The sequence below is a fragment of the Marmota monax genome, unplaced genomic scaffold (assembly GCF_021218885.2).
Source record: "Marmota monax isolate L192 unplaced genomic scaffold, Marmota_monax_Labrador192_F-V1.1 WCK01_AAM20220418_F8-fsc00010, whole genome shotgun sequence".
Taxonomy (NCBI): domain Eukaryota; kingdom Metazoa; phylum Chordata; class Mammalia; order Rodentia; family Sciuridae; genus Marmota; species Marmota monax.
Genome location: NW_026692321.1, coordinates 19,350,223 through 19,472,118, shown reverse-complemented (window position 1 = coordinate 19,472,118; position 121,896 = coordinate 19,350,223). Strand labels below are relative to the sequence as shown.

The 121,896-nt window shown below is 45.3% G+C and overlaps 10 protein-coding genes, 1 long non-coding RNA gene and 1 other non-coding gene across 28 annotated transcripts; 7 read left to right on the top strand and 5 right to left on the bottom strand.

Moving 5' to 3' along the window:
• Positions 1-924: 924 nt before the first annotated feature.
• Ppm1g (protein phosphatase, Mg2+/Mn2+ dependent 1G) lies at positions 925-20,311 on the top strand. The gene is made up of 10 exons (XM_046441503.2): positions 925-1,224; positions 14,791-14,860; positions 15,773-15,858; positions 16,109-16,241; positions 16,888-17,303; positions 17,843-18,004; positions 18,322-18,556; positions 18,943-19,072; positions 19,300-19,402; positions 19,700-20,311. Exons 1-10 carry the CDS (start codon positions 1,105-1,107, stop codon positions 19,901-19,903), a joined length of 1,659 nt encoding a protein of 552 aa, XP_046297459.1. The 5' UTR covers positions 925-1,104; the 3' UTR covers positions 19,904-20,311.
• Positions 20,312-20,492: 181 nt separating this feature from the next.
• On the top strand, positions 20,493-24,214 carry Znf513 (zinc finger protein 513). 4 transcript variants are annotated; one of them, XM_058578432.1, is made up of 4 exons: positions 20,493-20,723; positions 21,262-21,420; positions 22,372-22,959; positions 23,049-24,214. In XM_058578432.1, exons 1-4 carry the CDS (start codon positions 20,522-20,524, stop codon positions 23,873-23,875), a joined length of 1,776 nt encoding a protein of 591 aa, XP_058434415.1. In that variant the 5' UTR covers positions 20,493-20,521; the 3' UTR covers positions 23,876-24,214. The 4 variants fall into 4 exon arrangements, with proteins under 4 accessions (XP_058434415.1, XP_058434416.1, XP_046297453.1 ...); XM_058578433.1 differs by having other exon boundaries at positions 20,595-20,715; XM_046441497.2 differs by lacking the exon at positions 20,493-20,723 and adding an exon at positions 20,869-21,013.
• A 106-nt stretch (positions 24,215-24,320) lies between these two features.
• On the bottom strand, positions 24,321-30,075 carry Snx17 (sorting nexin 17). 4 transcript variants are annotated; one of them, XM_046441499.2, is made up of 15 exons: positions 29,724-30,075; positions 29,220-29,294; positions 28,155-28,272; positions 27,585-27,649; positions 27,192-27,302; positions 26,995-27,085; positions 26,741-26,828; positions 26,426-26,495; positions 26,028-26,120; positions 25,724-25,936; positions 25,494-25,619; positions 25,275-25,352; positions 25,032-25,106; positions 24,902-24,943; positions 24,321-24,816 (listed from the first exon to the last, which is right to left on the bottom strand). In XM_046441499.2, exons 1-15 carry the CDS (start codon positions 29,784-29,786, stop codon positions 24,703-24,705), a joined length of 1,422 nt encoding a protein of 473 aa, XP_046297455.1. In that variant the 5' UTR covers positions 29,787-30,075; the 3' UTR covers positions 24,321-24,702. The 4 variants fall into 4 exon arrangements, with proteins under 4 accessions (XP_046297455.1, XP_046297456.1, XP_046297457.1 ...); XM_046441500.2 differs by having other exon boundaries at positions 25,733-25,936; XM_046441501.2 differs by lacking the exon at positions 29,220-29,294.
• A 32-nt stretch (positions 30,076-30,107) lies between these two features.
• On the top strand, positions 30,108-34,730 carry Eif2b4 (eukaryotic translation initiation factor 2B subunit delta). 7 transcript variants are annotated; one of them, XM_046441493.2, is made up of 13 exons: positions 30,108-30,242; positions 30,619-30,662; positions 30,976-31,111; positions 31,301-31,507; positions 31,771-31,853; positions 32,033-32,124; positions 32,344-32,458; positions 32,646-32,722; positions 32,904-33,006; positions 33,253-33,380; positions 33,501-33,678; positions 34,193-34,373; positions 34,484-34,730. In XM_046441493.2, the coding sequence occupies exons 1-13, from the start codon at positions 30,212-30,214 to the stop codon at positions 34,681-34,683; spliced, it is 1,575 nt and encodes a 524-aa protein (XP_046297449.1). In that variant the 5' UTR covers positions 30,108-30,211; the 3' UTR covers positions 34,684-34,730. The 7 variants fall into 7 exon arrangements, with proteins under 7 accessions (XP_046297449.1, XP_046297448.1, XP_046297446.1 ...); XM_046441492.2 differs by having other exon boundaries at positions 30,111-30,242; positions 31,298-31,507; XM_046441490.2 differs by having other exon boundaries at positions 30,197-30,270; positions 30,470-30,662.
• Positions 34,731-39,072: 4,342 nt separating this feature from the next.
• Gtf3c2 (general transcription factor IIIC subunit 2) lies at positions 39,073-62,053 on the top strand. The gene is made up of 20 exons (XM_046441483.2): positions 39,073-39,341; positions 48,784-48,869; positions 49,383-49,650; positions 49,814-50,129; positions 50,894-51,176; positions 52,389-52,483; positions 52,920-52,997; positions 53,140-53,238; positions 53,721-53,948; positions 54,094-54,205; positions 54,421-54,529; positions 55,632-55,657; positions 55,842-55,971; positions 58,545-58,689; positions 58,786-58,947; positions 59,142-59,229; positions 59,477-59,605; positions 60,310-60,462; positions 60,614-60,721; positions 61,020-62,053. The coding sequence occupies exons 3-20, from the start codon at positions 49,407-49,409 to the stop codon at positions 61,236-61,238; spliced, it is 2,724 nt and encodes a 907-aa protein (XP_046297439.1). The 5' UTR covers positions 39,073-39,341; positions 48,784-48,869; positions 49,383-49,406; the 3' UTR covers positions 61,239-62,053.
• Trnaa-agc (transfer RNA alanine (anticodon AGC)) lies at positions 50,340-50,408 on the bottom strand. Its single transcript has one exon. It is a non-coding gene; the product is annotated as a tRNA-Ala (tRNA).
• On the bottom strand, positions 62,049-64,656 carry LOC124090714 (uncharacterized). The gene is made up of 3 exons (XR_006851204.2): positions 64,569-64,656; positions 62,781-62,846; positions 62,049-62,258 (listed from the first exon to the last, which is right to left on the bottom strand). It is a non-coding gene; the product is annotated as an uncharacterized LOC124090714 (long non-coding RNA).
• On the top strand, positions 64,604-74,847 carry Mpv17 (mitochondrial inner membrane protein MPV17). 4 transcript variants are annotated; one of them, XM_046441484.2, is made up of 8 exons: positions 64,604-64,744; positions 65,233-65,307; positions 72,218-72,333; positions 72,565-72,657; positions 72,741-72,836; positions 73,027-73,059; positions 73,310-73,362; positions 73,537-74,097. In XM_046441484.2, the coding sequence occupies exons 2-8, from the start codon at positions 65,238-65,240 to the stop codon at positions 73,622-73,624; spliced, it is 549 nt and encodes a 182-aa protein (XP_046297440.1). In that variant the 5' UTR covers positions 64,604-64,744; positions 65,233-65,237; the 3' UTR covers positions 73,625-74,097. The 4 variants fall into 4 exon arrangements, with proteins under 4 accessions (XP_046297440.1, XP_046297444.1, XP_046297443.1 ...); XM_046441488.2 differs by lacking the exon at positions 73,537-74,097 and adding an exon at positions 74,555-74,847 and having other exon boundaries at positions 64,620-64,744; XM_046441487.2 differs by having other exon boundaries at positions 64,671-64,744; positions 65,236-65,307.
• Positions 74,848-74,994: 147 nt separating this feature from the next.
• Positions 74,995-77,484, top strand: Ucn (urocortin). Its single transcript, XM_046441482.2, has 2 exons — positions 74,995-76,665; positions 76,930-77,484. The coding sequence occupies exon 2, from the start codon at positions 76,943-76,945 to the stop codon at positions 77,324-77,326; it is 384 nt and encodes a 127-aa protein (XP_046297438.1). The 5' UTR covers positions 74,995-76,665; positions 76,930-76,942; the 3' UTR covers positions 77,327-77,484.
• A 367-nt stretch (positions 77,485-77,851) lies between these two features.
• Trim54 (tripartite motif containing 54) lies at positions 77,852-95,700 on the bottom strand. The gene is made up of 9 exons (XM_046441481.2): positions 95,209-95,700; positions 82,334-82,506; positions 81,657-81,828; positions 79,990-80,085; positions 79,105-79,338; positions 78,775-78,797; positions 78,539-78,663; positions 78,329-78,421; positions 77,852-78,013 (listed from the first exon to the last, which is right to left on the bottom strand). The coding sequence occupies exons 1-9, from the start codon at positions 95,374-95,376 to the stop codon at positions 78,003-78,005; spliced, it is 1,095 nt and encodes a 364-aa protein (XP_046297437.1). The 5' UTR covers positions 95,377-95,700; the 3' UTR covers positions 77,852-78,002.
• A 1,751-nt stretch (positions 95,701-97,451) lies between these two features.
• On the bottom strand, positions 97,452-99,646 carry Dnajc5g (DnaJ heat shock protein family (Hsp40) member C5 gamma). The gene is made up of 4 exons (XM_046441703.1): positions 99,534-99,646; positions 98,866-99,127; positions 98,574-98,718; positions 97,452-97,546 (listed from the first exon to the last, which is right to left on the bottom strand). Exons 1-4 carry the CDS (start codon positions 99,644-99,646, stop codon positions 97,452-97,454), a joined length of 615 nt encoding a protein of 204 aa, XP_046297659.1.
• Positions 99,647-110,228: 10,582 nt separating this feature from the next.
• On the top strand, positions 110,229-119,212 carry Slc30a3 (solute carrier family 30 member 3). Of its 2 annotated transcripts, none has more exons than XM_046441702.2 (8): positions 110,229-110,304; positions 114,895-115,076; positions 115,623-115,769; positions 115,863-116,016; positions 116,568-116,766; positions 117,013-117,118; positions 117,375-117,509; positions 118,379-119,212. In XM_046441702.2, exons 2-8 carry the CDS (start codon positions 114,947-114,949, stop codon positions 118,525-118,527), a joined length of 1,020 nt encoding a protein of 339 aa, XP_046297658.1. In that variant the 5' UTR covers positions 110,229-110,304; positions 114,895-114,946; the 3' UTR covers positions 118,528-119,212. The 2 variants fall into 2 exon arrangements, with proteins under 2 accessions (XP_046297658.1, XP_046297657.1); XM_046441701.2 differs by lacking the exon at positions 110,229-110,304 and adding an exon at positions 111,200-111,459.
• The last annotated feature ends 2,684 nt before the right edge of the window (positions 119,213-121,896 follow it).

Genomic DNA, 121,896 nt, shown 5'->3' with positions numbered 1-121,896 from the left:
CCCAGTCCCAGCTCATCTCACATTTAAAAGCCCTTGAACCAATTACAGTCCCGATTCTCTCTTCAGTGTACGCTATGCACAAAGACTAGACCAAGGATCCTAAAAGATTGCGCATGGATAACAATGAAGTCCAAGTTACCTATTTTGGCGCTTATGACCATCTCTAGACCTATCTAATATTACTAGCCTTCTCCAAAGGCTAGTCAGCTTCCCTCCAAATCCTCCCAAATGAAGTTTATATTCTTTCCTCACTCCCTCAACACTAACATTACTCCCTTTCCCCTTGGCATAAGGCAATCTTGAGGCGCTTTCTCTGGGGTCTCAATCTTTTTAATCCGCCAAGGAACAGCTCCTCCTCCCTTCTTTGATCTCTTCTCACCCAGAGGTCTGCACCAAATATTTTTATATTGTATTAACTCGAATTATGACACAGATCGAGGTCTTCATCTTCCTTTGTCAGAAGACTCACATTCTTCTCATAAAGGCTTTACACAGGGCCTGGCCCCAAACCGCGTAAGCTCGGAGCAAATACTAGTCAACTTTAATTGAACCGAATCGGGCGGGGTTTGCCGAGGCTGAAGGCGCAGGGGCGGGGACCACAAGGCTGATAACGCTGCAGGACGGACCGGAAGCGCCGCATCAGACACAAAGAAGCTTCACATAAAACGCCGAGGGGCCAAGACAGGGAACAAGGCGGGGGGCAACTGGGTGGCAGCTAGATGAGACAAGCCACCCTCCCCTAACCGCGGGAGGCGGGCCGCGGCCGTTGGCGGGCGTGGCCGCGCTAGTCTCGCGGGAGCGACGGTTGGGAGGGCCGTTGTTCCCGCGGGCGGGGCGAGTTGCTAAGGAAATGACTGCCTGCAGCGCCGCGCCGCGCCGCGCCGGCCGGGCGGGGTCTGGAGCGGGGCCGTTTCCGCTTCCGCTCCCCCACTACTCCCGTCCCGTTACCGCCTCCTGGCCGGCCTCGCGCTTTTCACCGGCACCCTGCGTCGGCCCCGCAACCGGGCCCGCTTCTGCCACGCGCGACCCCGGGGCTCCGGCTCCAGCGCCGGCTCGGGTCGCGCCCCATTCGCCTGTCCCCGAGGCCGCCGGCCAGCCGCCGCCATGGGTGCCTACCTTTCCCAGCCCAACACGGTGAAGTGTTCTGGGGACGGGGTCGGCGCCCCGCGCCTTCCGCTGCCCTATGGCTTCTCCGCCATGCAAGGCTGGCGCGTCTCCATGGAGGTGAGGCGGCAGGGGCCCATAGGCTGGCCGCTGCACGGGGGGAACCAGACGGAGAAAGGGAGTCGGGGAGATGGGGTCCTCCTCGGGAAAGGGTCTCCAGTCGAGAGTCTGCGGCCGCGGCAGTTTGGGGAGCGGTAGCGCGCGTAAGATCGGGGCCGAGAGGGACCTCCGTGCTTGGGGACCGTGGACCGGTGGCCAATGGAGGCAAGGGCTCTGCCATGTGGGGAGAGGCACCTTCCGCTCACTGAACTGCCCTCTCTCCCACGTCTTCGCGCCATCCTCTCGTGCCACCCAGCCTTCCAGGCTCATGAGTGGTGTGAGGATTTGTGTTAGAGTAAAGATGGAAAGAGGGACTCTTTATTCGTTTGTTTTTCCAGGAAGAGCCAAATAGATGGGAATGACTTTATTTTTTATTTTTAAAATATGTGATGTGGAGGCCTCTTTGGGCGAGGAACTTGACAGTGAAAGGAAGCCGGGCAAAAGTCTCTCATTATTAACACCTAAATCGCCTGGCCTTGGGCATCGCACGTTAATTTCAGACACTCAGCTTGACCTCCAAGACTTGTCACTTTTTTGTACTCTGTTTTGGGTGCCTTTTAGGACCTTTGGAAAACAAATTATGTCAATCACTAGACTTACTTTTTTATTACTCTTGGGAATTTTCTTTTTCTCGGGATTTCTCTAAAACTTATTCAGTACTTGTCGTTTGCCTGCATTTGTTATAGTTCAGTTTCTTTGATTTTAAATTATTTAATTTTTTTTTTCGTCACGACCTACTGAAAACAAATTTTCTTTCTTTCTTTTTAAGAAAATTTCACTTTGGAAAAATGAAACGTAAAAAAGAGTAGTGTTGGAGAAATGGATGTCAAATTACAAAGAACAGGAAAAACTGGTAGAAACGAAGGGGGAGAAAGACGGACAATCCATACCTTTGTGGAGCGCATTGTGAGGTCTAGGTAGAGGGGCTAGAGAAATGCTCTCTCTCTGGAATTGATTTACTAGTTTTCAGGTAATAGTCAAATACCAACTCCCTTGGGAATTTTTTTCCAAGTCCCTCGCTCCTCCCTGTGGTTAGCTCTGGAATGACAGTGTGGACTTAAATGGTTTGTTCTTGGACTCAAAATTTTATACCCACATAGACTTTGATAATAGTTCTGTCATTAGGTATAAAATTTCAAGAATGGAGGGAATCCTATAGTTCTTCCCATCTGGTTTGGTTGCCACATTTTACAGCCAGGAAATTGAGTCCCAGAAAGATTAGGACACTTGTGCCTTGGTGGAAAGAGTCTAAAGGATCAAAATTGTTCAAGCCACTTACTAGACATCATATGTGACAGACTGAAGCATAAAATTCATATTTCCCAGCCAGCACAGTATAAGGGGGTGCTTGGTAAATGTAATTGAGTTAAAGTGTCCAGATAAAGCTTAAAAGGGAAAGCCTAAATGTAAGGCTGAGGTTTGGGTGGGAAGTCTGCAAGTTCCATTTCTATGGCATTTTCTGTTTGAGATTCATGATGAATATCCTCAGCAAGGCTTTTTCTTCAAGTTTTCCACTTCCTTCTGTGGAATGGAAATGGTTTTTCCATTTCTTTGGAGCTCTTTCCCTCCCACCCCCCTAGTTTTCCTTATGAATTGAGTTGCATGGATATTCTGTTTCTAGGTCCTGTGCCCAGGGTTTCTGTGCTTCAGCTTCTCTGCTGGCCATTTCTATTTGTTTTTGTTTCTCCTGGTGAGTAGAGAGAGATCTTGTTAGACTGTTTCTTGGATCCTAGTCTTCCTTCTGAGGGTTAACCTATGGCATTAAATCTTCTAATGTGATATTTCTGAACCCACCCTTGTTTGAATAGTTAAATATACCTAATTATGTTCTTTTGAAGTCATTTGAGATCCTGTTCTGGCTTCCTTTTCTCTCTCCCTAAAGTATAACATAGTTTCTTTGGTATTGTAAGAAAATAACTATGACTTGTATCCTTTTAAGTGAATCTTTTCTTCAGAAAGTATACTTTTGAGTTGGGGATATAGCTCAATGGTTTTAACCATACATACAGTGTGCTCCGTTTCTTACTAACTTATAGAAACTTAATTCCACTAATTAAGTCTGTTTACTGTATATATTGGTCCTAATGAGTTAGTTAAGGTAAAATTATCATACCAGTACACCTTACAAAGGTTTCTAATATTCTGACTGATGCATAGATTCAGTATTAGAACTGTTTTACATCTTTTCTTGAGGCAGCCATCCATAGCTGGCATTATGTGTTTTCTGCTTCTCTCCATCCCTTCTTGATCTTGCATAGAAAAAAAATCCCAAGAAATCTTGTAAAATCAACTGTTAGAATTAATAAATAAGTGCAACAAGGTTGCAGGAAATAAAATCAATATACAAAACTCAATTGTGTATCTATCCGTTAGCAATGAACAATCCAAGAGGTTAGAAAAACAAATCTATTTATATAATAGATCTGCAAAATCTAACAAAAAGAACAAAAATTTATATGGGCTGGAGTGAGTCTTTGTTGTTCTTGGTTTTGGTACCTGGAATTGAACCCAGGGTCTTTGCCACTGAGCTACATCGCCAGTCCTTTTTATTTTTGAGACAGGCTCTCCTAAATTGCTGAGGTTGTCTTTGAACTTTGATCTTCCTGCCTCAGCTTCCCAAGCTGCTCTTTTTTTTTTTTTAAAGAGCGAGCAAGAGAGATAGAATTTTTAATATTTATTTTTTAGTTTTCGGGGGACACAACATCTTTATTTGTATGTGGTGCTGAGGATCGAACCCAGGCCGCACACATGCCAGGCGAGTGCACTACCACTTGAGCCACATCCCCAGTCCCCGAAGCTGCTCTTAACATTTGTGCTCTCTGGAAACAAATCTTTGGAAGTAAATCTAAAACATCCGTGATGTTTGATGGCTTTCTGTAGACTGTTGTGGATTTACCTATTCTAAACATTTATCTAAAAGGAATGATAAATATGTGCTTTATTGTTTTTTATTTAATTTTAAAATTTATTTTTGGATATTGGGAAGTGAACCCCCAAGGGTGCTTAACCACTGAGCCATGTTCCCAGCCCTTTTTTTTTTTTTTTTTTGGTACCAGGAATTGAAATCAGTGCCATTGGTTAAGTTGCCTAGAACCTCCCTAAGTTGCTGAGGCTGGCTTTGAACTTGCTATCCTCCTGCCTCACCCTCCTGAGCTGCTTGCTGGGATTATAGGCCTGTGTCTCCACACCCAGCAATATGTACTTTTAATACTTGACTGCTTTTACTAAGCATTTTAAGGTTTGTCAATGTTGTATCATGATTTGATTAGTACTTCATTTTTTTATTGCTGAATAATATTACTGTGTGGGTGTGGGTGTGTGTGTTCATGTGTAATTTTTTTTTTTTTCCCTTGGGATTGGATCCAGGGGTGCTTAACCACTGAGCCACATACCCAGTCCTGCCATATATATATTCATTCTCACTAAGTTGCTTAGGACCTCCCTAAGTTGCTAAGGCTGGCTTTGAACTTGTGATTCTCTTGCTTCAGCCTCCCAAACTGCTGGGATTATAGGTATACACCACCGTATCTGCATGTGTGTACATAATTTTTTTAATCCATATGACAGTTGAGACATTTGGATTTCCATATTTTGGCCATTAGGAGTAATGATATTATGAACATTAATGAGTAAATTTTTGTGAAAATATATCTTCATTTCTTTTGGGTATACACCTAAGACTGGAATTGCCGGGTGTAATATTGTGGAATATATATTTGGTCTTTTCCTGTCTCCTGACATATAACCATTAAAATCTTTAAAGTCACCAAAGTGACTTTATATGCTAATGAATTGACTGGTGACTACCCTCCAAGTAGAGCTACTACCACTTAGGTTGAGCACCCTTTTTTTTTTTTTTAAATATTTATTTATTTTTTTAGTTCTCGGCGGACACAACATCTTTTTTTGTATGTGGTGCAGAGGATCAAACCCAGGCCGCACGCATGCCAGGCGAGCGCGCTACCGCTTGAGCCACCTCCCCAGCCCCAGGTTGAGCACCCTTGGCCAGTGATTTAATCAACAGTGCCCATATAATGAAACTTCCATTAAAAACTGAAAGGAGGGCTGGGGAGGTGGCTCAAGGGGTAGCGCGCTCGCCTGGCATGCGTGTGTCCCGGGTTTGATCCTCAGCACCACATACAAACAAAGATGTTGTGTCCGCCGAGAACTAAAAAATAAATATTAAAAAAAATTCTTTCTCTCTCTCTTAAAAATAACAACAACAACAACAAACTGAAAGGAGAGCTTTGGGGAGCTTCTGAGTACCTGAATGTGAGATTCTTGAAGGTGGCATGCTCACCTTCCCACATCAGTGTCTTATACATATTTTCATCTATTTTTTAAAAAATATTTTTTAGTTGTAGTTGGATACAATGGCTTTATTTTATTTATTTTTATGTGGTGCTGAGGATCGAACCCAGGGCCTTGCACATGTTAGGCGAGCGCACTACCACTGAGCCACAACCCCAGCCCCTTTTTTTCTCTTTTTAATGCTGGGGCTTGAATCCAGGAGCTTTTACCACTGAGCTAGTCCCCAGTCCTTTTTCTTTCTTATTTTGAGACAGGATCTTGTTAAGTTGCTGAGGCAGACTTCATACTTGTGATCCTCCTACCTCAGCCTCCCAAGTTGCTGTGATTATAGATGTGCATCACTGTGCCACAAGTTCTCTTTGTATTATCTTTCATAATAAACCAGCAAATATAAGTGTTTCCTTGAGGTCTGTGAGCCACTTTAGCAAATTATTTTAATCCAAGGAAGGGAGAGTAGAAAATTAGATTTTTTGCCAGTTTATCTGAAGCACAAGTAAAACAACCTGGGGTTTGTGATTGGTTTTAGGAGTGGGGGGCAATTTTGTAGGACTGTGCCCTCACCCTGAGGGATCTGATGCCATCTCCATCTAGGTAGACAGTGTCAGAATTGAGGTGATTTAGAGAACACTCAGCTAATGTCTACTGCCTAAGGACTACTTGCTTGGTAAGTGGGAAAAACCTTCAGGTCACAATTATTTTGCCTTGTAGAGTAAATAAGGAGAAAAAATTCATTTTTTTACCCCTTTGACAGCCATGTAGTAAGCACACATTTAACATTTTGAGGTACTACTAAACTTCCAAAGTGGCCAGCCCCATTTTATATTCCCACCAGTAATATATGAGTGTGCCATTTTTTCCATGTTCACCTATACTTGTCTTTTTATAATAGCTACTCTAGTGCATATAAAGTGAAATCTCATTGTGGTTTTGATGTTTGAGCATTGTTTTTTAGTGTGCCTATTGGCCATTTGTATAGCTCCCTTGGAGAAATGTCTATTTAGATTTTTGTCCCTTTTTTTTTTTTTTTTTTGGTACCAGAGATTGAATCCAGGGGTGCTTAACCACTGAGCCACATTCCCAGCCCTTTTTTATATTTTATTCAGAGACAGGTCTCGCTGAGTTGCTTAAGGACTCGCTAAGTTGCAGAGGCTGGCTTTGAACTTTTGGTCTTCCTGCCTCAGCCTCCCGAGTTGCTGAGATTACAGGTCTTTGTTCATTTTTAATTGGATTGAGGTGTAAGAGTATATCTGGTTACAAGTCTCAAGTGTATGATTTGCAAATATTTCTTCCATTTTTTGGATCGCCTTTTCATTTTCTCAATAGTGTCCTTTGAAGCACAGAAGTTTTAAATTTTGATGTAGCCCAACTTAACTGTTCCCCCCACCTTGTCTTATGTACTTTTGGTATATATATCTAAAAAAAAGCTTTGCCTAAACCAAAGTCACAAAAATTTATTCTTAGGTTTTCTCCCAACGGTTTTGTATTATTGGTTCTTACATTTACAACTATGATCTTGTTTTGATTTAATTTTTGCGGATGGCGTAAGTAAGTGATCCAACTGCCCCCGCCCCCCACGTGGATATCTAGTTGTCTCAGCATTGTTTGGTAAAAAGACTTATTTTTCCTCTTTGGATTTTAGAGGCATCACTGTCAAAAGATCAATCAACTATAAATATATGAGGGCTTATTTCTGGACTTTCAATTCAGTTTCATTGATCTATATGGCTTTATGCAAATTCCACACAATCTTGATCATTGTGTCTTTGTAGAAAGTTTTGAAGTTGGGAAGTATGAGTGTTCCAAATTTATTTTTGTTTCTTCTTTTTTGGGTTCCTTACATTTTCATGTCAATAGTATTTGCTTGTCAGTTTTTCAAAAAGGTACCTGGAGTTTTGACATACTCTACTGAATCTGTAGATCAATTGGGTAGTATTATTGTCTTAGTAATATTGTCTTCCAGTTCATAAACATGAACTGTTTTTTCATTTATTTAGATCTGTAATTTTTTCAGCAATGCTTTATAGTTTTCAGAGTTCATGTTTATTTCTTTTGTTAAATTTAACCCCTCCCTTTTTGTGGTGATGGATATAACTTTCTTTCTTTCTTTTTTAAAAATATTTTTTAGTTGGGCTAGGGTTGTGGCTCAGTGGTAGTGTGCTTGCCTAGCATGCGTGGGTTTGATCCTTAGCACTATATAAAAACAAAATAATGAGTCCACCTAAAACTAAAGATACATAATAAATAAATAAATATTTTTAAAAATTAAAAAATAAGATATTTTTTAGTTGCTGATAGACCTTTATTTATTTACTTATCTATATGTGGTGCTGAGAATTGAACCCAGGGCCTCACACATGCTAGGCAAGCACGCTACCACTGAGTTACAACTCCAGCCCATATAAATTTATTTCTTGGTGTTTTGATCTTTTGGTTAGATTTTTCAGATCTATTATATAAATAAATTTGCTTTTTAACCTCTTGGATTGTTCATTGCTAGTGGATAGATACACAATTGAGTTTTGTATATTGATTTTATGTTCTGAAACTTTGCTGAACTTATTTATTAATTCTAATAGTTGATTTTACATGATTTCCTGGTTTTTTTTTCTATGCAAGATCATGTTATCTGCAAATACTTTTACTTTCTTCTTTTCAATCTAAATAAATGCTTTTTATTTTTCTTTCCAAATTGCCCTTGTTAGGACCTCCAAGTACAGTGGTGAAAGTCTGACATCCTTGATAAAATTCTTGATCTTAGGGGGAAAGTTTTTGCTAGTGTGTTAACTATGGGCTTCTGTAGATGAACTCTTTTTAACAGGCTGAAAAAGTCCTCTTTTATTCCCTTTTATTCTCCTGTGATGAGTGAGCATTGAATTTTGTCAAATTTTTTTACCTGTTGAGATGATGATGTGGTAATCCTAGTGACTCAGGGAGGTTGAGGCAGGATTGCTGCAAGTTCTGGAGCCACCTCTGAAAGTTAATGAGACCCTCAAAATGAAAAATGATAAGGGCTAGGGATATAGCTCAGCGGTAGAGTGCCCGTGTGTGTGTGTGTGTGTGTGTGTGTGTGTGTGTGTGTGTTGCGGAGGGGAGGGGTTGTTCCATTCCTAGAACTGCCAAAAAGAGAGATTATGTGGTTTTCTTCTTTATTCTGTTGATATGATATATATTAATTCTTGGATGTTAAACCAACCTTACATATTCTACTTGGTCATTGTGTGTAATCCTTTTTAAGTGTTCCTGGATTTGGTTTGCTACTATTTTGATGAGAATTTCTATGTTTATATTCATAAGAGATATTGGTCTATAGTTTTCTTATGATATGTTTGTTTGGTTTTGATATCCGGATAATTTGGCCTCATAGAATGAATTGAAAAGTGTTGCCTCCTTTTCTGTTTTGGAAGAACTGCTATAGTTGTCCTTTGATATTCACAAAAGGGATATATTCCAGGAGCTGCTGTCGATACCAAAATATCACCTCTAAATTGCTTATAATACCTAATATAGTAAGTCTACATATATTCAGTACAGATGAAATTTTTTTTCTCTGAATAGTTTTCTGGTTCACAGTCATTTGAATCCAGGGATATGGAACCTGTAGATGTAGAGAGCCAACTATATTAATGATTATTATTATTATTATTTTTAATCTGGAAGAATTCACCAATGAAGCTATCTGAGTAGGCTTTTCTTTGTTAAAAGGTTTTGTTTGTTTGGTCCTGGGGATTGAACCCATGGGACATTTTACCACAGAGCTTCTTCTCCAGCCCTTTTTATTTCTTATTTTAAGATAGGGTCTTGCTAAGGTGCTGAGGTTGACCTTGAACTTATGATCCTCCTGCTTTAGCCTCCTGAGTTGCTGAGATTACTGGCTTGCATCACCTGGCCTGGCTAGTTTTTTTAAAATTGTGGTAAAAATATACATAACAAAATTTGCACCTTCATTACTTAAAAAAATATGCAGTTTAGTAGTGTTAAGTACATTGATATTGTGCAGCCAATCTCCAAAACTTTTTGTCTTGCAAGACTGAAACTGTACGCATTAAATGATTCCCCTTTCCCATTTTCCTGAGCCACTGGCAACCATCATTCTACTTTGTGTGTCTGTGATTTTGACTTTCTAACTACCTCATATAAGTGGAATTGTACAGTATTTGTCTTTTTGTGCTGGTTGATTTCATATAGCATATTCTCTTTAAGGTTTGACCAGATTGTGGCCTGTGTCAGAATTTCCTTCCTTTTTAGGACTGAATGAGAGCCAGGTGCAGTGGCACACACCTGTAATCCTAGTTGCTCAGGAGCCGAGGCAGGAGGATCACAATTTCAGAATCAATAATTTAGCAAGGTCCTGAGCAACTTAGTGAGGCCCTGCCTCAAAATAAAATATAAAAAGGGCTGGGGATGTTGCTAAGGGCCCCCAGGTTCGATCCCTAGTACCAAAAAACAAAGACTGAATAATCTCCATTACATGTCTATGTCATATTTTGTCCATATCTGTTGTTGGACACTTGGGCTGCCTTTGCTTTTTGGCTCGTGAATAAAGCTGCTATGAACACGGGTGTAGAAAATCTTTTTGATATCATTTTCAAATTGGGGGGGGGGGGGTTACTACCCAGAAGTGGAATTGCTGCATCATAATATAATTCTATTTTTAATTTTTTGAGGAGCTGCCACAATGTTTTCAGCAGGAGCTGTTCCAATTTGCATTCCTACCAACAGTTTCCAAAAGTTCCAATTTTTCCACATCCTCACTAACAATTGTTGTTACTTTTTTCTTTTCTTTTCTTTTTTTTTTTTTTTTTTTTTTTTTGAGGGCCGAACAGTACAAACCCAGCCCTCACATAACTTTTTTTTGGAAGACTTTTTAAATCAAAAACGTAGTTCCCTTTCCAACTGTCTTCAAGTCTTTTATCTTGATATGTAAAGATTAGATAAATGTATGTGTCATAAATCAAAGTGGTTGATTCTGAGAAAACAGGAGCATTTTTTTTTTTTTGTAACTTGAGGAGATTGGCATTAGGGAATATAACCTGGATGTTTAGTTGCATAGGAGATTAGAAGGGCTGTGGGATATGATTCATCAAGGCCAGGCCTAATAGCCTTGACTCAGGTGAGTCTCTTCTAGACCATCATAGTGGTTATTGTGTAAGGATATATCTAGGAAATGAAGGGGCGGGCCTCATTAAGGTAGTTGTCCTAGGACAGTTGAGAACTCATCATCTGTCTTAGTCCATTTTGTGTTACTACAACAAAATACCTGGAGTTGGATACTTTATAAAGAAAGATCTACCCAGGTGCATTGGCTGTAATCCTACCTACTCAGGAGGCTGAGAGGAGGACTGCAAGTTCAAGGCCAGCCTGGGCAACTTAGCAAGATTCTTTCTCAAAATAAAAATTTAAAGGACAGCTAGGGATGTAACTCATAGTGGAGCACTTGCTTAGCATGCACCCTGGGTTCAATCCCTAGTACCCTTCTCCACACACAGAAAGAGGTTTATTTAATTCACAGTTATAGAGTTCATGACCATGGTGCTTGAATTGCCTGGCTCTGGTGAGGCAGCTTGCAGGAGCACAAGTAGAAGAGATCATTTGGCAAGACAGGAATAAAGAGATCAGAGAGGCTAGCTAGGCTCCCTCTTTTTATGACAACCCAATCTTGTACGAACTAATATACTCCTACCAGATTTGACCCACTCCTGCAAGCCAGCATTAATGTTCATAAGAATGGAGCCCCATGACCGAATTACCTTCCACTAGACTCCACCTCTTTAAGGTTTACCACTATACTGGGTCTAAGCCTTCAGTATGAACTTCTGGGCAGCAAACCATACCTAAACTATGGCCCCATCCTGGGCAGAGATAGAAAGTCTGCTGTATTGCAGTGGTATAAGGGCCCCAGAGTTATAGATTTAAAATATAGCCTTTGCTTTCACGTTGATTTAAATCCAGTTTTGGACTTAGGACTCCTTCTCTCCCCCATGGAATATTAGCTGACAATACAAGGTAGCATCTACTGAATGCTCATTTTTGGGAGAGGCAAGAAATACTAATGCTTTTTTGTGTGATTTGGAAAGGTCTCTTGGAGGTGGTGATGTAAGAAAAGAGTATAATAGAAAAATGGGAGAAGAAAATATTTGGAGGGATAGGAGGAAATGACTAGGTAGACTTGCTTTCTACTTTGCTGGGGAGGGAAGAGAGTGTCAGTGTCAAGAAAGCAGTAGTTGGGGAGTGTTTGGGAATTAAGAGATTAGTTTATAAAATGGATAGGAACATGCTTAAGTGCCTTAAAGGAAAGTAATTCAGAAACTATGTGATGAAATCTATCAAGGAAAATTCAGAAGTCTCAGTGATGAATGGTGAATGACAGCCAGGAAGTTAAGGATAACTGTTATTAGGTATTACCCCCATCCACTGGAAGGAAGAAGAGCTGTAGAGAAAGAACTGGTTTGAGTTCTGAGTTTATAGGAACTTTGAAGTAGAGAAGAGATTTCCTGTAGAAAAAGGCAATTGGAGATATATAACCACAGTTTCTCCTAGAATCCAAGGCCAAAGGGCTATTTGGATTACTGTTATGATTATTACCTTCTCATAAAGTAAGATCTTGACTAAAAAAATTTTAGATTAGAGGTATAAAATGTTAATCTAGGAAGAGAGGAGCCAGAGGTAAATGATAGGCTAGATAAATCTACAAAGTAGCTTTGAGGTAGAATGGGGAAGATGAGGTAGTTCTGGAGTATAATACCATTGAACTTCAGTGGAGTGGGAAAAGTTTGCAACTGGCTGTGTATACTAAGAGTCACTACAGAATAAGAAAAAATGTTGACTAGAAGTGGTGGTCACAGTCAACATGATCTCATGCATTTTATGAGTAGTAATATTTAGTGATTAATACCTTCTGATTCAAGGGTAAAGAAAGCAGTTGGTGGGGTTATTGTAGATTGCTAAGTGACAGTGTTGAAGTACTTGGCTCTGGCTCAGAAAGAGACAGAGAAAGCCAAGGGTAAAGGTCATAAACACAGATGTGAAGGGAAATTGAAGTGCTCTGAGAAGATGGAATTGTTCCAAGTGAGAATATAGATTAAAATCTCACCAAGAGGGCTGGGGTTATAGCTCAGTGATAGAGCACTTGCCTAGCATGTGTGAGGCACTGAGTTCGATCCTCTGCACCACATAAAAATAAATAAAAATAAGGGTATTATGCCGTCTACAACTAAAAATTAAAAAATAAAACCTCACCAAGAAGTAAAAGAGAGAGTAATGTGGAATAGTTCTAGGAAGTGAGAAAATTTCTATATAAGATGAATCTTGATTGTGGTCATTTCTCTTTGAGAAAAATGGTAGAGAAAAAATTGTGAACCAGGTGCTAAATTTCAAAGTAGGATATATATTTTAAAAGCAAGTTCCAGTTTAAGAAGGTTTTTACATGTTTTTTTGATCATCCTCACAACAATCCTACAATAACATAAGAAATGCAGATGTTGTTATTCTATATTACAGAGAGTAAAATTAAGGCACACCACAGATAGCTGGCCAGAGATCATACAGAATAGTTTGTCCTCCATATCCATAGGTTCTGCATCTGTGGATTCAACCAATCTTAGATCAAAAATATTCAGAAAAAAATGTGGTTGTACTGAACATGTATAACAACTATTTACATAGCATTTACATTGTTAGTATAGGTAATGTAGAAATGATTTAAAGTAAACAGGAGGTTGTGTATGGGCTATATGCAAATTATGTGCCATTTTTTTAATATTTATTTTTTAGTTGTAGTTGGACACAATATCTTTATTTTATTTAATGTGCTACTGAGGATTGAACCCAGGGCCTCACATGTGCTAGGCGAGCACTCTACTGCTGAACCATAACCCCATCCCCTGTGCCATTTTGTATAAAGGACTTGCACATCTACAGATTCTGGTATCCATAAGGGATCCTGAAATCAGTCTGACATGGATACTAAGGGATAACCAATCGTATGTAGTAGAATGGTGATTCAAGGCCAGTTCATAGGTTCATTTTACGATTATTTATAATGGAACAGTGTGGCTTATTTTACAAAAAGCTGAAAACACATGTTGAAAAGTAGAAAATAATAATTATTACCAAAATCTTATTCTCCATTGTTTGATATATGAGCTTCCATGCTGATATACACATACAGATACCTTTAATTTTTTTTTCTTTTTATCACAATATATTGTGAACTCTTTACCTTTTTTTTTTTATTTTTAAGTGGTGCTGGGGATTAAACCAGAGCCTCATACATGCTAGGCAAGACTCTGTCATTGAGCCATATTCCAGCCTGGTTGGATTGTTTTCAGGAAAGGGCAAAGTAAGCTGCCCCATACTTTTATGTAGATCTTAGAATTTCATCCAACTTTGCCTTCCAACAAAACATTAGTGTGGCAAGGCCATTACCAGCTTCTCTTTAGGTGGTATACCCAAGGGTAGGAGGTGGAAAGGCTGAAGGTAGGGGGTGTTATAAATTCTAGTTGACAAGGACTAAACATAGTATAGTTTTTCGTTTTTTGAATTTTTGAGACACGGTTTTGCTAAGTTGCTGAGGCAAACCTTAAACTTGTGATCCTTCTGACTCAGCCTCTTGAATTGCTGGGATTATAGGCCTGTGCCACTATGTCCAGCAAAACAGTTTGATAACTCTGTGTGTGTGTGTGTGTGTGTGTGTAAGTATGTGTATAGCTTTAATTTCTAGTTATTTGACTTTTAGTGTTTTAGGATTCTCTTAGAAACTTTTCAGTTGGTAAGGCCTTGTCTGTTTTTGCTGACTTAATATTTTCTTCCTTGAAGGTCACTGATTTCTCAAAGAATGAGTCTGGAAATAACTTTAAATATTCTTTTTTTTTCCCCCCTGATTCTTCCTATAATTCTCACAAATCCAAAATGGTTAGGTCTTGGTTAGAGGAGCTAAATATTCTCTTATTTGGACTGTGATCTCTTAGGCAGAGGCTGCTAGATTGTAGAAACAGTGATCTGATTCTGTTTCCCTTCCTTTGTTTCCCCTTCCATACTTTTCCTCCTTCCCAATCTCTCTTTTGTATTCTTGTTTTATCATTACATCTTCCTTCTTCCTAGGCCATTTAGGCCAGCCAGGTTCATGATATAAGATGTAAAGGCAATTTTTATGATCTGAGGTTTATGAGGAAGAATATTCTTTGATCTTGAGACATGCTGATTATGTTCTTTTCCTAGGATGCTCACAACTGTATACCTGAATTGGATAGTGAGACAGCCATGTTCTCTGTCTACGATGGACATGGAGGTAACTTTAGCAGATCATATTGGTAACATTGTAGGATCACCAATTCCCAGACTTGCAGACTGACTTGGCAAGAAGAGCTTTTTATATTTTTTATTTCCAGGGTTCTAACCCTGATAACATTTCTTGCCTGGTGTTTTTTTCCCCTGCCATTTCCTTTCCCCATATAGGGTATTTGTTTGGTTAATAATATACCTACTCTTGAATTCATCTAAATATCCTCTTCCTAAATTATCATTTATCTTTTTTTTTTTTTTAACTGAAGATAAGTGTACAGGTAAGAAAAGACAGGGGCTATATTAATGTACCCCTGAGAGCAGTGTTGGTGAAATTCATTTTCTGTGTCAGAACTTCCCAAACGTTGTTCTTCAAATGGGTTTTAGGTTTGCTAAGATGTTGGTTCCCCTCTACCCTTGTAGTTTACTTTAGTATGGTATATAAATATATATTTTTTAAAATAAATTTTTTGGTACTGGGGATTGAACCCAGGGGAACTTTACCACTGAGCTACATCTCTAGTCCTTTTTATTTTTTATTTTGAGACAGGGCCTTGCTAAGTTGCTGAGGTTGGCCTGGAACTTGCGATCCTCCTGCCTCAGCCTCCTGAGTCACTGGGATTACAGGTGTGTGCCACTGTGCCTGGCTCACTTTTTTTTTTTCTTTTTGGTGGTAGTACTGGGGATTGAACCCAGAGCCTAGCACATGCTAGGAAAGTGCTATACCACTGAGCCACATCCCCCAGCCTTTTTTTATTTTGAGATAGGATCTTATAAGTTGCCCCAGCTGGTCTCAAACTTGCAATCCTTCTGCCTCAGCCTCCCAAGTAGTTTGATCATAGGCAAGTGCCATCATGTGTGACTTATATCACTTTGTGTTTGGTAAGCAGTACTTTGGATAACCTAACCTTTCTTCTAGGGGAGGAAGTTGCCTTGTACTGTGCCAAATATCTTCCTGATATCATCAAAGATCAGAAGGCCTATAAGGAAGGCAAGCTACAGAAGGTCTGTCTTCTTACACTGTTCATTTGCCACTTGTATGGATTTTTCCTCGTTTTCTAACCCTTGGCTTTCCCTTTCTCTTTGACTTCTACCTGTTGCTTATTTAAAGAATTATGTGCCTACCTAAAGGAAGTTTTTTCCCACTTGGGTCTTATTCAGTCTGCCTTCTTATTCCCAGGTCTCTGAATTATTTTATATGTCTGTGGGTGTCTCCCAGTGTGTACTTGCCTCATACCATTTTGCTTATATTCAGGCTTTAGAAGATGCCTTCTTGGCTATTGATGCCAAATTGACCACTGAGGAAGTCATTAAGGAGTTGGCACAGATTGCTGGGAGACCCACTGAGGATGAAGATGAAAAAGAAAAAGTAGCTGATGAAGATGATGGTGAGTGTGGCATACTCTGTTTGAAAGGAAATTAGCATTTTATTATCAATTCTGAGAGAGAATGGCTTCCTAGGGATCTGGGGAGTCCTCACAATGAAGAACCCTATGGTGTTCTCCTGTTCTACATGTGGTTTTGAAAAGGAGGGAGAGAATTAATCTTGTTGTGCTTAGTATCATAATTCTAAGCATTTTTATATACATTATCTTTTGGCATTGTGATGGGTCTTCATGGTTCCTGTTGTTATTTATGTGACCTTTTTTCTAAGACTGGAGTAATCATTAGCCCCAGTAGCCAGTAATTAAGCCTGGACTCTAGGCCTAAAGTAGCATCGTGGGCTTATTGGGTTCTCAGACAGAATAGTAGGGGTTTCAGCTTAATAATAACAAACGAAAATGAGAGGGGAAATACAGTAACTAGTATTCCCTTGACTAAGAAGCAGATAAAAGACAAAGACCAAAAGAGGTCTGTGGAGGAGAAGGAAGCTAGGAGATGTTCTTCTGAGACCTGATAAGTGAAAGGAGCCTCAGGAGTGGGAGGTTGTGGGGAAGTTGAAATTCAGGCTGTGAGGATATCTTGGTGTAGTGAGAGAGACTTATCCCATGAGAAGTCTGGCATGGGGGCTCTGATATAGCCTCTTCCCTGCAGTGGACAATGAGGAGGCTGCATTGCTGCATGAAGAGGCTACCATGACTATTGAAGAACTGCTGACACGCTACGGGCAGAACTGTCACAAGGGCCCTCCCCACAGCAAATCTGGAGCTGGGACAAGCGAGGAACCAGGGTCCCAGGGCCTCAATGGGGAGGCAGGACCTGAGGACCCATCTAGGGAAACTCCATCACAGGAAAATGGCCCCACAGCCAAGGCCCACACAGGCCTTTCCTCCAACTCCGAACGTGGGACTGAGGCAGGCCAAGTTGGTGAGCCTGGCACTCCCACTGGTGAGGCTGGGCCTTCCTGCTCTTCAGCCTCTGACAAGCTGCCTCGAGTTGCTAAGTCCAAGTTCTTTGAGGACAGTGAGGATGAGTCAGATGAGGCGGAGGAGGAAGAGGAAGACAGTGAGGTAAGGGCCTGTGAGGGCAGGCAGATGATGAAGTCAAAGAGAGGGCTTGTTCGATTACCATTGTAGCTTTCAACTCTTCCCCCAAGACCCACTGTATTCTAAGCTTTACCCTTGAAGGCATGTACCATTAGCCCTCTTATCTCTTCCTTTGTTGATACTATAAAAGAAAGATCTAGTTCTGGCCTTTCAGAGTCTATCTCCTAGAGAAAACAAGAAGGTAGTTGTTACTTTGGATATTTAGGTGTTTCCTTCTCTGGATAATTTATATTCTGGCCATATTGCCTGGAAGGTGCTTTTTGGCAGCCCTGGCCTTTCCTAGGGCTTCTTGGTGGTGACTGCTTGAGTATACTTCAGGATATCAGTTACATTCATCTGAGGGCCCCCTCTCCCCCACAGATTTGCTTGATCATACAGTTGTATTTCTCAGTGTTTTGAGGGTCTATGTGGAGTTAGGGCCTCTTGGTGTTTTGTGTATGAGTGGGGGTAGGGGGGGCAGGGCATCATCCCAGTTCAGCAGCCTGGGATCCTCCTCCTGGCAGGAATGTAGTGAAGAAGAGGATGGCTACAGCAGTGAGGAGGCAGAAAATGAGGAAGAAGAAGATGACACTGAGGAGGCTGAAGAGGATGATGATGATGAAGAAGAGGAGGAGGAGGAGGAAGAAGAAGAAATGATGGTGCCTGGGATGGAAGGCAAAGAGGAGGTGTGTGGGGAGGGGACCAGTGAGTCTGGAAAAGCCAAGAGGCAGATGCAGATCCTCTAATATTTATTTTGAGATGATGTCTTTGATATCTTCAGTTGTGGTCAAGTGGATTTATTCTTCAAGGGGAACTAGGTAGTAAAATCTTTTGGGCAGAATTATCTAAAAAAGGGGAGGGAACATGTTGCTATCTCTGGAGAGATGAAATCTGTGCTTCTCCTGTTTATTAAAGCTCCATAGCATAGGTGACTGGCCAGGAGTGCACCAAGGAGGGACTGTCGTTCTAAAGCTCCAATAATGCTTCCTTTCTTCCTCTTAAGCCTGGCTCTGACAGTGGCACGACAGCGGTGGTGGCTCTCATACGAGGCAAGCAGTTGATTGTAGCCAATGCAGGAGACTCTCGCTGTGTGGTGTCTGAGGCTGGCAAAGCTTTAGATATGTCCTATGATCACAAACCAGAGGATGAAGTGGAACTAGCACGCATCAAGAATGCTGGTGGCAAGGTCACCATGGATGGACGAGTCAATGGGGGCCTGAACCTCTCCAGAGCTATTGGTAAGGACCAAGAAACTGGGGAAAGACTTCTGGGGTTTTGTTTTCAGTCTCAGACTACCTAGTAGGGAACTTTATTTAATCTTCATAGCCATTGGATCTTTCAAAGTAGTTTCACATCTTCTACCTCTGTCCTTAAATTTTTCTTTGTGAAATAGCTAAGGGAGATATCATTATCTTGATACTTTCTGGATGATGAAAAAGACAAGTGAGAATTAAGAGTTCAGCAACCATAAGGCTGAAACTAGAAAAACTAGAACCCAGTTCTCCATTTCACTGGATTGTAGAACTATGAAAACAATGAATGGTAATGACAAGGTTTAATATTCAAAACACAAGTTTGTGGAAAGTATTCAAATTACATGCCAGCCAACCCTTTTTTCCTTTAGGAGACCATTTCTACAAGAGAAACAAGAACCTGCCACCTGAGGAACAGATGATTTCAGCCCTTCCAGACATCAAGGTGTTGACTCTCACAGATGACCATGAATTTATGGTCATTGCCTGTGATGGAATCTGGTGAGCACTGGCAGAATGCCCTCCACATGCTCTTTCTGCAGCGATACTTCTGTAGGGTTCAGAGCTGCTGTAAGGAGATCTCTCGGTGAGTCAAGACCAAGACAAGGCAGAGCTGAGGAGAATTTCTTTAGTTGTAGACATTAGTTTGGGTCTTGGCCTCTGTCCATACTCCTCTACTCTGCCTTGGTGGGATCAAAGAAGATTTTGACTATTGTTTTTGACCCCAGGAATGTGATGAGCAGCCAGGAAGTTGTAGACTTTATTCAATCAAAGATCAGCCAGCGTGATGAAAATGGGGAGCTTCGGTTATTGTCATCTATCGTGGAAGAGGTGAGTCTAAGGGTGGAGAAGAGAAGGTGCTGATCTGCACAGCCAAGGTTTTCTTTTTTTCACTTGGGCTAAGACCAGACCCTGGGAGAACTATTAATTACTGATAGGCACCAGATCCTGACTAGAAAGTTCTACCTTCCCTCACGTCCCTGACTTAGCTTTATACCTCATGACATCTATTGTCCTTTCCATTCCTTCTGGCACCTTAGTCTTAGCAGTGCCAGCTCTCTTGTGGGATTGTAAGTTCCCAGGAAGGTGTTCAAATCCTGTGGCTGAGTTGCCCCATCCCTTTTGTAGCTGCTGGATCAGTGCCTGGCACCAGACACTTCTGGGGATGGTACAGGGTGTGACAACATGACCTGCATCATCATTTGCTTCAAGCCCCGAAACACAGCAGAGCTTCAGCCAGAGAGTGGCAAGCGGAAACTTGAGGAGGTGCTCTCTGTTGAGGGATCAGAAGAGAATGGCAACAGTGACAAGAAGAAGGCCAAGCGGGACTAGCAGTCATCTAGATCCCTGCCCATCTAGACTGTTTTCTGAGCCCTCCGGACCTGAGACTGAGTTTTGTCTTTTTCCTTTAGCCTTAGCAGTGGGTATGAGGTGTGCAGGGGGAGCTGGGTAGCTTTCCTCGGCCAGCCTGTTCCAAAGAGGGCTCTCCCTCCGCACAGCAGTCCGGGAGCCTCTGCTGTCCTCCCCAGCCTCCTTGCTCCTTCGGGCTCATCACCGGTTCTGTGCCTGTGCTCATGTTGTGTTGGAGGGAAGGACTGGCGGTTCTGGTTTTTACTCTGTGAACACTTTATTTAAGGACATTCTTTTTTATTGGCGGCGCCATGGCCCCCAGCCGCTTGCACCCGCTCTCTGTTGTACACTTTCAATCAACACTTTTTCAGACTAAAGGCCAAAACCTAATTGTGCCCTTGGTGTCCTTTTTTTCCTGCTGCCGTGGCCTGAGACATGGCCGCACCCGGAGCATCTAGCGAGCTCCTCCCTGTTTGCGCGCGTGCTTGTGTGTCGCGCGCATGGGTAGGGGGAACAGGGGCCGGGCGTTAACTCCGGAGCCAGCTCCTGCCTGGCAGGCCTGTCTGACGTCGCGCGCCCCAACAGCCTTCTGGAGTCGGAATGACTTCCCAGTTTCTCCCGGGAAGAGGCAGGGCGTTTCCTGCCCGGCTGGCCGGCCCGGTTTCTGCGGCCGCTGATTGGCTGGTCCGCGGCGCGTCACAATCACTTCCCGGTCACGCCAAGCCATTCTTGCCACTGTGCGTCCCGCGGACTACGCCTCCCGTGCGGCTGTTCGGCAGCGGAAGCGGAAGCCGGTACGGAGGTACCAGCTGGTCTCCGGAGGGGGGTAGGGGGCTCCATGAATGGAAGCGGCGGCGGCGGCGGGAGCGGCCTGAGCTGGGCGCCGGGGCCAGGGCCGGGGGCTGCCCAGGGCCTGCGCCTCTGCATGGGGGCGGCCCGAGGGCCCTGAGAGCAGGGGCGGGCAGAGGGGCCGAGCTGGGAGGGGCGGGGCCGGGCGGCCGTGGGGCCGGAGGCGCGTCGGGCTGGAGCCGGTCACGATGCCCCGAAGGAAGCAAAGCCACCCGCAGCCCGTGAAATGCGAGGGGGTCAAAGGTCAGGGGTCAGGGGCTTTGGGGGGAGGAGCGGGGGTGGGGTCAGTGGAGTGGGCTCAGGTCAGGGTGGAGGGGGCCTCCTCAGGGATGGGGCGGGCGATCTGGGCTCCTAGCTTCCCACTCAGGTACTAAGGGAACCCAAGAGGGTCAACGAGTACGGGAAGCGCCGTCCACGAGGGCTGGCTCCCTGGGTGCGGACGATGGGCACCACTTGGGAGAGAAGATCCATAAGCCCCCTCCCTTCTTTAGTGGATACAGAAGAGACTCTCGACGAAGGACCCGGGGCACTGGTGTTGGAAAGTGATTTGCTACTAGGCCAGGATCTGGAGTTTGAGGAGGAAGAGGAAGAGGAGGAGGAAGGTGACGGCAACAGCGACCAGCTCATGGGCTTTGAGAGAGACTCAGAAGGTGGGTTTTTTAGGGACTTGGTTAAGGACTAGTAGCCGCTGGGGCCAGTAGCCCTTTAGGAGACAGGTTAGGTAGGGTTTAGTGTCAGCGACCAAAACACCATTTCCTGCCACAACCCAAGGCTGATTTAGTTTGGAGCTATTACTTCCTTTACTTCCATCCCTTTGCTGAGAAGTTCTGGAGACTGGTCAAAGATAGTATGAGGAAGGTGGTAAATACTCTTTTAATATCCTCCCTAGTCCATTCCTTGTGTGGGTACTGTAAAGAGGTTTGGGAAAGCCCTCTCTCTAATAATCATTTTAGTTAGTACTTAGGTCTGCTCTTAACTTTGTTTCACCTGCAGCTCAAGCTCCTTTTGTACTGAGTTCTTAGCTTCTGCCCTTAAAGTACCCTTCCTCCTTGTGTGATCTTAGCCTCACCCTACCCTAACATTACATTACCCACTCACTTATGAAGGATATTTTGAAAATCGTTCAAGGAACGCATGTAAAAGAGAACCTATCCCTTAAGTATAATGCACATTACTTTATTTGTTTGTGCTTTTCTCCAAATTTTGCCTCTTTTGGGTTTTATTTTATAATTAACTCTGTACTTGAAGTTAATAGAGTAGAAAAAGGTCCCAGGTCCTGCCTGAGACCTATTTTTACTTTTTTATTCAAGGATTAATTACATTATTTAATCATCTCAGTTTGCAATCTACTGTGAGCCCTTGATCTTTCCATTCAATTCAACTCTATTGACATTAGGTTAGTGCAGACTCAGAGGTAGACAATTCATTTTGAATTTTCTGGAGGCATTATAAGGGAGACCTTAAATCCCTAGGAGAGAACTAAAAGGATTATCAAAGCCAAGAGAAAGGTGGGGCTAAGCAAACGAGACCATAGGTGGAAAAGGGAGTTTGGAGCTGGTCCTACCCCATACTGATGTTTTTTCTTATGTATCTCTTGCCAGGAGACTCTCTGGGGGCCAGGCCTGGGCTTCCCTACGGGCTGAGCGACGACGAGTCTGGGGGCGGCCGAGCATTAAGTGCTGAGAGTGAAGTTGAGGAGCCAGCCAGGGGTCCAGGGGAGGCCAGGGGTGAGAGGCCAGGCCCAGCCTGCCAGCTGTGTGGGGGGCTGACAGGTGAGGGGCCGTGTTGTGGGGCAGGAGGGCCGGGTGGGGGGCCCCCGCTGCCCCCACGGCTACTGTACTCATGCCGCCTCTGCGCCTTCGTGTCCCACTACTCGAGCCACCTGAAGCGGCACATGCAGACACACAGCGGGGAGAAGCCGTTCCGCTGTGGCCGCTGCCCCTACGCCTCCGCCCAGCTCGTCAACCTGACACGACATACCCGCACCCACACTGGCGAGAAGCCCTACCGCTGTCCCCACTGCCCCTTTGCCTGCAGCAGCCTGGGCAACCTGAGGCGGCATCAGCGTACCCATGCAGGGCCCCCCACTCCTCCCTGCCCGACCTGTGGCTTCCGCTGCTGTGCTCCACGACCAACCCGGCCTCCCAGTCCCACAGAGCAGGAGGGAGCAGTGCCCCGGCGACCTGAAGGTAAAAAGCCAGAGACTAAAGATCCTAGGATGTGGTGGGGAGCACTAGTGGTACTTAGATTAATAGCTCAAATTTCATTGTTCCCACAGACGCTCTGCTCCTTCCAGATTTGAGTCTCCATGTGCCACCAGGTGGTGCCAGTTTCCTGCCAGACTGTGGGCAGCTGCAGGGTGAAGGGGAGGGCCTGTGTGGGACTGGATCAGAACCACTGCCAGAGCTGCTGTTCCCTTGGACCTGCCGGGGCTGTGGACAAGAGCTGGAGGAGGGTGAGGGTAGTCGGCTGGGATCTGCCATGTGTGGGCGCTGCATGCGAGGAGAGGCTGGAGGGGGTGCCAGTGGGGTGCCCCAGGGCCCCAGTGATAAAGGCTTTGCCTGTAGCCTCTGCCCCTTTGCCACTCACTATCCCAACCACCTGGCCCGGCACATGAAGACACACAGTGGTGAGAAGCCCTTCCGCTGCGCCCGATGCCCTTATGCCTCTGCTCATCTGGATAACCTGAAACGGCACCAGCGTGTCCACACAGGAGAGAAGCCCTACAAGTGCCCCCTCTGCCCTTATGCCTGTGGTAACCTGGCCAACCTCAAACGTCATGGTCGTATCCACTCTGGTGACAAACCTTTTCGATGTAGCCTTTGCAACTACAGCTGCAACCAGAGCATGAACCTCAAACGCCACATGCTGCGGCACACAGGCGAGAAACCCTTCCGCTGTGCCACCTGCGCCTATACCACAGGCCACTGGGACAACTACAAGCGCCACCAGAAGGTGCATGGCCATGGTGGGGCAGGAGGGCCTGGCCTCTCTGCCACGGAGGGATGGGCACCACCTCACAGCCCACCCTCTGTTTTGAGCACTCGGGGTCCAACAGCCCTGGGCACTGCTGGTAGCCGGGCTCTCCATACAGACTCACCTTGAACTAGGTCCTTCCCCAGGGCCCCTATGGATTAGCCCTGCTCCTCTTGCGTTTTATACAGATGGAACAGAAGCCAACTTCTCCTTTTTTCCCCCGCTGGCCAGGGGCTCCACAGACTAACCTAGGCACTATATGGACCAGCCCAAGCTCTCTGGGTAGGGGCCCATATGGACCAGGGGGCCTTGCCTTGACTGATGCACTTCATGAGCTCAGTGAGAAGGGCCTTGTATTCACCTCCACTGCTCTCAGGGGCTGTGGAAGAACTGGCTGGGGACTACCCAGCCTCCCACCTGTTTATTTAACTTATTTCAGTGCTTTATAATAAAGGAAACACTAACAAAGCCATGTCTATGCTGAATTGGCAATGGCAAGCACTTTGGCCTTGTCCTTTGCACAGCAGTCCATGCTGCAATGGGGGCAGCAGGGGCAGTGAGAGGGAACCAGAGGTAGGCAGCAGTCAGGCTTGAGTTTAATGATGAGGAGCTGGGCCAGACCATACATAGACCTCTGCCCATCCCCTTGCCCATGGCCCTAAGAAGCCAGAAGCAGACCAGGGGGAGCTCTGGCTCCTCCCCAAGGCAGGTAGCCATGGTCCCTTGGACTTTGTGCAAAATACTAAATGTTAATTTGGCATCGAGGGCCTGCTCTGAAAAAAAGAGGGCAGTTCTTTGTGCAGCCAGCCCGGCAGGGAGGGAAAATGGGTTAGGAGGCCCCTGGCCAAGAAGGAAAAGGAGAGATAGGAAAGGAAAAGGAAAAAACTCCCCCTAGCTTGGGGGCACAGGGCACATTTCTGTAAATTCCTCTGGGGTAGACATCCAAGCAGTGGAGATTACAGATCCTCATCTCCAATGCCCTCGAAGGCGAAATTGCCGTGGACGTCACTGGCACTGGCATCTGTGCTGGGACTGCCAATCCCCCGCAAGCTCACAGCACTCAGCTTACTCTGTAACAAAGGCAGGGTGAGGGTCAGAGGGCTTGAGCCTGGAGGACTCCTACAGACACCAACCTCGCCAACCCTGTTAACTCACTGAGAGTTTGACCATGGACTCCCGGCTGGCATCAGGTGACTCCTGGGGAAGAGGAGGCAGAGGTATCAGATTCACTGGGGGAGGTAAGGCAAGTCTGGAAGCCAGGGTAATGACCTGGGGTGATACTTACGAGCAGTGGTGGGGATTTCACTGCTTGCTGGCTATCTGAGCGTCTCAGGGTGCCCCCTACCCGCCGGCGCAGCATCTGGGGACAAAAATTCAATATGCTGATCAGCGTCACAGAAGTCAGGATCACTTCTGTCAGAATCTTAATTATATCCCCTCAAGAGAAACCTCAGGACAAAAGGTAGGGAGAGCATAACACTCAGTGCTGTCCCCACACTCTGCTGCCTGGTCCCTGCTTGCTGCTTACCTTCCTGATACTGCCCCCAGATTTCTTCACCATCAGTTCATCTACCATTGATTGGAGGCAGATGCTCATCATAATAGCCTGAGAGCAGAGAGCTTGTTGACTAAGGTGTTCATCCTGAGCCCAGCACCCTAAGACAAGGGCTCCCACTCATATGGAGTCCTGGAAGCCCTAGATGGTTATCTAAGGGGCTCCAGAGGAGGTCTGAGGGTAGTCTCACACCTGGGGGCTAGTGATGGTAACCCACTGTAGCCGGTCCTTGCTCATGAGGTATTCAAAAGCCAGTTCCAGGCGCACCTCACCCCGGCCCCGGCCTGGGCTGCTTGTACCTCCACTAGGCAGTGGCACCTAGGAGAGGAAAGAGAATTAGGCTACCTCTTCCAAACCACTGCAGCCCATCCTTGAAGCTGAAGGCTTGCTGTACCCCGACCCAGGGAAGCCTTTCCTCCCACCTTACTCACAGAGGAAGTGACCCGCCAGCATCGCATGCGGGTGACCCGGAAGGAGCCTTCGCGAAGTTGTTGGCCAGGCAGGCGGAGCTGGAGGCTGAGCTCACTGTTGCCTGCACTCACCACCACTGGACAATCCTTCTCTGGGAAGTCTGCCACACAAGCATCGAAGCGCAGGTAGCCATAGTGCCGCAGGGTTTGAGCCAGCCGGAGGAACTGAAAAATGTCAGCATGTGTCCTGGATTAGAAGGGGGAGTGGAGGCTCAGATTATGCAATCCCATGCAGGGACAGCCAGGAAGAGCTCACCTCCTTCTTGGAGACCTTCTCTTGCAGAGATTTGAGCTGCCGATGCTGCTCCTTGGTGACTAGAATCCACCCACGCTCAATATCAGACACAGTCTACAGTTGAAACAAGGGATGGGGGTGGGGGCTCCAGTCAGTGACCCCACCCTCCAGGAAAGTGTCCTGAGTTAGAAATGTTGAGTCTGACCTTAGCCCCACACTTGAGTGACCTCTTTAAAGAGAGACCTTGACCCTATCAACTTATAATAAAAGTAGGGAGAATTAGAGATTGCTTCAAGAGCCCTGACAGTATTCTAGGAATATCCCTAAGAAGTGAGAGAACAAAGACAAATATTTTCTTAGGCAAGTGGGACACTAGAATCATTTTCAGGGCAAGGGTTCTGATGCAGCTCCAAGCTCACCTGAGCATAAAGCAGGTTCAGGCCAACTCGGTTCTCCATGACATCGTCATCATAGGCAGAGTCCCAATAACTGTGAGGCCAAGGGGTGGAAAGGGGTAATGGGGCTAAGCTGGGGTAAGGCAATAGATATAATGGAAAAATGGGGCAAAACAGGAGCAATCTGGAACTCTCAGGCTAATGGTGAGATAGTGAGAGGAAGTTTGGGAGGCCTGGTATAAACACATGGCACTACTCCCTTGTCTGGATTATTCTGTCTCCATATATGGCCCAGTAATCACACTCAGCACTGTCCCCACTTTCAGGCCCAGCCCTGACCTTTTCCTTAGCACAATCTTATACTCTTGACTCCGAAGACTGGTAACAGACACATAAGGCAGCTCAAATTCTTGCAACTTCCGTACAACTATGGATTAAAAAGGAAAAATGTGATGAACCTCAAAAAAAAAAAAAAAAAAAAAAGGAAACAAGAAAGAAGCACCATGAGAAAATGTTCCATTCTAAGGGGTGACAGGGAGGCAGAAACTCACTACTGGAAGCACAATGAAGTAGTAAAGTCTAAAAAGACTCACAAGAAAAGGCTCCATCCTCTCTTTCTCGAACAAGGAAGAGACTAAAGTATCCAATCAAGTCATCTGGAAGATCCAGCTTTGCAGCTACAGCCTGGGGACAGGAAATACAGCTCATCCTATTGGCTGGTCCCAGTCTTCCCCAAGCCCAGGACCTGGGGTGCAGAGGGTGCAGGGGCAGTGCTGAAAAAGCACCTTACCTCCAAAACATCCTCGGTCTGATCTGAAGTTAGCACGTTGACCAGAACTTTCTGCCCATTGCTGAGCAGCACTTCCAAGGAGACCTCCTCTGTGGGGACCTGCTGTGTCTCCTGTGTGAGCATACATGAGGTTGGGAAGCTCTGCCTTATTAACACCTGTCCCCAGACCAGCTCTGTTCCATCTGCAACTCTCTATTTCTAGTCCCCTTTTGTGTTTCATTCTCAGCTGCTTAAACAAAGGTTGAGCTTTCCTTGACTTTGACTTCAGTGGTACAGCAGACACTCCATTCCATTATCAAAGTTCCAGAATGACTCCTCTGAACCATACCATTAAAATGACATGGCCCTCCAGCAAATCTTTCCCTTAAATCTAGGTCTCACTTAAAACCTTACCTGTTGTGCACGACGCAGGAAACTATTAAAGGTCTCACTGCTCCCAAGCAGTGGGTCTTGTCGAACTGTGGGAACAAGAGAATGATGTTCTAGTATTTTAGGATTCATTGGCTTCCCCCAATCCTCTTCTTAGTAGGTCCCCCCCGACCCCATTTCCTGGGCTGATGGTGGCCTGCCACATCCCCCAGCTGGCCTCACCTCACTCAATGTTTGCATAAATTCTTCACCTGCCCCACCCTTGGCTGCCATCTAGTTGAGTCCAGTCTATAGAACTAGGGAAATAACAATGATGTTAACCTAAAGCACATCAGATAGAAATTAATTTCTCCCCACCAAACTAAACTGCCTTAAGACTATTTAGTGTAATACTTGTATTTCTCATAGGTGTTAGTGCCCAAATTGCTTTGCTAGTATACACTTAAAAATCCCCTTACTTTGCTCTTAACATTAAATAACATCAGACAAGAGGCTTCTCACATGTAGAAATTAATGTAGGACTTTTACAGAGCCAGCTGTTTTTAGTTTCTCCCTATAATCTCAAAATAATCTAAAGTTCCTCCATTCACTCACCAGCTTGCATGTACTTCTCTAACTGCTCTCTCCTCTGTTCTACCTCTGCAGGTGTCAGAGAGAAAAGCTTCTTTGGGGGGAATGCAGGAAGCACATTGGCCCCATACTCCTTCCGAAGCTATATAGAGAAAGAGATACAACCCTTTTGTAAACACAGAAAATGAAGGAAGCTGTTGAGACAGAGTTCACCATATCTACTCTGGTCAACTGGGAAATAATTCCTTTGGCAGAATTAGCATCTCAATGGAGCTGCCTTAGATACAAGTTCTTTTCTATCTTAGTGTGTATAAGTCAATCTCTTCATACGGTGGGGAGGGTTTGTGTGGAAAAAGGTCCTAAAGGGAACCCCTCTATTATCTAGCAAGATTTTATTGAACCTTCACAGGAAGCAGAGGGCTTTTCAGGGACATTTATGTGCACAAATAGTTATGCCATAACTAAGTAAGTTCATAAAGTAGCATAGAACTTAAAGACACTTTATGGATCAAGAAATTCATGTTTCAGTTGTAGAAACTGAGGTTCAAAGAAATTAGGTAACTTGCTTGGGGTTGTGCTTAATTATCAGTAGAACCAGGCCACTCTACTGAGTTACATACAGAGTTCACCATCTGGTAAGGAAGGCAGAAATACATCGTAGCACACATATAAGAATAATTGGAACAGCTATACACATTGAAATGAGCCAAGGAACACACAAGGAAATCAGTGAATGGTTTGTATAAGCAGGAAAAAGAATTTAAAATTGCAGCTCAGATGACAGAAGGAATGTGCTTTGGTAGATAGGGAGAGTTCTGTTTTTTCATGCAGAGGCAAAGGCTAAAAGAACAGTAAAGAAGGTACAGAAAAGCAGGAAGCAGGATGATAAGTATAGGGAGGAGCAGTTATTGTGGCAAACATGAAGTTCCTTGGGGAGTTCCCAGAAAATGTCAGACGAAAAGATAAAGCACTTCACCCTCCCTTTGGCAGTGATTAAAGAGGAACCGGATGAAGCAAAAAATGGAGATATTGATGTCCATGTGCAGGCAAGAGCTGGAAGCTGCCTTCAGGCAGGAGTGCTAGTCCCACCTGCTCGTGCAACCCCAGGAGCTGGCTGTAGCGCACCCGACAGTGCAGGACTCCGTTCACGTGAATGTTATAGGCCTGAGGACGCAAAAGTAGGCAGGCATTTTAGGGTGGCAGTCCTGGCAACATCTGAGAACCCTAGCCGGAAGTTGTCCGGCACAGCTCATTCAGAGTAACGCACGGAGATCCCCTGAAGATTAGCTAGTTTGTTTTCCCCAGGGAAAGCAGAAGGGCCTGGGGAAACTGGGGCACTTGTGTTACAGTCTCCCTCCCCACAGGCCTGAGACGCCCACCAGAGCAGCCACAACCTAACAAGGGGAGGCGACTGGTCGAACAAAGGACCTATTGGAGCTGGGCGACTTCTACAAGAATTTGAGACACGACAAACGCTCCCAGTGTGGTAGCGACCGTGGATCTGGCCAGAAGAGTGGCTGCCAGGCCTTGGAGGCCGCTCCTAGAGCTCCGGCCCGTTATCCCCGCCCCGGCCCAGCTCTGGCTGCTCCTCACCACGTAGGCGGAGCCGCCGCTGTCCCCGCTGCGGGACTCGGTTTCAGGAATGGAAAAGTGCATGTTCCCTATGGCAGGGCCCCTCCGGGGTCCGGACTGTGAGGGCCCCAGCGGCTCTCCACGCTCGCCTCCGCTGGTCAGTACGTCCCCGCGGCTTCACTCGCCATTTTGGGGGGCCTGGGATCCGTGGTGGGAAGACGGTAGGACGTCGGCTCTGGGCGTAGAGACCCCAGCATTCTGGGTACTGTAGTCTATAGGCAGGAGGAGGCTGTCAGGACCGGGAGCCCAGAATTGAGACGGCCCTCATCACGACCCGTAGTCCGGGGCGGGACCCGATGCACCTCCGGAAATTGTAGTTCGTCTGCAGTGTGCGTAGTGGGTGTCGGTGGTGGAACCTCCAGCCCAGGTGGCGCTGTAGTCCCAGTGTAGGCGAAGCTAGGCGAAGCAAGCCGGGTGACTGCGGTGGGCGGAGCCTAGAACGGTCCGCGATGGCTGCGGTGGCTTTGGCAGTTCTCGAGGGTGAGCGAAGGGCCGGGCGCACCAACTGGTACGCAAGCCGACGAGCTCCGGACGGCTAGTGCTGGGCCCTGAGCTCCTTTGGGCCCTGCCGTTCCGTTCCGGTGTCGCGCCGGCCTCTGGCTTAGTCTCGGGTGCAGCCCCACGCTGCGTCCCGGCTGGTTCCCGTGAGAAGGGTGGGTGACTCCTCCTTCCTCCCACCCAGTCTGTCCTTTGATCCTGCCGCGCAGTGCGTCCCCACGCGGATCCCTGGATTGCCTCGCGCCTGGCGGCGGAGCCGTGGTCATGCCAACCCAGCAGCCAGCTGCGCCGAGTGCGAGTCCCTCCAAACCCTCTCGGAGCCTCTCTGGCTCACTTTGTGACCTGTTTTCTAATTCAGACTCGGGATCCGGAATGAAGGCGGAACTTTCGCCTAGACCTGGGGTAAGTGAGGGTGCCCTTCCAAGCTGCCTGTCAAATGCTACGCAGGACTGTCTGCTTCGTTCTGCCCTATCTCCCATCCCGTTCAGTTTCTCAGTTAAAACAGCGAAATTTTTACAGAGCCTAATGGTATTTCAGTCTGATAGTTGAGGAGAAACCTCCATCCCTGAATGGGATGTAAGCTTGTAAAAGTTAGCTTGTGGAAGTGAGAGAGGTTTAGGTACCTAACCTTGTGGGAATCTTCTAAATATCCAAGAGTGTTGGTTCATCATTGGAACTGTTGGGTGAAGAGCAATGTCCTATGTCTGTGTCTTAGGCAGCAGGGAGGGAGATGACCCAAGAAGAGAAGCTGCAGCTTCGGAAGGAAAAGAAACAGCAGAAGAAGAGACGGAAGGAGGACAAGGGGGCAGAACCAGAAACTGGCTGTGCTGTATCTACAGCACAGTGTCAAGGTACGAGGTCTTTTTTAATGGGCTGGGGTATGAAACTGGTTAGAGGGAGGTGGTGATGTGATAGGACACAAAATTGATTTGAGCAAATGCAAAGTGAAAAGGTTCAGATAAATTAAAAGAGAAGTTTTGGTTAGGATATAAATATCACCTGTCTGGGGCTTGGGCACTTCTTCCTTCTACCTTTAGTAGGCACAACCAGAGAACTGCCAGGAACTGGCATTCAGTTGGGGGGCACTTCCGGGGAGAAAGTTCCAGCTGGTCGGAGTAAGGCTGAACTTCGTGCTGAGCGGCGGGCTAAACAGGAGGCTGAGCGGGCCCTGAAACAGGCAAGAAAAGGGGAACAAGGAGGGCCACCTCCTCAGACCTGTCCCAGCACAGCTGGAGAAATCCCCTCAGGTATTTTTCCCTCATTTCAAAATCTCTTGCTCCTAATTCTGTGCTAGCTAAGGCTTCCCCTTGTAAAACACTTTTCTCCTCCCATTCTCACCTTGGAACCCAAAGTTCAAAATTCTTCCATCAACCCCATCCTTTCCCTATTTCTTCTTCTACTTTATTTTCCATGCCCCTACATCCTATTTTTCTTGATGTGCCTTATGCCCTAAGAGTAAATTACCCATTTCGAGGCCTATTATATCTTGAAAACAGCCATTATTTTTTAGGAGTAAAGCGTCTCCCAGAGCACACTCAGGTTGAGGACTCCACACTTCTGAGAAGGCTTGTTAAAAAAACAGAGCGGCAACAGGTAAGAAGTAGGTTGGTATGTGTAGATAGGGCTGAGGGAGGAAAATTGTTCCCGGCAAAGTGAGACCCTGGAGAAGGGATGGGTACTTGGATCAAAGTAGTGTCATTGTTCACTTGCTTCCCAGCTTCATCGCATTGTTTTAAACTCTGGGCCATTGGTCCTATTCCTATTTTGTCAAGGTTCCTACACGAAAGGATTATGGATCCAAAGTCAGTCTCTTCTCCCACCTACCCCAGTACAGCAGACAAAACTTCCTGACCCAGTATATGAGGTAGGATCCTGTGTCATAACATTTAAATCTGAGGTTTAGTAACTCAGTCATTAAAAGACTGGAAGTTTGAGATGGGATATTTGGAAATATGAACTCAAGACAAAACTCTAGAGGAAATGGGGGAGTCTACTAGCGAAGAAAGTTCCTTTTCATCAGGGGCAAGGGGGCAATAGGTGCTCAAGTTCCCTTGCAAAGTATGTGACACCGCCATCCCATCAGCATCCCATCCTCTGTGATCCACCCAGCCATGGTGCGACTCGGCCTGCAGTACTCCCAGGGCCTGGTCAGTGGCTCCAATGCCCGGTGTATTGCCCTGCTTCGTGCCTTACAGCAGGTATGCCCATCCTGTTCTCTTATAACCCCCCAAACTACCCCAGCTTCTCTCACCCAAGGTAATCTCTTAGATGAAAAGGGAATGACTCCCACCCTCAGAACATTTTCCTCAGTGAAGCTTACCCTGACGTCCCTTTCAGAGATCTTTATTGAGGAACACTATGCTGATCAGTTTGTATACTCTATAGGTGATTCAAGATTACACAACACCTCCTAATGAAGAGCTCTCAAGGGATCTTGTGAATAAACTAAAACCCTATATCAGGTAAGGATAACCACTACAAGTGCACTCCCATTTCATCCAGGCCTTTGCAGGTCCTCTTTCTCTTGCTTTTCTACTCTGTTTCACTTTCTGTTCTGTTTTATTTTCTAAGAATCTTCCAAAAAAAAAGTGACAGCTTTTTAAGTTTTAACGAGTTGCACAAACTGAGGTGTTATTGTTTCAGCTTCCTGACTCAGTGCCGCCCCCTGTCTGCGAGCATGTACAATGCTATTAAGTTCCTCAACAAGGAAATCACCAGTGTGAGCAGCTCCAAGCGGGAAGAAGAGGTGATGAACAGGAGGAATGGGAGAGGCATGCACCTGTAGTTATGATTTAGAAGCATGTTTGGAACACTCAGGAAGGCCAGCACAGGCCACCTCTAAGCAAGGCTTAAGGAGGTGGTGGATCTCTTACTTGTGCTACCTGTGGGCTCCCTTCAGGCCCATTGTTATACATAAATTCAAGCATCCAGATGACAATTAGAGGAAGAAATGTATCCATTTCCTGTTCTCTAAACATCATACTCCACTTAGGCCAAGTCAGAACTTGGAGCAGCCATTGATCGGTATGTGCAAGAGAAGATTGTGCTTGCAGCTCAGGCAATTTCACGCTTTGCCTACAAGAAAATCAATAATGGAGATGTGATTCTGGTATATGGATGGTATGATCCAATTCCATGACTAAGAAACCGGGGAGTGGAATGGTGGGAAGATAGGATTATCCTCTTGCCTTTGAAAACTAGTGACTTTTTATAACTGAGTCTCTTCTGCATCCCTTCTAGCTCATCTCTGGTATCAGGAATTCTTCAGGAGGCTTGGTCCAATGGCCGGCGGTTTCGGGTGGTAGTGGTGGACAGTCGGCCCCGGTTAGAGGGAAGGCACATGCTACGTTCTCTGGTCCGTGCTGGGGTCCCTGCCTCCTACCTGCTGATTCCTGCTGCCTCCTATGTGCTCCCAGAGGTGAGGGTAGAGGAAAGGGACTCCAAGGTCGGAGGTAAAATGGTGTAGTAAATAGACATCATCCCACCTTCTTTAGACTTAGTTATTTAAAAACAGAATAGCACAGCCCAGGTCTGGGGTTGTAGTTCAGTGGTAGAGTGCCTAGCACGTATGAGGCACTGAGTTTTATCCTCAGTACCACATAAAAATAAATAAATAAAATAAAGGTTTTATGTCCAAAAAAATAATATAAACCTCTTTATACTTACTAGATGCTCTAGTATAATGTAGTATGCTCTAGTATAATATAGCTATTACAAGAACATTATATTAAACTGGCAGCTACCAACAGAACAAAACTAACCTTAAGGTTTAGATTTCCTGTAGGAGGCTTGGTGGATCAATAGTTAGGTGTTTTCCAAAAACAGCAAGCATTAAGATTTGTTACTGTCCTGGGCAGAAATGGGGGAACTTTTTGCATTGATATAACATGGCATTTTTTCTCTTCCCTTTCCTTACTGTTGAAAACAAACAGGTTTCTAAGGTGCTATTGGGAGCTCATGCACTCCTGGCCAACGGATCTGTGATGTCACGGGTGGGGACAGCACAGCTGGCCTTGGTGGCTCGAGCCCATAACGTCCCAGTGCTGGTCTGCTGTGAAACATACAAGTTCTGTGAGCGTGTGCAAACTGATGCCTTCGTCTCTAATGAGCTAGGTAAGCAGGGCATAAGAGAAGCTTCCAAGCACCCAAGAAAAGAGGTAAAGGGGAAACTAAACCACAACTTCTTTCCTAAATGGATAAAATGAGTATACTTCCCATTGCAGATGACCCTGATGATCTGCAGTGTGAGCGGGGAGAACATGTGGCCCTGGCTAACTGGCAGAACCACCCATCTCTACGGCTGCTGAATTTGGTCTATGATGTGACTCCCCCAGAGCTTGTGGATCTGGTGATCACAGAGCTGGGCATGATCCCTTGCAGTTCTGTTCCTGTTGTCCTACGAGTCAAGAGCAGTGACCAATGAGGGGGAAACACTGGCTCAATAAATAGTATATGCCCTACATTCAACAACTCTGCTCCTTTGTATTTCTTTTAGTGTTTCCACACTTAAGTTAAGAATCTGTGCCTGCTGATAACTTTAGGCCTTTGTAGAGACCCTCTCAGGTGACTGCCAGTGATTTGAGGCGAAGGTGAGGGTCCTTATGGAGATCAAAACCTATCCGGATCTGTAGTCATTAATATTGAGCATCTCATGTCAGACACTGAACTAGGTATGGAGAGAAACACATGGACAAATAAGAGTCCTAACCTTAGTAATAAGTTAGTATTTGTTTTTTTTTTTTTTTAGAGAGAGGGGGAGAGAGACAGAATTTTTTTTTTTTAATATTTATTCTTTAGATTTCGGCGGACACAACATCTTTCTTTGTATGTGGTGCTGAGGATCGAACCCGGGCCACACGCATGCCAGGTGAGCGTGCTACCGCTTGAGCCACATCCCCAGCCCATAAGTTAGTATTTGTTAAGTACCCAATGTGTATCAGAAATTGTTCTGAGGGGCTGGGGATGTGGCTCAAGCGGTAGCGCGCTCGCCTGGCATGCGTGCGGCCCGGGTTCGATCCTCAGCACCACATACAAAGATGTTGTGTCCGCCGAAAACTAAAAAATAAATATTAAAAATTCTCTCTCTCTCTCTCTTTCTCTCTCTCTTTAAAAAAAAAACTTGGTATTAAAAAAAAAAAAAAAAAAAAAAAAAGAAATTGTTCTGAGTCCTTTATCACCTACTCAGAAAAATCAATACATTGCCAAGAAATAAATGATATTTTATAGTTGAGAAAATAGGAGGCAACACAGCTAAGGCATAGAAAGTTACTTGTCCAGGGTAGTACAGCTAGCAAACAGCTAAACCAGGATGTGATCATAGGCAGTCTGAATCCAAAGACTTAACTTTTATGATGGTAGGAAGATAATCAAATCATATCTACAGTGTGAGATAAATTCTACTAGTAGTATGAACAAAATTCCTTGGAAACAGCAAAATATGATGCTATTTGGTCTAGCAAAGTTGGTGAAGACTTGACAAGTAACATTCAACCCAATCCTTGAAAGGTTAAGTTATTTCCCATTTGGAAAACAATCAGAAGGCAAATTAATGGAGGAGATTGCTTGAACACAAAAACTGGCCTTATAACAAGTTGCCAATTTAAGAGTCAAGTAGTGTATAAGGAGGTTAGAACAGGCTTAAGCATGACAGAGCTCCATAATTGAGGCTAGACTGAGTTGAATCACTGCTTAGCTTCAAAATGGAAAGTTATCCATTTGTGTGCATGTTTTATTAAAAATTTTCAAGCATCACAAAAGGAGACCGAGTCAGGTGCAATGGTTCATGCCAGTAATCCCAGAGACTTGGGAGGCTGAGGTAGGAAGATCACAAGTTCAGGACCAGCCTGGGTAACTTAAGACTATCTCAGAATAAAATAAAAAGGGTTGGGGATACAGATCCATGCTAGAAGGCTTGCCTAGCTTGCATGAGGCCCTGGGTTCAATCAGTGGTAGAACTCTTGCCTAGCACATTTGAGGCACTGGGTTTGATCCTCAGCATGACATAAAAATAAAAGGTACGAACAACAACAACAAAAAGACTGGGTTGTAGCTCAGTGGTAGAGAGCATGCTTAGCACATATAGGGCCCTGGGTTCAATCTGTAGCATTAAAAAAAAAAAAAAAAAAAGTCCTGCTTTTCTCATGGTATTGACTTATAGAAACCCAGTCAGTTATCATTATAAAATGTTCCGCATTCTGTATTTATTTGCTTTCATGTAGTATTAATTTATTCTCTGCTCTGTTTCTATTTCAACTTTTTGGGTAAGGATAGTAATAAGTGGTTCTGTATGCTTTATATTGTATCTCATCAGGAAGCAAACAATGGTTGTTTCATGTTCAGTGATGATTGGGTCCAGGCATTTTAAAGCTTTCCCCAAACCTTTCATTTAGTGGTTTCATCCACTGATGATTGTTGCCTGAATAATTTCTTTGGGAGATGCAAAATGGTGATTATTCTATCATTCTTTGCTTGTTTACTGGATGATAATCTATAAAGAACTACCTCTCATCAGTTAGTTATTCTGAACTACAGTTCATACTGGAAAGGCAGGATAAATACTTAAGTTTTTCCTTTTATTTGCCAATTTTCAGGAATTGGTCACTAGTTACTGCCAATGGTTTACAATGAGCATGTCTTGATTTTTTTTTTGGGGGGGGGCTTCCTGTTTTCTTTCTTTTTTCTTTTCAAGTGTGAAATCAGTCATCAAAATTAAGCAGAGTCAGTTTTATGCTTTAGAAAGATACTAGTAGAGATTAGAGAAATAAATATATTAGTTAAGATTGTTTTTCAGGGGCTGGAGTTGTACCTCAGTGATAGAGTGCTTGCCTAGCATGTGTGAAGCACTGGGTTCAATGCTAACACCATCTAAAAACAACTTAAAAAAAAAATAAGTCCATACACAACTAACAAAAAAAAAAAAAATAGAAAACAAAAAAAGATTGTTTTTCAGGGTTGGGGGTGTAGCTCAGTGGCACAGCTCTTGCATAGCATGAGATACTGGGTTTGAGGGCCAGCAGAGCACAAAAAAATAAATAAGGCCAGGCTGGAGTCGTGGCTTAGTGGTAGAGCACTTGCCTGGCATGTATGAGGCCCTGGGTTAGATCATCAGCACCACATATAAATAAATAATAGATCCTTTGACAACTAAAAAATATTTAAATAAATAAATAAATAAAGCCTGTTGCCATGGCACACCCCTGTAATCCCAGCAGTTCAAGAGGCTGAGGCAGGAGGAGCCCAAATTCAAAGCTAGCAGCAACAACTTAGTGAGATCGCCTCAAAATAACAGACTGGGCATACTGCTCAGTGGTTAAGCACCCCTGGATTCAATCCCTGGTACCAAACAAATAAATTAAAAAAAAACTGATCCAGCAATTTCACTTCTAGAATTCATCCTACTCATATACTTGGGTGTTTGAAGTAACTTAGATACAAAGTTATTTACAGCAGCATTGATAATAACAGTAAAAGATTGGAAGCCACCTAAATATCCCTTAGAATCAGTAATGTACTAATTAAACCATATTACATTCAAAAAATTAAATCCTAGGCAGTAATAAAGAATGCAGAAGGTTTTAATGTACAGAAATAGATCTATAAAATACACTCAGTTAAAAGAAGATACAGGACAATGTGGTAGTTAGTTGCTGTTTGAATGAAAAAAGGGGAAAGATACATATAAAAGTAAAACGCTTTGGACAGATAATAAGAAATGCCTGTGTGGCTGGAGACAGTTTGAAGACACTTTATACCCTTTTGTATCTTGAATTTTTAGCCATATGACTGTTTTGTTCTAAAAATAAATGATTATTCATTTTAAAAAGATTTCACAATGGTTTAAGTCAAAGATAGCCAAATCTGAGGCAGCAGGGATTTAAAGACAGATTTGTTCATTATAGAATTAAATATTAGAAACAGAGCTGTCCATCACATAAGGGTTTAAGAGCTAGCTAACACCTAAGAGAAAGAAGACACCCATTCAAGACTGTTGGCCTCTAAGAGAGTGAAACAGGAGTAGAACGGATGTCTCCTTATTTAGATCTTAGTTAACACCTGCAGTATTTTTTGTTTCTTTAATAAGACCAGTTTTGCTACTTTGCCCAGAATGGCCCCAAATTCCTAGATCAAGCGATCCTCCTCTTTGACCTCAAGAGTAGCTGGGACAACAGGCATTAGCAATGGTGTCCAGCTTCTCCCATACTTTTCTTAAATGTTTTGTGCAAGGAAGGAAATTTAATTGGCGACATTATTTGGGAAGAGAAAGTTTGGCTGACTCCACTTCTTCCTGTCCATGTCGATATCTCCTGCGCTCTCTCCTGGGTGTGTGGAGATCTGTTAAATTTATGCGGCTTTAAATACCTTTGGAAAGGACAGAAACTTGATGCACACCTTTTTCCACGGCATTACACCACTCAATGAGGGAGTGGGGCAAAGCCTCTGAATCACAAGACCGAGCTGCCTCCCTGTCCCAGGCCTGACTTTTCACTGCTCTTACTCCTCTTTGTCCTCTTTCCTAGCCCTCTTTCATTTTCTTCCTGTCTCGGGTGCATCCCTGACTTCACTAGTGGTAGAAACCAGACTCATCCGCTGGCGGCCGGGGGCAAGGGTCTCTTGTTCTCCGCATTTCTGTCCAGGCTCGGACGGTGTAGGGTTGCAGTTGGACTCTCAGACGCAGCCGGGTGCTTCGCGTCACAGGACTGTTAGTCTCTGCGGAAGGGGCGGATACAGTGCTCCGGCGCGAAGCTCGGCGGCGTGGGAGCCCGCCCGGCTGCGCAGGCGCCGAGCAGGCCCTTGTCCCTGCAATTCCCAGAAGGCTCTGCAGCGGCCCTGCGCGGCGGAAGACGCACTGGAGTCCCGCCCACGCCGAGGACTCGGCGACCAGCGCGCTGCATTATGGAACTCAAAGTCTAAGGAAAAGCCTAGCCCGGCACCAACTCCTGGCTGAGCGCGCGTGTTTACCTTGAGCCTGGACGGGGGGTGGGGGTAGTAGCGAGGGAGAGCCGCTAAGAGATTCGTCATAAAACCGCGACCAGACAGGCGGCGCCATCTTCGAACTTGGACTTCCGGAAGGACTTTGGCGGGGTGAGTGTACCGCAGCGGGGTGTGTGGGGGACCCAGCGATTACTCCTCCCCTTCTTTTGCGGTAGCACTAGGGTATTAAGGACGAAGTCCTGACTCTACTCTCCCCCTGCGCACGGCAGCGCGCCCTCCGGCCTCTGCGCTCTTACAGAAAGCCACCGTGCCTACCTCCTTGCCCACTGTGGCCATCGAGCATCCCCATCTCTGCAAGCCCCGGGTCTTGCCCTTTCCTCACGCTTTGTGCGTAACGCTGCAGCCCGTGTCCCAGCCTCTGCTTTCTTACATCGCGTCCATTGGACTAGCGGACCTACAATAGTCCTCAAGTCTTAGGGAAATCAGGGTTCTCCTCCCGCACAGGCAGGTGGCGAAAGCTACTGCCACGGCCAGGGCTCGGGATGTAGGCGGCCTCTATGGTGGCTGCAATCCGTCGCTTCTTCCTGCGGTATCTCAGCCTCTTGCTCGAGGAGGCTCTTTCTAACCCCGGGGGTTGTGCCCCGCGCGCTGTAACCCCATTGGCGCAGCCAAGGGCCAGTTATGTTTCCCTGTCTAGTTCTTTTATTTTGTGGCAAGTTGCAATCTGCTGGGGGGAACACAGGTGGTGACTTTAGCCCACCATAAGTAATTCACTTTGTTGGAGGAGTGTAAAATATGACCAAACCTCTTGGCCCCAGCGTATTTTTACTCAAATTGAAGTCATTCCTTTGCCAACATCACTGTTTTTGCCATCCTTATCAGCTGTACTGTTGTTTTCATAATAGTTTCATTTAAATTGGTTTATTTTTAAACTTTAAATACGTACTGAAATCGTGGGCTACAGTTTTCTATGCAAGTTAAAAAAAAACAAAAATGTTAATTTGCATACCATTAAAATCATCTTGCATGCCACCAGTTGCACCATAAGAATACTTTGGGAAACAGTGTATTAAACTAGTATGTTTTAATTTCCATACTTGAGGTACAGTATTATCTAATTATTTTTTCCTCTGGGGGGAAGGAAGGTCAGCTTGGCATCCTGGAGCAGCAAGAAAACCAGACAGGTTGGGATGCAAAAACTGTACTATGAATTGACTAAACATCTCTTCCTTTACCGTGTGTCCAAAATTTGTATTGTAAAATAATAAATGGAAATTTCACTACACACTACTGCTGCCTTCATGAGAACTGAAGAATGTTGAGGAGTCAGTCATTCAACTGACAGAGGTTAAGGGACAATTACTGCATTTACCCCACCAAGTTGCAGATACAGTAGTGAATGAGATTGGTAAAACTCTTTTTTGTTGTGAAACTTTAAAGTATAAATGTTTCATACTCCTATCACCTTTATATGAAAATTCTGGATGGACTAAGAAGACACATGTAACATCCAAAACTAGACAAATAATTAGAAGAAAATGTATCAGTGAGGTAGGAAATGCCTTTTAAAGACACAAAAAGAAATCATAAAAGAGATCGGGTTGGGATTGTGGCTCATTGGTAGAGTGCTCTCCTAGCTAGGTGGGACCCAGGTTCGATCCTCAGCACCCCATAAAAATAAAGGCATTGTGTTGTGTCCATTTACACCTAAAAAAATAAAAATATTTTTAAAAAATCATAAAAGAGATGATTGAGGAGTTTAACACATAAAATCTGAAAACCAGTTTAGCAAGTAATGTAAACAGAGTTAAAAGTAAAAATTATACAGGAGGAACACATTCGCAGCATAAATAACACCTCACAGATAAATAAGGAAAAGACAATCCTATAGGAATATATGTAAATTTATATGTACAGATGATTCATAAAAGATATAGATGTCCAACATGTAAAAATAAGTTGCTAACTAGATATAGTTGCACATGACTGTAATCCCAGCTACTCAGAATGTGGAGGCAGGAGGATTGAAAGTTCAAGGCCAGCCTGGGCAACTTAGTGAGACTCTGTCTCAAAATAAAATAAAAAGGGCATTGCTTATTGGTAGCTAGAGTACTTGCCTAGCATGTGCAAGATCCTGGGTTTAATTTTCAGTTCCAAAAACAAAAATAACCAGTTGCTAACCTCAGTTATTATCAGAACAATGCAAATAATTACAAGAAGGAAGAATTCTTTAACTTATCAGATTGTCAAACACTAAGAAGATTGGCAAAGCTAATCATGGTGGCTCATGCCTGTAATCCCAGCAACTGGTGAGACCAAGGCATTGGAATCACAAGTTCAGGGACAGCCTTGGCAACTTAGCAAGACCCTGTATCAGAAATAAAGTGGGCTGGAGATGTAGCTAGGTGGTAAGTGGGCTGGTACAATCCCCAGTACTGAGGGGGGTGGTGGGAATTGGCAAGGGTGTGATAAAATAGGTACTGATATACAGTTGGTGGTGGGATATAAGTGGGTTCTCTCTCTTTTTTTTTTTTTTCAAATGTTAGCTTTTTTAAAAAAAATTCTTTTTCTTTTTTTGGTAGTTGTAGATGGACAGCATGCCTTTATTTATTTATTTTTTTGTTTATTTTTATGTGGTGCTGAGGATCAAATCCAGTGCCTCATACATACTAGGCAAGTGCTCCACTATTGAGCCACAACTCCAGCCCTAAATTAATATTTTAATATCTAAATTAAAAAAAAAAAAAAAAAGAGCTGGGGATATGGCTCAGTGGTTGAGTGCCCCTGAGTTCAATCCCAAGTTCCAGTACCAAAAACAAAAAGATCAGTGTGTATGTATTCATATGGAAAATCTTTAAGGTATAAATAGGTGTTTTTTTGTTTGTTTGTTTGTTTGTTTGTTTTTGTTTTTAATGAGGATTGAAGCCAGGGGTGCTCAACCACTGAGCCACAACCTCAGCCCTTTTTTATATTTAGAGACTGGGTCTTGCTGAGTTGTTAAGTGCCTCGCTAAGTTGCTGAGACTGGCTTTGAACTCAAAATCCTCCTGCCTCAGCCTCCTGAACCACTCGGATTTTATAGGCACGTACCACTGTGCCTGGCTTATTTTGTTATTTTTTAAAAACTGCCCTTCAGGGGCTGGGGTTGTGGCTCAGAGGTAGAGCGTTCGCCTAGCATGCGTGAGGCACTGGGTTCGATCCTCAGCACCACATAAAAATAAAATAGAGATATTGTGTCCACCTATATCTAAAAAATAAATATTTAAAAAAACCTGCCCTTCATTTAACTAGTTTCCTTTGGTAACTCTCATTCCATTTCCTCTCTAAAGTCTAGAGACAGATGTCTAAGGCACTCTGAAGCTTGTGGACTTTTCTCCTGACTGCCTAGTTACTTTGCTGCCAGTAAAAGAGTTATATGTTTATCAAGAGTCATTGTATTGGTTTTATTTAAAATGTCAAATGATGTCTCTCTCTCTTTTTTTTTTTTTTTTTTTTTTTTTTGGCGGTGCTGGGGATTGAGCCCAGGGCCTTGTGCATGAGATGATTTGTCTTTATGTAAATGTTGAATATATTTGACTTTTAATTATTATTTTTTTTTTTTTTGGACTGGGATATTGAACTCAAGGGAACTCAACCACTGAGCCACATCCCAGCCCTATTTTGTATTTTATATAGAGACAGGGTCTCACTGAGTTTCTTAGCCTTGCTGTTGCTGAGGCTGGCTTTGAACTTGCTATCCTCCTGCCTCAGCCTCTCAATTACAGGACTCTGCCACTACCACACCAGGCTTTTAAGGAAATTTTAGTATGAAAAAGTTATTGTTTCTATTAAAACTAAGTTGAAACATGGTAGATACATAGGTGTTTGCTTTGTTGCTATTCTTTATATTTTACACATATAATTTATAAGTATTTTGTATCAATTAAGTTTTGTAAAAAAACAATTCTAGGGACTGGGGTTGTGGCTTAGCAGTAGAGCGCTCTAGCACGTGGGAAGCCCTGGGTTGGATCCTCAGCACCACATAAAAATAAATAAAATAAAGGTATTGTGTTCAATTACTTCTTTTTTTTTTCATTTTTTTTCAATTACTTCTAAAAAAATAAATGTTAAAAAAAAAATTCTAAAAAAGAAATCAGCCTAATTGAATATTTTGAAAAAACAAAAGAGGTGAGTTGGCAAACAAACAAAAAAGCTGCCAAACAGGTGTGAATGAAGCAACTTTAAAAGATTGAGGAAAATGTGTAAAAATCTGGAAGGTAGCTCTTCTTGAATTGTTTCAAAGGAAAAGAGACTGGTGGCCTGGCATTGTGGTACATGCCAGTAACCTCATATACTCAGGAGATTTAGGCAGGAGGATCGTTTGAGCCTAGGAGTTGGCTGCCAGGTGGTCAGCTTGGCAACTCAGCAAGACTGGAAAAGGAAAGAAAAGAAGGGCTGGGGGAGGAGAAAAAGAAGAGGGAAGGAAACTGTTTCAAGAAAGAAATGTTAAGTAGTCAGTCAATGTTGCTGAGGTCAAGTTAAAGAGGCTAAGAAGTGTTCATTGGATGAATGATACAATAATTATTGACAATTTTTGCTTTAGTGATGAGCTAGGGGCAATAGCCTACTTAGGATAAAGCAGGGAAATTAAAGTGCCAAGGACAGTCAACTTAAAAGTTTGGCTAGGGGCTGGAGTTGTAGCTCAGTGGTAGAGTGCTCGCTTTGTAGGTATGAGGCACTACATTCAATTTCCAGCACCACATATAAATAAGCAAATAAAATAAAAGTCCATTAACTAAAAAAAAAAAAAAAAAAAAAAGGTTTGGCTGAAGCTGGGCATGGTGGCGCATGCCTGTAATCCCAGCAGCTTGGGAGGCTGAGACAGGAGGATCACAAGTTCAAAGCCAGCCTCAGCAACGGTGAGGTGCTAAGCAACTTAGTGAAACCCTATCTCTAAATAAAATACAAAATAGGACTGGGGATGTGGCTCAGTAGTTGAGTGCCCCTGGGTTCCATCCCTTGTACTCCCTGCCCCCCCCCCAAAAAAAAAAAAAAGTTTGAGAGAGGAAGGTAAGGGATATTAGTAGGGAGGAATATGTTTTGAAGATAGCTTTTTGTGTGTGGTAAGTTGAGAGTCATAAACATCCTTAAACATTGTTTGGAAGGAACCAGTGGAAAGGAAGAGGATAAACTAACTCAAGTTTCCTTTGTGGGGGGGGAGAAATAGGGCTAGAACACAAGTGGGATGAGCACATCAGGTGTAGGAAGTATTAGATTACTTAGGACATGGAAGTATTTTCCATCTGATGTTTGTTCAGAAATCAGAAGCAACATCATCTGCAGAAAACCAGGGAATCAGAATTGAGGAAAACCAGGGAATCAGAATTGAGTACATACGGGAACTGATGAGAGAAAGTGGGGTTGCTAATACCCAATGCCTGAGGTGTATAAATGGAGAAAAAAGGATGATTTGGCTCATCCAGGGCTTGAATTTTTCTAGTTCTATAGGATAAAAAGACAAAAAGAAACGAAATTCTTAATATCAATAAGAATCTGATTGAAATGAAGGGATTTAAGCTAGATTGGATCTGGCAGACCTAGGGAGAAACTGGAGAGATAAGGGATTGTGTCTTGATAGAGTTGAAGAATAGATATTGTAGTAGTAGTCTAGTATAATGATGGGAGATTGTGACCACCCCACACACACCAGTGGGATATCTTGATGATTCTGAAGGTTAAGAGATGGAGTACTGATGAAGTTCAGGGTGTGATAGTGGAGTGAGTAACAGTGGTTTAGCTGAATGTTTTGAGTTTCAAAGGAGAGGGAAGACTGTTGGTATAGAAGTGGCACTGGGAGAGGAATTGAGAAGACACTGATCCTGCTTTCTACCTTGAAGTAAATGGGATCTGAGAGAATGAACGACTTCCACTTGAGAGCCTGGAAACCTAGAAATGTATTTCCTATAGTTTTTTTGCATTCAAGATTCTGAATATGATTCATCATTTGCAAAACAAATGTGTCCTTGGTGAGCTTGGATTTGGACCTGAGTTTAGAGGAGGGAGAGGCAGGCTAAGGAGGCATGCATTTTGCTGGTGCAGATTGTGGCAGTGCTTGGTTCTGGGTGAGACAGAAGTGGCTTCTTCATTTAGTCACTTTCTCGTTATTGTAGAGGCAGCTTGTCTGTGGTGCCATCAGCTGTGGCAAGTGCTTTGGTTCAGCAGGTGGCTCCCCATCACGGCACAGGGAAGGCTGTCTGGTTTTTTTAACCCAAAGCTGTAAAAACAACTTTCCAATTTGACAAGCACTTCTGTTCCTTAGTGTTTTCCCCCATCTGTCCCAGTGGTCACTTATGCAAGGGATTTGGAAATGCACATGCATTAGAATCCCCTAAAGCACTTGTTAAAACTCAAAGTGCTGGCCCCATCCAGAGTTTCTGACTCAATAAATCTAGAGTAGGTGTTGCTGCTGCAGCTGCAGGTGAGCCACTTAATAGACTGTTGGTATAGAAGTGGCACTGGGAGAGGTATTGAGAAGACACTGATAGACTATACTGAATCCTTTTCTGCTTGAACAGACTAGAGAGAATTCTGTTCTTTTTTATTTTTTATTTTTATTTTTTGTAATTGTAAATGGACAGAATATTTTTATTGTATTTGTTTATTTTTATGTGGTGCTGAGGATCGAACCCAGTACCTCACACATGCTAGGCAAGCGCTCTACCACTGAGCTACAGCCCCACCCTAAGAATTCTGTTCTTTGCAATTGAACCTTAGCAATATAAAGGTCAATGGTTATTTTATTCATCTTTATCTGTCCTTATCTACTTGATTGGTCAATAATTAAAAGAAGCTGTTAGTGTGTTTCTGAAGATATTGATTTATATATTTGAATGTTACGTTATTTAATGTTTGTAACATTTTTATCTTTTTATATGATTTGAATTTATGTTCATTATAAAATATTCCACTTTCTCTTCCATTTAATATTTTTCCATTGAATTTAACCGTCAAAACTCCTGTTTTCTCTATGCTTATATTTGCCCTACATAATGTATATGTAAACACACATATTATGTATACATACATACATACGCAGATATTTGGGTGGGTGTGTGTGTGTGTGTGTGTGTGTGTGTGGTAGACACCAGGGATTAAACTCAGAGGCACTCAACCACTGAGCTGCTTAGCATCTTACTTTTGCTGAGGCTGGCTTTAAACTCATGATCCTCCTGCCTCAGCCTCCCAAGCTGCTAAGATTACAGGTGTGCGCCACTGCACCTGGCTCACACATATATTTTTTATTTTATTTTATTTTGGTACTGGGGGTTAAACCAAGGCACTTTATCACTGAGCTATATTCCTAGACCTTTTTATTTTTATTTGAGACAGGGTCTCCCTAAGTTACTGAGACTGGCCTCAAACTTGTGATCTTGCTCAGCCTCCTGAGTCTCTGGGATTACAGGTGTGCACCACCATGCCCAGTTGCCCTATATATTTTAATTTTATCATTTTACTTTTACCTTTTTGAGTTCTTTTGTTTGGGATGTATCATGTAAAGCATATAGTTATTTGGCTTTTTAAATCAATTTGAATCTTTATTCTTCAATGGATGAACTTACTGATACATATTTATTATCATGATGCATGTGTTTTTAAAAAATTTTGCTTCTGTCATCTTTGTTTCTGCTTCCTGCCAACATGCCCCCCTCCCCTTCTGTTCTTTTTTTTGCATGGTCTTCAGACTTTTATTGTGTGATCTTAAAAAAAAAATTTTGAGGTTCCTGGGTTGGGGATATAGCTCAGTTGGTAGAGTGCTTACCTTGCTTGCACAAGGCCCTGGATTCAAATCCCAGCAAACACACACACACACACACACACACACGAATTGAGCTTTCTGTGGCAAAGTATTTTGGAAGCAATATATTACACTATGAGCCAGATACCCTCATCCCAGCAACTTGGGAAGCTAAGGCAGGAGGTTCACAAGTCTGATTCTGCCTCAGCCCTTAATGAGATCTTGTCTCCGAATAAAACAAAAATACAAAAGGGCAGGGATATGGCTCAGTGATAGAGAACCCCTGAGTTCAAACCCTAGTACAACCAAGATATATCTATCTATATTTTAAAATTTATATGTATATAATTTATTTATTTTAAAAATGTGTTTGTATGCTGTACTCTGTTTTTATTTTTTATAGTGAGAATTTTAATATTTATTTATTTATTTTTAGTTTTTTGGCGGACACAACATCTCTGTTTGTATGTGGTGCTGAGGATCGAACCCGGGCCGCACGCATGCCAGGCGAGCGCGCTACCGCTTGAGCCACATCCCTAGCCCGCTATACTCTATTTTTAGTTCTACAAATGAAACACTTTTTGGGGTGGGGTGAATCAGGGATTGAACTCAGGGATACTTGAGCACTGAGCCACATCCTCAGCCCTATTTTGTATTTTATTTAGAGACAGGGTCTCATTGAGTTGCTTAGCACCTCATCGTTGCTGAGGCTGGCTTTGAACTCATGATTCTCCTACCTCAGCCTCCCGAGCCACTGGGATTACAGGCCTGCACCACCACACCTGGTTGCCAGGTTACTTTTTACATTTCCGTTTTTTTTTTTTTTTTTTAATCTCTTCTTTGATTTCTTTTCTTGGATTCCATAGTCTTGTGGGTTTTTTTTGAAAGTATGGAAGTTTTTGTTGGAAATTGTTTTGTTTGCCTGAGCAGTTCTTCAAGAGTACTTTTCACCTTTATTTGTGTGTGTGTGTGTGTTTTTTTTTTTTTTTTTAATTCTTTCTGTAGGATCTGTGCATAGGTCTCAGTTGGATCCTTTTTGCTAATTATTTATTTTGAATGGGTTAGTTCTGTCAGGGCTTCTACTTACAACATGAGTTGATTCTCACTGTATGTATGTATCTTGACACTGTTATAAAGTATCTTTGGAACATGGTGTTACCTTATATCCTCACCAGCTGAGTTAGAGGGTTAGCTATTGTTATAGTTTACAATCTGTTTAAACTATCTTATTCAAAGGAGACAAATAGGAACTTTATTTTGTATATTGTACTTTCTACTGGTGATGAATTCTTCATCATTTAGGTATATCATTTAGGTACATCATTTAGGACTGTCCATAGGTCCATATGTAGCTAAACTATATGTCTCCTTTTGTCACAGGCAAGCAAGTTATTCTTGCCAAAAAACTGGACCTCTGCAAAGTTCTGTGTTGCTCACGTTTTTGGTTTGGTGGTCAGTGTCATTACCTCCCTCTGCTTAGCCTACTTTGGGCCATGGCTGCACATCTGATTTTCTGGGCTCAAAGAAAATATTTATGAAAATTTAGTTTTAGTTCATTCTTCGATGTGGAAATGGTCTTTTAATGTAATAGGATGTTCCTTAATTGTTTCCTAATCTAACCCCCTTCTCCATTTCAAGTGAAAGATTGATAACCAGACTCCAGAGAACTGTTATTTATTCTCAAATGAATTTGTACCTTCACTAGTATTCACAGAAATGGATGTTAGCTCTAGGCATCATCCTTCAGTTTGGTCCAAGTTTTATAGTGTCTGGCTGCTATCCTTTTCACTTTTTGTTTGTTTTGCTTTATGAAACACAGGTCTTGCTCTGTTGCCCAGGCCAGCCCTGAACTCCAGGGCTGAAGCGATCCTCCTGTCTCAACCTCCCAAGTAGCTGGAACTATAGGTATGTATCTCTGTGCCTGGAGTGGCAGCTATTCTTGGTAGTCTGTTATAGAAAGTTGTTACCCTTCCCTAGATGCATAATCATTATTTTCTTGCTATTTGGGCATGAGGTTGGTGGGGCATGTATATTTCATTTTATTGGCTTTCAAGGTGAGGGGTTAATTAATTGTGCATTCACTGCAGTGTTCTTACAGAAAAATGTATGAGCTTTAAATTAAATAATGTATATAAAGCTCTTATATATGGTACATAGTAAGCATCTGATAAATGGTAGACTGTTTATTGTTTGCTTCACCAGAATGAAAGTTCCATGAGGGCAGGGACCTTGTCTGTCTTGTCATATAACCAGTGCCTGCCATAGAAGATGCTTAGTAATTATTGTTGAATGAATGAATGATCAGGGAGCTTGGGTTTCTAGTTGTGGGATAAGGGAATAAAGGGCAGGAAAAGAGAAAAATCTGAGACTATACAAACAGTTTTTGCCTTTTGCTCATTGGTGTGTCTCTGTATGTAGGTGCAGCCATTTTGGGGGGTGCTGATGGATACCTATGGGGTCGGCTGTGTTGCCTTGGGGGAGGCCGGCCCCGTGGGAAGCATGACTGTGGTAGACTCTCCTGGACGAGAAGTGCTAAACCAGCTTGATGTCAAGGCCTCAGAAGCTACCAGTGTGGAGGCTTCCATAGAGATGTCATTACCTCCCTCTTTGCCTGGATTTGAGGATTCTCCTGATGAGAGGAGTCTTCCTCCAGAGCCAGAGAGCCTCTCCAGACTGGAACAGCAAGGTGTGTACCTTTTCCTTTCATCTTTTCATCTCCCTATACTTAGCTTAAGATGAAAGAAAGCAGCTTGAGCTCATAGGATTTTACAAATCTGAGTGCAGTATAATCTATTCCAAAGAGTTTTGAGTTCTGGTCTCATCTCACAAACCCATATTCTTCTCTACAGATCTTTCTTCAGAGATGTCAAAGGTCTCAAAGCCTAGGGCCTCAAAGCATGCCCGGAAGAGTAGGACACGAAAAGGCCCCAAAAGGCCCCAACAGCGTAAACTTCCATCAGCCCCTCTGGTTCCCGGTATCTTAGATCAATCCAACCCTCTATCTGCCCCCATGCCTAAGAAAAGAAGTCAGAAGTCCAAAGGAGACCTGCTACTGCTGAAGTTGTCAAAAGGCCTAGATCAGCCAGAGTCTCCACCTTCAAAGAGGCCCCCTGAGGACTTTGAGACCCCTTCTGGGGAACGACCCCGCCGAAGGGCTGCCCAAGTGTAAGGATTGTGGGGAACAGCTTGGTGGAGGGGGGTAGTGATTGAAGGGATAGGAATGGGACAGATGTTGGAGAGATGGGAAGACTATGAGTAGGTATCAGGTAAGCAGGGGTGGTACCTAAACTCGGGGATATAGGAATATGGACAATCCTTTTTTTTTTTTTTAATTTATTTTTTAGCTGTAGTTGGACACAATACCTTTATTTTATTTATTTATGCTGAGGATCGAACCCAGGGCCTCGCACGTGCTAGGCGAGCGCTCTACCACTGAGCCACAACCCCAGCCCACGGGCAATCCTTTAGCTCTCAGCACAGCAGCTTTTTTTGCTGATTTCTTTTTTTTTTTTCTTTTAATTCAAGAGGCTTCTTTCTGTACCTTGTACTCCATCACAGTTTTTTTTCCACAGACTTCACCCAGTTCTTCATTGCTGTTTACCACCCAGCTTATTTCATTATTTATGTGCCCTTCCTTTCTTTCCCCTTGCCCTAAATATTCTTTGACTGTAGTAGATGAAAAGTGCGCTGGATTTGGGCTTGGAAGATCTGAGTTAAGATTCTACATTTGTTATCTGACTTTTTTCTGCCAAGTCACTTAATTTTCCTGAGTTACTGTTTCTTCGTCTGTCAACATGGAAAGGGAAATTAATAGCAGCCTCATAGTGTTACTGGGAGGATCCAGTGAGATAAGAATCAACCAGGTCTGGATTTCTGGGTTCCCAGTTAAGTGTTTACAAGAATGGCTTTGACTCTGCCCTATCCCACAGGGCACTTCTGTATCTTCAGGAACTGGCTGAAGAACTCTCTTCAGCCCTGCCTGCTTCAGTCTCCTGTCCTAAGAGCCCCAAAGTGGGCAGCCCTATCAAACCGAAGAAGAGCCAGCAGCAGGCAATCTGTCAAGGTGGAGAGGAGAATACTGCTGCACAGGATGAAGACTTTGTGCTCCAGGTTGAGGCTGAAGAGGGGGAAGAAAGTGAGGCTCCAAGTGAGAGTTCATCTGACCCTGAGCCTGTGGCACCCCGAAGCAACCCACGAGGATCCACTTCAGGGGTAACCTGAATGGACAAGAAAGTGAATGGGAGAATAGGATTTTTAAGGGGTTAGCCAGATACCTAAAAGGATAGTAATTATGTTGGACAAGATAGGTAAGAAAAGGGACTATTAGGAAGTCCTTTGAGCTATTAGTAAGATTATAGGACAAGGGGTATAGTAAGCAAGATTGTTTATTTTTAACTGAATATTGTCTGCTAGGAAGCATAGACATGAATGAGAGCCCTGTCTCACAAGGTTTGCAGTACAGTGCGACAGTGCGTGCTATACCAGGAGTGAACAAAATGATTTAGGCATATAGTGGGAGGGTGATGAACTGTTTAGGTTTCATAGAAGAATGATAATGAGGTGGGTCTTGAAGGGTGAATACAAACTTGTCAGAAATAATGGTTTTCCCATAAATATATTGCAGCTGAAGGATAGGGCCTGGATAAAATTTTAAGGGAGATCAAACTAGAGAGGATAATAGGATTAAAATTGGTAGGAGCCAACAATAATGCTGAGTTTTGTTTGTTTTTTAATTGTGGTAAAATATACATAAGAAAAAAACTTAACATTTTAACCACTGAAAAATGTACAATTCAGTGGCCTCAAGAGTATTCAGTTGTGTATGTGGAAAGACAAGAACTTTGTTAACTGATTACTGATTTTTCTTTTGCTGCAGGCTAATATGGCTTACCCCAATATCATATAGATCTAGAACTTATAGAAAACTTGGGTCTGAGCCAATTTTATGTTTACTGAGATGTAAACTTTATAATTAGATATAAAGGTGAATCTAAGCCCTGGAACATGAGATAAGTTTCCAAGAGTATGTATATAGAGAATACCCTCAATGACCAGTTCCATCAGAGGAGGAAGAGCCTAAAAAGAATATATTAGAGAGGTGGAGGGAATAGGGGGTGACTGTCCCATGGAGCAAAGGTTTTAAGAAGTATATGGGAGTCCTCTGAATCCAAATGCCTTGGAGATGATAAGGAAGATGAACAGATAATAGACAGCACAACATGCAGTTCTAATAGAGGAGTAGGAGCAGAAGTGGAGAAGTCCCTTTAATGGTTGAAACACAAATCTTTTAAGATGCTGATAGGGCAGTGGTTGTGGGGTATTTAATGCCAGGAAAGCAAAAATTAGGAAAGAAAGTTGCCTTCTGGGACTTTTTCTAGCTTAGAAAATTCTCTCCCTTTAATTTTTCTCCCATTTCATCCTCAGAAGCAGAAGCCACACTGCCGGGGAGTGGCTCCCAATGGCTTACCCAATTACATCATGGCCCCTGTTTGGAAGTGCCTCCATCTCACCAAGGACCTGTGAGACTTGGGGACAGAGGCTGTGGGGGGAGGGGTGACAGAGGAATGCAAAGATGATCTAAAAAGATAGAAGCATTCATGGGCAGAGCATGGTGATGATATTCATTACCAAAAAGCACTACTACAAAGGCAAGAGCTCTAGAGCTCTTCAATTAAAATGAAATGAGGGGCCAGGAGTGTAATTCAGTGGTAGAATACTTGGTTAGCATACATGAAGCCCCAGCACCACAAAAAAATAAATAAACAAAATGAATTGGAAAGTTACAATTCTTAGTTGCACTGGACACATTTCAAGGGCCCAGTAGCCACTTGCCCGTAGCAGCTAGCATATTGGACAGTACAGACAACAGATCATTTCTGATCCTAAGAAAGTTGTGTTAGAGTTGCTGCTAGAGAATCTCTCTCTTCCTCCACTGATACTTCTCTCTCTCACCAGCCGAGAACAGAAACATTCATTCTGGGAGTTTGCTGAATGGATTCCTCTAGCCTGGAAGTGGCACTTGTTATCTGAACTGTAAGTTGAAGTGACATTTCTGAAGCCTAGGAGGAGTGACAAGGACTGGAGACAGAAGAGTGAGGATTCTAGGTTTATGGTGGGAATCCTGGGATGGGTGAAACTCATCCAAATTCAGGCTCTTTCCTTTGTCTTGCCCCAGTGAGGCAGCTCCCTACTTGCCCCAGGAGGAGAAGTCTCCGCTATTTTCTGTACAACGTGAAGGGCTTCCTGAGGATGGCACACTGTACCGAATAAACAGGTGATGATTGCAGCTCAACCTTTTTTCTGATTCTTGGGAAACAGGGAAGATAAATTTTTGAAAGGGATGACACATTAGCCCTTCCCTTTCCCTGAAGTTGGTCTACTTGGTCCTAAGAATAGAGGTTCTAGCTGGAGCTGATCAATCTTGTCTAATTTCTAGTGCTCAGTGCTGCCAGCCAGACTGAGAGAAGCTAAGGAGACTTAGAGTCAAGCCAGCTTACAAGGTCACAAGTATTCAGTCCTTGACAGAACATTGCAGTAAACCAGAATCAATAGCCTCTCATCTTTGAAGATGAGCTAGATCTATAAAGAGTTTGGGAAAGAAAGGAGGGAGGTACAAGTGGTAGCTAAGTACTGTGCTTACCTTCTTGATTTTCAGGTCCTTGCTTAAGCCAGGTCATACTCCAGGTAGAGCTCCCATTCTATTGTCATTACCTTTTGTTAACTTTTTTCTCCATTCTCTCTTTGACTTTTCTCTAGATTTAGCTCAATCACAGCACATCCAGAGCGCTGGGATGTGTCCTTCTTCACAGGGGGACCACTTTGGGCTCTAGACTGGTGCCCAGTGCCAGAGGGGTCAGCAGCTTCGCAATATGTTGCCCTTTTCTCAAGCCCTGATATGAATGAGACACACCCACTGAGTCAGCTTCATTCAGGCCCTGGGTTGCTGCAGCTCTGGGGCCTTGGGACTTTGCAGCAAGAAAGCTGGTGAGGTGGGGCTGGGACACTGCCATGGGTGGGTATGTGAGGGAGAGAGAAGGATGGAGGGAGGGCTTGAATTGGGCTCAAACAGCTCTGGCAGCCTTAGGCCCCTCCTTCCTACCTACTGTCTCCACGTGCTTTCTCTCTCCAGTCCTGGCAACAGGGCCCACTTTGTCTATGGGATTGCTTGTGATCACGGTTGTATCTGGGACCTCAAATTCTGCCCCAGTGGAGCATGGGAACTTCCAGGCACCCTTCGAAAGGTACTTCCCAGTTGACTATGAGTTGGCCATGGGACTTGTAGCTAGGAAATAGGGACTCTGGGAGTTCTCAGCATTGGAGGAAAGAAGGTTGGAGTGTGGTAGACAGTGTTTTTCCAGCAACTCTGTGTCGTATCCCAGGGACCAGAACCTCAAAAGTTTTCTGAGAGGCTCCTGAAGGCAGCAAGCCTCAGCACAGATCTGGTCTTGCCCTCTAGGCTCCTCTCCTGCCTCGGTTGGGTCTCTTGGCTCTTGCCTGCTCAGATGGGAAGGTGCTGCTATTCAGTCTGCCGCATCCTGAGGCCCTGCTGGCTCAGCAACCACCAGGTAAGTAATTCAGCAAGGAGAATGGGGCTGCAGTAGCAATGGCCAGAGCTTCATAGGGCATACCCACTTCCCCTGAAACTCCTCTGGGTTCAGTCTCTAGCACAAAGTCTTACTTACTCATGTCCAAACCCCCACTGTGACTTCTCATTTGTTCTTGAGCTTGCTTTTCCTTTTTCAGGCTCGTAACTGCAGTCTTTTAGCACATTAGCTCCTCTCTTACCCTCTAAGCTATTCTTCTTTATCCTTAGGCTATTCCCCCTTTTGCTTCATCCCCTAATTGGCTGTGTAAAGAGCTGCTAAAAGCTGAGGCTGACAGATGGGGCTCATCTCCCCTCTGACTTCATCCCTCCTGCCCTCACCACTACCACCCACTTCCCACACGTACACATGCACAGCCTGGTTTTGACTGTGAGGAGAGGGAAAGAATTAGAGTTAAAGCTGAGAAAGCAGAGGAATAGGTCAAGGAAAGATAGCTTCTATTTGTATTTCAATAGTACTGAGTATTTAAAGAAGAAGGCACCTAGGTTTGAGCCCTGAGAAGGTCCCATATTTGTTGGTCTGGTAGAGAAGTGGGTTGAGGAGGAAATATAAAGTGAGTAAATGAAGATAGTCATTGTAGACAATTCCTTTAGGAAATTTGACTATGAAGGGGAACAAAAAATTGAGAGTGCTGGCTGGGGTGATTAAAGGGTAAAAGAAAGTTTTGTCTATTTATTTATAGAAGAGGCTATAGGGCATTTACATGGGAATGTGGGAATGACCCAGTAGGTGGAGAGCAAGTGGATAATGCAGAAGAAAGGAAGAATAATCAAATGAGCAAAGTTCTGGAAATGGTGAGAGAGGATGAGACCAGAGTGGAAGGATTATGGTTTTGATAGGAGGAAGGGTACTGTCAACTGTAAAGAAAGAAAGAAAGAAAGAAGATGGGGGCAGATGGAGGTAGGGTCAGAAAGTTGATGGTGGGAAAAGAAATTTCTGAATAAATGATGTGGGAAGGTCATTGTCCAAAGCATGGATGGGGTCCTGATCTCAGAGCAAGGCTTGAGTAGAAGCTCAGACTTGTGGATCCAAAGCATCAGCTACTGCTCTTCTTCCCTCACAGATGCGATGAAGCCCGCCATCTATAAGGTGAGTGAGGAACCTGCTACCTTAGCTGAAACTCCATCTTCTTAAAGCCTTATCTTATTAATTCCACAGTGTGTCCCCTATTTCTGAAAAGTACCCCTTCCTGTTAAATTAAACACTAATTTGAGCCCTTGTTATAAACAGTAGGTACCCCTAACCCTAATCCCATTCTCTTCTGTCCCTTCAGGTACAATGTGTGGCAACCCTTCAGGTGGGATCTATGCAAGCTTCAGATCCCTCTGAGTGTGGTCAGTGCCTTAGCCTGGCCTGGATGCCCACCAGGCCCCACCACCACCTGGCTGCTGGATATTATAATGGTAAAAAAAATATATATATATAGAGAGAGAGAGAGAGCGCACACGCGCGTGCTATTGCTCTTTAAATTTGTCATATATGCTTGCTTTTTGGTTCAGAACTGGGCATTTTATGTATAATTATAAATATTCAAGAAATGTAAAAAAAGAGAGAGATACATTTTTGAATAGAATTTTTCTAATCAGAAAAAAATAAGAGTAGATGAACATAATTTCATACAGTTCTTTATGCATATACAAAGATTAAAAGAAAGACGATTTTATAAAAAATGAGCTCATACTATATAAGCTACTTTAAATTTGAAGGTATTAAATTCAACTACAGTTTATTTTAAAAAAGACACTGAAATTGAGCTGAAAGATTAGCTAACTCCTAATAAATCTTTCTTCACCACAGGAGACATTAGTTCCTCAAAGTTATTTTTAAGATTAAAAATAAAAAACAAAAAAATACTGGGCACAGTGGCACATAGCTGTAATCCCAGCAACTTGGAGGTCTGAGGTAGGAAGATGGAGAGTTCAAAGCCAGCCTCAGCAGTTTAGCAAGTCTCAAAGTAAAATGTAAAATGGGCTGAGGATGTGGCTCAGTGGTTAAGCACCCTGGGGTCAATCCCCAGTATCAAAAAAATAAAAATAAAAAAGAAGAAAAAAGATGATGAATAACATTAAGTTGGAATTATTAGCTGTTTCTAAATAACAATTTCCTATTCAGACATCCTCAGTATACTTTCTTCTAGGAAGATAAGAAAATTAGCACTGAACTTCCTTTACTATCCCTCTTTCCATCTTCTGTTTTTCTTCTGTGAAAGTATTCTTAAGTTGTTAATGAACTTGCTTCATGCTATTCTGTATCTTAATTCCTAAGTGATTTAATGATTGTCTCCCTGTCATTACTGAATTATTTTTATTACTTACCTATAAATCACTGTCAATTTTTTCTTGAGAAAGATTCATGGGTGCTACATTCCCTGAGTTTACATATAAAATGGGTTTTAATTACCAATATTTTTCCCAGTTTTTATTTTCACGATTTTTATTTCTTTGTCTTTTATTTTTATCAGAGTTATACTTTTGAGTACCTTTTCCTTTGCCAGCATTGTCAAGGGTCAGCTTATTTGGGGTCTGCCAAATTAGTTTCTGTTTGTCTATTTGTTTTCTTTTCCTCCACATTTTGTTGCTTTTGTCTCCTTGTCTATTCTTTTTTTTTTTTTTTTTTAATTGGTTTTTTTTTTTTTTTTTTTTTGAGAGAGAGACAGAGAGAGAATTTTAATATTTATTTTTTTTTAGTTTTTTGGCAGATACAACATCTTTGTTTGTATGTGGTGCTGAGGATCGAACCCAGGCTGCACGCATGCCAGGAGAGCGCGCTACCGCTTGAGCCACATCCCCAGCCCTCTATTCTTGTTTTAGACCAGAGTTGGCAGATAATTTTCATATATACATATATGTATATATATGTATATATATAAATGTGTATATATATATATACATATATGTGTATATATACATATATATGTTTTTTATATATATATATACTTATATATATCTCCTGGGGATTGAACCCAGGGCACTCTGCCACTGAGCTACAGTCCCAGCTCTTTATCTTTTATTTTGAGATAGGCTCTTGGTTGCTAAGTTACTAAGGCTGGCCTTGAACTTGCTGTCCTCCTGCCTCAGCCTCCCAAGTTGCTGGGATTACAGGCATGCACCACCATGCCTGGCTGGCAGATATTTTCTGTAAAGACTCAGGTAGTAATAATTTTAGGCTTTGTAAACAGGCTGACCATTGTTAGAAACTCAACTCTGCAAATTATAACATGGAATCAGCCATAGACATTGGGTATATTAATGGGTGTGACTGTTCTAGTAAAACTGTTAGGGAAGGGGCTAGGATTGTGACTCAGTGGTAGAGCGCTCACTTACCACATATAAGGCCCTGGGTTCAATCCTCAGTACCACATAAAAATAAATAAATAAATAAAGATATTGTGTGCAACTACTACAACTAAAAACTAAAAATATTTAAAAAAAAAGAAAAAAATAACTGTTAGGGAAAATAGGCAGGCAGCCGGCTGTATTTGACCCTTGAGCTCTAATATACCAACCCTTTCCTAGAGTATTTATGCTTCTTTTAAAGAAAATCTCTTGGGGCTGGGATTGTGGCTCAGCAGTAGAGTGCTTGCCTAGCACGTGGGAGGCCCTGGGTTCGATCCTCAGCACCACATAAAAAATAAATAAATAAAATAAAGATATTGTGTAGTTACAACCAAAAAAAAAAAACTCTTTACTTTGATTTAATAGGCAGTAGAGTTATTACGAACATTCAGCCTATCTCTCAACTGCAGATTCCAGGCTATGCTATTACTTTTTGTTGATGAAAATTGCAACAAAAATGTCAGACTGAGTCTTAAAACCATAGAGGGGTGTATTGAATAGCTTATTATGATCCTTACATTCTTCCATTGCAGTTTGCATCTGAGGTTAGAGGACCAGGGTCCTAGGACCCCAGAGAAAGAAATTAGAACAAAGTAGTGAGAAAGTGCCTTTAATGCCTACCCATTCTATTCCTACTTCAGGCATGGTGGTTTTCTGGAACCTTCCCACTAACTCGCCCCTTCAGCGGATACGGCTCTCTGATGGCTCCTTAAAGCTCTACCCCTTCCAGTGTTTCCTAGCCCATGACCAAGCTGTACGTACACTTCAGTGGTGCAAAGCTAACAGGTATAGAATAGAAGATCTGTGGAGGGGGAAGATGAAAACTGTGGCAGGCTAACTCTTCCAGGTTTGTTTAGCTTTGATTTTCTCCCATCTTTACAGTCATTTCCTAGTCTCCGCGGGAAGTGATCGGAAAATCAAATTCTGGGACCTTCGACGACCTTATGAACCAATAAATTCTATCAAGCGCTTCTTGAGTACAGAGCTAGCCTGGCTGGTCCCCTACAATGGTGTCACTGTGGCTCAGGACAACTGCTATGCCTCGTACGGCAAGATGGAGATAGGAAGAACTCTGGGGCCAGACCCTAAGGGTTGGGCTGCATGGCATGCAAGATTGTTGTGGGGAGAGATACGTTGAGCTGGTTTGCTGAGGCAGTTTGATTTTGGGAAGGAATTGAGAAGATATTAATCTAATCTTAAAAAAGGAAGGTTTTATTTTATTTCTCTTTCTCATACAGTTATGGACTTTGTGGAATTCATTATATTGATGCTGGTTATCTTGGCTTCAAGGCCTACTTCACAGCTCCTCGAAAAGGCACTGTTTGGGTGAGCCTGTCTTCTGCAGTCTTCATTACACAGAAGGATAGTCATTATTATTATTCCTTAGTGGTAGTCAGGAAGTGACAGTGGTTTTGGGGAGAAGGAGAATTCAGATATATGGCAACTGTATCATCAGGGACATGGGTTATGGTAAACTCAGTTTTGTTTCTGCATTCTCTCTGTCCTCTGACTGTAGACTTATTATCAGTTCATAGAAATGAGTAAGTTAATGAAATTTGTCTCTTCTTATTAGAGTCTTTCAGGATCTGACTGGCTTGGGACAATAGCTGCAGGAGATATATCTGGGGAACTCATTGCAGCTATATTGCCTGATATGGCATCGAACCCAATAAATGTCAAGCGACCTGCAGAGCGAAGATTTGTACGTATATGAACATCTAACAGCAACACCGTCTGTTGGATCTTAACCACTTGCCCTCCCAATTCCTTGTAGAATACAAATTAGTACTTAGTCTCCAAGCCCTGACATTGTCCCTGAAAGTCTTGGCACAGAATTATGTTCAATCTTTTTTTTTTTTTTTAATATTTATTATTTAATTATAGCTGCACACAATATCTTTATTTTGTTTATTTATTTTTATGTGGTGCTGAGGATTGAACCCAGGGCCTCGCACGTGCTAGGCGAGCGCTCTACCGCTGAGCCACAACCCAGCCCTAATCTTTTTTATTCTATTTCAGCTGAGCATTTATTTATTTATTTATTTATTTTTGAGCATATATTTAAACATACTACTTTTTTCCATTATTAAGACTTTCCTGCCTCAAACCAATTTCCTCTACTTTTGTTCTATCTTCAGATTTTGGGGGGTTTTGTTTTTTTGGTACAGGGAATTGAGCCCAGGCCCTCACACATGCTAAATAAGCACTCTACCACTGAACTACTTCACAGCCCTTTTTTAAATTTTTAGATTTTGAGACAGGGTCTCTTCAGGTTGATCAGGCTAGCCTCAAATTTGGTAGTCCTCCTGCCTCAGCCTCCTGAGTAGCTGGGATTATGGGCATGTGCCACTGCTGCCAGCTCTGTCTTCAGCATTATACAACTTAATCTTATGGTCTCCTTTTTAGCCTATATATAAAGCTGATCTGATGCCATATCAGGACAGTCCTGAAGGTCAAGACCACTCTTCTGCTTTATCTGGGGTCCCCAATCCTCCCACAGCTCGAACTTATGCTGAAACTGTCAACCATCACTACTTGCTCTTTCAAGACACAGATTTGGTAAGTCAAGTCCAGGAAAATAGGGTGTAGTATTAGAAAAGGTAGAAAACTTTAGTCCTTGTATAATAGGAAATCCTAAGGAGTTCCATCACAAACATGCAAAATTAAGGAGCTGCTTGCTTTCTCTCTCCTGTCCCACTTCCATCCCCAGGGTTCCTTCCACAATTTGCTCCATAGAGAACCGATGCTGCGCATGCAGGAAGGAGAAGGGCATTCTCAGCTGTGCCTGGACAGGTTGCAGCTAGAGGCTATTCATAAGGTAAGAACCTTGTCTCATCTTCCCCACCCTTCACTCATTCTTCCCCAACTTTGGGTCTGTGATCAATGAAATGGGAAATAAAAAGGCAATATAGATGGTTAATGAGGAGAAGTAGCTTTGGCAACCTCCTCTGGAATATAGTAGACATACCTCATTCATTGGCTTCTTATTCCTACCTCTCTCACCCCATTATAGTCCTGCCTTCTCAGATTGTGACTTTTTTTTTTTTTGCTTACAGAGCTAAGAGTTGCCCTAAAACATCACCTGTGAGCCTCTCTCTTGTTTTCTATTCTTATAGGTACGTTTCAGCCCAAACCTGGACTCCTATGGATGGCTGGTATCTGGGGGGCAGTCAGGGCTGGTTCGGATCCATTTTGTCCGTGGACTCACCTCCCCACTGGGCCACCGTATGCAGCTTGAAAGCCGAGCACACTTCAGTGCTATGTTCCAATCATCCTCCCCAACTAAAGGGCCCAGCTTCCCTCCAGCCAGTCATCGCCTTCTGTCCAATCCTTAGTCTTAGTCCACACAGGACCCTTGGAATGAAATCTGCCAAGAACAAATGGCCTCCATGCGCAGAGCCATAGGAACTGGGGCCTTCCTGGACAGTGATGGCACTAGGACTGGACCTTTAGTACTGCTTCCCCAGGACTCCTTAGATCCCTCTCCTTCTACTGACTTCTATGGTCACAGTCCCCTGCGGGCAGGGGGGCTCTCCCCCCACAAAGGCTTTTAAGCCTAAAACTATGGCTCACAAGTAACACTCAGGCCTAACATAGGCTTGGGAGTCCAATTGCTCATATTGAGCATATTGTGAAGTGGGTAAAGCTAAGTAAAGGTACTGGGTGTTTTTGAGACCACTTGTGAGTGGGTGTTTGGAGAATCACAAAGACTTATCTGCATGAAGGCTTCTGTCTGTCTTCGAGGATCCAATGTTACTGCCTTCCCAAACTTCCTCTTTAGAGTAACCAACACATAAGCCCAAGAGGAGTGACAGTAATTTATTGGACTGAAGCTGCTCATAGTACTTCTTTAACTGGAGAACACCACAAACACCCTACCAGTAGAACAGTGGCTTAGCTCTTACTTGCTCCTGCTTATGAAATATTCCTGATCATTGGTCACTTGACCCTACTTGAACACTCCTAGACAGTCGTGTTTTAAAAATCTTCCTTTATATCAAGTCAGAGTATACCTCTTATTAATTTTACTTATGGGTATTAGGAAATCTAGACATTCTTCCCTGTGATTGCCCTTTTAAGTATTTAACAATAGCTATCATGTGTTTCCCAAGTATTTTTCCTCTAGATTAAATATCTTCAGTTATTTCAACCATTCTTTTACACGTCATGATTCTTGATCCTTCATGATATGGTCACATTGTTGACTTATTAAAAACGTTTATTTAAACTTTACGTATAGGAAGTGTTTAGAACATAATAAGTACAGTAATGTATTATCTTGATATTGAGTCCTCTTGTGGGATACTGTAGACTTGTAGTGACTATGATATTGCCTCCTAAGCACAAATTGATCCCTGCAAGGTAGAATAGGAAAACCATAGACTTAAGATGCATAGGAATAATGGCTGTGGTTTGGAGGGAAGTAGTTAGATGACCTAAAGGAATGGGGAGGGGGAAGCCTGTTGGAAGGAGTAGAGCTTAGTGTCTTCCTGAAACAAAGACCTCTGATGCTCCAAACTGGTCATATATCTGGGAACAAATTTCTTCCTGTTTAATTTAGTCAATTTATCATATATCAGAAAACCTTTAAGAAGGCAATCAAGTGAGTAATTCAGTCCCTGTCCTATACAAAAGAAAAACAGAAAACCCAGGTTCCTTAGCAGCCAAGGAATCATAACTCACATCAGTGCAGAGGCACCAAGTGTGCACCATCCTATTGTAACCCAACTCAAGTTGTACCCGTTTTGCTTTTTGAGCTGACAGGAAAGTGCCTTGCACTAAGAGAAGCTTTGCTCTACAGAGCAACCTCTTGATGCTATTCAGCAGCCCCTTTTCTATTTCCAGTAATAGAAAATGTGGGACGTGGTGATACATACAGTTAGGTTGTAGGTTGGTGCCAGCCATAGTTGCTCCTGCTGTTGAGTGTCAGCCCTAATCTCAACCTCCAAAAGAAAATAAGAATGATGCTTTCAGGTCTTGATCTTTTTCTTTCCCATAAACACTGTCTCTAGGCCACTTAATTTCTAACCTATCCTTTCAATATATATAGTTTATACTCCATTCCTGCACCTTTTTATCTTCGTGTTTTTGTTCACATTATTGCCTTCTCTAGTACTGTCATTTCTGTCTCCAACTTAATCTATTCATCCTTCAAGATCCTGGCTCAGGGGTGTAGCTCTGGGGGTGGAGCAAGAGTTAAGCAATGTGCAAGGCCCTGGGTTCAATCCCCAGTACTGCTTGGAAAAAAAAAAAAGTTGAAATTTCACCCTGACTAAGGAGTTTCCGTTTAAAAAAACAAAAAACATTCTTCCCATGTGTTTCCAAGAAAGGAGGAAAAAAGATAAATGTTAAGCACTCATATTTTGGGTACTTGGCATATTTCTGTCCTGTAAGGTAGGTATTGCTGTTTTGTTGTTGTTTTTGTTTTTAATGGCTTTATTATGTGGGTCAAATCCAGTGCTTCACACATGCTAGCTAAGTGCTCTACTACAGCTACAACCCCAGTCTGGTATTGCTGTTTTACTTAAAAATTAGTTTCTGAGGTTAAGCAATCTGAACAAGTCAGGTAACTACAAAGTACTTGTGCTGAGATTTTGACTCAGACAGTCTGACTTGAGAATATAACTTCCCAAACTACCATATTTAGTCTCCTATTAAATTTGCTAGTGTAAGCTCACTCTACCATGGTGTTTTGTATATAGAAAGCTTTTGGTTAAATGTTTGTAACATTGAGTTTTCTTGCATCCTTACTCTGTTTCTCCGGTGTTTGAGAGAGGATTCCCCTGCTTTAATCATAGGAATTGAGTAAACCGGGCCTGGAGGTAGGCAGGTAGAGAGTTTGCAAGTCTGCCTCCTGAAATGTGAGCTACCTGGAGATAAGCAAAGGCACAGCCTGCTGAATTCCCTGCCAGGCATATTGTAGAAATTCCCACCACCCTAGGAAGAATTCTACACTACTTTCACAAAATCTTAGAATGTTAGAGCTGGAAGGGGATTAAAAGATCACCTTCCCTATTGGTTTCCAAATAGTCATGAATCCCTTTGTTAAAAATAACTTTCTAGAAGTATATATTTTGAAGAACAAAACATTTTAGGTAGAAGAATCTAGTGATAATCTTCCTCCCATCCCCCACCCCACAAACATCCCCTAGAACTGAGGATCCCAGTTTGATTCAAACAGTGTAACCCCATCATTCTTACAGATGATGAAACTGAAGTGCAAGTCTAGTAAGGATCAAGGCGTGTTAGTACCTAAACTAATTCCAGAAGTTCTGTAATTCCCATGCTTTCCATGGAAGTCATCCTTACGCAGCATTTCCAAAAGGGACTTTGTGATCAAAACACTCAACTAGTTATGAAGACAAATCTGAACAGTTCTAGTTCTCCCCACTCAGGAGCTAGGCTAATGAAGAACCTAGAGACAAAAAATAACGAACGTTCGCACTGAACTATACTTGTTTCCAAAATACCACTCCTGAGATTTAAGAAGGACGTCAGGACCTTGGCCAGCTCTGCGAAAGCCCTGTGGGCGGTAAAGCAGGGTCCCTCAAGACCCCATAGAAGCCTGGGCTTGAGAGACGAGGCAGAGGTCGAACCTCGTGGGCAGAATGGCTGGCGAACCCCATGCTAACGCTCGGCGCTGTCCCCCGGAGGGGGTTGCTCACAGAGTGGGTGACCCAGCAGAGATGCTCTCCATGGGATTCCGTGGCCCGGTGGCATTCCAGTCCTGCGCCTGCTGCAAGGGCTCACAGGACGCTGAGCGGAAGGGGCGGTGCTTGCGGCGGAAGTTGCCGTCTCAGGTGACGCGGGAGGCCCTGCGGCGCGCAGAGCTAGGGTTCAGGTGAGTGGCTGGTGATCTACAGTCGCTGGTTCCCAGCGCCGCGCACCTGCAGTGCCCCATAGGGCACGTGACCATTCCAGGCCCAGGCAACGACGGGTCCTGTTTCCAGTTGGAATTGCACTCGGGAGGAATGCGGGCTAATTCAATTAAGTCTGAATCTGGAGGCTGTCGGGTCTCCTTTTCAGAGGACCCTGGCTCAAAGTGAAAGCTGGAAAAAGCCTGCTCTGAGTGTTTCGGCCGGGGCTGGAGACACCCACCCAGCCCTGTTTCAGAACTAGGGCTGGCTGCCACTAGGTGTCCATAGCTGCACAGTCTGCCTCTTCTCCACTTGTCTAAGGCGACACTGTCAGGAATCATCCCTTCTGAAGCCTCTGCCCCTTCCCGATGTATCAGAAGTGGAAAGAGGGAGTGGGTGCGAGGGAAATGTCAGGTGTCTTTCTCATCGTGGGTAGGGCAGTGGGAATGACCCTTTCCTCTTGACTTGACAGAAGGCATGGCACTCTGGCGGGCGTACCAAAGGGCCCTGGCTGCTCACCCGTGGAAAGTCCAGGTCCTGACGGCTGGTGAGTGTCTGGGAACCAAAGTGGGAACAGAGCAGGCTGATTAGGGAGAAGGGTGCGTTCCAAGGTACTGTCCTTATTTCCTGCTTCTGTTTAGCCTCCCGGAAGTGTTGACTCTCATCTCAATCTGTTCTGTCAGTACGAGTCCCCAAAGCTATTCTAACGGGTTGTGCATAATTGGCTTAACTGTAAAGTAGGATACGAAAGTTCTCAAAAAGCTGAGCAGTTGATCTCAAGGATAAAAACATTGCTACAGGAAAACCCGCTTGGAAAACTAAAACACTCCTTTAACATTTAAAAAAAATTTTTTTAATATTTATTTTTTGGTTGTAACTGGACACAATATTTTTATTTTATTTATTTTTATGTGGTGCTGAGGATCGAACCCAAGGCCTCCCACGTGCTAAGCAAGCTCTCTACAGCTGAGCCACAATCCCAGCCCCTCCTTTAACATTTTATAGAATGCAAAGCACTTTCATATGCATCGTACCACAGGGGCTCCATAAAGCTCAGAGTTAGAATTACTTGACTCCAGATTAGATTACATACCCAGTAAGTGCTGATATCAAGACTCCCGTTTATTTTTCTTAGCATTTTTATTGTGAAATATGTGCCAGAATAAATATATACATTTGAAGTTTACATTATACTAAAACTGATCACTCCTGTATCAGTACTCAGCTTTGGCATCTTCTGTGGCACTCTCCCTAATTCAGGTATTCCATGAGAACTCTGAGTTTTGTTTATATCATTCTTTTGCTTTTCTTACTGTTTATTACCTATGTGTATATCCCCAAATACCGTTCTAACCAAGGATTTTTTACTCTAATCCAGTGATTGGATAGCAACTTCATGAAGGTAACCCAAGGATATCCCTACATTTGTTACTATCTTCTTTCTGCAGATTAGCTAACGCAAGGAGATAACACAGAGATAAGCTTTAGAAGGGAAAATATCAGGCAGTGCAAAGAGTGATCAGGGTAAGATGAGGCCTTGCCTATGTGAGGACTGTGGGATTCTGAGAAGAAAGAGTTTTAGAAGGGATAGGGCACTACTGAAAGTTAAGATGGAACTGGTATCCTATTACTCAAATAAAAATTTGCAACTTCTCTGTGTGACTGACCAAGAGAAGGATGGACTCTTTTGCCCCTCCTTGGGCCTCTCTTCAGCCTCCTCTGCCCAAAGACCTCTTGTCCTGTCCTCAGAGTGTCCATCAGCCTGCATGACTCATGCTGGACTGTGTGGCTGTGATGGGAACTGACACGCTGGGCCCTTTGCCCAGCCTCAAATTCCCTCAGGTCCCATAACTGCCAGATAGAAGATTCCCCCTTGTGGTCATCAAGAATAGAGAGGAAGGAATGATAGCCTTTGTGTTTCCATACCCAGTGAATTTGCAGCTGACAAGGACAGGAGCTAAAGCTGAAAAGGGTCCCAAATGCAAAAATGTGGTGGTATTAGAGTTCTTTGGCTTCACAACCTCAATCTTCCTGAATCTATGCTGACAACTCATTCCTGAAACAATCTGAAGCTTCCTAGCACTTTTCTTAAATTTCCCCAAACTTACAGTCTATCCCTGCTGCTAGGTATATTGGGACCAAATTATAAATGAAGATGGGAAGTAGGTTTAGCTCACTGAGCCATATTTGGACCCCAGCACAATTAGTTCCTAAGGTCCCATGGACTAGCTCATCACACTGGAAAACAGATTTCAGAATTGGAGTTAAAAAGACCAAGATATGAAAATCAGAACCATAGTACTTTATAACTGCTTTAATTAGCACAAGCCAATAAACTTCACTGGGCCTCAGTTTCCTCATTTAGAACTTGAGTTGATCTATTTAAAGTTAGCCCTTAACACAGAGTTGGTTTTTTTTTTTCTTTTTTTTAAGGGATTTAGGACTTCACAGGGTCAGTGTAAGGATTATCAATGTGGAATTCTTTTAAAAATCCACAACAGACTTCAAGGCTCAAGGGGTTTGATCCTTTCTATGAGTCAACCCAAGCACAACAAGCCATTCTTTTTATAGTGGGTTGAGTTTGTCCCAGTTGCCATAAATCTGTTCATGAATAGTATGTTAGCCTTGGTTTTCCAAAAAGCAGAGCAGAAAACTTATGTGCAGGTACTTTGTTAGGGAGTAGAAAGTAATCCCACAGAGGAAAAGAGGGAGAACCAGAATAAGGATATATTGTTAAATTGTCCACTATTCTGTTCACTGTGGCTCAATCTCTTGGAACTAAGAACCTCTTTGAAATGCTTCTTAGGACTGTCTGGATGAATAGTCATTTTTGGAGAAAAGAAGAGAACTTTATTCCCTAGCTCCAATCTCACATTGGCCAAAGTGTCACCTTAGGAAGTGTTAGCTCCCCTTCCACTACCAGGTTACACAAGCATAGTCACTGAAGACATTAACAGTGAGTCCCCAGGTATGGCATGGGCCTGAAGCAAGGGTCTGTTAGGTTGAACTACAGTGATGGCTGGACCAAGAGATAGGTGAGCCAAGATCTGAAATAGTTCAACGGAAGTGTCTAATACACCAGTTTTGGCCAAGCCAGAGTCAGGAATAGGGCAGCCTAGGGAAAGGTTGGCTGCATGTTCTGTAGAGTCTGAGTCAGCCTTATCCCTTCCTTTCTTGAGGGCCCTTCCAGTCTCCAGTGGGCCCGGGGCCCAGTTCTGTTCATCTTAGGCCACCCTAGTACTACTATGAGAGCAACTGAGCTCCTGTAGACCCTGGTTTCCCTGAAGTCTGACTTAAGCCAGGATGTGAGAGCTCAACAGGCCTTAAAGACCATTCCTACCCACAATATTACAGAAGAGGAAATTAAGGCAAGAGTATGGAGTGACATGTGCTGAGGTCTTATATGGTCACTGTAGGGCTGTCATTAGAACCTAGAGTACTACCTACTGCACTGCCCTGCACTTGAGACTATGGGGTCCTTAGGATGCTGAGTGCTGTCCCAGCTGGTCTGAGCTTAGACATCTGGCAAGCATCAGAACCATCCACTTTGTCTTGTTTTCCAGCAGAAGGGTGGGCTAAGGCCAGGTGTGAGGAGAGCCCTCAGACCCATCCCAGATGATGTACTCTGTCCTACCCAGGGTCAAGTCCCTACCCCAGCCAGGGAGGTAGTTAAGGAAGCTTTTGAGTAGGCAGTACTGCTGGCCCCCTGCCAGTAGTGTCTATCTGCCAACCCAGCCTCCTGTGCTCAAGGGCACACTTTCTCTCACTCCAAGAAGCTACTTCCTGTCCCTCTGTCTTCTCATCTTCCATTAGTGCTTTATTTTCTTGTACATAAGATTCAACACAAAAGCCAGTGGAGGAACAAAATATACCTTGGAAGAAGGTGTGGAAGTTGGGACTTTTTTACTAATGGGCAGGGGATGGCCCCAAGTAGATCTATGCCCAGAGATAGGCTCTCCTACCTCCTTCCCCTGGTTCTAGCAGGGAGTGACGGCATGAGAACTGGCACTTACCCAAGGGCATGATGTCACACCTGCACCAGCATCTGTTAGCTGGGCTCTGTGCCCAGCTCTGGCATTTGGGCATCACGGCCCAGCAGCCCCTTGCCCTGCCCCATCAGGGCTCTGGGCATTATGTGCCTGCAGCCCTCTAGTCCCAAATCCCAAGACCAAGGAGTAGGGAGCCAGATCATAGAAGCTCAAAACTAGCAAAATCTGTCTCGGGTCTCCCAGAGCCTGGGGTTTTGGGGTCTGTTGGGGCTTTGGGTTGAGAAGGATGAAATGAGGAATCTGAATATCTGACTCCTTCCTGCTCAAAGGGTCACTTGAGCCATAAATGTAGGTCTTTCTCTTTGTTTGGACCAAAGCCTTAGACCATGCTGGAGTTGCTGTAGGTAGGTCCAGGTCCCTGATCATCTGTGGGCAGAATGAATTTCTGGGTGCTGTTCTATTTGAAAGACCTGGAAGGGGCTGTACAGCCATAGTGCCTACTCATTTCTGTTGTTGCCATGTCGCTTGGTAGTCCCTCGGACTTGATGTGCACAGTTTGGGGCCTAGAATCCATATTTCTCTATGGCTGTGGGCTCCCATGATTATGGGCTCAGGAACTTGGACTTTCATTCCAACTCTGCCTTTAGCTTGTCAGATGACTGTCAGCAAGTCATGAAGAGTGGAAATATATACCTCTCTTTAACAATTTTTTTCCCCAGGAGCATTGCTGCCTGCCCTCCCCACAAGGTGACAAGGAACAAAGGTGCTGAATACTGGAGAGTAAGAACAGGAAATGCATTCGTTTAGGAAGCATTTCTTTTTTTTTTTTAATATTTATTTTTTAGTTTTTGGCGGACACAACATCTTTGTTTGTATGTGGTGTTGAGGATCGAACCCGGGCCGCACGCATGCCAGGTGAGCGCGCTACCACTTGAGCCACATCCCCAGCCCCAGGAAGCATTTCTTATATGTAAACTCTTTGGGACCTTGCTTGGACAGGAACCACTGCAGAGGAGCAGCCACAGGAGCCCATGGCTGCCCATTGACCTCCAAGCCTGTCTCAGCTTCTACTTGGAATGCTGGCCTCCTTGCTCTCCTGGCCTGGCTTTGTCCCAATTCTATTCCTTACTGAGTCACACACCTTAGTTGGATGTGTGACCGTCTACCTCCAGACCTTTTGTGAGATTTATGTGAGCATTCATTGTTATCTGTAACCATCTGGCCAAAGTCCACTGTCAGACTGTTAGTGCCTTCATTGAAGAAGTGCCTTTGGTCTTCCCAGGGTCACTTCTCCCTTTATGCATGGCTGCAGAAACTCCCTGTCCTTCCTGGGAGCACAGCCAGTGCCCCCACATTGGGGGAAGGCATAGTGAATTAAATGCTCACTACTTGAGAGCAGGGAGCAAGCCCTCACTTCCCTGTGGTTTTTACACCTTGATTCCAACACGTGGATCTTCATGCCCTTTCCCAGAGCAGTCCTGTTGTTTGGGATCATGCTTTTGACGTTTTTCCTTTATTTATTTCTGTACAATTGCCAGGGATTCTGTTAAGTATGGTGAGGAATAAGAAAACAAAAGTGTCTAGGATTTTGTGCTTGCCCTTGAGGAGGTTATGTCTACCAGTATTCTGGGAAGAATGACTGAAAGTTTCAGGGGTGCCTTGATCTGAAATAGTTTGTACCTTGGGGACCAGAGGTATTCAGTGGTCAGCAGCCCAGATCATCTAGGGATGCCTGTCCCCAGCCCTAGCCCCCAGCTTTCCCCTGTTGCCTCTGACCAGGCTGCTAGGGCAGGGCTGTGCAGAGGGTGGTAGAGAAGAGCAGAGCCTTGAGCACACAGCCAGCTTGGACGTCAGAGCCAGTTCCAGGCCAAGGAACAGGGTTGCAGGATGTGTTTGCCCAGTGCTAATTGAGGGCATAGAGACAGTGGTGGCTTTGTGGCTGGAGGGGACTTTCATTACTCAGTGAGAGAGATGGGCAAGCTGGAGATCAGATGGTCAATCCCAAGCGGCCCCTATAAGTGTGTGTTTGCTAGAAACTATCACGCCATCATAACTGATGGGGGCTCTGTAAACAATGATGATTCTGTCTTGGTTTTTGAGTGTGGATGTCTCATTGGGGCTGCATGGATCGGAGTGTCTGTATAATTAAGGGGGAAGCAGAAGCAGAGGCCTGGGGAGAAATGGCTCTAATACCCATTGCCAACTCAGTCTGAGGGTACAAATGGGGAAGTCTGGGTTTGACAGTGCTAAGGTGGCCAGGACTCTTTCTTGTTGGGAACTCCTTCAGTTCAATCATTTTCCCACCCAGGACCATTTGAGCACTAATGTCTTAGAAAAGAGTTATCCTTGCTGTGTTCTGCAAATAGAGATCCCAAGACCAAGGTGAAGGCTGTGGGCTAAGTCTTGCATTGGGCAGAGGGAGAAAGAAACAGGGTTCTTTATTATTCTATACATGATCTATTTGTAGTACAGTGTCCTAGAAAGAACATATAAGCCTCCTCATTCTGGCTTGCCTCTTCAGTTACAGGTTATTTGAGATGGTAGACCTTTGATTCTTTACCTCTAAAATAATGGATTTGGGATCAGATGGGTTTTATTAGGTGACCGTGAGGTGGGTGGCTTTTATTTTATATTCCCATGTTGCATTTTGCTAATACTTACTTTAAAATAAAAAATATAGATGAAAATAACTTTACACAATAAAGTAATGTTATTTTAACTCAGTTTAAACTTAGCAAATGATAAGTATTAAATAAAATAAGGAGTTTGGATTAAATGATCTTTTAGGCTGGATGTGGTAGTGCGTTCCTGTAATTCCAGTGACTCAGGAAGCTGAGGCAGGAGGATCATAGGTTCAAAGCCAGCCTCAGCAACTTAATGAGTCTGTAAGCAACCCAGTGAGATCCTGTCTCAAAATAAAAATAAAAAGGACTAGGGATACCGAGCTGAGGTTGTGGCTCAGCGGTAGAGTGCTTGCCTCGCACATGCGAGGCACTGGGTTTGATCCTCACCACCACATAAAAATAAATGAACAAAATAAAGGTATTGTGTCCATCTACAACTAAAAAATATTTTTTAAAAAAAGGACTAGGGATGTGGCTCAGCGGTTAAGTGCCTTTGAGTTCAATCCCTGGTACCAAAAGAGAAAGAAAGGAAAAGAAATGATCTAGTAGGCCCTTTAATTCTGTCTATGATTTTCAGTCCTAGGACCTTAAATTCTCTTTCTTCTATCTGCTGTTTCCTGACTTGACCTCCCTTTACCTCTCAGTGCAGAGTTCTTGGGTTCTGGCCTACTCAGGATATACATGAGGTGTCACCATCCTTGAAGAATAGGCGGTTTTGTGGTAGCAGGTGGGGCTAGTCATTTGCCCAGAATGAAGTCCTGGGGCTCAGAGTGCCAGAGCCTCATTCTGTCAGCAGACTTAAATTTTTGGAGCTATCCTGACAACATCTGTGTACCCTGCACAGGGTCCCTGATGGGCCTAGGTGACATTATCTCACAGCAGCTGGTGGAGAGGCGGGGTCTGCAGGAACACCAGACAGGCCGAACCCTAACCATGGTGTCCCTGGGCTGTGGCTTTGTGGTAAGTTCTGCCCACAGTAAGGCTGCACTGAACTCACTAGAGGTCTAGTTCTTTGCCATCCTGTAGTTTCCCTTGGCCTGTCACACCTAGGTCACCCTGCAGCCCTCGTAGTGTCTCAGTGTATGCTTTCCCTGAGATTTGGTTTCTGATACTTGGGGGAAGAACTTCGTGGTATAAAAATCAAGTGCCCCCTCACTGCATCCTGTGGCCCCATCTGGGGTTGACTTCCAGGCCCCTGTACTAGGAGGCTGGTACAAGGTGTTGGACCGGCTCATCCCTGGCACCACCAAGGTGGATGCACTAAAGAAGATGTTGTTGGATCAGGTGAGTGAAGGAAAAGGGTGTTGGGAAGGCTGAGCTGGGTTAAGACATGGGGTACTCACAGAGCTTTAATTTCTCTTCCCTAGGGGGGGTTTGCCCCGTGTTTTTTAGGCTGCTTCCTCCCATTGATGGGGACACTCAATGGACTGTCAGCCCAGGATAATTGGGCCAAATTACGGAGGGTAAGTGAGTCTGTGGCTAGTAGGCTGGCAACCCCAGGAAAACGTGGAGGCAGGGAGAGCCAGGAAGGGAGGGGAGTGTGGGGCTAGAGGTGTGCTCTTGGGACAGAAGTTTGTGTATGATATTCATGTTGGGGGGGTGGCAGCCACTTAGAGGTGCAAGTGTGAATTTGTTCCTTCTTTGTCTCCTCAGGATTATCCTGATGCCCTCCTCACCAACTACTATGTAAGAACTGACCCCTTCTGTCTGTTTTCCTGCTCCCTTAAGTCCAGAAATGCCCTGGGATTGGGGTTCGCCTGGCATAGGAATCCCTCCCTTGGGATTACTCATTCCCCCTGCAGGCCCCATGCTCAGAGAAACACTAACTTCTAGTCTTTTCTTGTGTGCAGCAGTCAGGGCAGGGCCAGGTGAGGCAGTGAGTCTGGAAGTCCCGTTGGGGAGGAAGCCATTCAACCTTTGCCTTCTCTTTTTGTAGCTCTGGCCTGCTGTGCAGTTAGCCAACTTCTACCTAGTCCCCCTGCATTACAGGTATGACAGACCCCCACCCCACCCTTCAGGGAAGATCCATGTTACCAACAATTGGAAAAAAAATGATTCTCATTTCAACCTTCACCTCCTTTAGATCTCCACCAGTATACTTTGCTCTGGTCATAACTCTTCAGACTTCCAAGCATTTTATTCATAACCTTTGGCCCTTTACAGAAACTGTTCCAGAGTGTCCCCCACTGACCTTCTATCATCTCGCTATGGAGGATCCTGCTTCTACAACTCTTGTCTCCATCCCACCTGAGCTCTCCACCTTTGATGGCATATCTGCAGAGACAGTGCCTCACTGGGGTGCTGCATCCTAGGTTAGACAGAAAGGTAGACCTAAAGGCTTTGTCAGGTTAGTTTACTGCAAAGCATTATTTTGCTTTAATAATAAAGGTCATTGCTGAGAGACAATAAAAAATAGTGTGGAACTCAAAATGAGTTGTTAAAAATGCTTGCAGGTGAGGTATCTTGGAAACAGAAAAACTCTGAAACTCTTCCGAGAAGACATGGTCAAATTTTTCATGGATAGCATAGCTAAAGGAATACCTACTTACAAACCAATTCCTAAACATAAGTGTCCTTTGCAGCAGTCTTTGAAACTAGAGCAAAGTCAAGTTAAAATAAAGAAGGTCCTAGTGACTGGGAAGGCTGAGGCAGGAGGGTTGCAAGCTTGAGGCCAGCCTGGGCAACTTAATAAGACCCTGTCTCAAAATAAAAATATTTAAAAGGCTTGTGATGTAGCTTACTAGTAGAGCATTTGGCTAGTGTGCACAGGGTTTGATCCCTGGCACTACAAAAAGCAAACAAGAAAAGGTTCTATTTTATACACAGGTAGCAAATTTTTTGGAAGGTGGACTCTCCTCAGTTGGTACAAGATGGACAGATAAATGTATTTAGAAGGGGCCTGGACAGGTTATGAATAACAGACTTGTGCCTGACAAGAACTGCTGGGTTCTTAACTGTTGAGACCTTCATCTGGAATTCAGGGCCCTGGGAGAGAATGAGAATCTGAGCTAGTTCTGGTCTGAGCCACGTAGTCCCTCCATAGGGGCTGGAGGAAGAAGACTCAAATCTGGAAATTCTCAGAATGCTGCCTCCTTTTCCTTTGCACTCTCCCTGTCCTATTCCATTGCTCCCCCTTCCATGCTTCCTAGTCTCCCTCCTCACAATGCATTCCTGTTCCTAGGTTGGCTGTTGTCCAGTGTGTTGCTGTCATTTGGAACTCCTACCTGTCGTGGAAAGCACATCAGTTCTAGCCTGCCTTGCTTCATCATTGCCACCTGCAATGATTCACCATGATCCCGGGATTGTCAGACAGTCTCCTCAAAATGGGCATATCAATGTCCATGGGGGTGGAAGTGCTGGTCAGAACTTGATGAGATGAGCACTCTGAAATGGGACATTTCATTTTAAACTGTAAACTGCTTCTGAAAATCACTAGCCCTTTATAATACATTCATGCAAGGCTTATCAACAGTACGTTCTGAGAACTATCATTAGGCAATTTCATTGTCATGCAAACATCATTGAGTGTACTTACACAAACCTAGGTGGTATAGATCAGTCACTTGATGTGGCCTCTTGATGCAGAGAAGAGACATGGTAAATATGAGATGTATGAGGATTGCTACCCGTCTAACACCACATAAAGGTTTTTTTCCTAAATTAGAGAAGACTCTAAAATAATGAAAAACCAGGTTCTGTGGTGCATTCCTGTAATCCCAACAACTCAGGAGGCTGAGGCAGGAGTTCAAGGCCAACTTCAGCAAGCAATCATGTGTCAAAAAATAAAAAGGGCTGGGAATGTGATTCAGTGGTTAAGCACCCCTGGGTTTAATCCCTGGTACCAAAAAGACAACAACAAAAAAAACTTTGAGTCATAAAATAATGATAAAGTAGAGTAAATACATAAACCAGTAATATTGTCTTTATTATTATTATCAAGTTTTATGTGCTGCACATAAGTCATACATGCTATACTTTAAAGCAACTGGTGATGCAGTAGATTTGTTCCCACCAGCATCACTACAAACATAGGATTAATGCATTGTGCTGTGATGTTACAACAGTTACCATGTCACTAGGTGGTAGGATAGGAGTTTCCAACTCCATTACAATATTATAGGGTCACCATTATGTATGTGGTCTGTCATTGACTGAAACATTGTTTATGGCACATGACATAGTCTTATTCCCACTCATGCCAACTTTTCATTGACATGTCTGTTACTATAGCCCTTCCCAACCCTAGTGCTCTTTGGGATCCCTTCAAACTCTTTATTGTGCTTCAGTAAATGTTTTAAATACATAATGTGGAACATGCAGAGGTCAGGAGTAAGACCCAGGAGAAAACTATAAAAATAGCTATTGATGGAAAGAAGCCTACATCCTCCAAGTCTTCTTTTACAAATGCAGACGCTAAGGTCTGTGGAAGTGAGGTAACCTGTCTAAGAGAACCCAATTTTCTTATTTCCTGCCTACTGATCTTAACTACAGTGCCAAAGGCATAATACTGCTGTTATGATTTCTGGGAGAAAAACTGGTATTTGTTAAACTTCCACTTTGAAGAAACTCAGAAACAAATGGCCCAGCCAGAAATCCTCATATTTGGTGCTCAGACAGCTGTAGAATTAGATTCCAGGGCTGTAATAAGGTCAAGAGTCCGGGGATACTTAAGTTGTGGCAGGCTGCCTATAGTGTTGGCTGAGTGCCAGCACTGGTTCTGGATTCCCCCAGTCTACAACCTGATAATGGGCTAGGGGCTGGATCTGAGCATCCCAGAGTTCTCCCCCCAGGCTTCTTGCCAGTTTCTTCGCGTCTAAAGACAGGGTCAGCACCATAGACAGCTCCACGGTCCCACCTCCCTTCTGTGTGCCAGAGGCCAGGAACCCAGGTTAGTGTGATGTGGCGACCAGCTCTAGTCTCTGCTATCTGTTCTAGACAGGGAGAAGGACTCGGGTCGTAGAGCAATCTTCATGGCCCAGACTTCAGGAGCCGGCTTCTCACTCTTCCAATTCTATCTAATGCTGCTTCCAGTGCTAGCCCTAGGGACACTAAGTCAAATGTCAAGAAATGCACCGCTCTGGGGGCTCGAAACCTCTGGACTCAAAGTTGCTGTCATTGCTTCTACAATCAGTTCATGTTCTTGGCTGACGTCAGTCGGAGCTGTCCTAGCGCTATATAAGGCTGGCGGCAGTCCCGGGACAGACCCTGTGCTCCCCAAGGAGCCCTCAGTCCAGCCCGAGGGACAGAGACTGGAGCTCCGTCTTGTATCAGGCAGACACTCTCCGATAACCTGTGAGTGAATGGGAGCGACCGTCTAGATTCCCTGAGCACCAAGACTCAGTGCTCAGCCCACCAACCGCGGCCCTCCGGGAGGCGGGGAAGAAGGGAAAGAGGGGTGGAACTGGATTGGCGCAGCGGCTGGGGCTGGGAGGCAGACTTGGGGCACTGGGCAGAAGCTGGAGGGTCCTGGCGGGGATGCTGGGCATGCGCTGATAAGGGTCACACCACCTGCGGCTGTCCCAGGCGCACCTCACCCTGCGCAACCCGTGTTTCTAGGGCCGGTAGCACCATGAAGCAAGCGGGACGCGCGGCACTGCTGGTGGCGCTGCTGCTTCTGGCCCAGCTGCGTCCCGGGGGCAGCCAATGGAGCCCGGCGGCTGCAGCTGGGACCGAGGTCCAAGACCCGAGTCTTCGATGGAGCGCCGGGGCGCGGAACCAGGGTGGTGGGGCTCGCGCTCTTCTCTTGCTACTGGCAGAGCGCTTCCCGCGCCGCACTGGGTTCACCCGATGGGGATCCGGGACTGCAGGCGAGCGGCCGCGTCGCGACGACCCTCCACTGTCCATCGACCTCACATTCCACCTGCTGCGGACCCTGCTGGAGCTGGCCCGGACGCAGAGTCAACGTGAGCGTGCGAAGCAAAACCGCATCATATTCGACTCTGTGGGCAAGTGAGCCGCCCAGTCCCGGACTGCGAAAACCTTGACCCCTTCCCCCACCCCGAGGCTGAAAGGTGCGCGACCGGAACTAACCCAGTCCCGCGATGCAGAGTGGCCCAGAGACGCTCTGAGCACCTCTGCTTGTCTATTTCTTAATAAAAGTGCTTAAGAGCCTTTGACTCCTGTCGTGGGGGCTCGGGCAAGCACAGAAGGGAATCCGTGGGAGAGGCAGGAGAGGCCCCAATCTTGATGGGGAGAAGGTCAGGGAGAACTGTTTTCAGTCAAGTCTCTAGGGGGTCCCATTACCTCCCCCTCCCCCAAATTCCTAAATTCAGAGATCCCGCAACCACCATGCTACCCTCGACCCTCTCCCCAGGTCATTGGGCTCACGAGTCCGCGTCGGGCATCATGGAGGTGCTCAAATAGAGGTTCATTTCATTTTTGCCCCCCAAGTGATCTCAGGCGGGGAAGGGCGCGTTGGTGGCGAGGTCGCCTCCAGAGCCCTGAATGGGGGAGTAGGCAGCGAAACGAGATACGCATCTGGGACGCAAAATTCCTTTATTGAGGCCCTCCCCTGGCGCCTGGCGCCAAAGTGGGTGGCGGCGGTGGTCTTTGTGCAGATACTCCAGGACGCTGGCGCCAGGTTCCGTGCGCCAGGTTCCGTGCGCGTGGGCTCTCGACCAGGGATCGGGTCAGTGCAGCCCTGTGCCAGGCAAAGAAAGCTCGATGGGCGGGTGTCTCAAAGAACAATGGTAGCCCCGAAGCTCGGCTCACTGCCTTTCGCAGTCACCGGGTTTCTTGCAAACTCAACCCGATCTCGTAGAGCCCCAGAATGAATGGGGGGAAAGAGCGTTAATTTCTGCACGCTAGGGGGCGCTCTTTTGTAGCATTGGGATTAGATGGCACTTTATTGGGGGCTGTCGGTGAGCCCTGATGTGGCTGGGAAGGCAATCACCCGAGGACGGAACATGAGAGTGCCAGCCAGACCTCGCATCAAGCCCCTCTGCGCCACTCTCACCTTCTGACCCGTCCAGTCGCTCTTCCTCTGGTCCTGCACTGCCCTCGTCCCCGTCCAGAGCCACCTCCTCATCCTCTTCTTCCCCAGTGGCGCCTGGGAGGAAAGAAAGCCATTGAGGTGGAGTCCTTGCTGTTCTGGAGATCATATTACTTCACCCCCATACTGAGGTTGTGGAAGTGCAGTCCCTCCTTCCCTCCCTGGCTCCCTCACCCGGCTGGAAGTCGATGGTCCTCAGCATTTCGGCCACATGCTCCACGCTCACGGAAAATTGCTCCATGCTTTCGTAGCCTGGCTCCGGCGGTCCCGCTAGCTCCACTTTCGACATTGTCCCGACCCTGCGGTGGCCACAGCTGCTCAGCGGGCAACGCCCAGGTACCCTCAGCCCCTCCCAGTGCCAGAGGAATCCGCTGGGCCACTTCCTTTCCCTTCCCGCGGAGCCTACTTACTTATTGATCAGCTCCTTGGCCTGCTGCAGGGAAGAAAAAAGAGGGTGAGAGTAAGTGCTGGGCCAGCCCCGGCAAAGCCCAGTTTCTGATTCTTACCACAGTCCTGTAGGGTAGGTGGGAATGCATATCACAAGTCGTTTAGTGCATGTCACAAGTCGTTTAGTGCATGTCACAAGTCGTTAGGAGAAAGCGACCGCAGAGGGAGTGACCTGGCCAGGCTCGTGGGGGCAAATAGGTACAAGAGATAAGACCTGAATTTGGGTTTCCAGGTGCCAATGCCCCCCTGACTTCAGCCACTGTGCCGGGCTGCCGCCCTCCCCCGGGGCCAACCTGCAGGTATAGTGCCATCTGCGGCTCCTCCATGGACTGGATGGCTGACTCCACCAGTTTAGAGGAAGCCTCCAGGTGATCTCCATACTGACGGATGAGGCCACGGACGCGCTGCAGCTTCTCTTCCTGCTCCCGAGCCAGCGCTTGCAGGAGCTCGCCCTTACGCTCTTCCAGCACCGCGCACAGGGTCTCGAACCTCTGGTTTAGCAACTGCTTCTGCCTGCGGCTGTTGTCCTGAAAGACCCCGAGCATGAGGGAAGGTGTGGCTAAGACCTATAGCTGGGAGAGCTGGATATTCGTCTGCTCCCCACTTAACGGAACTCAGAGAGAGCCAAGAATTAAAGTGACCTGACCATGGCTATACCTGAGTTAGGGGCATGGCCAGTATCCAACCCAGATCTTTTAGATAACATGACATCTCAAAGTAGCTTCCCTGGGTGCTATCTATATCCCTGGCTTTGGTTTTGATTGGCATTATTCCATTTAATTCACAAAAGAGCCAGTCAGGGGCTGGGGATATAGCTCAATTGGTAGAGTGCTTGCTTTGCATGCACAAGTCCCTGGGTTCAATCCCCAGCACCACTTTAAAAAAAAAAAAAGACCCAATGAAACAGCCAGTATATCATTATCATCATCACTATTTTATGCAATTAAAAACAAAACCAAAGCACAGATAAGTTAAATAACTGGGCCAAAGTCACAGAGCTAGTGAGCAAGAGATCTGGGATTCAATCCAGCAGCCTAAGCACACTCCACCACTTCCAGGAGCCCAGAATCTGTCTTGCCAATTTGACCAGCAATCAGAGAGGAAAAACTATCTTTGGAGCTTGGGGTCTCCAGGCCAGCCACTTTCCGTCCTCTCCTCCCTCCCTAGCCCAGGCTCACCTCAATGGTCTGGCACACCTCCTCCATCTGTGTGATCACTGCTTGCACACGGTCATTTCCTGCCACCAGCATTGCAATGCCATCGCTGAGCTCACTCTACCACACACAAGGGTCAGCTCTTAGAGCTGGAGAACCTGTCCTGCAGTCATATTCCTGTCACCCCCAGCCAGTGCTGCCTAGAATACTGAACTCTCTACATCAAAGATCTAGGAGGCTTGAAACTATTTAAGAAGTATGGAGACGCATTCTATGAAATCTGGAAGAAGGTAGAGAGGAGAGTCCCACCACCAAATGAAAAAGGAATAAACATTCTCCTAATATTGCCATGTGCCAGGCACTGACTTGGTGCTTAATCTGTAGATTTATGTCTTCCATTAGTTCTGAAAAAAAAATCTGTGATATCCTTTCAGATAATATTGCCTCTTCTCTAGTCTCTTTATTATCTCATCCTGGGACTCTGATAAGACTTATGCTAAGCCTTCTCATCCTCAACCTTCTCACCTCCCAGTGCTACATTATAGTCGTTTTTTTCAGTCCTTTTATCATATTCACTAATTCTCTCTTCAGAGAAATTTCATTCAATTCATCCATTGAATGTTTTATTTAAATAATTGTAACTTAATTTATAAAAGCTCTATTTGGTGCTTTGTCAGATATGCATGGTCACTTTTAATGTTCTATAATTGCTTTTTAAAAATATCCCATCTTTTAAAAAGCATTTATTCATAGTGACTTTCTATTCTTTAATAATTCCAACATCTGGGCCTGGGGTTGTAGTTCTGTGGCAGAGTGCTTGCCTAGCATATGTGAGGCACTGGGTTTGATTCTCAGTACCACATATAAGATAAAGGTCCATTAACAACTAAGAAATATTTTATAAAAATAATTCCAATATCTGAATTTCTCAAGGGTCTGAATTATAATTTTTGTTTCTGCTGACTTCACTCATGGAGTACATTCTTCTGTGTATCTTCAATTTTAAACTAATATTTTGTTGATCTTAATCAACAAAACCTAAGTGCTAAATTGAGGATATTTTCCTCCAGGCAGAATTTGCATTTGCTCCTGTCAAAGGCCAGGTGGCGCAGCTGATGATGTTAGCTCCAGGGTTTCAGTTTAACCTGGGGTCTTGGGAGTCTTAGAGGCAGCTCCCCCACCTTTTAGATATTTGAAGGCATCGTCTCTTCTGTCAAGCTCAGTGGCACTGCCAGCATCGACCCTCTGGGAAATGGTGTCTTTTCTTTGCTGGCTGCCAAGGGCTCTGTTTTCATCTGGCTCTCTCCTCCTCACCCTGCCCCACTCCACTTGGAGGTTCCTTTCACTTCCTATGTGCCAACCAATCTAATTTTAAAATTATGCTTTATGCAGAAATTAGATGTGTGATAGGGAGGGGACCTTGAGCATATCTAGTCTACCACACTGAAATCTGTTTTCATCCATTATCTAATATTATGCTTATAACAGCTTTCAAAAGTAGGTATTTTCACTTTCTGTTTTATAATTGAGGAAAGTGAGGTCCAGAGAGGTCAAGTAACTTACTCCGGGCCAAGCAGGGTCAGGCCTAGAACTGCGCCATTAGCCTGATCCACTAGACTGCACAAGCAAGTGGAGCGAAAAGGCTGACCCTGTCCTAAGCTCCCACTCGAACTCCCCTCCCTGCTTGATACCTTCTGGCGTTTGTAAATGGTGGGCAGTGGAGCCACCTCACAGTCCTTGTGGGCACCAAAGACCTTGCAGAGAGAGCAGGTAGGCACTTCACAGCTCAAGCAGTAGATATTGATCTTCTCCTCCTCGTGTTCCTCACACATGAGGTGCTGCTCAGCCTTGGAGTGCAGTGGCCTTGAGGGGAACAAGCAGGGTGGCAGTGAGGGTCAGGGGCCAGGGAGGTGAGCCCAGAGTGTTGAGTCTCCACTCAACTGCCATTACCTCCCTGCAGCTTGTGCTGTGGGTGGGTAAGTGGTTTCCATATCAATTTGGGGAGGGGATGTGGCTAAGAGGTAGAGGAGACCTGGATCCAAGACAAGTCTCTATTCCAGGGGGCAAGACTGTCCCATAGGACAGGAAGTCATGGAGGGTTGGCAAGGTCAAGGGTCTTGCTGGTAGACTCCCAGCCCCACCCCAAGAGGAGAGGGTGAAGGAGAAATACTACCAGGGAATCAGAGTCTGCCATCCCAGCATGATCTGGGCCAAGTCCCTCCCCTCTGTGGATCCAGGCCTTTCCTCTCTAAACTGAAGAGGCAGTTGATTGTTCCCTTCCCTCCCTTCTGGCCCTGATGGGTTCCTTGGCAGAGTCCCTGGCCCTGATCTTGTGAGAGGTGAGAGGCAAGAGTCCCTAACAGCTTACCGGGAAGACTCCTGCTTATAAATGTCTATAATGTTCTCCACTAGCAGGTTTCGCTGCAGGCCATACACACCATGTCGATCCAGGACCACCTCATGCCTGCAAGATGGGCACCGGAAACGGCCTCCTGAAGACACAGCAGTGGAGCCCCTGGATTGCCATAGAGGGTTCGAGGCCTGTGAAGATAGGTGGCACAAGAGAACAGGACAGTGAGGGTGCAGGAACTTGGAGGAGGAAGGAAGAAGGGTCTTGGGGGCTGGGGAGTAGGACAGTGGTGGTTGGGGAGGCATTAGCTCTTTTTTACTATGGCTGGGCTTCCCCTGGAAGCAGCTCAGGGAAAGGTGGCCAGGAAGCTGGTTTCTGGCCTTTATCTCATTACTCAGCCCAGCTCCTTGAACATCCCTGCAGCTTTGGCTAAGGCTGAGTGAGGATGAGATCTCTGCAGAGGGGCTCAGCTCAAAGCTTTGGTAGGAAGGCTGAGCCATGCAGCCAGTGTTCCCTAGACTAGGACCCTCTGGGCCATGTCTGGGGAGAGTCTCTGCAGTCTTAGGCAGGGGTGCACACAATGCAAGTGCTGAACAATGAGGCAGATAAACCATAATTAACCAGGTCATTCTGGAAGGTCACTTCAGGCATTGGGAGTCAGGAGTCCTGGTTCTTGGGCTGCCCCTGGCACTTTTTTATTTTTTTACTCTGTAAATTTGTCAAGCATTCAACCTGTGTAGTTAAAAACTAAATTGGATTATTCATTTTACATTATATATGGAGTATGCCAAGTAGTTGCTATGTTCTGGGTTAAGTATGTGAAGAAAATGCACCCTTAGCCAGGTGAGGTGGAGCACACCTGTAATCCCAGTGACTCAGGAGGCTGAGGTGAGAGTGTGGCAAGTTGGGGCAACTTAGCAAGAACCTCAGCAATTTAGTGAGAACCTATCTCAAAATAAAAAAAATAAAAGGGACTAGGGATATAGCTCAGTGGTAAAGTGCCCATGGGTTTAATCCCCAGTACCAAAATAATAATAATAATAATAATAATAATAATAATAATAACAACAACAACAACAACAACAATGCACCCTTGCCCTGAAGACAAGCAGACAACTTGCACCTAGTGCAAGGGGCATGATCATAGGGAAAGCAGGCTTACCAGAGAATTGCTCCATCCCATTCTAAAAGGGAGTGCCCTGCCATGCCCACCAGAGGTGACTGGCTCAGAGCTGAGGACCAATCAACTGTTCTCCCAGAAACTTGGAATTAAGACCCGGGACGGAGCTAGCTACATCATGTGCTGCTTTGGAACCAAGAAGGCTTGTGGGTGGAGCTAAGAGTGTACACTGTGGCCATCCCAGAAAGTGTGATGGTCAGAAACTATGAATAGAGTAGGCCGGTCTACCGGAAGGAGAAAAGAATCACTCTGTGGAGAGAAGTAGAGATGAAAGACTGGCAGAGATTGCACATTGTTCCCCCATATTCATCTCTTCTTCAATAGAGCCCCTGAGTTTTAGCAAGATAAGTGATATAAAGTCTGCATATCCAAGCCTCCCTTCCAGCTGGATGTGGCCAGTGACTGTGTTCTAGGAGGTAAGTAGAAATGTTTGGTGCAATTTTTAGGAAGTATCTTTAATGGGAGGTGCATGTCCTACTTTCCCTCTTCTTCCCTGCTGCCTGGAATGAAGATGGGATGGGTCAAGTTGAAGCAGCTATCTTGAGCCATGAGGTAGTAGACACAGGTTGAGAATGACAACAAAATCAAGAAGCAGGGCTGGGGTTGCTCAGTGGTAGAGCGCTTGCCTAGCACATGTGAGGCCCTGGGTTCAATCCTTAGCACCACATAAAAATGAAATAAGGATATTGTGTCCACCTACAACTAAAAAATAAATATTAAAAAAATCAAGAAGCAGGTGTCTGACGAAGCAGTCCTAGACTACCCATCCATATTTTTCCTTCTTCAAGCCACTGTTATTTCTTCTCTTTTTTTCTTCCCCTGACTCAGAATTAAACCCAGGGTTCTCTACCACTGAACCACACCCCCAGTCTTTTTTATTTATTTTTTGTATTTTCAGACAGGGTCTTGCTAAGTTGCCCAGGCTGCCCTCCAACTTGCAATCCTCCTGCCTCAGCCTCCTGAATAACTGGGATTGCAGTCACGTACCAGCATGCCTGACTTTATTTGTTTTGTTTTGGTTCTGGGGATTGAATCCAGAGCCTTGTGCATGCCAGGCAAATGCTCTGCCACTGAGCTACACTTCAACCTGACCAGCTGGAAGGCCATTCACTCCTAGAGAGAAATGGAGAAAATAATCACCTTTGACTTTGCATATTTAGATGTAGTTCTTACAAATGTGTTCCTTGAAACTCTCTAAATCCTAACTCACCACTGGAAGACCAGTTTGGAAGGACCTCTTTGGTGTGCACAGCAGCACCCCATCACACACAAGGTGTACCCAAGTCAGGAGACTTGTTTGCTCCTTCGGTGGCAAGGGTCATAGGCAGGAAACATGGCCCCAACATGTGAAGTGGACAGCTTAGCTTGGGGAGAGTAACTGACACGTGCTATGCATTCAACATTTTTCTTAGAATTTCTTGAGAGTCATAAGAAATTAACACTTTAGCCATCATAAGCCTGGAATTTGAGATTATCCAAGGCTGGAATTGTGCATCTTTCCTTCTCAGTAACTAGGATTATATGACTATTGTTGAGTTTAATTTAGGGAATGTGTTAAAGAGTATGATCACAGACTTTTGTCTGCCTAATAAAATTACCTATCAATATTTAGAATCCAAGTGGATAAGGAGGTATTGAAAGAACAATAAGGCTGCAAGCTCCTGGGAAGATATTACTCACAATTGATTTGCACATAGTGGGATATAGGGGTGCTCACTAAGTGTTGGAAGAGAGGAAAAGGGACCTCAATCTAGCCTAGAGCAAAGACAAACTCTGGAATGTCTTCTCTTCTCCACCTCCATTCCTCCCTGTACCTGTCCTCTCCCTGGGACACAGGTGCAGGAGACTCATTACTTAACATTCTACCATTGTTTTGAGGATTTGTATGTGTCAAGCACCGTGCCCTGGACTTTTCCGACGTTATTGAATTTCATCCTGTGGAGCTTCTTGTAAAGATAGTGAAAAGATGAACATTCACCCATTTACCCCTACAAGAAATGTAATGACAGTGACTAACAACTATTGAGGACTTACTTTATGTCAGATTTGCTCTCATATCAACTTTCTGAAGCAGGTATTACTACTAGCCCCATTTCAAAGATGGGAAAACTGTGGCCCAGAGAAGTTAGATAAACTGCATGTGGATATCAGCTAAAGGTGGCAGAGATGACATTTGAACTCAGGCACTCTGGAACTCTGAAGAATTAAATAGCTGTCCTTCACAGAGGAAAGAAATCACAAGATGAAAATCATCTATGCAACTGTGGATTGAAGTTATTTAAGCATACTTATTTAAGTTATATAAACAGAAGATGACCCATCAAATCAAAACCTTGGGTACCATGTTGCATGTAAGGGCAGAGATTTCAACCAGAATGACCTGCTTGTCTGTGAGAAGAAAAGGAAAGGTCTCATGGGGGAGACCACTTCCCAGGGATCTGTGCATGAGACGGTTCACTGGATTCCCTGTGAAAAACATTCTGAGACAACATAGCCAAAATGGGACCTCAGCTACCTATTAATTCAGGTCATATCCTCTATTGACCAGAGAAGCCAAATGACTAAACAGAGATTGCAAATTGATGACAACATCCGGCCAGCCAGCCAGTTTGCATTTGAAACAGCAAAAGAAACAAGGTAAACACTCAGGGTGAGTCAAGAATTCACAGAGTTGGGCTGGGGATGTGGCTCAAGTAGTAGCGCGCTCGCCTGGCATGCGTGGGCCCGGGTTCCATCCTCAGCACCACATACAAAGATGCTGTGTCCGCCAAAAAATAAATAAATATTAAAAAAATTCTCTCTCTCTCTCTCACTCTCACCTTATTTTTTTAAGAGAGAGTGAGAGAATTTTTTAATATTTATTTTCTAGTTTTTGGCGGACACAACATCTTTGTTTGTATGTGGTGCTGAGGATCGAACCCAGGCCCACGCATGCCAGGCGAGCTTGCTACCGCTTGAGCCACATCCCCAGCTCAATCTCACTCTCACTTAAAAAAAAAAAAAAAAGAATTCACAGGGTTGGGGGGGGTGCAGATAAAACAACCCCCTATTCAAAGAGGAGCCCAAAGGACAAAGGACTCCTCCAGAAGAAGAAATTCTCAAGGATCAATACAACTTCAACCTAATGTTTGTAAAGAAATGAAGAAAACTTAGTCTATTTAATTGAAGAAGAGATCTAAGTGATGGCAGCTGGAGAGTTAAACAGAGGTAACAGAATTAAGGAGAGGAATCAAACAACATTTTTGACAGAGAATCCTCCCACATCTGGGATATCTGGCACAGTAGAATGGATGATGCCATTAAAAGCCATATCGATTATAGCAGAAATTAAGAGAGAAAAGTAATCAGGATCCAGCCTACAACATGGACCAGCCCTGAAGATATTCTGCTAAGAGAATAAACCAGATACAAAAGGACAACTGTCGTGGAATTTATCTTATATAATGTACATAGAATAGTCAAGTACTGAGATGTGGTTAAATGCCCCTGGGTTCAAGTACCCAAAAATAAAAAAAATAAATTAAAAAACTAAAATAAAGATACAAATCTATATATACAGTATAAATTTACATGTGATTCAATTTTTTCTTCTTGGTATTCATTGGCATTTCCCAAGTTTCTCTGTATATGCTACAAATGACTAAGTATATAAAACAAAAACTAAATAGTTTTGAAGTAATTGTTATTGAGTAGTAGTGTTGTGGGTCTCATCCTTCTCCCTTTTTTCTTTTTTATGATTTCAAAATTTTCTATGAGGATTTGGGGTGGGGTCTCCCTTAATTTAAAAAATGCAAAACTCGGGGCTGGGGCAATAGCTCAACTGTAGAGTGCTTACCTAGCACATGTGAGGCCCTCGGTTCAATCCTCAGCACCAAATACAAATGAATAAATAGAATAAAGGTATTTAAAAAAAAATCCTTCCTTTAACAAAAAATGCGATGCTCAGAGGTGACACAAATAAAAGGGGGCACTAGAATGCCATATTAACGGTGCCAACAGGACAAAATACTTCAGGGGACACAACTAGAAGAATATTAGTATGAAGAGAAGATGCCACTTGTAACGGACTTGAAATCAGGGTAGACAGCAAGAGATGGTAGGTTGGAAAGAGTTTCAGGAGCAGAGGGACTGTAGAAGTTCAGGTTACAAACAGAGGAGCATGGGGGAAGCTGGAAAGATGGGTTTATCGTGGAAAACTTTGAACAGAGTGAGGACGTGAACTTGATTTTGTAGGCTGGGTTTCTAAGTTGGGAGTGAAAAGGTGGTAAATATTAATCAAACAGAAGTAATGTGGATAGGTGAGACAGAGAGAGGCTAAAGGCAAGGATCAGCTAGGAAGCAAGTGCCATGGTCAAGGTCAGCCACAGGGCTGACTAGAGGGATGGCAGCACTAGAAAGATGAGGGAGGCTAGAGATGGGATCAGTGGGAATGGTCAGTCACTTGGATTTGGGGTGTTGGGGAGAGGAGGGAGTCAAAGACAACTCTGGAATTGCAAGCCAGGGTACTTGGGAAGACACTGATGTCCCCAACACAGGTGTACTTAACTTGGGTGCCACAGACACCAAAAGATCCATGGAGTTCAGGGAGTTCATGAACTTGGGTGGGAGAAGAATTACGTCTTTATTTTCATTAATCTTTAGCAGAAATGGAGCATTTCCCTCAGTGATGAATGCAGGCGCAAAACAGGAGTTTTAGCAGCACCTGTGACTTTGTCACCAACAGAAATCACAGTTGTTTTCATATCATGTTACAGTTGTTGCTGAAATCTCAAAAAACAGTTTACACTTAAACTACTTCTAAGTTACAGTAGTTATTAGGCCACTGCCAAATCTCATTATTTAATGGGTTCATCAAGAAGCACATATGTCAGGGGCTGGGGTTGTGGCTCAGTGGTAGCACGCTTGCCTAGCATGCACGAGGCACTGGGTTCGATTCTCAGCACCACATACAAATAAATAAAAATAAAAAGGTCCATCAACAATTAAAAAAAATTTTAAAAAGAAGCACATAAACAATTTGGTAATTCCCAAACCTCCTCTTCCTCCTCCTCCTTTTTTTTTTTTTTTTGTATTGGGATTGAACCCAGGGACACATTACCAGTGAGCCACATTCCAGCCTATTTTATTTTTTATTTTGAGATAGGGTCTTGCTAAGTTGCTTATGGCCTCACTAATTTGCAGAGATTGGCCTTGAACTTGGTGATCCTCCCATCTGAGCCTCCTGAGTTGCTAGGGTTATAGGTATCTGCCACTGCACCTGCTTCCAAACCTCCTTCTTTATTGCCCTCTCTAAGATTCTGTTTAGACATTTTTTAAAATACCAGAGATAGAATTCATAGTGCTTAACCACTGAGCCACATCCCCAGTCCTTTCTGTTTATTTTTTGGGGACAGGTTCTCACTAAGTTGCTTGGGGCCTTGCTAAGTTGCTGAGGCTGGTCTCAAACTTGTGATTCTCCTGCCTCAACCTCCTGAGTTGCTGGGATTACAGGGGTGTTCCCACCACACCCAGCTAGGCATTTTTCTCCTAATAGCTCCTCTTGCCCCATTAAATGTCTACACCACAGATCCACTGCTTATATACTGCATGTTTTTTTGTGTGCTTTATACATAACAGCATAAGATTGTTTTGCCTCTTTGGCAGCAATATCACCCTTGTTGAGGGTGCTTCTGCATTCTAATGCAACTAGTTTCCCATATAAACACCATATTATATATATGCATTTAAAAACATCGGTCTTGGAATGGATCCGTAGATTTCATAGACTGACAAATAGTTCCATGGCAAGAAAAAGAAATTACTCTCTGTTCTGACTGTAAGTCTTTCTGTTTTCTCATCACAAATAGGAATCTTGGGCTCTAGGGTAGTGATGATAATCTCCTTACTATATCTTCATAGTCAACAGTCTCTACTCTGGGCTAAAAATCTCTCTGCCAACTAATTTCCAGTTAGCAAAATCTTACATTTTGCTTCTGTTTATTTTCCTATTTCAAGACAAAATATAACTGATAAGCTTTATTGTATGTATGTTCTTTCCTTAAATATTACCTTTAGACAAGAGAGTCAGCCCCAGGAAGTAAAATTTTTATGTGCCAACAATGTGATGTTTAGAGGAAATTCTATCACTCTAGGAAACAGAACTCAACACTTAGATTTATGTCCCTACCCTATCTCTTTGTTTGTGTGACCATAACCTGCTTCCTGTGTTCTCTCTCTGATCCATTCTATCTAATTCAAATGGAATCCTGTCTGCAAAGGTACTCTATAAATTATAAATCACTGTGTAAACACAAAGGAAATAGTAACAATCCTAATCTAGACCTTAACAATAAAGATCACACAGAACCACAGGGCATGAAATAACTGTTTGTTCTTCACTGTGAAGGATAAAATGGAATGGAACAGGGATGGGGGTGCAACTCAGCAGCATAGCATGTGCTTACCACGTATGATACCTTGGGTTTAATCCCTAACACCACCACCCCCAATAAGAAACAAGTGAATTTAATTCTAGCTCTGTTCAGGCTTTAGCTGGCATCCATGCCATTAGCTGTCTCTTGTAGGCTGCATGGTGCCTTCTATTGTAGGTTCCATAACCTCTGGTAGAAATGTTCCATCCAGGAAGATCTCTGTAACTGCTACTAATTTGGGAAATCCATACTTATTTCAGAATGTTTTCCCTCTTCTCTACCTGACCAGGGAGAGGCTAATGTGGGACACAGGCCCAGGATGCAAGGCCAACCTGATGATCTGCCAGTGAGGAATGGTGGACCAGGCAGGTTCTGTGAGTCAGACCTCAGAACACACTGGAGAAACTACAGGAATGTGGTGGGCAGAAGTCCAGACATTTGGAGAAAAGTTGCAAAGCCTTGGAAGAATCCAGGTTTCAGTAAAAGCTGAGCAGCAGCTTTAACAGGGATTTTGAGAAGAGGGCTAGCCATGACTGAAGTCTAGGGAAGAGCCTCTGCCCCTTCACAGGGTGACAAACTGAATCCTGCTACCAAACGGACCACAGACAAGCAGAAAAGGAGGCCAAGTGAGAATGCTGGGTACAGAATGGAAAATCCTTTAAAAAATCATATTTCTTGAATTTGTGAAAGCAGATTGGTAGAATTACAAGGGTTGTTAAAATCATTTTAAAATACCCTTTTAATCTAAAGATGTGTAAACAAGCTATTCTTTGTTTGTATTTTGTACTGGACATCGAACCCAGGGGTACTCTACCACTGAGCCCTTTTTATTTTATTAAAAAAAATTTAGATGTTGATGAACCTTTATTTTACTCATTTATTTACATGCAGTACTGAGAATTGAACCCAGTGCCTCATACATGCTAGGCAAGTGCTCTACCACTGAGCCACAACCCCAGCCCAAGTCCTTTTTATTTTGAGACAGGATCTCACTACATTGCCCAGGCTGACCTTGAACTTAGAATCCTCCTGCCTCAGTTTCCTGTGTAGCAGGGATTGCAGGTGTATGCCACTGTGCCCAGCTAGCCTCTTGCTTTGTGTCATGTGTCAAATTGCCAATGACAGTGGTGCCAGGAGTGCTAAACTTCAGTCTAGGTTTTTGTTCCCATGAAACCAATCTTATTCCCTACAGAAGTTAGACCGAGAGCACTGCTAGTGGGTTAACGCAACTACAAAATTTTGGTGAACCAGTTTCTCATACAAGAGACCTGCCCAAGGCAGAGCTAAGAAGTCCTAGTGACCTGGGCAGCAGGTACGTGGGATCCAGGAGACAGGCTGGTGGGATTTTCACCGGAGGCTTCTACCTGGTGACAACAGGTCCAGACAATTAACTGATAGCTGGAAGAGGACTGGAGTGAAACCGAGGTCTTCTCTGTGTCGGACCACCCTTTTCTGGAGAAGGAGGTCTCTTCGTTGCTGTTCCTCTCTACAAGTCCCTCTGTAGCAGAACCTCCTCCATAAAAGCTGCAACCTTCTTACAAGACCTTCTGCTGAGCTACAACAGGTTGTAGCTCAAACAAGTAAGTGCCCACAGTAAAGTGGGGGCAGATACAAAAATAAACTGAAGGCTTGCTTTAAAGTAGTTCAGACGCGAATAGAGTTTACAAATACAGAAACACATGGGAAGATGTTTGTGTCAAATTCCCACACCAACAGCTTTGCTGTAGTCAAAATTCTCGGTAGCTGAGTGGGTGCAAGTGCAGAGAAAGAGGGAGGGAGAAATTAGAGAGCGTTAATGTCATATTTTACTGTTTTCTGTTTCAGTTCAGAGAGAAAGAGAGATGTGTTACAGCTCTAAAGAGAAATAGTCACATTATAATGGCAACTATGTGAAAATATGTGTGGGGATAAGGACTTGAAAGTAATATGGAAGAAGAAGGAGAAGGAGAAGGAGAAGAAGAAGAAAATTAGATTGGTTAAAGGGGGATTATGGCTGATTTTCTCCCAAATCCTTAATCCTGTTCAACATTTTCAACTAAATGTTTTATTCAAAGTTTTCTTCCTGGCTGTCTAGCAAACCTGATTTCACAAGGTCACATTTTCCCCCAATTCCCATTTGTTGTCTATCATAGAAGTTTTTAGCTGAAAACCATCTACAGGCTCTAGAGGATGGATTAGATAGACCGTGGTCCAGTCATTGCAATGGAACATCAGACAGCTATTCAAGAGGAAAGCAGAGGGCTGGGGCTGGGGCTCAGTGGTAGAGCACTTGCCTAGCTTGCGTGAGGCACTGGCTTTGATCCCTGGCACCACATAAAAAAATGAATAAACAAATAAATAAAGGTATTGTATCCATCTGCAACTAAAAAAAATATTAAAAAAAGAGGAAAGCAGAGAGCTGAATGTGTGGTTATGGAACAAACATGGCAAAGTGAACAAGGCCATTAGTCCAGTGTAAGTATGTTTATATGTGCAAACATGGACCTAAGTGTGAACATTTCCTGGAAGGATTCCCAAGAAAGTTGGTAATGGTTGCTTCTATCTGGTGAAGAGAACTGAGGGACTGAGGTAAGTAGCAGATTCATTTTTCATGATATAAACTCCTATGGTGCTTGGAAGAAATGTACATATGAAAGTTTAAATATGGTGTACTGGTGTCACTTTCATAACTGTTAACTTTCTAGGCAATGTTCTAAAGGTTTTCTTCCTAAGTGGTTTGAAGATAGAGGAACTCAAAGTCCTATTCTTGTCACCATACTTAGAAAACAATCTGATTATGCCTGGAGTTGTCAAAATGTGGAGGCAATGTGTGAAAAAACTAAATATGCTCATCTTTCAGACAGAGATCTGCTGAGTTCTGCCAGGAGGCATATACATAGTTGCAGCTGGGTAACTGGGTCAGCCTCCCCCAAGCCCTCCCAAATAAAGCAGCAAGGAAGGCAGATATTCTCTGCTCTCTGTGGAGGGTCCGGGGGTGCTCTGCATTTCCAACGCTGTATACCACTCCAGACCCATAGAACCATTCCTGAGTCCTGGGAATCATGTTACTTCCCAAAGAGTCAGCACAAGTTTTGTTTGCTTGCTTGTTGGTTGTTTGGTTGTTTGGTTTTGAGCCACTGTCTTGCTGTGTTTTCCAAGCTGGCCTCATACTCTTAGGCTCAAGCAATTCTCCCACCTCAGCCTCCCAAGTAGCTGGGACTACAGAAGCAAACCAATGTGTCCTGATATTGCATAGGGTTTGACCCAGACCATCTCCGAGTCTCTCTGGGCCCATATCAGTATTCTAGAGCTTCTTGGAACCCAAACAGTGCTCCTTATACAGAGGATTGCCTCCAATAATGGAGGACACTTCAACTTCTTCTTGCCTCTGTATACAGGTTCTTTTCATGGGTCCTACTGTCAGATAATACTGTATGATTTGTATTTTAACATGCTGGCCATTTTTTTAGAGGACATGTTAACTTTCCAAATTTCTCTTTGGTTCATATATTTCAGGTTCATTAGAAGAGAGGATGTTTCACTATAAATTCCTAAGAAAGGGTGACAAAGTCTTTCTGCAATTCCTTCCCAGGCATCTCAGCCTGAAGAATGTTCAGAGAGTTAGTTAGACCAAAGGAAATACCAAGGTGGTGGACAAGACTTGAAGCCTTGGGTGAGGGGACATAGCATTCAGTCTAGGCCCCCCAAGAGGGAAAGGCATGGCTCTGGAGCTAAATGATGCCACATTTGAACACTCAGAATAAAAGGAGATGAGAAGGGGTCTCAACAGGAAGATAGCAGGAGAGACTTCAGGTTGGTGGACACCCAGTGGAGATGGCAACAATGTGTGACGGCCTGGTTTGTTAGTCCATTTTTTTCCCCAAACATCTGCCCCAAGGAACCTAAAAGATAAGTATTTTCTTAGTTAAGTTAAAAATCACTTGGGTTGGGCGGGGGTTGTGGCTCAAAGGTAGAGCACTCACCTAGCATGCATGGGGCACTGGGTTCGATCCTCAGCTACCATATAAAAATAAAAAATATATTGTGTCCATCTAAAATTAAAAAATAAATTACAAAAAAAATCACTTCACACACCTGTGATCTCAACAACTTAGGAGGCTGAGAAAAGAGGGTTGCAAGTTTGAGAGCAGCCTTAGCAACTTAGGGAGGCCCTATGCAACTTAATGAGAACCTGTCTCAAAAAATAAATAAAAATAAATGAATAAATAAAAAGGGCTGTGTGTGTGTGGCTCAGTGGTTAAGTGCCCCTGAGTTCAATCTCTGATACAAAAAAAAAAATCATTTGTGTTGGGGTTAGAGTGCAGCTCAATGATAGAGCATGCTTGAGGCCCTGAATTCAACTCACAATACACACACACACACACACACACAAAGAATGAAAGAAAAAGAAAAAATTTACTTGTGTGCTTGGCACATTTCCTCATACTAACAATATTAAAGAATACTTATTTATGATGCTTTTATCACTGAAATGCATACTAAGCCAAATGGCTCTTATCTAGATAAGAGTTTTCATTTCATTTTCAAAGTTTTGGGTGTACACATGCATCTACACACACACACACACATAAACTGCCCATCACTCTCCCCAACCTCTGATCTGTACTTGAACCTCCATTTATAAACCATTCTGGTATATGCTGCTTTTATTTTTGAAATCAGTACCAAAATGATATCTGTGACTTTGCTCAACTATGCTCTATGACCAAAGATGAACCAAAACTGGCTGCACTTTGGGGAATTTCTTCTCTGCCTTCTATCTGTGTGGTAAGTCTTGACCTCAATAGTTGTTAGCCTCTAGGCCTCTAGAAGGGTCACAGGTGTGAGCTGAAGTTGGGGAGAAATCCCAGCATCCTGTCATTAGGTCAAACTTTGTCCCCCAAAACTGATGCCTTGGGCTTTACTGTAATTCTGGTGTTATTTGGGGCTTTGTCACAGGATTTATTATTTCATTCTGAATGTTTCAGCATTTCATTGATTTCTTCTCTGGAGTTTCCACAAGGATCTCGAAATCTGAAACCCTAAACTGAATGCAGAGTTTAGTGCGGCTCCCACAGAGGCCAGTGTGAGACCACCTCTACCCAGTTTGTGCTGGATACGCTGTCCCCTGTGGATGCCAGCCTTCTAGCCACTATGGCACAGGCTCTGCTTGCCAGCCTGCAGGGCAAATGCTGACTCATGCTTACTTTGGGATCCTAGGACCCCAGCTCTTCTGCTCCTCAGCCACCATGGCCCCACCCACCTCCCAGAGCACTCTGCCCAGCACCCTCTGGGGTTCCTCACCACCCCTGCCCTGAGCCCACCTGGAAGACATCATTGGCGCACTTGCGGCACAGGTTGTGCTGGCAGGGCAGGATCACCACGGGCTTGGAGAACATCTCCAGGCAGATGGGGCAGATGAGCTGCTTCTCCAGGCTGTCCATGCTGTGCGCATCCCCGAGCAGCGGCTTGAAGCCCACGGTGAAGTTCATCCCCTCAGTGCTCTGCTGGCCCTGGCTGCGGCCCTGGTCCTGGCCTTCTCTACTGCCTCTGGACACTCCCTTGTTCACCTCAGACTATCTGTGGGTTCTTATGCTCCCTTCTGGTGCTCCCTCTTAAAATAGTGCAGCTCTATCTTCTGTCCCTTCCTCTGAAACTCGTCCTGTCCTGGCTGTCTCCAGACACGTCTGCTCTTTGCTTGGTGTCCTTGCCAGGCACATGTAGCTTTATCCTTCCCTCCCTGGGTGATTCTCCTTTTGTTCCCCAAACCACTCTCGTTCACTCTGGGCAGCACTGTTTGTCCCTTGCTCCCCAGAGAGGAGATTAATATTATCGTGGGGGTGGGGAGACAAGGGGCATCTGTGTGACATTCCTACTCCCAATTTAGCTCATGTAAGGCGAGCCACAGCTGTCAGCCGAGTAAGTGACCCTGACTCACTCAGGAATGGGTGACTCCCTGGAGCAACAACCGGGGCAAGTGTCACTACTGATTGTAGTGACCAGCAAAGGTGTGGGTTCCTCACTGGCTCTCATTGTGAAGGCTCCTGTGAGCCCTGGACCCCTATGCTCTGGCATGGCCCCTTCATACAGTCAGTGGCAGTCTCTAAATCAGGTTGTGGGAGAAGCACCACACATGGCTCAGGGTGGGAGGAAAGACCTGGCTGGATCTACAGTCTTCTCCTCAGGCTTAGCCAGTGACCCTGACACTCCTCCGCAAGACTGTGTGATTCAGAAGAGAGGCACCAGAGACTAGGGAGATAGCCTCTTGTCCCAAACTTCAGGCCTGCGATTGTTCTTGCCCAGCCCTTTTTTTATGTCACCCTAGGAAAGCAGCTACAGAGGCTAGAGGTGGCTGCTGCACCAGGTCATATGAGCATGCCCCTGGAGAAGTGTGATTCTGGTCCACAAACACATCACTAAGGCCACTCCAAAGACTTTAAATTTGCTTGGAAACTGAGAGAAGCTGGGAGATCCGAATGCCAGGGACCTATTTTGGGCACCAGGGAATCAGTCTCCGGGGAAATCTTAGAGCTCTGACGAAGTCGGAGTCACTAGGTTCTGGGAAACTTTGGCCCCAACTCCACCGCTGTCCTGGACTCTACTTCCCATGCCGGGCTCATCCCAGATGCAAGCACCAGTCTTGTCTTTTTCAGCAATTGGCCGTTTTCTCTATTACAGGCACAACTCGTCTTTTTTTGGGCCCAACACATGCACTGGGATTGCACAAAAGTTCTTTTATTTACTAATATTCCCTTACTGATATTCCCCAGTAAGGGAGAGAAGAGAAGTGCCTCGCCCCTGACCCTGCATGGATGAGAAATAAGTGGTGTGGAGAGGATGCCAAAGAGGCAAGAGTGGGGAAGGAACAATTGTAAAGCACAAGCTTTTCCCATCATGTTTCAGACCCTGATTTAAGAACAAAATGTATAAGATGCACAAGATTTGGTGAAGGACAGAGGCAAGCAGGCACTGTCATGGGGACTGCAGTCAACCCCATGAACCAGGGCTAACAATGGCTGCTGTGCTGGTAAGTGATGTCAGGGAGAATCCATGATGGGATGGCTACCCATAAGTCTCAAATGCACCCATGTGTTTCCCAAGTTGACTTTTGGTGGCATAGATGAGGCTGCAATCCCATGGTATGGGCACCAGCCTCAGAGAAATGTATTGGCTTAGAAAGGAGGCTGACTGATGCTACGAGTTGCAGCAAACAAGGATTAACTGGTGCAGCAGCTCCAGGAATAGGACCGACCATGCTCTACTATCAGAATCTTGGTGAAGATGCTGCAAGTGGTTCAGGGTCCTGCCTGACATTGGCTTAAATGCCAAGGCAGTCATTGGGAAAAGAATCCTCAGGAAAAGTCTGCCATCACTGCCTGAGACCTCATACAGGTAGGGAAGGGAGGGCTGCTCTCTCACAGATTAAAAGTAGGACTGGGGCTAAAATGAAGAGTAGCTGAGAGACCCCATATGGCCAGAGTTAGTGGTACCATAGAGGGCAGCAATGGTGTTCTTACTGGGATGGACATTATCAATGCTTTTAATGTAGAGGTTCTTATAAGAGGAGTCAAATTGGGGTCAACATCAGGACAGGGCTACTTGCTCCTCTCTTCAATGTCCAGTGGACTGGGTAGCAGAGGGCACCCTCAATTGGGCCAGCACCTAATGGCAGAAGAAGTTGGCACCTTATTAATCACAAAGAAAAATCATGCAGAATTTAAAGCAAACCCTCTATGTAAGGATTTAAACACCTGGAGCCCATGCTATAAAGATATAAACTTTCCACCAAGGACTCATCTCAAATTAGCTTATATGCTTCTCTTCTTTAATTATTGCTGCTTTTCAGTGTACATACCTCAATCTTCTTCATATTTTATTAATCATCACTATCATCATCATCTGAAGAGCTATTTCTTGCTCCTATAATGGAATTATACACATATTTATATATGTAGACATTTAGTAACATTTTTGGGTTTTTTTGTTTGTTTGTTTGTTTGTTTGTTTTGGTACAGGGGATTGAACTCAGGGGCACTTGACCACTGAGCCACAACCCCAGCCTTATTTTATATTTTATTTAGAGACAGGATCTCACTGAGTTGCTTAGCACCTATCTTTTGCTGAGGCTGGCTTTAAACTCACGATCTTCCTGCCTCAGCCTTCTGAGCTGCTGGGATTATAGGGGTACGCCACCGTGTCCTCCTATTAACGATTTTTTAATATACAGATGAGAAAACCATTACCTTGCAGTTACTCATTAGCATCACAAGGTGGCACTGGTGTAAACCTCAGCCAATCCACCATTTTAAAGTTTCAACAATTTGGGGTAGGAATCATCTCAGACATGTCATTCTTCATTTCGCACAAGAGTTACATCCTCAGCTCATCTTTCTTTTGAGCAGATACAATAAACTGCAACCTCGAACCTGTCCTCAGCTATTGTTCTCCCACCTCATTCCTTAGCTTAACAGTCAGGAGAGGCCAACATTATATTCAAGCTGTCAGTTTGTGGCATGAGGTCCACAGAAAAATATCAAATGCCTTCCCTTTCTTCACTTTGCCTCAATTCCAGACTTGAAACTGCCATATTTAGAGGCTGACCTGCCATTTTCACAGGTCTTTCTTACCCCCAACCATTTCTTTCATTCCTGATCCAGATCTGACCTCAGTCCCAGCCTATGGTCCTCACCTGCTCTCCTAGGCTGAGTACGGACATTCTTTTGATATTTCCTCTTACTCGTCTCCTCAGAAGGTGGTTGTAGGGCTCCACAGCAAAAACAGCAGCAGCAGCAGCAACAACAACAAGTGAGCAGTGCACAGAGGAGGACAAGTGTCTAAAAGGTAGAAGATAGCCCTCAATCCAGCAGTTCTTCTGTATTTCACTCAAGCTCCCCTCCTTCCTTCCTCCTCACACCCAGAAAATGAGACAATAGAAACTTTTGTCTGATAAGAGGGTCAGAGACTAGGAAGAAATTGTGTACCTTGAACCAACAACTATTCAGTGTAAAATAGTATGTGACTCCTTCTTCCCCATAGTGATCATACAGGTATATTCCCAATGAGCCATGCTTGTCATAGATTTTCCGCTTCTTAGGGTCGCTTAGTATAGCATGGGCTGTGTTGATCTCTTTGAAGACTTCTGCTGCTTGAGGGTTCCCTGGATTCTTGTCTGGATGATACTGCAAGGCCAGTCTCCTACCCAGGCAATACCCAAAAGGAGGGTAGGGAGGAGATAGGGAATGGCTGGGAAGGGAAGGTTAGGATGAATGGCAGGGATAGGTTTCTAGCTAGTGCAGAGGAATGCATGAGATGTGGTATGAAGGATGGAGGTAAGTAGTCAAGGTCTAAAAGTTTTCTCATGTCATGTTAAAGAGGCTGATAGCCTCCTTTGTCCCTCAAATAAAGATTTCTTGGGGAGGCTGGGATTGTGGCTCGGTGGTAGAGTGCTTGTCTAGCTTGTGTGAAGCACTGGGTTCGATTCTCAGCACCATATACAAATAGTTAAATAAAAAAATTTCATCAACAACTAATAAAAATATTTAAAAAAAGACTTCTTGGGGGGGTTACAAATAGGTCAGAAATCAAGGTAGAAAGAACAGGGATTAAGTGGGGGAAATCTCAAGGTTCAATAAAGAGCTGGGGTCTGAACCTGTAGGCCTTTTTGATCTCTTCAGGTGAGGCACCCTTCTTAAGCTCCAGCACTGCATAGAGACTTGTCCCAGTTTTGGACAACCTGCGGGCTGCTTCATCCACATGAGCCATACTCTGGGCCAAAGGGACAAGAATAAGACAGTAGTGAGCTGATACTCTGACTACCAGGAGAGTGCAAGTGATCAGAAAGGAATTTTAAAGAGAAGACATCGTTCCCTTACATTTCTCAGGATCCCCCATCTACCCAGACCTCCAGCGACCCCACAGACTATAGAGGCATAAGCAAGTAGAGGAAGCCATGGAAGGACCTGATTTTGTCTAGAGCTCCTATTACCTTAAGTAAACAGCCCCACTCATGTCCAAGTTCATGATGACTAAGTTTGAAAGACCAGGGTGGCCCCAACCCCTTTAAAGATTGGGTCCAGAATCAGGAAGATCCACAACAGCCAAGGAAGAAACAATTCAGACCAAATCCTCCACTGTTTAAGGAGGGCAGGTGTCCCAATGCAGGGTCAGAGGGCGGGGCTTGCAGGTAGGCCAGGGACTTCTGTCCTCCCCCGCCCCCACCCGCAGCCACTGGCCCTCAAACCACCCCATCTCTGCCCCTTAGAAACCAGGTAGGGGACAGAGCAGAAGGATGCCTCAGGGGCTAGAGAGGGGATCCGAAAGGGGTTGCTGCGGGGGAGGCCGCCGACTGAGGGAGCCAGGGACAGGACCAAAGAGAGCAGGGCGGGAGGCCTGGGAGACCTGTGGCAGGGAGAACCAAGCAGAAGGGGAGCTCCAGCTCTGTGCCCTCTCCCTGCTGGGTTTGGCCCTTTACCTCCCAGTAGGGCTCTTAAACCAGGTAGGCCTCATTCACCCTCCATCTTTCTAGGTGTGAAACTTCACACCGCCCGTTCCTCGGCCCACTGCGCTTGCGCGCTGGGTAGTAGACTGCGGGTGGTTTTTGGCGCTGCAGGAAGAGCTACACCGAGAGGCCACGTTGGCCGTGAGACTTATTTCGCTCACGGGAGGCCTGACCCGCAGGCCCTGGGCTGAGCGTTGCTTCCAGCCCCTGGCGACCCAGCCTGCTGCCGCATTCCTCCTCCAGTGGGAGGGCGTCACCCATCCTGATGGCCACCCTGGTGCTCCAACTCACTTACAGGAAGACAACGAGCTTGGCAAGGCGACGGATGAGAGGTATGGCTGCTGCAAGCCTTCTCAAGAAGTGTATTACATTCCCATTCCTCAGAATGTGGGGGTGGCCACTTGGTCCTTTCCCTTCCACCTGGAAACCCCTCCACAGCATTTGAGAGTCACCTCGAAAGTCAGTTCCTGAGACACTTCTTTCTTCTCACCCCCAGTTGTTCCCATTTCATCGTCATCTGTCAAAACATTTATCCTATTACCTTGTAACGATTCCTTGGCACAACTCTTTAAAATGATATCTTGAAACTTGCCAAAAGTCACCACTTTGCTTCTGAAACTTTATTCAGATACTACTCCATCATGATGATGTACCATAATGTAATTATGCATAAATTTTTGAACAAATCTGATTTTTGTCTAAGGATAGATTCCTGGAAATGAAATTTTTGGGTCAAATAGAATATTTTTCAAAGCTCTTATTCCATATTGCTAACTTTCTTCCCAGACAAGCACCAAAAGTACCATTTTGCATCACCACTTGCAGGCAGTGAGCCCCTGTCTCTCTCTGGCTTCATGTCCTGTGATCCCCTAAGGGAGGCAGTGTTTGTGGTGTTGGTTTCCTTTGCAGAGGAGAGCACAGTGGCTGAAAGAGTCTTATTATTTCCATAATACCTGCCCGTTACTACTCTTGTGGCTTTTATTACATTCTTCTATTTATTACAGTTATTTGCACGTATTTACCTCCTCTTCTAGGTTTTAAGTGGTAAGTCAATACACTACCCCCATTGACATAGGTCATCTAAGCAAACTGAGTCCCTATGCAGCAGGCACAATGACAGTGAATTAGTGAATTTATTGCTATAGATCTGTGATCAGTACAAGGAGTGGGGGTGAAATCCTTTACACCCATCCAGTTCCATTGGCTCTGGATCAGATGAGTTTCAAGGTGACTTGGCAAATGAGGAGGACCTAATGTTGACTATTTTTGGTGGTTAGTGCTATGCCAGATTTCTCCATGTAATCTCTAACTGTTCATCAGAAGCAAAGGCCAGTAAATCGAACTGAACAAGCCAACTCATTTCTTCACTGCATTGGGAAGAGAGAGCAGAAGGCATTCAAAGCAGAGTATACTTACAGTGGATTCCGTACCTCTGTCCCCAAGACCCAGAGTGGCCTGCCCCTACCTCTTACTCCAATCTCATGGAGAACCACTGTCCTGCTTGCTGTGGGCTCTGCCCCACTTCTTTCCTGTCACATCTTTGAAGACACTGTGTTCCTTCCTACTTCAGGGGCCTCTGACTTAGAGAGCTGTTTCCTCTGCCCAGAGGGCTCCTCCACAGACTATTCTCATGCCTCCAAAGAGAGGCCTTTAAACTGGGTTCTGTTCCTCCCTCCCCACCTCATGCCACCTTCACTATGATTTGTGAGTATATATTTATTTGGGTGTTGATTTAAGGCCCAACTTTCCAGTTGACAGCTCTACAAGGGACAGGACTTTGTTCATTTACCATGTATCCCCAGCACCTATAACCTTGCCTGGCTCAGAGGAAGTGAATGGATGATTTGTTGAATGAGCTACAGCTGAGGGATTTCTCTGCCAATGGAATTTAAACCTGGAGGCTTAGCCATAGCTGCAATTCTCTGGGACAGAAGCTGGGGGATTGGGTAGGACAACGGGGCCCATCTCCCATTATCTGGTCCTAGACAAGAAGGGACAAAAAGAGGATGAGAAGAGAGATAATATGTAATGTGATTCTGAGCTGTTTATATGTATATTATATATATATATATATATATATATATATATATGTATTCATATTCCTCCAGTTCCTAACAATCCCTGGGATATTGTAGGTGCTCAATCAATGTTGATTGGTTGAATGAAAGAGCAAATGTATATGTGACTTTTCAGAGGCACTTCAACCCAATCATTGCCTTTGATCCTCACAACTCTGTGTGAGGGTATGATCACATCCCTATTTTATAGCCGGGAGCCCTGGGAGAAAGTTAGTCAACTCTAGAAAGTTAATGCTTCTCATCCTTGCCCTCTGCCATTCTAATTAATCCCAGTTCATGGCTCCTAAAAATGGCCTTTATCTTTAAGTCATGTGAGGCTCTGCTCTGAATGAAAGGATGCTACAGCCAGTAAGTGCAGAGTGGGAACATAGCAGGCAAGTCTGCCTGGCATCCACTTTGCAGCTTACTGGCTAGAGCATCCTCCACTCTGCCTTCTAAAAACCACGGCCCCTCCAACTGTGTCCTGTGCGTAGCCTGTCTTCTCACACCCCACATAGTATTGAGAAGAACACACAAGCCAGGTTTCAACAGCATGAGATCTCAGTTCTGGCTCTGGCTCTAATGAGCTGTGTAATCTTGAACAAGTTCTTTAATCCCTGAGTTTCGTTTGCTTCTTCTGTAAAAACCTGTGCCATCTTACAGGACTAATGTCAAGATTTAATTGTATTTGGTTGCAAAAAGAATAGAAAAACAAAAATAACTGACAATGAATGATTACAGATTCAAACCTTTTTTGGAATCATTTGCTTTCTCACCATGACTTGAATCACTGATCGTAGAGTTTTCTGCCTCCCAGAGCCATTTGGTCTTTCCTGAAGAAAACCACGAAGCATCCCTTGTTTACCCACAAACAAAAAGTTGTAGTCATATAGCTGGAACACACACGTACAGACAGCAGACATTGGCATATTTATACCCAAAACACCACGCTCTGGAACATATGTGGTGGGAGAGAGAGATCATAATTTGTCACACCCAACAACCAGGTTCTGGAAATTATACAGTTTTTAAGCTGGAAAGGACCTCAGAGGTTTAACTCTACCCCAATGCCTTTATTTTTATAATTGAGCCCAGTGCAGCCCAAAGGAATTTACAGGTGCTCAAGGTCACCTGTGAAGTCCAGACTTAAGTTTCCTGACTCCAAGTTCAGTGTCTATACCATGATTCTTCCTTATACACACCAACTCCCTTCCAGTTTAAAATCTATGGCTAGAGACAGACCAAAGCCGTAGATGATATTCATGTTCTCTCATGGGTGATGTCAGGGAATGTCCCTCTTTCCCTGCCCCCTCAGGAAGGCTTGTGTTCTCCATGTGACAGAAACCCCCCCAGCTTAGTTTTGTTTGTCCTTCCCAGGCCAGTTATGTTGGGGTGGGAGGTGGAAGGCTTCTAGCTAAAGAAGCTACTTCTTTTCTCTGTCCTCTCCAATGTACAACCCTAGAAGCTGCAGACCTGAGGCCAAGATAATAGCACATCTGCCTCACCTGTAAGATGGAGATAACAGTGCTTACCTCTTAGGGTTGTTACCAGCTTCTTAATTTGAACACAGCCTGGTATATAGGAATTCTGCAGTATAATAATTATCACTATTATATTGGAATAATTCTTTCTGTGTGGTATCCTCCCAATTTTACAGAGAGAAGTTGCTGTGCAGAGTGGCATATGCCTGTAATCCAAGTTGCTTGGGAGACTGAGACAGGAGGATTGTCAAATTCAGGGCCAGCCTGGACAGCTTAGCAAAGTAAAAAGAACTGGTGGCTCAGTAGCAGAGAGCTTCCATTCCCAATACCCGCCCTGCCCAAAATAGAGATGCTGCTTTTTACTTTGTCTTTAGGAAGAAGGGGAAAAGTAAGCCCTTCCTCTACGATTTGCAAATTTTCACTGATGTTTTTCCACATTCTTTCTGCATCCTTCTCCCAACCTTCTAGAACCTCATTTTCTTATTCCCCTACCCAGTGCTATCCTCTGGCTATCCAGAATGATCTCCATAGTCCTCCCCAAGCAGCCAGAACTCCAAAATTAACTCTCTCACTTCCTTTCCTTTCAGTGCTTCTAATAAATAACATTGCTGCATAGATGATCTCATCCCTAAAGGTTAGGTGGAAAGCAATCAGAATCAACACTAGAATTTAGATTATAGTGAGAAAGGCAACTAATACCTCACCCTCTTGATTCTTACTAACACAAGAGGAATAACTAGAGTTTCAGGTAGAATGGCTAAGTGAAGTGAAAATCATCAGGCTAGGCTTGGGGAGGAGACTTTGGCCTTAGATCATCACTCTGTCCTTCCTGTTTAACCCCATTACTTTCCTGCCTTCTCATTTTGTGGGTCTGCATTATTTTGGCTCTCCTACATCTCATATGAGTTTCCTGGTCGCTTCCTGGCACCTCTTCCTTCTCTAACAGTTGACTGCAGAGATTCTGCATGCTTGGTCTGTGTGTGCTCTCTCTTCTCTTCTTCAGAGGTCCAGTCTATACCCTGGCTTCAGCTGTCAAGCTACGCCTCAATGTCATCCACTCGCCTCACAACCACACTCTAAAATCTCAACTCATCATTTTTTTTTAAAGAGAGAGTGAGAGAGAGAGAGAGAGAGAAAGAGAATTTTTTAATATTTATTTTTTAGTTTTCGGCGGACACAACATCTTTGTTTGTATGTGGTGCTGAGGATCGAACCCCGGGCCACACACATGCCAGGTGAGCGTGCTACCGCTTGAGCCATATCCCCAGCCCCTTCAACTCATCATCTTGATGTAAATGGGTTGTTACTTTTAGTTTCGCTATTTCTGTTAATGTTATTGCTACGTCCAAGATAATGAAACTCAAAACCCAAGCATCACTGGGCTGTGGATTTGTTTTCCCCAAATCCAGATTATAAAGGTCTGATTAGTTTTTTTTTTCCCCAAAATGGCTCTTTTATTTGTCCCTTCTTGTCAGCTCTCACAGCTTTAAGATTTTCCTTTCGAAATCTTAAAGGGAGTTCCAGATCATAACAGTTGTGATCCTCCCCTCCTGTTTCCCCAGTCCAGTCTCATCTGGAATCCTGCTACCAGACTCCTGTTCTTTTTTCCCCTCTGTACTGGGGATTGAACCCAGAGGTGATTTACCATTGAGCTACATCTCCAGCCCTTGGTTTTTTTTTTTTTTTTTTTAATGTTGAGACAGAGTCTGGCTCTCGAATTTATGACCCTCCTGCCTCAGCCTCCCCTAGTGGCTGGGATTACAGGTACATGCCACTATGGCCTGGTCAGATTAGTGATTTTAAGTAGTCCTTTCCTTAAAGCCACTCTTCTTGTAGCCTACAGGATACAAAGCAGCCTTTGAAATCTGTCAATGAACTCTACAACTTGATAGCGACTTATGTTTCTAAACTCACTGTCTTCTATCATCCTAAAGTGAACTTTCTACAATAATCCAAATGACATCTCCTCCCACCCCAAATATTTCTTCCTTACCTCTGTACCATTGCTCTTATACCATGTCCCCTTGTAAAATGTCCTCTTCCTTAAGAATATAGCTTTCTCAACAAATATTTATTAAGCAAAGCTATATATTGATAAGCATTCAAAGTCTTTTTCTGACTTAATAGATTATAGCCTACTGAGACATTCATTAGACCTTTTTTTTTTTTTTGAGGGTTGGGGAGACCAATGGTTAAACTCAGGAGAACTTGACCACTGAGCCACATCCCCAGCCCTTTTTTTGTATTTTATTTAGAGTCAGGGTCTCACTGAGTTGCTCAGCACCTCACTTTTGCTGAGGCTGGCTCCTGCCTCCCGAGCCACTAGGATTATAGTCATGTGCCACTGTGCCCATCTTCATTATGACTTTCAACAAAAATTTAGTAGGTGCCAATATATGCCAGATACTCTTCTAGGTGCTGGGGATACACAAAAAAATTTCTGCCACCATTGACCTTATATTCTGATAGGAAAAAATAGCAAACAAAATAAATTTTAAAAATAGGGTATAAGATGGTAATAATGGCTATGGAGAAAAAATAAAGCAGGGAATGGAGATGGAGAAAGTTTGTGATGAGGGAGGGGTTGCAGTTTTTAAAAGAACAGGCAGAGGGGATCCGAGAAGGTGATATTTGCTACAAAACCTGAAGCCAGTGAAGAGGTAGATTGTAAATACATCTGACTGAATCCAGTAGAGGTAGAGATGAGCAATTGCAAAGGCCCTGGGGCAGGAGGTTATCTGGTGTGTTGCAGGGTTATAGGACTCACAGAAAGGCCGGAGTGACTGGAGAGTGATAGTAATGAGTATGAACTGAGATCAGTGTAGAGCCTTGTAGGACATTAGAAAGACTTTGGCTGGTTCTCTGAACAAGATGGGGATTAGCAAAATCTGACATATGTTGCCTAGCTACTAGATTGAGAAAAGGATATAGGGCAATAAGACTGGAGGAAACAGGGGGACCACCTAGGAGGCTAATATGACCATCAGGAAGGCAGATGGTAGTGGTTTGGACAAGGGTAGGAGCAGAATTTGCTGACAAATTGAATGTGGGATAATAAAATAGAAGAGTCAAAGATAACCCTAAAATTGCTAACCTATACATATGGAGGATGGAGTTGCCATGTTCTGACATGTGAGGGCTAAAGAAAAGAGGTTTGGGATGGAATGGTGATCAAGAGCTCAGCTTTAGATTAATGAATTTGGAGATGCTTGCTGTTAAGACATTCAGGAGAGAATGTCAAACTGACATTTGGGCATAGGAATTTGAAGTCCAAGTGAGATACCTAGGAATTATCATCTATAGAGCCATTTATATTTTAATCTTTAAAAAATAATTTCACATACAAAAACAGAATAGTACCATGATTCCTCATATACCTTACATCCAACTTCAACAACCCCTGCTTTCTGCTATTACTGAATAGTACTTAAAGGCTTAAGATTGGGTGATAGATGGTAGAAATAAGTGCAGAAAGATAAGAGAAAAGGCTGGCCAATTCCTGGGTCAATCCAAAATTGCAAGATTGAGATGAGGAGGAACCAGTAAAAGAGACTGAAAATAAGCAGTCAGCAAAGTAGGAGGAAAACCCGACTATGGTATCCTGGAAGCCAAGTGAAGAAACACATCATTTTCAAGTAGAAATTTAAGTATAGGGTGATAAATGCTAGGAAAGAAAACTTAGTGTGCAATAGAAGTACATGAGAACTAACCCAGTTGGGGGCCAGGAATCCTTAAGCTGCAGCCCTTTCTTATCTTCTCTGTTGCCAACTAAAAGTCAGCTTCCTCCATCCTTCTTCCACCCTGATGACCAGCTCCTTCTCTTCGGAGAGGCTTAATTAAGGACTGTGTACTGCCACTATTGGGGCTTTGGGGATCCAGCATGAGAAAGACACCCTCTTCCCTTCAGGGAGCTTAACCTCTCTCTAGTGAGAAGACAGTCAAGCAAATGGTTTTGACAATGTGATTACTATGGTCAGATGAGCACGTGCTGAGAGAACCAGAGGAGTACATCCCTAGCCTGGGGGAAGTCAGGAAAGGCTTCTTTGGAAGTGATATCTGAGTGGAGAATGGAGTAGAAGTTGGATCTCCATGTTGCCTTAGCCTGTCCTCTCCAGCTTGGGTTGGCTCTTGCAAGTGTTAGTTTTTGCTCACGCTTAGATTCCAAATTTTGCCTAAGGTCCCTAGGCTAATTTAAATCTTAATCTCAACACTGGGGCGCACTGGGCTTCACTCTCCTCTTCCAATATAAATGATCTATCATGGACTTTTAGCATGGGTCCCCCTGTAGTGTCTTCTGACCTGTTCCACCAGAGGACCCCTTGAGGGGACCTACCCTAGGAACATCCAGGGCTTCCTGCTTCCATCGTGTCTTTGGGACCAAGCTCTGCCTAATGACTGTTACCAAAGCAGAGCAGTAAAAGCATGTGGGTACAAAGAACTCCAGAGGACAGCTCTTTTGCAGTAAAGTTAGAATGAGGAGGGGAGGAACTCTATTTTTGTTTACCACCCATCTCCAGCTAAGCTAGCAGGATGTGTGGCAGGGAATAAGTGTTGAGTAAATGTTGAATGAATAGTTCTTAAAAGACCACAGTTCCATCCAGAGGCAGTGGTGCCTACCTGCAATCCTAGCCACTAGCAGTTGAGGCAGGTTGATCCATGTTCAAGGCTAGCCTTGGTCATTTAGCAAGACCCTGTCTCAAAATGAAAAAATAAAAAGTACAGGGGATGTAGTTCCTGGTAAAGCACCCCTACTGTTCAATCCCCTGTACCAAACCTAACCAAACCAAACAAAAAACCAACAGTTCCATACAGGGCTCCATCGTAGGCTGACCTTCCAACTCCTGAAGAAAATCCCAAATTCCTATCCAGGTGCAGCATGATTCCCTCAGGCTTGGCGTTCAAGAGGACCTTTGCAAAATTTGGAAATAGGGCCACTTGATGACTCTTGGGTAAACAGGTGCAAGCACCACTCTTGCCGCCAAGCTTTTCTTACACAGATTCTCAAGCGAAGGCAACTGTTGGTATTCCCACCGCCGGCTCCCTAGGCTTGCGGAGGCGTCACGTTCAGCAGCCAGACATCCAGCCAGCCTGTCATCCACTCGTCCCGAGGCCCCCCTCTCTCTCCCAGCTTGTATCCCACCCGGTGGCGGGGCGGGCACGTGCCTATGTCTGCACCCCCTCCCGGGCAGTCGGGACTGCTTTCCGCGCGCCGGTGGATATCCAGGAAGGGAAATCCCGGAGGAAGCCATTGTTGTCACGTCCCCTGTTGTCGTCATCAGCGAGGCGGGCCAAGGAGCTGGGTCCCCGTGTAGGCCCCGCGGTTTCTCCCCATTCTCGAGCTAGGCTACCCGGGCAGCTGGGGACGAGGCGAGTGCACCACGCCTTGGAGTGCGTCGGAGCTCCTGATCATCCCAGCTCCAGGGTTTTCAGAATTGGGGAAGCCCCAGGCTGGGTGGCAAGTTTAGAAAACCGACGGCGCCAGGGGACGAGTCCGGGCCCTGGCACAACCGGGCAGGGGCATGAGCGGCACTGTGGCTCTAACACAGGCCAACAAGGTGACCTTGGTCGGTGGTTTCACCTCATTACCCCAGTTTGCCCTCCTGTGACCTGAGCAGAGAGCTGAGGTCCTTTCAACCTCTAGACCCTAGGGAGATTGGAGAGCCCCGCCCACCCGACCCCGCCGCTTCCCTGGCTCCCCTGCCCCTCGCGGGTACGTGAGGCGCCGGTGCGGGTACTGGCTAGAAGGAAAGGCTGGCAGCGGCGCGGAGCGCGGCGTGGGTGGAGGAGCGGTGGGGAGGGCGAGCGCAGACCCTCGGTTCTCTTTTTCTGCTGGGTTGCGCCGCTCAGCGCGATCCCTTAGCACCCTCCACCCGCAAACCTTGGCAAGAGCCGAGAGGCACTCTCCCCCGCCGGAACAGCCAGCTCGCCGCCCAGCTTGCCTAATCCGTTTGAAGCCTCACCTCCTCCGCGAAGCTCTCCCGGGTTAACCCCATCACTTCCAGTCACTCTAGCTGGCACGTGCTCCAGGGGTTTTTGTTTTTGTAAGTGCACACACGGTCTCATTTTTTTTTTTTTAACAATAATGTCCAGGGTAGGTGTCTATTCTCAGGACTCATAGTTCAGGACGCCCAGTGTGTTCTGAAAGATGCGGTTGATGAGTTCCTTGCCTGCCCTCCTTCACTAACCATTTCCACACTCAGTGCTTCCCCATCCCTGCTTATTCTCTCCCCTCCTCCCACGGACCCTCCTCTTCACAGACTGTCGCAGCTTAGAGTGCACAATCCAATTCCCACCCGTTTTCATTCTACAGGGGCGGCAAGTGCGAGGGGCAGAAAGCATTGAGCATTTGAAGCTTCAGCTCTAGCCTCGGCCATCGACTTTGCCGTAAGTCACTCCTTATACTAGGTTTTAATGCTCCCCAAATGAGATAATGCCCCAGAAGGTGCTCCACTTGTGGAGATAAGGAATCACAAGCTGACTGCAACCTGCCTCCGTAACCAGTGGCTTGTGACCCCAGAAAGGTAGTACTACTCCTGGTGTCTCACTCAGCCTCTCAGTGAAAGCACTGTGACTCACACTCTTCAGTCCCAGTGGGGCGCCCTAGCCCGATCTGGGAGAGAAAGAGGATGAGGTTTCATTCAGGGACCTTTATTCATCTACTGCATGGTCTTGGACATTTTTGGGGGGACCCAATTTACTCATCTAAAAAGTAGGGATAATAATGGACAGCAGGAAGCTTTTTGTCACTCAAGGTTTTTGTAAAAGTAAACTATTAGCGGAACAGTGCTCAACTGAGATTTTGCTGTGAATTCCTACCCCAGAGATTCCACAGTGGGTTTTCTTGCCAGTGTTCTTGAGGTTCTCTGGGATGTGTCTTTGCTCACTCCACATTCTTCTTGGTTCTCTGGATATAGATTTGGCCATAAGGTTACCGGGTGGCAGGGCGACACTCCAAGCAGGCCTGCAATGGTGTTCCTTGGGCTAAAGTTGGTCCTTGGGAGGTCCCTTAAGCCTGAGGAGCTTGTCTTGGAACGGCTGGGTGGGAGTTGGGGCAGGGGTGGAACCGGTCCACTTAAGGGGTGGGGCTGTACAGATGAAGCGTTCTCTAGAACTGGGGTGGCAGGGCGCTCCCTGTGTCCCCACCTGGCTCTGGCGCGGGAAAATAGGGCTTTGGCTATGAGGGCGGGACTTAGGGGGCGGGGTTTAGGCGTGGGAGAGGGGACCGGGAGCCTGGAGGCGGGGCTTTAGGAGATAGCCCCACGCGGGGCGGGGCTCCAGCTGCCGCGGGATCTGCAGTTCGGACTCCGCGCACTATAGTGTCCGCAGTTCCCTCCCTTCTGGTGGCCCCGCGGCCCTGCGGGGAGTCCGGGGGTCCGCGGGCTGCTCGAGGCCGGCCCCGCCTCTCCCTCCTTCGGTGGGGCCTAGACGGTCGGAGCAGCTGGACATGGAGCCTTCTTCCGCCACCGGAGGCTCAGAGACCACTCGCCTCGTGAGCCCCCGGGACCGTGGCGGCGCCGGCGGCGGCCTGCGTTTGAAGAGGTAGGATAGACCAGGGCTGGCCCTTGGCCCAGGGGCTCCATCCTCCTGCCATTCTGTCCATTTCGTTGTCTCCTTCGGTGCGGGCTCGGCCGGCCACCCAAGCGTACAGCGGCTCCCTCGGCTTCGCGGCGCGGGGCTTCGTTCCCTTCGGGCGCACGGAGCCCCTCGCCCCAGCCAGCCCTCCCTAGCAGCCCGATCCCCTCCGGCCTGCAGCCCGCTGTGCCTCCTCCCGGCCATCCCATTTTCTCCCGCTCCCGCGAAGCTGGTCCCCAGCTGACATTCCTCGTCTCGGGCCCCCCTGCCGCCCCCGCCGCGTCTGACTTCCCTGGGAGCGTCTGTCGCTCCGTCGGGCCAGAGTCCGCGCCAGGTGCCCCGATGTCCGCATTGCCCCGGGCCCTGGCGGCGGGAACACCTCACCACCCAGGGTTCGGAGCTCCATGTCTAGGCCCCGAGCCCATCTCTCCGCACGCCCGGGCTAGGGGCCCCCCCTCCAGCCGCGGCCAGTTGTGGGCACCCGGGCCCGAAGATGAGCCCGGCTCGGCGGCGGGTCTTCCAGGCTCCTGGGGAGCTAGCGGCCGCGGGGAAGAGAGGGGGCGGCTAGGAAGGAGCAGGTGCGGTAAGGGCGGCTGGGGGTATTCCCGGCTAGGCACAGACGGGGCCGGGGGCGGCGAGGTGTGAAATGAGGCGCGCGGAGCGGCCGGGACAGCGGGCCGGGGGCGGCTGGAGAACCGCCTCCGCACCCTGCCAGCCTCCCGCGCCCGGCGCCCGCCGGCTCCATCCGCCTTACCCCTCGGCGGCAGCGCTAGGCCTTTCATGATCACTTCTGCTGGCCATTTTGTCTGGTGGCTGACCGTCTGTTTGTCTCCAGAATTTGGCATGGTCTCCAGGTTTTTCTCTTCCTAATCTTTCTCTCTGTCTCTCCTAATCTTTCTGTTTCTCTCCCGCCCCGCTCCCTTTGTCTTTGATGAGGTGCTTTTGTGTGTTTCTAGCACTTTCCTTGGGAGGGGACCTTAAACCTGGGTGATTGGGGGAATGGGTGAACAGAAGAGAGGGAAGACTTCCTGCAGGGGATTGCAGAGGTGGGCCGCTGTAGGGGCTCCAGCTGTGACCCTGGCATCTCTCAGGTATCCTTTTGACTTTGCATCAGCTCCTGCTCCCTTGCTCACATCACCCTGCCTTCCCCACTAGATTTAATTTGTTTGTTGAGGGCTTTGAGGGCCAGGAGAGGGAACAGCCTTTACCCACTCAACAGAATGTAGCTATCCGGGCCCACACATACCCCTGGCATCCCGACTAGGAGGTCTGTTTCATTCCCAATTCATGCAGAACAAAAGGGAGCAGCCTGTTGATGGATAACTACCTTGATGATTGGTTGTGCTGTGCCTTATGAGGCCAGGGAAGGCACCCTGCCCACTGCCCCTAAAGCCACCCAGTCTCTGTGACTCTGACTCCCAGCCCATCTCCATTCTCATATGACCATTAGTCACCAAATCCTGCAGGGTTTTCAGAAAGAGGCTCTTCCTATCTACCTGCCCATGCTCTGACACTGCACTCAGAGCCTCAGGCCTGGTCTGTGCTCGACCCCTCCACCTCTTCTCCTCTCTCCATCCCATCTGCAAGGTCATCTCTGCAGGAAGATATTTGTTCAGTAAAGCAGCACATCTCCCTTTATGTTCCTTTGAAGCCATCACTTCCTTTCCCCTTTCGTCTCACACTTAAACTGCAAGCTGCAAACCTTGTCATGGTTGTTTTACGTGTCAGGAGAACCCTCCTCCACCTAGGGCTCATGTCTTCCCCTGTGAAGTTGTCTTCACCCCCATTAGAGGTGGTCACTCCCAACAGTGCCCCAAAGTCCTGTGTTCATAACCTCACCTCGATAGCCTCTCCCTGCCTAGAAGCTATTTGTTACACATCTGTCTCTCCCACCAGACTGGACTTCTATATGTATGTACTGCCTGGCACACCTCATAAAAAGAGTAAGGATGGACTTCAAAGCCACTCTCATCTCCCCACTCCCTCTGAAAACACCCAGAAACATGTATACCCAGGTTCTGTGTCTTGGAAGGGGCTTTTGATATCCAGGAGATAAATCTTCCTACCAGCACTTGGATTTTCCCCACAAGCACCAAATGCCCTCAGCTTCCCTCAAACCTTGGTTCACCTACTTGTGGAGCTTTCTTCAGCCAGCGGCCCCAGGCACCTTTCCACTGCACCTCTGTGATGAGTTTCTGTTTGGAGCCATCATTTTCCCTGATGGGTATTCTTATCACACCTCCACAACTATTTTAGATTGTCATGGGTGTTTTGTTCATTTGTTTAGGTTCTTTATTCTGTGGATGGTTCTGTCCTTGCTGGGGTTCAGTTTGGATAGTGATGGGGTGAGGATTGGGTCAGAATAGACCTAAAATAGCCCAAGCTCAGCCTCTGGCCCCCTCCAGGGAGGCCTCCGTCCCCATTCACTTGTCAAGATAGGCCATGGTGCCATGTAGCTAAGAGGGCCTCTAGGTGCTTATGGTGAGACTGAAGTCCAGTTAACCTGTGGCAGACTCCAAACCAGTGCTCCCATACCAGCATCTCCAGCTGTAGCAGGCTGCAGCTCTTCTTCCTATGACAGCCTCAGCTCTGGAGCCATCAGTTTTCTGAGCTGGGAATCTCAGATGTTTTGGGTCCCAATATTCTATTCCTCTCTGAAAGGACAACACTTTTGCTGGGTATCTAGATAGGGAGGGCAGGCTCTGGGAGTGGAAGCACCAGGAAGAGGGCTGGGAGAGCCATGTTCATGTGCTGAGTCCTGCTCCACATTATCACACCAGTGTCCCTTCATGTTGCCTTTGCCTGGCACATTCACTCATCTCTATCAAAGTCCTTCCCATTCTTCAAGAGCCTCTTCATGTTGCCTCCGTCAGTTGTTTCCCTGACTTCCTCACTAGAACTCACCTGAGAGGTGCTCTGCTGCCAATAGCCGCCCTGGGCTGTATCATAGTGTCTAAGTGCACATTCATCTTGCTCATCAAGACCTCCCAGAGACCAGGAAGGATGTCCCACTCAATGTGTTTTTCTGGTGGTGCCTATCATAGCAAATTAATTTGGTTGGGTTCTACTGTCAACTCTACCACCAGCCAACTGTGGGGCCCCCATCAATCCTTTCCTGCTCTGAGCCTCATGCTTCTCATTGTTAGATGGGACCATTCATCTGTAAGATGCCTTCCAGCTGTGAAATTCTGTGGCTCTGTATATGGAAGGAAAAGGGAGGTCAGGGTCTAAACTATTTCATGGCCTCCATCTGTCCACAAGGCTTAGGGCATGACCCGGCCTAGGGAAAGAGCGGGAGATGGTCAGCATTTGCTGAGGCCAGCATGGGGGATGAGGACCTGGGAATGAGCAGGTCAGCCTGACAGGGGCCAGACTCCAGGTGGAATGGTGTTGCCCCCTCAGTCTCTTCACAGAGCCCTCGGAGCCCCTCCCTGAGGAGCCCAAGCCTGTGGAGATGCCCTTCCACCACTGCCACAGGGACTCCATGCCACCGCTGGGCCTCACGCCTGAGAGAACGCGGGCGCGGAAGCAGCTGTACGCCGCCTGTGCTGTTTGCGTCGTCTTCATGACCGGGGAGGTGGTTGGTAAGTGGGGAGCAGCTCTCCAACCTGTGCCAGTCCAGGGATTCCTGAGTGGAGAGGCGGAAGGTGGAGGGGTGGGAGGGGTGTGCCCAGGACTCAGGAGGCGGGAAGAGGGGTGGTATTAAGGGGTTCAGGGTGAGTGACGGCAGTGCTGGCAAGCCAGGGCTGACCTCTTCGTGTTGGCTGGTATTTTAAAAAGCTGTGTCTTTTTATTAAAATAGAATATCATTGTAGAAAAACCTAAAAACATGGATGCATGAAAAGAATAAATAAAAACCTGCCCTTAATCACACCCAAAAAACCCAGTTTTCTTTTATTTTGTTTTAGTTGTAGTTGGACACAATGCCTTTATTTTATTTTTATGTGGTGCTGAGGATCCAACCCAGTGCCCTGGACGTGCTAGGCGAGTGCTCTACGGCTAAGCCACAACCCCGGCGCCCCACTTTTCATTTTTGTGTGTTCTCCTCTGTTTATTTTCTGTGTCTGTGAGCACAAACTATGTGATACTTCCTAAAGGGAACTAGACTTCACATAATTTTGCCCTTGCAGGTGGGTATTTGGCACACAGCCTGGCCATTATGACTGATGCCGTCCACTTGCTGGCAGATGTGGGTAGCATGATGGGCAGCCTCTTCTCCCTTTGGCTCTCTGCCCGGCCAGCGTCCCGCACCATGACCTTTGGCTGGCACCGCTCAGGTAAGGCCCTGCATGACCCAGTGCCCCTAAGTGTTGCAGAAAGCACCTCTCAGGGTCCTGAGCATGTCTCTGACAGCTTGTCTCCCCCTGCAGAGACTCTGGGGGCTTTGGCCTCTGTGGTCTCCCTCTGGATGGTCACTGGTGTCCTCCTGTACCTGGCCTTCCTCCGCCTGCTGCACAGTGACTACCACATCGAGGCAGAGCCCATGCTGCTGACCGCCAGCATTGCAGTCTGTGCCAATATGATGTACGTTCCAGTGTGGAGCAGGCACTATGTGGGACTCAGGGCGAGGGCTCTTCCTCCAGGATGAGAGAGCTGGCTCTTCCACACACAGTTCTCCACTGTCTGCTTTGGATCAGCTAGAAAAGGGGCCAGGGCAGAGACCTGTAATTCAGAGTGAACAGACATTTGTAAAGGGCCTGCTGTGTACTGGCCCCTTTGGGGGTCTTTCATTGGTATAATCTCAATTAAACCTCAAGTCACCCTTTGAAGTTGGTAGTATTATTCCTTGTTTTCCATGAGTGTAAAAGATCCTGGTGGGGGTCTAGGTGACTTGTCCAGGTCATACAGCTAATTAACTAGTAAGGCCAGGATTTGAATCTATGTCTCTGGCACCAAGTCCAGTATTCTTTCCCCCAGGCTGCATTATTTATCTCTCTTAGGCAATGCTGGTTTCTTCCTGGGGCTGGGAACACAGGTAGATTGGGCTCCTGGGGCAGTGGGAGGAGGTGGCATGGAAGCGGGGCAGAGGAGGTCAGAGAGGCTGCCTGTGCTGAGCTGCTCTGCTTTCCCCTCAGAATGGCCTTTGTGCTGCACCAGGCTGGGCCTTCCCACAGCCACAGGTCTAGGGGGGCAGAGTATGCACCGCTGGAAGAAGGGCCTGGTGACCCCCTGTCCATGGGGAACACCAGCGTCCGGGCGGCCTTCGTGCATGTGTTGGGGGACCTCGTGCAGAGCTTCGGGGTACTGGCTGCCTCTGTCCTCATCTACTTCAAGGTACCACCTGTGGAGGCCTACCCCAGCCCTCCTTCTCACTCCAAGTCCCAGCCCCTCCTTCAGAAACCCTCAGCCTCTGACAGCCTCCTTCAGGCTCCCAGCTCCCAGCCTCTTCTTGCCCTGGATCACATTCCTGTTCCCCCTCTGCAGGGCTCCCCTCTCAACTCTTATTTGTCTGATTCTCCCAAGACCTTCCTCTAGAGGTCCCTGTTTTCTGGGCTTAAGCTTAGATCTCTTTCTCCATAGCCTCAGTACAAGGCGGCTGACCCCATCAGCACTTTCTTCTTCTCCATCTGTGCCCTTGGATCCACCGCCCCCACCCTCCGAGATGTTCTTCACATCCTCATGGAAGGTGAATCCAAAGCTACTGCTTCCCACTCCAGAGGCCTCTCTGACAAAACCCCAGCACTGGGCCACCCCTCTTTTCTCTGGAGAGAGTGTACAAAGGCTGAGTCATGAGACCTATTAGTGAAAGAAGGATTGGGACACAGGGCAGATCGTGGAGGTCCACATGGCCGTTGGATATAGGATCAGGGAGGCCGAGTCGGGGGGGACTGCCCCTGGGCAGGAGCAGCCCTGGCAGTAAGACATTATGGTGCTGGTTGCAGGTGCCCCCAGCGGTGTGGGGTTTGAACCTGTAAGAGATACACTGCTGTCGGTGCCAGGAGTCCGCGCAACCCATGAGCTGCACCTGTGGGCCTTGACACTTACTTACCATGTTGCCTCTGCACACCTGGCCATTGGTGAGTCTACACTGGCCCCAACCATTACCTTCCTGGAACCATCCTCTGGCCCTCAACATGTGACAGTAGGCTGAATTACTGGGGATTGTTTCATTCTTGATCTCTCTTTCTCTCTGTCACACACACACTAGAAAGAAGGAGGCCTTGACACTGTGTTCTGGGGGAGGTTTCACCCTTTCTGAGGTAGTATAAGAAACCAACAATCCTTTAAAAAAACACTAGTATCTATAGGTCTAGTGATGGGGCACAGTTAACTTATGCCACTCAGTGGGATATCACATCACTATGAAAAATGACAATTATGAAGTCTGTATGGCAACTAGGAAAAATGTTTATGGTATAATGCTGAGAAAAAAGCTGAATATAAAATTGTATCTACATTATGATTCAACTATTAAAAATATATACAGTGACTCATGAGCTGACAAAGAATTTTTTAGTTTCTTCCAGATGCAAGAAGCAATCAGAGACATGCAATTTAGATGCCAAAAATATCATAACTTGTGGGATACTTGATGGTAACTCTAGCAGGACAATGAGACAGAATGTTTAACATCTGAATTGTCCTGGAAAGCTGGGTGGTGTGGTTAATGAAACATCTAGCTGTATGTTAATACTCAAAGGTAGAAGAAAATAGAATAGTAGGAACAGTTTAGTGTGTTAACCATGGTCTATTAGGGTGAGTCTTTCTGACATTTTCTTTGATGATTTTATGCTATTCATACAATACAGAAAGAAAAGCAAGTGCGCCATTCATGCCTAGCTTTAAGGCTATGCAGCCCTCAGGCCCCCTTCACTCTGTCCTTATCGCAGCCTGCCTGGTCCTGACTCCCTGGGGACTGAGGCTGCCTCTTATCTCTCTCCCACAGACTCCACGGCTGACCCTGAGGCTGTCCTGAAAGAAGCATCATCCCGGCTCTACTCCCGGTTTGGAATCTCCAGCTGTACCCTGCAGGTCGAGCGGTACAGATCTGAGATGGCCCGGTGTCCACGCTGCCAGGAGCCACCCCAAGCCTGAGCCACAGCCCCACCCTCACCCCACTGCCAGGTCCAGCCTCAGTCCTGGACTCTCAGCACCTGCCTCCCTGGTCACGGAGAAGGAATGGAGCTGGGCCCATACCTTTTCCTCTCTCCCTCTTCCACCTGCCAAACGCCCCAGCTCTAGCCCCAGTGAGCAAGACCAAAGCGTGTGGGGGGAGTGTTGGGTGGGAGTCAGGCTGAACAGCTGGAAGCAGGTCAGAGGCAGGGGAATGTAAGAAGCCCCCACAGTCCCTGCTCCCCACAGCCTGGAGAGCCGCGCATGTCCTTTCTGTGCAATCCATGTGTCTGTGTGGCAGCCTGTCTGGCTGTGTGGCTGGTTCATCTGCCTCTCTGTGCTCTTGGTGTGCCTATGCCTGGGGAGGTCAGCAGGGGCCCCCTCCCCATGTGGCCCTCTCTCTGTCTATGCAGGGGTCCCAAAGCCTGCACTTTCTCCATGTGTCTTAGCCCTGTGGTTTTGTCTGTGTGTGTGTTCCTTGGTGCTGTGGCCTCGGTGTCTCTGCCTGTGTGGCTGTGCTATGGTCTCTATGAGTCTGCTCCACCCATGTGTCTGTCTGGGAGTCCATCTGTCCATCCCTCTGTTGGTGCTGTGCCCCCGGCTGGCTCTCCCAGGGAGAGGGAGGACTCTTGGTGCAGCTCCACCAATAAACTTGTGTCTGACTGCATCTTCCAGCCCCGTGTGACTCCTCAGCGTGGAAATCAACTGACAGACTCTGCAGCTGGAGTGACCTCCCATGGCCCTCATGTCCCTTGCTAGCCCTCCACCCTCATTCAGAAAGAGGCAGAGATACACCAGCCTCTTTCCTCCCTTTCTCTGTTTCACAGTATGCTCCAGCGTGGTCCTTGGTTCAGGGAGAGTCCCCATGTGCCTGGGCTTGGTGGCAGGAGAAAGCTTGCAGGTTAGGAGTGAAGCAAGGATTCTGGGGAACTGTTCATGCTTAAAGGCTCCAGGAGGCAGGATTCCTTCAGGCTGGTTGCAGGGAAGCTGGGTGCCTTTGCAGGAGGGGAGTTGGACCACAGAGCTCAGTGGACTTGGTCCTTATGCTGTGTAAAGTACTTATGCGGAGGGTGGCAATCTTGAGCCCAGGTGTGGGCTATGTGTGGATGCACATCTCTGGGACAGCAAGAGGGTGACAGGAGCAACCATGGCCAGAATGCAGGGGTGGGGAGAAGTGACAGCTCCTGCTGCCTGTGACACAGCCACATCATCAGTGACTTTGGAGGAGGACATTCTTCCTACGTTTCAGGCACTAAGATCTCCCTGTCCATGGAAGAGACATGGGGTATCCAGGGTTGCTGTCTTCAGTAAGCTTTCCACAACAGAGCAAAGAGTCCCTGTTCTTTCTGAGAACAACCTAGGAAATACATGAGCCTGAAAAAGAACATTTTGGTCTTCATTGGACAAAAATTATCCCCTCCTTCTTGTCCCTTTCCTCCAATCTTTTCTCCTTCCTCTTTTCTTCCTATGCACAAGCTTTTCTATATTGGTAAATTTTGCCAAGAAATATTCTTTTCCAGTTTGCTGTGGGCTTGGTTGTCATAAACCAGCCTTCACATTAAGGGCCTCTTTTATATTTAGTCTCCTTTGTCTTAAAAATTACAAATTTCTGGGCTGGGACTATAGCTCAGTGGTAGAGCGCTTGCCTCACATGTATGAGGCACTGGGTTCTATCCTCAGCTCCACATAAAAATAAATAAATAAAGATATTGTGTCCATTTACAACTAAAAAGTACTTTTAAAAATTACAAATTTCTGAAGATTTAGTCTTACAGACCAGCCACATTAAGAAAATATTGATCATCTCTTTAAAAAAAAAAAAAAAAAGCAACTCAGTAGGGTGTACCTGTAATCCTAACTACTTGGGAAACTAAGATAGGAAGACCCCAAGTTTGAGGCCAGCTGGGCAACTTAGACTTTTGTCTCAAAATAAAAAGGGCTGGGGATATGATTTAGTACTGGAGCAGCCCTGGATTCTATCCTAGCGCCACACACACAAAATCAGTCTCTGTGCTTTTAGACTGGGCATTTCCATTAGCCCATACATGTTTCTGTGAAGATTTTTCCCCATAATGGAAATACTTTTATTATAAAAGTAATATATGCTTGTTTTAAAGGTCCAACAAAGGCAGTATCTGAAGTAGGTGAGTGTTTTGATCTTACTCCCAGAGGTCTCTGCTAGTCAGCAGGGGTCCGTCCATCCACATTTTTGTGCATACTGATGTGTTTATGTGATAACATAAATGGGGGTGAGAAGCGTCTAAATCCTGACACATCTTTCCATGTCAATACACACGGATTTCATGATGTTTTTTTTAGATGAAGCTTTTCGACTCATTGAAAATAGGCCCCAGGCTGGGCCCCTGGCAGGTGGCCCAATGGCTGGGCAGGGTGTGGAGGCTGGGCTGGGGCAAAAGCTGGGGGTCCACCCACTCAGGCAGTCTATGGGAGGTTGCCCCAGCTGCTCACCACGGTTTGCTAGTTCCTGACACTTTCTCATTTTATGTCTCATTGATTATGGGCCCCAAGTGACAGGATGGGGGTGGGGAAGAGTGAGGAAATGGAGAAGAGGAAAGGAGGGCGGGAAAGAAGAGAGCAAGATGATCACCCTGTGAAGAGCTTTACTCTGGGGCTGTCCTAGGTGCCCAGTGCAGGTGAGGAAACAGAATATGCAGGGCAGAAAGAGAGCCAGGCATACCATTCATAGGCTGCCCCATACCCTGCAAGATGAGGCTCAGAGAAGGAAAGGACTTCCCAGGCTCGCACAGCCAGTGGTGGGCAGGAGTAGATCCCGGGCTCCTGAGCCACCCTAGGCTATTGAAGCTCATTCCCAGGTGAATTTTCTGCAACCTTTTCTCAGCTTCCCAGCCACCTCTTCGCTGGCCCCCCTCTGGGGCTTTGGGACCAAGTTTTTCTACTCTGGCATTGCCTCTGCTGATTCTTGACACAGTTAACCTCTCTGCATTTCCCCTTTCCTGATGGTAAGATAAGGATTCCCTGATACTGTGGCTGGAAATGTGCCCAGTATAAAGGTTAGCTTTGGGTTGGAATCCAAGATGAGGGGGGAAATTTCAAGGGAATAGGGTGACCCAGCATGCTAACTGCAGGGGCAAGAACCAACATTTACTGAGTTTACACTTTGTGCAGGGCGCTGTGAGTAGGTAGTATTTACACCTTACAGATGGAGAAACTGAGGCTTACTGTCCATGATCATGTAGCTAAACAGGGTCAAAACTGAGATTCAAACTTTGTTCTGGCTGCTGAAAGTCCCCAATCCTTTTTCCTTGCTATTCTGCCTCTCTGCCCTTCAGGCATCACTGTCAGGGACAGGGAAGGACAGGAGGACCAGGA

What these genes read in the sequence shown, in the direction of transcription:
- Ppm1g (XM_046441503.2), top strand. Translation starts at nt 1,105, where the DNA reads ATGGGTGCCTACCTTTCCCAGCCCAACACGGTGAAGTGTTCTGGGGAC. An exon ending in GCTGGCGCGTCTCCATGGAG is followed by an intron (nt 1,225 to 14,790) that starts GTGAGGCGGCAG and finishes TTCTTTTCCTAG; the next exon opens with GATGCTCACAACTGTATACC. An exon ending in GAACCTCTCCAGAGCTATTG is followed by an intron (nt 18,557 to 18,942) that starts GTAAGGACCAAG and finishes TTTTTCCTTTAG; the next exon opens with GAGACCATTTCTACAAGAGA.
- Znf513 (XM_058578432.1), top strand. Translation starts at nt 20,522, where the DNA reads ATGACTTCCCAGTTTCTCCCGGGAAGAGGCAGGGCGTTTCCTGCCCGG. An exon ending in CTTTGAGAGAGACTCAGAAG is followed by an intron (nt 21,421 to 22,371) that starts GTGGGTTTTTTA and finishes ATCTCTTGCCAG; the next exon opens with GAGACTCTCTGGGGGCCAGG. An exon ending in AGTGCCCCGGCGACCTGAAG is followed by an intron (nt 22,960 to 23,048) that starts GTAAAAAGCCAG and finishes TTGTTCCCACAG; the next exon opens with ACGCTCTGCTCCTTCCAGAT.
- Snx17 (XM_046441499.2), bottom strand. Translation starts at nt 29,786, where the DNA reads ATGCACTTTTCCATTCCTGAAACCGAGTCCCGCAGCGGGGACAGCGGC. An exon ending in AAGATTGTGCTAAGGAAAAG is followed by an intron (nt 26,496 to 26,740) that starts GTCAGGGCTGGG and finishes TTGGCCTCACAG; the next exon opens with TTATTGGGACTCTGCCTATG. An exon ending in TCACTTCCTCTGTGAGTAAG is followed by an intron (nt 25,620 to 25,723) that starts GTGGGAGGAAAG and finishes TTCCTCTCCTAG; the next exon opens with GTGCCACTGCCTAGTGGAGG.
- Eif2b4 (XM_046441489.2), top strand. Translation starts at nt 30,212, where the DNA reads ATGGCTGCGGTGGCTTTGGCAGTTCTCGAGGGTGAGCGAAGGGCCGGG. An exon ending in GCTCCAAGCGGGAAGAAGAG is followed by an intron (nt 33,007 to 33,252) that starts GTGATGAACAGG and finishes TACTCCACTTAG; the next exon opens with GCCAAGTCAGAACTTGGAGC. An exon ending in CCTCCTATGTGCTCCCAGAG is followed by an intron (nt 33,679 to 34,192) that starts GTGAGGGTAGAG and finishes GAAAACAAACAG; the next exon opens with GTTTCTAAGGTGCTATTGGG.
- Gtf3c2 (XM_046441483.2), top strand. Translation starts at nt 49,407, where the DNA reads ATGGATACCTATGGGGTCGGCTGTGTTGCCTTGGGGGAGGCCGGCCCC. An exon ending in ACACTGTACCGAATAAACAG is followed by an intron (nt 53,239 to 53,720) that starts GTGATGATTGCA and finishes ACTTTTCTCTAG; the next exon opens with ATTTAGCTCAATCACAGCAC. An exon ending in TCTTTCAAGACACAGATTTG is followed by an intron (nt 60,463 to 60,613) that starts GTAAGTCAAGTC and finishes TTCCATCCCCAG; the next exon opens with GGTTCCTTCCACAATTTGCT.
- Mpv17 (XM_046441484.2), top strand. Translation starts at nt 65,238, where the DNA reads ATGGCACTCTGGCGGGCGTACCAAAGGGCCCTGGCTGCTCACCCGTGG. An exon ending in ATTGGGCCAAATTACGGAGG is followed by an intron (nt 72,837 to 73,026) that starts GTAAGTGAGTCT and finishes TTGTCTCCTCAG; the next exon opens with GATTATCCTGATGCCCTCCT. An exon ending in CTAGTCCCCCTGCATTACAG is followed by an intron (nt 73,363 to 73,536) that starts GTATGACAGACC and finishes GGCCCTTTACAG; the next exon opens with AAACTGTTCCAGAGTGTCCC.
- Ucn (XM_046441482.2), top strand. Translation starts at nt 76,943, where the DNA reads ATGAAGCAAGCGGGACGCGCGGCACTGCTGGTGGCGCTGCTGCTTCTG.
- Trim54 (XM_046441481.2), bottom strand. Translation starts at nt 95,376, where the DNA reads ATGAACTTCACCGTGGGCTTCAAGCCGCTGCTCGGGGATGCGCACAGC. An exon ending in GCGCCAATGATGTCTTCCAG is followed by an intron (nt 82,507 to 95,208) that starts GTGGGCTCAGGG and finishes CTATCTTCACAG; the next exon opens with GCCTCGAACCCTCTATGGCA. An exon ending in GACCATCGACTTCCAGCCGG is followed by an intron (nt 78,422 to 78,538) that starts GTGAGGGAGCCA and finishes CTTTCCTCCCAG; the next exon opens with GCGCCACTGGGGAAGAAGAG.
- Dnajc5g (XM_046441703.1), bottom strand. Translation starts at nt 99,646, where the DNA reads ATGGCTCATGTGGATGAAGCAGCCCGCAGGTTGTCCAAAACTGGGACA. An exon ending in GAGATCAAAAAGGCCTACAG is followed by an intron (nt 99,128 to 99,533) that starts GTTCAGACCCCA and finishes TTCCCTTCCCAG; the next exon opens with CCATTCCCTATCTCCTCCCT. An exon ending in TACTCAGCCTAGGAGAGCAG is followed by an intron (nt 97,547 to 98,573) that starts GTGAGGACCATA and finishes TTCTGCCATTAG; the next exon opens with GTGCTGGCCCAATTGAGGGT.
- Slc30a3 (XM_046441701.2), top strand. Translation starts at nt 111,365, where the DNA reads ATGGAGCCTTCTTCCGCCACCGGAGGCTCAGAGACCACTCGCCTCGTG. An exon ending in CTTTGGCTGGCACCGCTCAG is followed by an intron (nt 115,770 to 115,862) that starts GTAAGGCCCTGC and finishes CTCCCCCTGCAG; the next exon opens with AGACTCTGGGGGCTTTGGCC. An exon ending in CTCTGCACACCTGGCCATTG is followed by an intron (nt 117,510 to 118,378) that starts GTGAGTCTACAC and finishes TCTCTCCCACAG; the next exon opens with ACTCCACGGCTGACCCTGAG.